Source organism: Pseudophryne corroboree, chromosome 3 (genome assembly GCF_028390025.1).
Source record: "Pseudophryne corroboree isolate aPseCor3 chromosome 3, aPseCor3.hap2, whole genome shotgun sequence".
Taxonomy (NCBI): domain Eukaryota; kingdom Metazoa; phylum Chordata; class Amphibia; order Anura; family Myobatrachidae; genus Pseudophryne; species Pseudophryne corroboree.
Genome location: NC_086446.1, coordinates 96,889,327 through 97,033,505, shown reverse-complemented (window position 1 = coordinate 97,033,505; position 144,179 = coordinate 96,889,327). Strand labels below are relative to the sequence as shown.

The 144,179-nt window shown below is 46.0% G+C and overlaps 1 protein-coding gene across 1 annotated transcript; it reads left to right on the top strand.

Moving 5' to 3' along the window:
• The first annotated feature begins 26,627 nt into the window (after window positions 1-26,627).
• Window positions 26,628-95,917, top strand: LOC135054861 (oocyte zinc finger protein XlCOF29-like). The gene is made up of 5 exons (XM_063958265.1): window positions 26,628-26,712; window positions 85,041-85,154; window positions 86,431-86,619; window positions 86,897-87,020; window positions 94,071-95,917. Exons 2-5 carry the CDS (start codon window positions 85,077-85,079, stop codon window positions 95,585-95,587), a joined length of 1,908 nt encoding a protein of 635 aa, XP_063814335.1. The 5' UTR covers window positions 26,628-26,712; window positions 85,041-85,076; the 3' UTR covers window positions 95,588-95,917.
• Window positions 95,918-144,179: the final 48,262 nt, after the last annotated feature.

Sequence of the window (144,179 nt, the reverse complement as noted above, 5' to 3'; positions counted from 1 at the left end):
TTTGGGATTCTGCCTGTCCTCCAGTTCTGAGAGTCGGTGTCGGCAGCATTAGAAGTTTCTGTCCGTTTGCCAGTATTCGTACCGGTTCCGTGAGTAGCGGCTCTCCCGCGTCCGTTGGCCTAGGCCGCGGTATTCCATTATTGTTTCTGTCCCTGGTGTTTTGCAGAGGGTTCTGCTTATGCTGTCACCGCCGGTACACAAAGGTATTGTGTCGGCGTGTGATCAGCATTTCCTTTGTTGTTCTTTTCCTTTGGCGGTTTCTCCGCATATACTTTAGGTTTTTAGTTAGCTTGTAGCCCCTGGCCTGTTTGCTTAGTTAGAGGTCCTTTTGTTATCATTCTGCCTCGGATTTCCCTTTGTCTCTCATTAAGACCGGGGGGCACCGGAGTTGGGGAGACATAATCCGCCCTTCAAACGTGGCTGCCAAGGGCTCAAGAAACCATAGTCTCGCAAGGGATTTCCGATAGCACGGGTGAGACAACAGAGTTAGGGCGCCAGGGGCTATTCCCTTTCCATTCCCCTTTCCCAGCGTTACGTCCTGGTGCTCTGGACTCACTTCATGAACATCTCCCTTGTTCTGAGCACCAGGAACCTAACACCGACACACCCCACACACACAGGGAAGCTCTTTTCTGAAGACAGGTTCCCCACCAGGCCCTTTGGAGAGACAGAGAGAGAGAGAGTATGCCAGCACACACCCAAGCACTATATGACCCAGGAAAAAACACAGTTTGTTTACCCAGTAGCGCTTTTGTAATGTATATGCGCCAATTATGTGCCCCCCCCCCCCCCTCTACTTTAAAACCCTTATTTCACTGTGTGTCAAGCAGGGGAGAGTCCGGGGAGCTTCCTCTCAGCGGTGCTGTGGAGAAAAATGGCGCTGGTGAGTGCTGAGGGAGAAGCCCCGCCCCCTCGGCGGCGGGCTTCTGTCCCGCTCTAAATTTCCAATAACATGGCGGGGCTATATATATATATATATATATATATATATACAGTGCCCAGCTGTACATGTATATATGCATATATGCCACAGGAGAGGTTCATATTGCTGCCCAGGGTGCCCCCCACCCCCCGCGCCCTGCACCTTTACAGTGACCGAGGTGTGTGAGGTGAATGGGAGCAATGGCACACAGCTGCGGTGCTGTGCGTCACCTCAGTGAAGATCCTGAAGTCTTCTGCCGCCTGTGATGTCTTTTCCTCACATACTCACCCGGCTTCTTTCTTCCGGCTCTGCGAGGAGGACGGCGGCGCGGCTCTGGGACGGACGGCGAGGGTGAGACCTGCGTACCGATCCCTCTGCAGCTAATGGTGTCCAGAAGCCTAAGAAACAGAGCCCTGAAACTCAGAGAAGTGGGTCTGTTTCTCTCTCCTCAGTCCCTCGATGCAGGAAGCCTGTTGCCAGCAGGCTCCCTGAAAATAAAAAACCTAACTAAAATGCTTTCTTTACAGGAAACTCAGGAGAGCTCCCGAAATGCACCCAGTCTCCACTGGGCACAGTATCAAACTGAGGTCTGGAGGAGGGGCATAGAGGGAGGAGCCAGTGCACACCCAGAGTCAAAGTCTTTCTTAAAGTGCCCATGTCTCCTGCGGAGCCCGTCTATCCCCATGGTCCTTACGGAGTCCCAGCATCCTCTAGGACGTTAGAGAAAAATATTTATTTTATTTTATGGACATCACTGTTGCTACCCTGCATTGCTGAAGTCAGTGAATAATACCTGTTTCAGACCGCAAATGCCGGATCCTACCCGGTAAGACAAACGTGTACTTACCGGGTGGGATCCGGCATTTGCGCTCCGCTGCTGGCTTTCCGACCCGGCAATATACCGGGTCGGTTGCCATGGCAGCGGGGGGAGCAGCAGCAGCAGGGGCGGGGGTGGAGGCGGCGCCGGGATATGAGCTCATCTCCTGCGCCGCCTCTCCCTATGCTGTGAATGGGAACCGTGTCGCATCGACACGGCTCCCATTCACACCGCACCTGACCCGGTAATCAACCCGGGTAAAACTCTTCTTTTTTACCGGGTTGAATTACCGGGTCAGGCGACCCGCTAATTCCGTCAGTGTGCTTTCACATCGCACACTGACTCGGGTCGACACGGCAATATGCCGTGTCGATACCGGGTTATTTGTGCGATGTGAAAGGGGTTTAAGTAATCAATCAGCCAGACAGCGGAAGATTTGAAAACATGGTATGTCGGCGATATTTATTACCAGTTATTTATATAGCGCACACATATTCCGCAGCACTTTACAGAGACATGATGAACTGTCAGCAAACTGTCCCTGGTGGAGTAATGGTCTCTTTCCTTCGATCAGCGACAGCGGCTCACTTCCAGTGCGGATCTGTGTGATGCTATCCCTAACCATATCCCTCCCCCTGGTGCCTTTCCTAGTGCTATTAGGAATGAAGAAAAAGGTGGGAGAGTATTGACCTAAAGTAATAAGTGGATATGAGACTTATAGTGACTACAATACTCAGGGGCAGATGTAGGGGAGAAGGCATAAGGAAGTGATAAACCAGTGATCTGTGCAAGGTGATAAAGGCACCAGCCAATCAGATCCTAACTGTTAATGTACATATTGGAGCTGATTGGCTGGTGCCTTTATCACCTTGCACATATCACTGGTTTATCACTTCCTTATGCCTTCTCCAGGTTATTACATCTGCCCCTCAGATACTTATGCAGGCCATACATATACGGCCCAGACGCTGATTCCGTCCGCGTATCAGAAGTAAGCAGAGAGCTGTGCTCCTCCTCATAGATATTTTATCACCTTCCACAGGTCACCACATTCAACAAAATCAATTGCAATATCCAAGGTGCACATCCAGCAATTGTGATACCGTAAAACCTAAAGGGGCCTTTACATTAGGAGCATCTGGGCAATTCCCCTTTCTCCAGATCGGGGGGAACATGCATACCCCCCAAATGTACCTTTTTGGCAGGTACAGTACCTTTTTTTTAATGGTCTGTTATGTTCAAAAGGGCTTTGCTCCAATTTTTTTTACAGTACTGTAAACATTTCCATTGAAAGTATAGAAAAAGGGAGGTGACCCTGCCCACTTTACATAGGACCACACCCCCTTTCCTAATTTGTACCTGTTTTATGTGTAAAATGTTGGAGGGTATGGAACATGTTGGAAATCCCCAATTCACTGGTTCCAACCCAAAAATTTATGGAATCAGCAAGTCTGGGTTTTTTAACATGTTGTTTTATTGCTGATTCTCAGATGCCCACTGGTTACCGGCTCGGATTGGCATCAGCAGAACAGGGGAATCAGGCTGTATATATGAATACTGGAATGTTAGCAGATATTGGAAAGTTCCAAAAGCCATTTGATTCTTATCAGTGAGTGGGGGAGTTTATGGCCCCAAAACCAGTTCTGGCAGACCCTACCACATGTAGGAGGTTACGACAGGAAGTGTAGGGGGTTTTTAGGACAAGGAAAAGACACAGGCTAGAATTCAGTGTGAGCTGAGGACTGAGGATCGAAGGCACAGGCTAAGTGTCCAGGAGAAACGCAGTCTGGGGACTGTGGAACAAGCATGGTACTCCACAGTCCCTGGCATTATAGAACAGCATGTAGGTGCTGCTAGGAAGAGCAAAAGATATCCAGATTTGCAGTGTGAGAGCCAAAGTATGCAGAGTACAGTGGAAGGAACCAGGAACAAGGCATCTTCAGGGATACCCAAGAAGCAGGACGGGAGGTGTGAGTCTGTGGGAGATGACTATCTGGGTGAGTGGAAGGAAACCACATTTGGTGGAAGGCCCCCAGTAATGTGTCCATGAGAGATCCCGTTTAGAGCCCCTAGCGAATGGGGGAGAGCACACTGAAATGAATCTCAGTTTGCGGAAGCTGCACTACTGATTCCCAGAGACTGCGCTGGTATGTACTATACTGTAATGCTGTCACATCATTATTAATGCTGTTATTGCCAGTGAAGCAAATGGAAGGAAATGATAACCTGATGTAACCCATATGAATATTGTGCTGGAGAGGAGACCAAGGAGTTAAATGTTATTGTCGTGATAACCCTGTCTGAACTGTCACATCAATGCTGTCACATCATTGTTAATGCTGTTATTGCCAGTGAAGCAAATGGAGGAAATGCTAACCTGATGTAACCCATATGAATATTGTACTGGAGAGGAGAACAAGGAGCTAAATGTTATTGTCGTGATAACCCTGTCTGAACTGTGAATAAACTGCTTGCTTATGTGATGACACGGCCTGGCGTGCAATGCTTTTAAAATCACTGATGGACCTGCCACTGCCCGGCTATCACATATACGCATAGCCCGCATGACAATTCCGGCCTTCCATCCTAACTCTCAAGATGAAGTTATGCTATTTGTTTTGAGCTGTGGTTTAAGGACCAACAACAAAAATGATTCCCTCTCTCCACAATAAACAGCCGTAAACTCCAGTTCCATACAACCAAAAAAAGAAAATGTACATTATGGCAAGAAACTGATGTCTATGACAAACATACACATCTTTATATATATTATATATATTGCAGTTTAGATTGTTTATATCATACCTTCAACATAAATAGTGCCTATCACAGAGAGCTGTTATACATTATTCATATTTAGCACATATATCAGTGCATTGGGATCTTTGTGCCATGAATTATTGTCTGCAATGACATTCATTTATCCACAGTTGTAGACATTTCTAAGTAAGTTAAAAGTCACACGTCTTAATAATGAGAGCGGATTATAACTTATAATAAACGTCCTCTCTGAGCAGGAAATAGCTGGTTTACATAGAGTGGGAATAGAACCTGTGGTGGGCACAGCGAGTCCGCAAGGGGCTTTGTTCCCCCCCCCCCCCCCCCCCCCCCCCGCCGGCATTCTGCAGCCGGGATCCTGGGGTCAGTATGCTGACCGCCAGTCTCCCCACTCCCAGCCCCAACCCACATACAGGGCTTCTATTGGAGCATCAATCACTGCACACACACTTCACACACAGCTAAGGCTGGGTACAAACTAGGCCGGGATCCGGTCTCTAGGTCAACAGTAACTAGGTCGACACTATCTAGGTTGACCACTATTGGTCGACAGTAACTAGGTCGACAGGGTCTCTAGGTTGACATGTTCTAGGTCGACAGGTCAAAAGGTTTTTCACATTTTGTTTTATTTTTTGACCTTTTCATACTTAACGATCCACGTGGACTACAATTGGGAATGGTAACCTGTGCCGAGCGCAGCTTGCCCGAAGCATGACGAGCGAAGCGAGCCATGCGAGAGGACATGGTTGCAGTAATTGGGGTTCCCAGTCACTCTACGAAGAAAACGGCACAAAAGCCCCATAAAAATCTCATGTCAATGCGAGGGGACACGGTGCAGTAATTGGGGTTCCCAGTCACTCTACGAAGAAAACGGCACAAAAGCCCCATAAAAATCTCATGTCAACCTTTTGACCTGTCAACCTAGAACATGTCAACCTAGAGACCCTGTCGACCTAGCATCCCTGTCGACCTAGTTACTGTCGACCAATAGTGGTCGACCTAGATACTGTCGTACTGTCGACCTAGATACTATCTACCTTCCATACCCCACTAGTCCACAGGTTCCCAAACGTAGTGCTCAAGGCACTCTAACAGTCCAGGTTTTAAAGATATATATTGTTCATCACAGATAGTTACATTTAATTGACTGAGGTACTAATTAAGTCACCTGTGGGCGAGTGTGGATACTAAAAACCTGGACCATTAGGGTGCCTCGAGGACCACGTTTGGGAACCTCTGCTCTAGGGGATATACTGGACGATTTGTGCTTTTGAGAAAATTGGAATGACATATCGTCCACATGGTATAGTGTGTATGCGCTATTGTGCGTTGTTCATCTTCTGTGCTGCATGGTTGATGGGAAGATGCCTTGAGTGATGTGGTGCATAATGTTCAGTGTGTACGGCCGACAGATCTATCTTCCCAATCTGGCTACTGTACAGTTCATTATTCAAATTTCCCAGGGATCTTAAAGATGGTTGCATAGTACAATATATCAAACGCGATCCAACAATACGTTATATTGTTGCTTGAATGATTGCACAGTGTACACTCTATGGGGGTTGTTCAGGTTTGTTAGCAAAGTACACTAATGGGCAAATTAATGTGCACTGCAGAGGGGCAGATATAACATTTGCAGAGAGAGTTAAGGGGGGTACTCACGGAGAGATCCATGCTTAAAATCAAAGCAATCTGACTAGATTGCTTAGGTTTTAAGCACAGATCACTCGTGTGTAACCCAATCATGCAGGCCAATCTAGCACGTCGCTCATTTCACCCGCTGGGTGCAATGAGCGGACCCCCGTCCTCCCCCGCATCGCTCAGCACACATCTCTCCCATCTGTATGGGCCTTTAGATTTGGGTGGATTATTTTGTTTCTGTGCAGGGTAAATACTGGCTGCTTTATTTTTACAGCAATGTAGAATTAAGTTTGAACACATCCCACCCAAATCTAACTCTCTCTGCACATGTTATATCTGCCCCCCCTGCAGTGCACATTAGAGAACAATTTTGTTGCTGTGATCAGGTCTGAATTAGGCCCTGAATCGGGTCCTATGGACCTTATTCAGATTCAGTTACAGTTTTGCTAAAATAGCCAAACTGCAACTGCAGACGATCACATCCTGGGGGCCGCCTAGCACAGGGCAAGTCCGCCCAGCATGCTAATAGCCACGAGTGATGCGATTGCAATTAAATTGCGATCGCATCGCTGACCCCACAAAACAAGGGGAGCCCCCTGCCTGCGCGGCAGGCACACTGCTGACATGTTTTGCTTCGCAGTGGTCGTGCGTGACGTCACGCGGGAGTGCCAAAAACGGGCCGGACCAGCCCCATTTTCTGCTGGGCTTTGCCACATCACCACCCAATCAGGCAGAGGCGCTCGCATTACTGAGATGCGATCGTTTTCCCTGCCAGCGCACTTGCAATGAGGACCCTGCGCATGCGCACTTGGCCGATATTCGCAGTTATGTGATCGCATCTCAGATCCGCGTTGTTAGGGTATGTTAACCTGTTCAGGTTTGGTCTATAAACTCTCTGCAGTCATCAGTCAGAATTCTGTTCCTTTAGCAACCGGTTGGAGATCAATGAATGATAAGATGACACAAGTTCATGTGTAACCTAAGCAAATCATAAATGACCTGCTAGGGGCCGTCATAGCTTTATTATTTATAGCTTAAACAAAATCACGCTTGCCAATACATTTTAGCCAATCAGAATACACCATGTATGTCTTGAAATACATCGATTGTCATACAATGTTCCAAGTGGCAACTAGAACAGCCTTGAAAATGGTTATTGTTTCGTTTATCAGTCTTTCGGACATAAACTCAAAAGATTTCTTTCAACATTCTTCTCAATTAGCCTTGGATATATCTGGTGTTGCTTTGTCCGCCTTGGATACATTTAATGTTGCATTTGTCCTTGTACAAGTCATGCTTTAAAACAAGATATTCAGCCAATATAGTATTCTGACCAGCTCTGCAATATTTTTCTTAAGGATACATGAACCCATTTTGTGATTAACAGTAAATATCCTAATAAATGCGAAAAAGCGTGAATCAATATATATTTGCTATACTGCGGAAGCTCCTACACTATCATTTCCCCTCTTTTTGATTCCACTTTTTCTCCCTATTCTACCTACACTAGGCCTGAACTATTCCCTTTCAGTAAACCAGTTGCCTGGACTTATAGTCCAAACCTTGGGGATTACCCTTAACAACAACCAAAGGATAAGCAACTTCATTCTTCTGGCTGGAGAGTCACTGTCAGCTTCTTCGAGTGGGAGGCGTGTAATCAGGTATCACGACCTTTCACCCTAATTTGAGGTAGGCATGGTTAGCAGCACTTGATATGGACCATCATATCTTGGTTCAAAGGTCTTTCTCACATGTCTCTTTAAATAGACCCAATCTCCTGGATTTAGCTTATGCGTAGTTGATCCTTCTGGGTCTGGAATGGAAGAAAACACTCGGCAATGGAGGTTAGTCAATGTTTTACAGACCTCCTGTACATAACCTGTTAAATCACCATGATTATGTTGTAATTGTTGTGGATAATAACAACCTGTTCTTGGAGCTGACCCAAACAATATTTCATATGGAGTCAGTTTACTAGGTCTCATGGGTGTGGTCCTAATATTGAACAAGACTATAGGTAGGCATTCTGGCCAAGTTCTTTTGGTTTCTGTCATCATTTTCTGTAGTTTTAGCTTAAGGTCAAAGTTCAGATGTTCCCCCTCCCCACTCGCCTGGGGACGGTAAGGCACGTGGAAGGCCTGCTGTACCCCCAAATCTTTCATTATATGCTGCATGACTTCTCCTGTGAAATGTGTACCTCTATCTGATTCTATAACCTCAGATATCCCAAATCTACATACTACTTCTGCTATCAGTTTCTTTGCAGTGGTTTTTGCTGTGGCTTTGCCTACTGGCCAGGCTTCGGCCCAGTGACTAAACATGTCCGTTGCTACTAGTACATATTCATATGGACCGCTTCGTGGCAACTGTATATAGTTGATTTGTAGTCTTTGAAATGGGTAAGAGGCTTTGGGTATAGTTCCTAGAGGTGTCTTGGTTCTTTGTCCTGGATTGCTGATTCCATAGATCCAGCATCCTGCTACAAAGTTTGTTGCAGCTTTATTGAAGCCTGGAGCTATCCAATGCTCTTGTACTCTATTCACCATGGCTTCCTTTGAATGATGTACTTGTCCATGAGCTACTTGTAACATAGGTGGAAATAGAGCTGCTGGTAGACAGTACTTTAATTCTCTTGACTTCCAAAGTCCATGTTCATCTTCTTCTGCCCCCAATCGTGTCCATTTCTCCTTTTCTCCTTGTGATGCTTGTTGTTGAATTTTGATCAACTCATCTTCATTGGGCATTTGTTTCACATCTTGAGCTACTAAAACTTGCTCAGGTTCTTTTGATTGTAAGGCAATTCTCTTGGCTTCTGCATCTGCAAATGCATTTCCTTTAGCTTCCATGGTTTGGCTCTTAGTATGTGCTTGTACTTTGATTATGCCAATTCTTTTAGGTAGTTCCATAATCAAACTGGCATGTTTGATGGGTTTTCCATTTGCACCTTTGAAGTCCCTACTATTCCAAATAACAGCGTAATCCTGGGACACTCCCCAAGCATAGCGTGAATCCGTGTAGATGTTAGCTGTCCTGTTTTCAGCATGTATGCAGGCTCTGGTCATTGCTATGAGTTCTGCTTCTTGTGCTGACATGCTTGGTCCAGAATCTATGACTTCAGTTTCGGTTGTTACTGCATATCCTGTCCTTGGGGATCCATTATCATAATATCTTGATCCATCGACGAACAGGTTCATGTCTGGATTGTCCAGTGGTGTATCTTGGACATTAGGAAGAGGTAAAGTCTCTAATTCCATGAGGGCTAGGCAATCATGTGGAAATGTTTGTGTTGTATTTTCTGCGTCTGTAGCAGCATTTTCCTCCTCATCTAACGATTTACCATCATTACCATTTCCCCCTCTCCTCCCCTCTTTTGAATCGTTGATGGGAAGGAGTGTAGCTGGGTTTAGTACAGTGCATCTTGTGATGGTGACATGGGAGGCGCTTAATAGTGCTACTTCATATTTGGTAAGTCTGGCTGCAGAAAGATGCTTGCTTTTTTCTTGACTTAGTATTTCTGTTACAGCGTGCGGTACTTGTATACACAGTGGATGATCAAGCACAAGGTCTGTCACCTTTTCCCTCAGTATTGCTGCTGCTGCCACTGCTCGGACACAGGATGGTGCTCCTCTGATAATCGGATCCAGCTGGGCTGAACAGTATGCCACTGGTCTTTGTTTTGGTCCGTATTTCTGGGTGAGCACCCCTAAAGAATGCCCTCTGTTTTCATGGCAGAATAGGTTAAAAGGCTTTTTGTAATCATGCAATCCCAATGCTGGGGCTGTTATTATGACTTGCTTTAGTTTTCTTACTGCTTCTTCAATGGTGTCCCTGTTTTCTGCTGACGCCTCCTTTTTTGTTAATTCATATAGGGGATGCATCAGTAATGAGGCTGAGGGTATCCATTCTCTGCAATAACCAATAAGGCCCAGGAAAGCTCTGATTTCTTTTAATGTTCTTGGGGTTTTTGCTTGAGTTATTGCTTTTGTTCTTTCATCAGTAAGATGCCTTGTTCCTTGGGATATTCAGTGTCCTAAAAACATAACTCTTTTCTGTACTAGCTGTAGTTTGGCTTTTGACACTCTGCAATCTTCTTCTGCCAAAAAGATGAGTAGTGATGCTGTTTCCTTTTTGCACTTCTCTTCTGTCTGTGCAGCAATAAGCAGATCATCGACATATTGAACTAACTGGGTGTCTGTAAAGTGCGGTCTCCATTTCTGCAGGATTAATGCCATTGCCTCTGAGAAATCTGATGGACTGGTTGCTCCCCCTTGGGGTAATCGTGTCCAACAATATTGTTTACCTTCGTGAGTGAATGTTAGAAACTTCTGGCTTTCCCATTCATCAGTAGATAATCTATTTTTCCCTCCTTTTGAATCTTGAGATTCAACACCTTTATTGATTAATTTTCGAAAAGGGTTGCTGAGTTGAGGGTAATACATCTTCTGATGGTTACTTGTCGCACTTTGGCAGTGCTACTTCATACATGGTCAGCCTTGCCACTGACAGGTGTCTGGTTCTTGCTTGTTGAAGCTTCTCTGTACCTGCATGTGGACCCTGGATGATAAGTTCATGATTCAGCACTATGCCTGTGCTCTTGTCCTCTTCTAGGACTACTGATTCAGCACTGTGTCTGTGCTCTTGTACTCTTCTAGGACTACTGATTCAGCACTGTGTCTGTGCTCTTATACTCTTCTAGGACTGTTGCTGCTATCACTGCTCTGATGCCGGTAGGTGCTCTTTGATTACTGCTGTCAAGCTCGCTTGAGTTGTAGGCTACTGGTCTTCACCTCAGTCCATGATTTTGCGTAAGGACTTCTATGTATGGCCTCTTTCTTTAATAGTCAGGTAGTTCTAGGGCTTGAGATGAGGCAACTGCTGTTTCCAATTGTTCAATAGCTTAATTCATCTGTTGCTGTATGTAGGATGCGGACCCTCCTCCCTTTCAGTGTTGTCATACAATGCTTGCATGTAGACTGGTGCTAGAGGTATCCATGTTCTGTAGTGTCCTACTAGGCGACTGATATACAAGAAGGAAAGACAACTCCTTTTTATGGGGCACTCATATTAGTAATCTAAAACGTAACTTTTATTGAAATTGGACTCACACTAACATACAACATAAAACATTTATTCCATAAGGATATTTTGTGGTATAACTGGCTGAGCCTCTAAGCTTATCTCCATATGTCGTATTTCTTATTATATAAGTATAACCATCCCCAGTTGATAATATAATACTCCTTTAGTATGACTATAAACTACAAAAACAAAAAACACAAAACACAACCAACACCACAGTACACCTATTTAGAGTACACACTGTGGCCGAGGTTTTAAGGTCAATTGGTAGTGTATGTCCAATATATAATTGAACTTAATTAGAAATTTAATACAAAAAACATACATTTGGGAGAGGGAAAGTAGAAGAGAGAGAAAAAAAAAAAAAAAAGGTTAGAAGGAAGATGGGGAGGAATAGGTGACTAGATGCCTGGTTTCTGCTTTTGGAGATCTGCTTGAAAAGCATCGAATCTCCAATGAGAGAACCAACTGGAGCATATGCACCGCTCCCAAGACCTGTATCTGCTGTTAACTTTATCTGCCCAATCTAGGGCAAAGTTAATGAGAGTGCAGGGGAGAGGTCCCTAGCCAGTATTTAATACCTGTAATGCTAACTATTTATAAGCCCTTCATTAGTTTCAAATACAACGTTTACTTGAAGTATCAATTTGTTGTGTACATTCACAATAAATTGTGTGCATTTGTGAAAAAACACTCAGAAGAAAAAGAAGCAAAATTGCTTTAATACCTAAATATAACATAACTGTCGAATGCAATAATTTCTATGAAATACAGCTTTCATATGCAGTAACAACCAGGATGTCTACTGTCCCCAATCTTGTCTATAGACATCGAATTGAGGATGAGAGAGTCCTTTTAGGTGTTTTTGCAATATGAAAATAGTGTGCTTCTGCTGTCGTTATCTCAATAAATGAGTTAAACCGATGAGAGAGCACCGAAATAATAAGAAGATAAAAAGAGAAGAAAATTTGTTTTGAATGATACAAATAATAAAAATCTATTCTTATGAGTGTATTCACTGCAAATCCCGATGTATATCGATTAACCCAATATCTGTTTCACCTTCCCATATAATTTTCATTTCAAAATAATTGAATAGAGGGTAAATATTCCCAATAGGATGTGGGTTAATCAATTAGAAACACAATTTATGTGATATATTCAGTACAAGCATAGTGATAATATCAAAGGTACGTCCAATATAAACGGATTTGCATTATATTTGCACTTAATAACAAAATTGCATCATGTTTGCAAAAACGGCATCATGTATATGGATGTCACCCAAACAGCACATATACAATAGGAGATTATAACCACCTTATTTGTCTAATTACTTCACATTATGCAATTGGGAAATAAAATACCTAGATTAATGTGCCAATTCTTGCTGGTAGATATTTAATTAAAGTAAACAATGTTACTTATCTGCTGTCTATTCTTATCAATCTTTCCCTGCTGCTGATAGTGTGTGGCTCATCATAAATCACATATCACAGAGTCCGTGTTGCCAAGCAGTATAGGGGACTGTTGTTAGTAGCGTGCAGCCCACCTCAAAATATCTTTAGACAGAAGACGTCTTAGTCGGGTGATAGTGCATAGTAAACACTGATCCCGGCGCACGGCTCACCGCAACTAGTATTGGCATATATACGGCTCACCTCAGAGTACCAAGTCCCAGTCAGATGTTTACCGTCTGGGACCGCTGCGGGCGGCGTGCGGCTCGTCGCTGTTGCCGGGTCAGTGTAAAGAGACAGCAGAAGCAGTAGGGTGACATCCACGTGCGCCGCTAAACCGACGTGCACGTTTCACCTGGGCGGCTTCGTCAGGGGTAGTGATGCTCTACCTGCTGGTCGTCCTATTTACCTGAATAGGTGTAGCTCAATTAACCAATCACAGCAAACATACGGTCTGCTGCAATGTGAATTAGCCAGGCTGCATTATGGGATACGTAGTTTAAACTCCCGTCCATGTTTTATAATTCCTATAAATGTAGGTATGCTACTTTGCCCAAGCAACAAAATAGAACGTAGATTGGAATATGAAGAGGTCTATAGTGTGGCAAAATAACTGTAGTAAAAGACCAAAGGGACAGTTCTACAACAATGAGATGAAAATAAAACAATAAAATAATATGATAGAATAATAAACAAATAAACACAAAAATCTCTATTCTTGGACACCCCCTTTATATGTAGGTCGTATCCAAAATTGCACTTTTAAGTTGATATACTGACATCATCCTTATCTGCAATGCGTGCACACAAGGATGATATCAATAAATGTAGACCAAATTAAAATTCATTGTTTTATATGTTAACATCATTCATACATATATTAAGCTTTATCAGCCTACTGGACGATCACCTATATAATGTTAAAGTTATTACTTGGTAGGTAAGTATACATAGAGATATGCAAAAAAGATATATATGCGCATAATGCACAGAAAAAGTATACATATATATATAAGAATAAAAAATGAAATGAATATTTCTATGTGCACAACAACCTACATACATATGCACATGCATCCACATGCATATGAAAATAATAATTATCATCAAGAGGACATGAGCATGGAGAACGTCGGGAAAGAAGAAAAGAAAAGAAGAGAAGAAAAGAAAAGAAAAGAAAGAAGAAGAAGAAGGGAAAGATAAAGGTAAAGAGAAAGAAAGGGGGAAAAAAGAGAGGGGGAAAAATAGGGGGGGGAAAAGAAAAAGGAAAAGGGATGGAATATAGAAGGCAGGTAAATGTACATTCAAAGAAATGCTCCAAAATTTTGACTCTCATTAAGCCCATCCGGACTTAGAGTTCCCAGTCTGAATATCCATTTGCTCTCCTGCTGGAGAAGAGTCCTATTAAGATTTCCTCCCCTAATTCCCAGATGATTTTTTTCCAAACCAAAGACCTTCAGATTCTTGCTACAATCTCCATGTTTACTGTACATATGTCTTGCTACAGGGGAAAGTATTTTCATCTTGTTTAGGTCGGAGGTGATGTTCCTTATGTTGCCAATATGTTCCAAGACTCTCTGCTTAAGTGCTCTTGATGTCATTCCAACATATTTCATTCCACACTCACATTGTAAGCAGTATATTACTCCCATGGCATTACAATTGATGAAAGATCTAATCTCCACCTTATTCCCTTGCCTGTCATAGGTATATTTAGTCTTGGCCATATATTGGCATGCCTTACAATTTCCACATGGGAAGGACCCATTGATTGTAGGTGTTTTTCTCGATGTTCTTTCAAAATGGCTATCTACCAGAATGTCTCTCAAATTTTGAGACCTCCTCCAGCTCATGGCTGGTTTTAAGGCAAGTTTTTTACTCAGGTCTCTATCAGTATGTAAAACTGGCCAATGATGTTGTGTGATGTTCACTATCTCTTGCCATTCGTGGCAGAAGTCGCCTACAAATCTAATCTGATTTGTTGTACTGGGTTTAACTTTATTTTTGGGGAAGATTAACTCTTCTCTTGGGATTTTGGATGTTATATAAATTGCCTTTTTTATACTTCTGTTGCTATATCCCCTTTCTCTTAGGCGCATACCCAACTCTTTGCTCCTGCTCTTAAAGGTTTCCAAACTGGAACAATTCCGGCGTAACCTCAAAAATTCACCTTTCGGTAGATTTTTAATTGTTGGTGGAAAATGACTACTATTTCTGTGGAGAACACTATTTGTTGCTGTGATCTTTCTATATAGGTCCGTAGTCAATTTTCCTTCTTCATTTCTGTTGATTTTTAAGTCCAAAAATGTGATTGAATCCTTACTAATATCCGATGTTAGTCTCAGGTTCAACTGGTTGTTATTGAGATGTCTAATAAATTCTCTCAACAATACCTCCGTATTATTCCAAATCATCAAGACATCATCAATATACCTAAGCCAGACTATAATAAATTGCGTGTACTTTTCATTGTCTTCTGTGAACACGACCTCACGTTCCCACCATCCTAAATAAATGTTCGCATACGTGGGTGCACAGGCCGCACCCATCGCAGTTCCACGAGTTTGTAAATAAAAGGCATCCGCAAAGGTAAAGTAGTTTTTTGTAAGGACGAATCTCAGCAAGTCAATTAGAAAGGTATTGAAGTCCACAGTATCCTTCATCTCCAGAAAATATTGTACTGCTGCCAAACCGTCCTGATGGTTGATGCTCGTATACAACGACTCTACATCAAGGGAAACTAAAAGATGTCCCTGTTCCACCTTAATGCCTTGTATCTTACGTAGGACATCCGATGTATCCTGAACATAGGATGGTAGACTTACCACGTGTTCCCTTAGATGGAGATCCAAAAAGACACTTGCTTGTTCACTCAGTCCGCCTATTCCAGAGACTATAGGTCGACCTGATGGAAGGTCCCTGTTCTTATGGATCTTCGGAAGCATATAAAACGTTGGAACTTTTGGGTTTTCAACTGTTAAGAAGGTATGTTCTTGTTTGGTAATCGTGCCTTCTTTCAATGCTCTTTCAATCATTCTCTTGTAGAAGTAGAGATAGTTATCCGTGGGATTAAAAGTAAGACGCGTGTAGCATGAGGTATCCTGTAGCTGTCTCAAGGCCTCTTTAGTATATTTATCCTTAGACCAGAGAACTACATTTCCTCCCTTGTCAGATTGTTTTACAATCGTATCATCCCAAGTTCGTATGTCCCTTAGGGCTTCCTTCTCTCTTCTAGTAAGATTATCTCCCAAATTAGGTCTTGTTTTAAGTGACAATTCCAAATTATCCAGATCCTTGGATACCATTTCTCTGAAGATCTTGACGGCTAGGCATAAAGTCTCTTGTGGATAAAAGGTCGATTTCCTTGTACAAGTCGGGCGACTTTTACTACCTTCCTGAGCATCATCCACCAGTATCTGGTCCACAGGAACAGACAATTCCTCCAAGTCTGACAGTGCCCTCAATTCCAAGTCAGTCCATTCACAAAAGTCTTCTTCCCTTGTTACCGGAGGTAGCATCTCCTGATCTAAATTCTTTCTCTGTTTATGGAACTTAATAAGTAAAAGCTTTCTACAGAACAGATTAAGGTCCTTTTCCCATTTAAATCTATTCATTCTGGAGACAGGGGAGAAGGAAAGTCCTTTACTCAGGACTGACTTATGATCTTCAGTTAAAATTCTATCAGTCAAATTTATGACTTGGAGAGAGTCACATACACTATTGGGAGTTATTTCCTGAATCTCGGGGATTGTCTCTGTGGGAGTGGTGTTCCCCAGTTGTCTTGATTTCTTCCTCTTCTTCCTCTTCTTTTTACTTCTCCTCGTCCCACAGAGACAATCCCCGAGATTCAGGAAATAACTCCCAATAGTGTATGTGACTCTCTCCAAGTCATAAATTTGACTGATAGAATTTTAACTGAAGATCATAAGTCAGTCCTGAGTAAAGGACTTTCCTTCTCCCCTGTCTCCAGAATGAATAGATTTAAATGGGAAAAGGACCTTAATCTGTTCTGTAGAAAGCTTTTACTTATTAAGTTCCATGAACAGAGAAAGAATTTAGATCAGGAGATGCTACCTCCGGTAACAAGGGAAGAAGACTTTTGTGAATGGACTGACTTGGAATTGAGGGCACTGTCAGACTTGGAGGAATTGTCTGTTCCTGTGGACCAGATACTGGTGGATGATGCTCAGGAAGGTAGTAAAAGTCGCCCGACTTGTACAAGGAAATCGACCTTTTATCCACAAGAGACTTTATGCCCAGCCGTCAAGATCTTCAGAGAAATGGTATCCAAGGATCTGGATAATTTGGAATTGTCACTTAAAACAAGACCTAATTTGGGAGATAATCTTACTAGAAGAGAGAAGGAAGCCCTAAGGGACATACGAACTTGGGATGATACGATTGTAAAACAATCTGACAAGGGAGGAAATGTAGTTCTCTGGTCTAAGGATAAATATACTAAAGAGGCCTTGAGACAGCTACAGGATACCTCATGCTACACGCGTCTTACTTTTAATCCCACGGATAACTATCTCTACTTCTACAAGAGAATGATTGAAAGAGCATTGAAAGAAGGCACGATTACCAAACAAGAACATACCTTCTTAACAGTTGAAAACCCAAAAGTTCCAACGTTTTATATGCTTCCGAAGATCCATAAGAACAGGGACCTTCCATCAGGTCGACCTATAGTCTCTGGAATAGGCGGACTGAGTGAACAAGCAAGTGTCTTTTTGGATCTCCATCTAAGGGAACACATGGTAAGTCTACCATCCTATGTTCAGGATACATCGGATGTCCTACGTAAGATACAAGGCATTAAGGTGGAACAGGGACATCTTTTAGTTTCCCTTGATGTAGAGTCGTTGTATACGAGCATCAACCATCAGGACGGTTTGGCAGCAGTACAATATTTTCTGGAGATGAAGGATACTGTGGACTTCAATACCTTTCTAATTGACTTGCTGAGATTCGTCCTTACAAAAAACTACTTTACCTTTGCGGATGCCTTTTATTTACAAACTCGTGGAACTGCGATGGGTGCGGCCTGTGCACCCACGTATGCGAACATTTATTTAGGATGGTGGGAACGTGAGGTCATGTTCACAGAAGACATTGAAAAGTACACGCAATTTATTATAGTCTGGCTTAGGTATATTGATGATGTCTTGATGATTTGGAATAATACGGAGGTATTGTTGAGAGAATTTATTAGACATCTCAATAACAACCAGTTGAACCTGAGACTAACATCGGATATTAGTAAGGATTCAATCACATTTTTGGACTTAAAAATCAACAGAAATGAAGAAGGAAAATTGACTACGGACCTATATAGAAAGATCACAGCAACAAATAGTGTTCTCCACAGAAATAGTAGTCATTTTCCACCAACAATTAAAAATCTACCGAAAGGTGAATTTTTGAGGTTACGCCGGAATTGTTCCAGTTTGGAAACCTTTAAGAGCAGGAGCAAAGAGTTGGGTATGCGCCTAAGAGAAAGGGGATATAGCAACAGAAGTATAAAAAAGGCAATTTATATAACATCCAAAATCCCAAGAGAAGAGTTAATCTTCCCCAAAAATAAAGTTAAACCCAGTACAACAAATCAGATTAGATTTGTAGGCGACTTCTGCCACGAATGGCAAGAGATAGTGAACATCACACAACATCATTGGCCAGTTTTACATACTGATAGAGACCTGAGTAAAAAACTTGCCTTAAAACCAGCCATGAGCTGGAGGAGGTCTCAAAATTTGAGAGACATTCTGGTAGATAGCCATTTTGAAAGAACATCGAGAAAAACACCTACAATCAATGGGTCCTTCCCATGTGGAAATTGTAAGGCATGCCAATATATGGCCAAGACTAAATATACCTATGACAGGCAAGGGAATAAGGTGGAGATTAGATCTTTCATCAATTGTAATGCCATGGGAGTAATATACTGCTTACAATGTGAGTGTGGAATGAAATATGTTGGAATGACATCAAGAGCACTTAAGCAGAGAGTCTTGGAACATATTGGCAACATAAGGAACATCACCTCCGACCTAAACAAGATGAAAAAACTTTCCCCTGTAGCAAGACATATGTACAGTAAACATGGAGATTGTAGCAAGAATCTGAAGGTCTTTGGTTTGGAAAAAATTCATCTGGGAATTAGGGGAGGTAATCTTAATAGGACTCTTCTCCAGCAGGAGAGCAAATGGATATTCAGACTGGGAACTCTAAGTCCGGATGGGCTTAATGAGAGTCAAAATTTTGGAGCATTTCTTTGAATGTACATTTACCTGCCTTCTATATTCCATCCCTTTTCCTTTTTCTTTTTCTTTCCCCCCCCCTATTTTTCCCCCTCTCTTTTTTCCCCCTTTCTTTCTCTTTACCTTTATCTTTCCCTTCTTCTTCTTCTTCTTTCTTTTCTTTTCTTCTCTTCTCTTCTTTTCTTTTCTTTCTTTCTTTCCCGACGTTCTCCATGCTCATGTCCTCTTGATGATAATTATTATTTTCATATGCATGTGGATGCATGTGCATATGTATGTAGGTTGTTGTGCACATAGAAATATTCATTTCATTTTTTATTCTTATATATATATGTATACTTTTTCTGTGCATTATGCGCATATATATCTTTTTTGCATATCTCTATGTATACTTACCTACCAAGTAATAACTTTAACATTATATAGGTGATCGTCCAGTAGGCTGATAAAGCTTAATATATGTATGAATGATGTTAACATATAAAACAATGAATTTTAATTTGGTCTACATTTATTGATATCATCCTTGTGTGCACGCATTGCAGATAAGGATGATGTCAGTATATCAACTTAAAAGTGCAATTTTGGATACGACCTACATATAAAGGGGGTGTCCAAGAATAGAGATTTTTGTGTTTATTTGTTTATTATTCTATCATATTATTTTATTGTTTTATTTTCATCTCATTGTTGTAGAACTGTCCCTTTGGTCTTTTACTACAGTTATTTTGCCACACTATAGACCTCTTCATATTCCAATCTACGTTCTATTTTGTTGCTTGGGCAAAGTAGCATACCTACATTTATAGGAATTATAAAACATGGACGGGAGTTTAAACTACGTATCCCATAATGCAGCCTGGCTAATTCACATTGCAGCAGACCGTATGTTTGCTGTGATTGGTTAATTGAGCTACACCTATTCAGGTAAATAGGACGACCAGCAGGTAGAGCATCACTACCCCTGACGAAGCCGCCCAGGTGAAACGTGCACGTCGGTTTAGCGGCGCACGTGGATGTCACCCTACTGCTTCTGCTGTCTCTTTACACTGACCCGGCAACAGCGACGAGCCGCACGCCGCCCGCAGCGGTCCCAGACGGTAAACATCTGACTGGGACTTGGTACTCTGAGGTGAGCCGTATATATGCCAATACTAGTTGCGGTGAGCCGTGCGCCGGGATCAGTGTTTACTATGCACTATCACCCGACTAAGACGTCTTCTGTCTAAAGATATTTTGAGGTGGGCTGCACGCTACTAACAACAGTCCCCTATACTGCTTGGCAACACGGACTCTGTGATATGTGATTTATGATGAGCCACACACTATCAGCAGCAGGGAAAGATTGATAAGAATAGACAGCAGATAAGTAACATTGTTTACTTTAATTAAATATCTACCAGCAAGAATTGGCACATTAATCTAGATATTTTATTTCCCAATTGCATAATGTGAAGTAATTAGACAAATAAGGTGGTTATAATCTCCTATTGTATATGTGCTGTTTGGGTGACATCAATATACATGATGCCGTTTTTGCAAACATGATGCAATTTTGTTATTAAGTGCAAATATAATGCAAATCCGTTTATATTGGACGTACCTTTGATATATTCAGTACAAGCATAGTGATAATATCACATAAATTGTGTTTCTAATTGATTAACCCACATCCTATTGGGAATATTTACCCTCTATTCAATTATTTTGAAATGAAAATTATATGGGAAGGTGAAACAGATATTGGGTTAATCGATATACATCGGGATTTGCAGTGAATACACTCATAAGAATAGATTTTTATTATTTGTATCATTCAAAACAAATTTTCTTCTCTTTTTATCTTCTTATTATTTCGGTGCTCTCTCATCGGTTTAACTCATTTATTGAGATAACGACAGCAGAAGCACACTATTTTCATATTGCAAAAACACCTAAAAGGACTCTCTCATCCTCAATTCGATGTCTATAGACAAGATTAGGGACAGTAGACATCCTGGTTGTTACTGCATATGAAAGCTGTATTTCATAGAAATTATTGCATTCGACAGTTATGTTATATTTAGGCATTAAAGCAATTTTGCTTCTTTTTCTTCTGAGTGTTTTTTCACAAATGCCACACAATTTATTGTGAATGTACACAACAAATTGATACTTCAAGTAAACGTTGTATTTGAAACTAATGAAGGGCTTATAAATAGTTAGCATTACAGGTATTAAATACTGGCTAGGGACCTCTCCCCTGCACTCTCATTAACTTTGCCCTAGATTGGGCAGATAAAGTTAACAGCAGATACAGGTCTTGGGAGCGGTGCATATGCTCCAGTTGGTTCTCTCATTGGAGATTCGATGCTTTTCAAGCAGATCTCCAAAAGCAGAAACCAGGCATCTAGTCACCTATTCCTCCCCATCTTCCTTCTAACCTTTTTTTTTTTTTTTCTCTCTCTTCTACTTTCCCTCTCCCAAATGTATGTTTTTTGTATTAAATTTCTAATTAAGTTCAATTATATATTGGACATACACTACCAATTGACCTTAAAACCTCGGCCACAGTGTGTACTCTAAATAGGTGTACTGTGGTGTTGGTTGTGTTTTGTGTTTTTTGTTTTTGTAGTTTATAGTCATACTAAAGGAGTATTATATTATCAACTGGGGATGGTTATACTTATATAATAAGAAATACGACATATGGAGATAAGCTTAGAGGCTCAGCCAGTTATACCACAAAATATCCTTATGGAATAAATGTTTTATGTTGTATGTTAGTGTGAGTCCAATTTCAATAAAAGTTACGTTTTAGATTACTAATATGAGTGCCCCATAAAAAGGAGTTGTCTTTCCTTCTTGTATATCAGTCGATTTGTTCTCCACAACTCAAGGGAGCACCGCCGGGTGTTTACTAATTTGATGAGTTAAAATTATATTTTCCCTATAAGCAAAGGGTAATATTATATCTATAATAATTTCTTTGTATTCCGGTTTTATATATAATATACCATCAGATAGGTAGCTCAGTGCGCTATTTCCCCCACAACAAATCCAGTGTCCTACTAGGCCCAAGGAATAATCATCTGACTTGCTTGACACTTTTTGGCATCTTAGCTTGCAGTATAAATCTTTTCCTTCTCACTTTTGTTAGATGTCGGGTACCTTGAGTGTCCTAGGAAGATTAACTCTTGCTTGACTAGCTGCAATTTCTCCTTCTGAGGCTCTGCAGTCTTGTTCTTCCAGAAACTTCACTAAGGACACTGCCCCTTCTTGGTGCTTCTTTTAGTAGTGGTGGCAATCAGCAGTTCATTCACATCCTGTATTTAGCTGTGTGTTTTTTGGATAAATCACTTGGTGATATAGCCCCTCCACAGGGCTATCCTGGTCCAGTAGTATTGCTTACTTTCTTCTACAACTGGTACTGCGGGAATGAGTCAATACTGAACTTCTGTTTTAACTTGCTTCTAAATGGCTTTTTTGTTCTTTCCTTTGATAAGTTGCTAGAAAGTTAAACTTCTGCTGGTGTGTACTGTATTCTCCTTGGATAAGCTTTAGTACATTGTGCTTCAGCAAAGTCACTGGACATGTACTCCGAGGTTAAGAACTGGGCTGGTATTGGTGACTGTAGTTCTTGCATCTCCTGTCCTTTTAAGAATTTCTGATATCATCAGTTCTTGTGGTATCTCCCTTTGCTGTCTTCTGCGTGTGCTGGCTCCAGTATTTATTAGGCACAAACGTATTTCTCCAGTGGGCAAGGTGACTGTAATCATACCTTCTGCTGTTTCCTCTGGAGACATTATGTTCACTGGGGAGTACCTGAAGAAGCTTGTACTTCATATTGGCAGAAGAAGCATCATTCATTTGTCTTCTGGAACTTTTTCTGTCTTGTTCCTTATTATTTGCTTTAAACCCCCGGAGCTTCTGTTGCTTTAAATTATGGCATTATCTCTGTAATCTTGCCATGTAGTACTGACCACTTGTCAAATGTCTTTCTTTGTCCTTCTTAAAGCAGACTTCCTTTAGTCTCCAAACTTTCATGCGACCTTCATATTGTTTCTCAACTTTTCTTTTTCCAATCACCTCTCTTTATGATTCATTCATTATTCTTCATACTTTGTCCTTTCTTTACTCAGAGCCGGCCATAGCTATAGGCAAACTAGGCAATTGCCTAGGGCATTTGATATTCCTAAGGGCATCAGCAGCTTCTGCTGATTAAAATGATATGTGGCATTCCTATATTCTGTGTAGCATTTCATATACAGATACAGCCACACTCTCACACAGTATATAGGCATGCTGCATATCAGTTTAATCAGCAGAAGCTGCTTGTGCATCCTAGCCACATAGCAATGCAAATAAGATGCATTTTCATAAAAAAAGGTGCCCGACGTTAGCATTGAGGCAAGATTTGTGAGGACACATCTGTATCCAAGCAGAGGCAGAGGTCACAGTGTTAGTGGCAGTGTGAGTGCTGTGTGCATGTGAGTGGGTTGGTTGTGCAGTAGTGTTCGTAATATGTGTAAGGAGCATTATGTGTGTCATGTAAAAATGCAATAATAATGTGCAACATATGTGTAAGGGGCACTATGTGTGTCATTATGTGTATAAGGGCATTAATAATGTGCGGTATATGTGTAAGAGGGTACTACTCTATGTGTGTCATTATGTGTATAAGGGCATTAATAATGTGCGGCATATGTGTAACAGGGTACTACTGTATGTGTGTCATTATGTGTATAGGGCCACTAATAATGTGCAGCAAATGTGTAGGGGGCACTATGTGTGTCATTATGTGTATAAGGGCATTAATAATGTGCGGCATATATGTAAGGGACATTATGTGTAAAAGGGCATTAATAAAGGTTGTCATAATGTGTAAGGCACATTATGTTTATAAGGACATTAATAATGTTTAAGGGGCATTACTGTGTGGAATTATGTGTATAAATGCATTACTAATGTGTGGCATTATGTGCATAGGGTGCTCTACTATGTGGCATTGCGTATAGAAAGGGCACTACTGTGTCATCTAATATGAATAAAGAGCAATAGGGTGTGGTGTAATGTGAATAAGGAGCAATTCAATGTGATGGTATGTGAATAGGGGGCTCTACTGTGAGGAGTAATGTTTATAAGGTAAAGTGATACTACTGTGGGATGTAATATGAATTATGGACACTATCGCATGATCAAATGTGAATGAAGTTGCAGTACTGTGTGGCGTAATTGGAATTGGGGTTACTATTGTGTGGTCATGCCCCTTGCCACCAAAAACACACCCTTTCTGGGCTGTGCGCCAAATGTGCGAACTGTTCCTATTTAAAATATAGGGGGTACAAACACCAAAATAAGGACTGCTATGGGTGATGGATGATGGTGCTGGGAAAGAGGTGCAACCAGTGGTGGTGCTAGGGGGCACCAGCCAAAATCTTGCCTAGGGCATCATATTGGTTAGGGCCGGCCCTGGCAGTGATTACTGCAGACACCCTTCTTGGCAAACTGTCCACAAGTTCCTGGACAACAGCAGGCGGTATGTTTTGCCATTATGTCTTAGGTACAGTGACTAAGGAGGACACTTACTAAGCAGTGATAAGAGCAGAGAAGTGAGCCAGTGGAGAAGTTGCATACTTGCCGATATTCTGGCTGCACTCTGCGGGAGAGAGCAGCCAGGTCGGCTCAGCAGGGGGGCAGGGGCAGGCTATGACGTGGGGAGGAGGCGGACCGGAGGCGGGATGGGGCGGAGCCGGGGCGGAGTTACTATGTCACGCCCTTTAAGCCACGCCCCCCGCTCTGTAATGCCGCGATCCCCGGCATTACACTGCAGGGGGCGTGGCTATGACGCGATTCAGCAAGAATCGCGTCATCAACTGCCCGGACCGCCCACTTTACACAGTAAGTGGGCGGACGGGCAGGGTGACTGCTGCTCGGCCGGGAGACTTGCCTGCTCTTCCGTGGGGCCGGGAGGGTCACCCGATTTTCGGGAGCCTCCCGGCCATTCCGGGAGAGTAGGCAAGTATGAGAAGTTGCCCAACCAACCAATCAGAAGCTCTGTATAATTTTATAGTATGTAAATTATAGATGTTACTTCGGTGCTGAATTGGTTGCCATGGGCACTTTTCCACTGGCTCACTTCTCCGCTCTTATCACTGCTTAGTAAATGTCCCCCTAACTGAGACACTGAAGAAGGTTGAGTCAGTCTATTACGCACCCGTCGTTCAAATTCGTCCCAGAGGTTCTCAGTGGGGTTCAGATCTGGACTCAGAGCTGGCCACTCCAACCAGGTTACCGAAATTTCTGTATACCAGTTCAGCGTCACCCTGGAAACATGACATTGCACAGCCAGCCTACAAGGAACCCCTTTTAAAACTCTGTTAGCTCCTTCCGGCAAGCCATTTCATTAGCAAATGATCAAATCAGTGCCCTCTATCCATTTTATACCTTCACAAATGTGTGTCTGCTGCAGGAGCACACCATTTAGCTTGCACCGGGGGTGGCTGGGAGCTGTCCCCACTTTGTTTATACATAGTGTACATTTTAATACAGGCCGGCATTGTACAGCGGGTGGCATGGCTACGAGATGATGCGGCTTCAGTGTGAATAGCTGCATTGCACATACGGCCCGCCCACTTAACTTGGTAACTGGGCGGCTGTGTGGCAGGTGTAGCCACCCCCGACACCCACTCTGAAAGACCTGCCCACTTACAAGGGGCCGGGAGTGCCACACGATTTTAGGAAGCCTCCCAGCTGTTCTGGGAGAGCTGGTATGTAATAAAAAATAATAATAATAAAAAAAAAAAAAAAAAAAAATATTTTATATATATATATATATATATATATATATATATATATACTCATTATATATAATATAAAAAAAAAATCTTAATTTAATTAACTCCCCCTCAAATCACACTAAATTAAACGGGATCCGGATTGAAAGTCGACAGTAACTAGGTCGACAATGTCTAGGTCGACCACTATTGGTCGACAGTAACTAGGTCGACAAGGTCAAAAGGTCGACAGGGTCAAAAGGTCGACATGTTCTAGGTCGACAGGTCAAAAGGTAGACATGAGTTTTTCACAATTTTTTTCTTTTTTTGAACCTTTTCATACTTAACGATCCACGTGGACTACGATTGGAACAGTAATCTGTGCCGAGCGAAGCGAAGGCACCATGACCGAAGCATGGCGAGCGAAGCGAGCCATGCGAGGGGACGCGGTGCACTAATTGGGGTTCCCGGTCACTCTACGAAGAAAACGACACCAAAATAACATTAAAAACTCATGTCGACCTTTTGACCCTGTCGACCTAGTTACTGTCGACCAATAGTGGTCGACCTAGTTACTGTCGACTTTCAATACCACACCCAAATTAAACACACCGCTCACACGGAAGTAATCACCCTCCACTGTCTTTATATTAACCCTCTCTTTCTTCTAGTTCACGCTATTATACACCCCCCCTTCCCTCTATGCACACCCTATTAGCCCCATCCTCTCCAGTTCGTACTTTACTGTGGGGCACGCATCTTCTTACTAATACAAGGGGACAGAAACTACAACTCCCAAAACATCAGTAACCTTATATACACGTGATCCAATTTACAACCAATCAGAGCACAGCCCAGCTCCGAGAATGATAACGAGGACTGGATGGCAAAACCAGGAAGTGTCAGTGACACGCAAGCTCTGCCTTTCCGGTGCCTGACTTCCGGTCACTGAGCTAATGGGAAGCAGCAGCAGCAACACAGACGGAAGAGACAGCTGCAGGTCAGTGCTGAATGCATCATGTAACCACCATGTACAGTGACTCAGGGCTGTCACAGGCTCTCCCCAGCGCTGTGTTACCCATGCCAGCCATTGCTCTCTGTATACACTGATTTATTTTCCTTCCAGTAGTGTCAGTCTTTTGTCTGTACAGATGTAAGTGCTCAGAGCCCCAGCATTGTATATATACTAAGCATCACACTGACCGCTGGTGCTGTCTCTGTGTGTGAATGGGGAGATATTGGGCAACACTGGGGGGAGGGGTTAGAGAAATACTTAAAAATGAATGAAGCAGACATCACTCTATGATCACACATTTTCTCCTGCTCTGATCTTCCATGTACAGTGTATAATGGGCGCTGGTCTGTGAGACAGATATTTATGAATGACAGGTAGCCTGCAGATATACACTGCAATACTGGACATATAAAATGCAAGTTTTTCTATTCTGAAAGTACACATTTTAGTTATTATTAATAGTATTATTTTACTTGGCAAATACAGAAGTAGGATTGTTCATAACATGGGATACTCTGAATCTTGTCTGATTCTGACATCAGGTGGATTGTATGAAAACATTGGGGGTGATTCCGAGTTGTTCGCTCGCTAGCTGCTTTTAGCAGCATTGCACACGCTAGGCCGCCGCCCTCTGGGAGTGTATCTTAGCATAGCAGAATTGCAAACGAAAGATTAGCAAAACTGCTACTAAATAATTGCTTGCAGTTTCTGAGTAGCTCCAGACCTACTCACAGATTGCGATCAGCTCAGTCCGTTTAGTTCCTGGTTTACGTCACAAACACGCCCTACGTTCGGCCAGCCACTCCTCTGTTTCTCCAGACACTCCCGCGTTTTTCCCTGACACGCCTGCGTTTTTAGCACACTCCCGGAAAACGCTCAGTTACCACCCAGAAATGCCCCTTTCCTGTCAATCATTTACCGATCAGCAGTGCGACTGAAAATCGTCGCTCGAACACCAGCAAATCTACTAAGTTTTGTGTTAAATAACTTAGTGCATGCGCTCTGCGTACCATGCGCATGCGCAATTAGCAACAAATCGCAGCATAGCGAAACTTGGAAACGAGCGAACAACTCGGAATGACCCCCATAGAGAGGTATCCAATTGGGGGTGAGGTTGACCCGGCAAAAACTTGCGGACCCCATGCCCAATTTTGCTTTATCACGGGTATGCATGCTCCAGATCCCCGCGGTATCCAATTAAAAGAAAAATGCACACAGTGTTTTCCGCTTTGAGAACTCCACGGTGTGAAAAAAATAAGAATTTACTCACCGGTAATTCTATTTCTCGTAGTCCGTAGTAGATGCTGGGTACTCCGTAAGGACCATGGGGAATAGACAGGCTCCGCAGGAGACTGGGCACTCTTAAAAGAAAGATTAGGTACTATATCTGGTGTGCACTGGCTCCTCCCTCTATGCCCCTCCTCCAGACCTCAGTTAAGGAAACTGTGCCTTGGAAGAGCTGACATTACTAGGAAAGGATTTGGAATCCAGGGTAAGACTCATACCAGCCACACCAATCACACCGTACAACTTGTGATAACTATACCCAGTTAACAGTATGAATAACAACTGAGCCTCATGTAATAGATGGCTCATAACAATAACCCTTTAGTTAAGCAATAACTATATACACGTATTGCAGAAAGTCCGCACTTGGGACGGGCTCCCAGCATCCACTAAGGACTACGAGAAATAGAATTACCGGTGAGTAAATTCTTATTTCTCTGACGTCCTAGTGGATGCTGGGAACTCCGTAAGGACCATGGGGAATAGCGGGCTCCGAAGGAGGCTGGGCACTCTAGAAAGATTTATGACTACCTGGTGTGCACTGGCTCCTCCCACTATGACCCTCCTCCAAGCCTCAGTTAGATTTCGTGCCCGGCCGAGGTTGGATGCACACTAGGGGCTCTCCTGAGCCCTTAGAAAGAAAGTATAGTTTAGGTTTTTTATTTTCAGTGAGACCTGCTGGCAACAGGCTCACTGCAGCGAGGGACTAAGGGGAGAAGAAGCGAACTCGCCTGCTTGCAGCCGGATTGGGCTTCTTAGGCTACTGGACACCATTAGCTCCAGAGGGATCGACCGCAGGCCCAGTCCTTGGTGTTCGGTCCCGGAGCCGCGCCGCCGTCCCCCTTACAGAGCCAGAAGCAAGAAGAGGTCCGGAAAAACGGCGGCAGAAGACATCAGTCTTCACCAAGGTAGCGCACAGCACTGCAGCTGTGCGCCATTGCTCCTCATGCACACTTCACACTCCGGTCACTGAGGGTGCAGGGCGCTTGGGGGGGGCGCCCTGAGCAGCAATAAAAAACACCTTGGCTGGCAAAAATACCACAATATATAGCCCCAGAGGCTATATATGTGGTAAATACCCCTGCCAGAATCCTGGAAAAAGCGGGAGAATAGGCCGCGGAAAAGGGGCGGAGCTATCTCCCTCAGACACACTGGCGCCATTTCTCCTTCACAGATCCGCTGGAAGGAAGCTCCCTGGCTCTCCCCTGCAGTCTACACTTCAGAACAGGGTAAAAACAGAGAGGGGGGGCACTAAATTTAGGCGCAATATATAATATAAAAGCAGCTATAGGGGACATAACTCAGTTAGTCCCTGCATTATATAGCGCTCTGGTGTGTGCTGGCATACTCTGACTCTGTCCCCCCAAAGGGCTTTTGTGGGTCCTGTCCTCATTCGGAGCATTCCTTGTGTGTGTGCGGTGTGTCGGTACGGCTGTGTCGACATGTTTGATGAGGATAATGATGTGGAGGCGGAGCAGATGCCTTTAGAAGGGATGTCACCCCCTGCGGGGCAGACACCTGAGTGGATGGGCTTATGGAAAGTAATGAGTGCACGTATAGACTCCTTATATAAGAAAATCGACGACATGCCAAATGTGGGACAGCTGACTTCTCAGCTCGTGCCTGCCCAGGCGTCGCATGGGTCGTCAGGGGCTCTAAAACGCCCGCTACCTCAAGCAGACCCAGATGTCGACACTGATACTGATAAAGCTAAATATTTATCTTATATATTACCCTTTAAGAGGTCTAAGAACACTGTACGCTATCTACGTAAGAAGTACCGTAAGGGTACGCAAGTTGCGTAACGATCGCTCAACCGTAGTCGAGACGCTCAAGCGTCACGTTCGCTTACGGCCCAGAGATCACAGGCAGGCACGCTATTGCAGACGCTTATAACGTTAAACCTTTATATCTATACCTTTAACAACGAAATATACAGTAAACCTTAGTGTGGTGATAGAGTGTAAATGCAACCTGGTGTAACCTGATTAACTACAAAGCTGCTTGGGCGTCACCGACGCTCAGGGAATACTTAACACTATAAGAAATACACAGATACCTGGGCTTAGGGTCCAAAACCTATTGTATGTATTATGACTATTATACTTGCAAAAGAATCACATTACAAAGCATACACTACAATATAACATAGACTAACTAACCAAATAACTACACAGGAAATACCATACAATACAATACAATACAATCAGGGGAAAATAAGGGAAAAAGAGAGGAGAGAGAGATGGCTTACAATAACATCAAGACAATATGATTGCGGAGAAAACTTACGCACAAAGGGAAACGATCGCAAGCGCCTCTGGACATCCAGCTCCCGATTATCAGCAATGAGAACCGTTTGAAGAGAAGTGAGTCCTGGATGCCACAGGCTTGTCTTATTTATGCTCCACACACAATACAATTCAATGGTCCCTACAATCTCATTGTTCATTGGACACAGGAATTCGGCTTTGCATTATAACAAAAGGTCATAGGTTGATTCATACAGGTGGGCTGTGACTGTTTCCAACTGTTCAGGTGGGTGGGATACTGGGTTTCCCGCCGCATGACTAAGTAAGAACAAATAATAGTAAATGGACATAAACTTCTTATGTCCATAACTATTCGCACGAGCGACTAATCCGCTCCAAACCAACACCGGAATATTGCTATTTAAATACTCTTCCGATGGGTACCAAACACCACTGTATGACCCCTGTTAGACCCTTCGTACAATACAAAGAGGGATCTCTCTGTTCAGGAACATGCTATGTTAACTAAACTTTCAGAATCTATCAAAGGGACCATGATCTACAAAATACATTATTAGTGAAAATATGTAACGAATGAGTCGCACGCTACGATTACATAAACTCTACCGTAAATACGCATACCGTGCGCCTGCGGGTGCCCGCGACTGTGAGTATGCGCACACACGGGAGAGCGTACGCATGCGCAGAGCGGACCAGTATGAGGTGCAAATATGGCAGTGTGCATAGAGATATTTTTCTGACTTTGACAGTCCACCCTTTGGCAGTCAATAATAACTGCCACCTTCTAAAACATTTCAAAAGGAGAAAAATATATGTCAGGGGTTAATTCATTTCCATGGTTGGGTAAGGGAAGAGAGAGAGGAGTAGGTGTGAAGAGGGTATGACCTAGTGAGATAGTAGAAGCATGTGTGTATGAGTCCATGTTTGGGGGGTCATGTATCATCGTGCCGTACGTGTTGTAAATCAAGCTTCGAGGTATTGCGAAGTATACATGTGAATTCCTTCTTATCCCGTGGTACGGGTCTGTGGATGGGCTGTCAAACTTTACCGAGCTCTTTTCGGCTTTGGTTGTAACAAAATGGGGGAGCACATTTTAGTTGATGATACATGAATAGGGGAGGTATGTGGTTGCTGATATCTGTGCCTGTATTCCCTATCGACTATGTGTGTTATTACCTGAGGGTTGTAGAGATGAAGATAAAGAACACTTATGGAAAATGCAGTGGTATTCTATGTCAGGTTAATGTACATCTGTCGGTTGAAGTTTTGTTCGGTATCAGTTGAAAGTCGTCTTCTTTGCGCTGTTTTGCCCATTAGGTGCGAGCAAAAAGCTTTGTCAATGCCATTAGATTTACAAAAAAAAATGTTGGGCTAGCGTAAGTTTAAGAATTCTAGGGAAACTGGGGATCCATGGCAAAGTTCATCAAATGTCCGTATCTACAGTGGTCAAAACTTCTTCTTTGGTCAATCCGTTGTCTGTATATCGGCTCATCAAATTCCTCGTCCAAGTTGGTCTTTTTACCTTGGAGGAAACGGAAAAACAGGTGAAAGAAACGGACCGTAGAAATCGCATTTTCATCACATCATTGTTTCTACATTTGGGTCGTAAATCAAGTCCATTGGAATTACAGTTTCCTCACTCCTTAAACTCATTACCCTTGTACGATGTTTGCACTTCATTAAAGCCTGACCGCATCTAAATATCAATCCAATCGATATGACAACACCTAAGATACATAGGAGAAACTTCCCAACATCCATTATGACTCCTTGAGCCCAGTCTCCTAAACCAGAGAACCAATTTCGCGGGTTCAACCATGACACCCAACCAGTCAGCTCATTGCCTACAGCAGCAAGAGTGAGATTGTGTTTTCGGCGAAATTCCCACTTCAATTGGAGAATATCGTCCATCTTTTGGTCTATGACCTCGACCGGATCCTCGGTGCTATTCGTGATATACGTGCAACACTTCACGCCATACTGTGTTGCCAATGTAACACAATATCCGCCTGTCACTGCTGTGAGGTAATTAAGAACCATTCTATGCTGCACCAGTTCTGTTTTATAAGCTTGAAGTTCCCTTCCAGTATATCTAAACGTGTTATCATACATTTCAGTGATATTATCTAACAAATTTGCGAGCGCCGATATGTATTTATAATTCAGCACTCCTCTAGCGGTGCGGGTGAAATCTAACGCGGTTAAGAATTGAATCCCGGTGGATTCACTTATCAGATCAGAGGCCGGATGCTCTGTCTTCTCTATCAGGTGCCTTTTAACAACGTGCTCGTAATGGGTGTGAGTATAAGGAGCTTGGGCACCACGGTGTATGTCTTTCATTTTGTCATGTGACACAGTCATTACTTCAGGCAATACTTTTCCAATATAACACAATCCGTCAGAGTTTGGGGCAAGCCACTTGTACGCCTTTCTCCCGCATATGAAATATGCATCATCGGGGAGAACATATGGGACGGAGTAGGACATAACCATATTATACACCTTCCATGTGAAATCTCCTAACCCTAATTCTTCCATCTGCTTAGTACACGTATCAGGTTGTACGATATGTGCACAGTATCCTGGTGATACTTCTCCAACTCTCGTAATTCTATTTCCTAAGGTGTCCCTATACCGGAAAGATTTTCCTCTACTGGCTATGTGGCGTACAAGCTCTGTATCTGTAGGCATTCTATCTGCTCTATGCGAAAAGGTCATGGTTTGGTTGCTCCATGACACTTCCCAATTTCCCGGCTTTCGGGGATTGGAGATGTTGAAACATAATAGGGACCTATCCACATGGTATTGGTGGAGCTTCAAACTAGGAGGGCTGGAGATATTAAACCTCCGGTCCACCGGTCTCCCACCATTTAACTCAAGTACCTCCCCTATCGTTAAAGGAAATGGTACTAGCCCTGATTTGCTATGACCCTGAGGTACTTGAGAGCATACCCAACAATCTGTTTTGTTTAACACACTACCCACTAAGGAGTGATAGTCACTCAATGGATGCCGGTCCATATGGATATTAAAACTGGATTGGCATTTCTTAATGCACCCGTCCTCAATGACATTGTTACAGAGCCTACAGATACAGTTTTCTTCAGCCAACAATCCTTAAAAGAAAAATGTTTACAGATAACATGGCTGCTGGATCGTTTCTGGTACTCGCCTTTGCTTGGTGAATGGGTTGCTCTTGGAAAACTACGCCTCCATCTTTATCATCAGAACCCATTCCAGAACCTCTCTCGACCTCCATGGTACTCTCACTGAAACAGACTGCTCTGGTCAACATCAGGGTCAACATGAAAATCCATATCACAGTCTCTTGGGGCAAGTCCATCTTACAGGAGGAGAAAAGAAGAAATTTGTGAAGGGGGTATAAGAAAACAGTTTGTGGGGGAGAGAACTTGTTACGATAATAAGTTCTCTCGTCTTGTTGTTCTTCTTGTTCTGCTGTCCTCTCAAAAGGTGCTGTCTCTTCAGTCTTCCAAATGAACATTCTGGTGATGCAATATTCCTTCCTAACCGACGATCTTTCTGTAAGGAGCGAAAATCTGGCATTACCATTGGTCCAACTGAGGGGTGACATACCATCTTTAAACCATGAAAACATGAGTGAGAAGAGAGAGAGAGAGTCAAAAAAACAAAAGAGAGGGAGAACGCTTCATGTGCATAACTCAACAACAAACAACAATAGGAAACGAGAAACGAAGCATTTTTATCAAACATTTTTCAACATTAAGAAAACATTGTTAGCATTATCAGGCTGTCATATCTACGTGTCTAATGGTCTCCTTGAACAGTCCCTCCCCACCAGCACCTGCATTACTCCACTGTTTGTATCTGGCCAGAAATACATTGTGGCGGATAGGTCATGTTGGGGTTTGGTAGACTTCTGCAAGGACCAAGTGGATATGCAATGTGTGAATTCTTACCAATATTCGTCAGAGATGGGGATAGAGAGAGAGAGAAAAACATTTTTCTTCACAAATACATTTACAACGTTTCACCTGGTCATTCCTGTGTCTTTAGTGAATGACCTCCCAATTTATTAACCGTTACCTCAGGCTTACCATCAGTCCTAATAATCACCTTTCCTGACTATATCTCATGGGTGTGGGCCAAAATTCTTCCTGTCTGATCTCTGATTATAATGGTGTGTGTTATAATTTTGCTCATTTCTTGGTCTAGGGGGTCTGACTTTATGTGGGTTATTACAGTTGCTGGCATAATGCCCTTCTCTTCTACAATGATAACAAATCCTTGGCTTTCTCCATGTGCTAGGGGCCTGGGATTCCGGTCGACTTGATGCATCCTCTAGTGCTTGGATGTTCAGTGCCATCAACCGCTCTCCCTGCGCTTCCCTGGTTCTTTGGATATTTCGGTCATGCTCGATAGCGGACTCTCTTAATGCCGCCACCGAGATACCTCTCCAATGTGGTATGGAAGTTTGTACCCTAATTTTTAGTGTGTCTTTTAAGTTGTTCATTAATACGGACACAGCTACCTCTCTGTGGTGTACATTAGTTTCAATGTCATCTATACCAGTGTACCTAGCCATATCCTGCAGAGCCCGGTGAAAATACTCTGATGCGGATTCACCTTCTTTTTGTTTTATTGTAAAGATTTTATTCCACTTTACTACTGTAGGAAAATATTCTTTCAACTGTAGATTGATTCTTTTTACATTATCTTGGTTATACTCGTTTGTTAGTGGCACTTCCTCATCTAGCTTACAATCAGCGATAAATTTCAATGAATCAACATCGGGGGGTAAACATGCCCTCAAAACTGTCCTCCAATCTTTGTTATTTGGCTCTGCAGTGTGTCCTAGCACTCTAATGTATCTTTGACAAGCAACTAAGTCTTTCCTGGGATCAGGAAATTCAGACAGAATTGTTCTTAATTCTGTTCGGGAAAAAGGGCAGTACATGGCGATGTTCCTGACGGGGGTGACTCCTGAAGAGTCAGTTTTCCCATTTGGTACTGCAATTACCCTGACAGGATTAAGTCCAGTAACGTCATTCTGAATTGATTCTACAATATGAGGTACATTTGTTTGTGCGTAATGTATAATACCATACGTACCTGTGGACACGACCTCACCTGACCCTCCGTTAGGGGGTTTGATTACAGTCTTTACCGATTTGGTCGTGTCCACCTGGATGTCTTGTGTGATGGCTGCTGGAAAAGGTGCCGACATCGTTCTGGGCTCGCTTTCTTGTTGGTGTTCCTGAGGAAAGTTTAACATGGGGTGCGACTTGTATGGGTTAATAGTTGTACATTCAACAGTATTACAATTAGCATTGTTACATTTATTACACTTATTCTTATCATCTATACTACAGTTGCTAAGAGCGTTTTTATTGTTCACCCTTGTGCTTTTCTCCGCAACCACAATCCCCTCCATTGCCATGTCTCTCCTCTCAAGATGAAAGTTAGGTATGTAAGTTACATTTCTTTGCATTTCACCTTCCTGTTGCCATAACTGTAAACAATCATAATGCTTGATTCGTCTCTTTGCTGATTTAATGAGACATATCCTTCTCCTTAAATTATGCAACACCTCTGAGTTAAAACTACCTATCCCGGGAAATGGTGCCTTATCCCCCGCAGTCATTCGTGTCCATTCATCACAAAAGGTCTCAGTGTGGGGACCATATTTCCCCCACATTACTAACCGAGCAGACCCTCGGGGTCTGCAAGCCTCTGGAGTCTGAATCCTGACTGCCGACCGTCTCTGTGTTGTGCACTTGGCTGCCATTGTGGACCTCTTTAACACGGAAAAACTTCCTAAAATGCACCAAACACAGAACTTCGTTGGAAATCCTTAAAGCTCTTCCACTGAACTTCTTCTGCTCCGGGTATCTCCGATCCGCCTTCTAGCAGACACGTGTAGCCGTTGCAGGCCCTATCTCTAGAGATTTTCCTGAGAAAATTCCCTTCCTTTTTCTTTACACAAATCACGCTTGCATGTGCTCCCTACAACACGTATGAGGGCAAGATTTACGCATGGATATACGACCTCATATCACGTTGCGTTATTGGTCACACATACAACCGTGCGGTCCAATCGTACCACTTATAGACACTTGTTGCCCATAAATGGTAGGATCATTGGAGTCTCCCTACTGTGCTCCAAAACAGCCAGAGCGTAACACAACGAAAACTTTATCACACTCTGTTGCACGTTTTCACTTCAGGCCGTGCTCATAGATCACACAGATCACAAAGTCCACAAAGCGGGATTCAATACACTCATACCGTTTTCAACCCACTATCATTCTTATAGTTTTCTGATCAGAAAAATCATTTCCCGTAGTCTGATAGCTCTCCCCAGAGGTATTACAGTAAAGTAAGGTATTTAAACTAAGTTTTGGAAAGCTGAAATCAATTTGTGCTATTTATCGCTTTGCGTTATTTACCGTGTTGCTCTACTTATCGCCTGTTGTTTGAGTTACGTGGGCGTACCCAGACGCTCCGTTGCGTAATATACGCTGCGTGCGTCGGCCTTTGGATTGCGTACGCAAGTCTTTGTTAGAGACACGTGTACGCAAAGCAAAGATCCACCGTAACACAATTTATACTTTTATCAATGTAGATGATCCTTGATCATCTACCACACACCACACTGACTTCGCCTTATCTCCCAGGCAAAAACTGTGTGTTTGTCTACACTTTAACTATATTACCTCTATTCTTAAACTATGAAATAACGGCAAATCTCTTTTAGCACGTTTATCAACTATAAACCTGGCAAACAGGAGAGTGATATACGAAAATACACAAATGGAAAAGAAATGCAGATATATATGTGTGCGTGCGTGTGTACGCAAGACAGAAAAATAAACAGTTTTAAAAGACACTAGCGTTTTGCTCTTACCTCCGGTTCCCGGATTCCTTCAGCACCCTTTACCTAAGCGAAGCAGACGCTTATCCCGTCAGCACTACGAGGGATACAACCTCCCGCCCTTTGCTGATGGATAATGTCTGCTGATATTACCTAGTGCAGATATGTGAAGGACTGGACGGCCCCCAATTGATAAAGCTAAATATTTATCTTATATATTACCCTTTAAGAGGTCTAAGAACACTGTACGCTATCTACGTAAGAAGTACCGTAAGGGTACGCAAGTTGCGTAACGATCGCTCAACCGTAGTCGAGACGCTCAAGCGTCACGTTCGCTTACGGCCCAGAGATCACAGGCAGGCACGCTATTGCAGACGCTTATAACGTTAAACCTTTATATCTATACCTTTAACAACGAAATATACAGTAAACCTTAGTGTGGTGATAGAGTGTAAATGCAACCTGGTGTAACCTGATTAACTACAAAGCTGCTTGGGCGTCACCGACGCTCAGGGAATACTTAACACTATAAGAAATACACAGATACCTGGGCTTAGGGTCCAAAACCTATTGTATGTATTATGACTATTATACTTGCAAAAGAATCACATTACAAAGCATACACTACAATATAACATAGACTAACTAACCAAATAACTACACAGGAAATACCATACAATACAATACAATACAATACAATCAAGGGAAAATAAGGGAAAAAGAGAGGAGAGAGAGATGGCTTACAATAACATCAAGACAATATGATTGCGGAGAAAACTTACGCACAAGGGGAAACGATCGCAAGCGCCTCTGGACATCCAGCTCCCGATTATCAGCAATGAGAACCGTTTGAAGAGAAGTGAGTCCTGGATGCCACAGGCTTGTCTTATTTATGCTCCACACACAATACAATTCAATGGTCCCTACAATCTCATTGTTCATTGGACACAGGAATTCGGCTTTGCATTATAACAAAAGGTCATAGGTTGATTCATACAGGTGGGCTGTGACTGTTTCCAACTGTTCAGGTGGGTGGGATACTGGGTTTCCCGCCGCATGACTAAGTAAGAACAAATAATAGTAAATGGACATAAACTTCTTATGTCCATAACTATTCGCACGAGCGACTAATCCGCTCCAAACCAACACCGGAATATTGCTATTTAAATACTCTTCCGATGGGTACCAAACACCACTGTATGACCCCTGTTAGACCCTTCGTACAATACAAAGAGGGATCTCTCTGTTCAGGAACATGCTATGTTAACTAAACTTTCAGAATCTATCAAAGGGACCATGATCTACAAAATACATTATTAGTGAAAATATGTAACGAATGAGTCGCACGCTACGATTACATAAACTCTACCGTAAATACGCATACCGTGCGCCTGCGGGTGCCCGCGACTGTGAGTATGCGCACACACGGGAGAGCGTACGCATGCGCAGCGCGGACCAGTATGAGGTGCAAATATGGCAGTGTGCATAGAGATATTTTTCTGACTTTGACAATACTGACACCAGTGTCGACGACGATGAGTCTAACCTGATGCCCACTAAGGCCATTCACTGCAAGATTGAGGCAATGAAAGAGGTGTTACACATTTCTGATATAAATACAGGTACCACTAAAAAGGGTATTATGTTTGGGGAGAAAAAACTACCCGTAGTTTTTCCCCCATCAGATGAATTAAATGAAGTGTGTGAAGAAGCGTGGGCTTTCCCTGATAAAAAATTGGTAATTCCTAAGAAGGTACTAATGGCGTTCCCTTTCCCGCCAGAGGATAGGTCACGTTGGGAAACACCTCCTAGGGTGGATAAAGCGCTCACACGTTTGTCTAAAAAGGTGGCACTACCGTCTCCGGATACGGCCGCCCTCAAGGAACCTGCTGATAGAAAGCAGGAGGCGATCCTGAAGTCTGTATATACACACACAGGCATTATACTTAGGCCAGCTATTGCGTCAGCTTGGATGTGCAGTGCTGCCGCTGCGTGGTCAGATAAACTGTCAGAAAATATTGACACATTAGACAGAGACACGATCCTGTTAACCATAGACCATATAAAAGACTCAGTCTTATATATGAGAGATGCACAAAGGGAAATCTGCCGACTGGCATCTAAAGTAAGTGCATTGTCCATTTCTGCTAGGAGAGGCTTATGGACTCGCCAGTGGACAGGAGATGCAGATTCAAAAAAGCACATGGAAGTGTTACCATATAAGGGTGAGGAATTATTTGGGGATGGTCTCTCGGACCTAGTTTCCACAGCAACGTCTGGGAAGTCAGCATTTTTACCCCATGTCCCCTCACAGCCTAAGAAGGCGCCGTTTATCAGGTTCAGTCCTTTCGGACCCAGAAAAACAGGCGTGGAAAAGGCGGGTCCTTTCTGTCCAGAGGCAGAGGTAGGGGAAAAAGGCTGCAACAAACAGCAGGTTCCCAGGAGCAAAAGTCCTCCCCCGCTTCTTCTTCCAAGTCCACCGCATGACGGTGGGGCTCCACAGGCGGAGCCTGGTACGGTGGGGGGTCGCCTCAAAAATTTCAGCGATCAGTGGGTTCGCTCACAGGTGGATCCCTGGATCCTGCAAATAGTATCTCTGGGGTACAAGCTGGAATTCGAGGCGTCCCCACCCCACCGGTTCCTAAAATCTGCCTTGCCGATTGCTCCCTCAGACAGGGAGGCGGTGCTAGCGGCAATTCACAAGCTGTATTCCCAGCAGGTGATAATCAAGGTACCCCTACTTCAACAAGGCCGGGGTTATTATTCCACACTATTTGTGGTACCGAAACCGGACGGTTCGGTGAGACCCATTCTAAATTTGAAATCCTTGAACACGTACATAAAGAAATTCAAGTTCAAGATGGAATCGCTCAGGGCGGTTATTGCAAGCCTGGACGAGGGGGATTACATGGTATCCCTGGACATCAAGGATGCTTACTTGCATGTCCCCATTTACCATCCTCACCAGGAGTACCTCAGATTTGTGGTACAGGATTGCCATTACCAATTCCAGACGCTGCCGTTTGGACTGTCCACGGCACCGAGGGTATTCACCAAGGTTATGGCGGAAATGATGATACTCCTTCGAAGAAAGGGTGTTTTAATTATCCCGTACTTGGACGATCTCCTAATAAAAGCGAGGTCCAAGGAACAGTTGTTGGTGGGAGTAGCACTATCTCAGGAGGTGCTGCACCAGCACGGCTGGATTTTGAATATCCCAAAGTCACAGCTGATTCCGACGACACGGCTACTGTTCCTGGGTATGATTCTGGATACAGTCCAGAAGAAAGTGTTTCTCCCGGAGGAGAAAGCCAGGGAGTTGTCATCAGAGACCTCCTGAAACCAAAACAGGTATCAGTGCATCGCTGCACGCGGGTCCTGGGAAAGATGGTGGCTTCTTACGAAGCAATTCCCTTCGGCAGGTTCCATGCCAGAATCTTTCAGTGGGACCTGTGGGACCAGTGGTCCGGATCGCATCTTCAGATGCATCGCTTGATAACCCTGTCTCCAAGAACCAGGGTGTCTCTACTGTGGTGGCTGTAGAGTGCCCATCTTCTAGAGGGCCGCAGATTCGGCATACAGGACTGGGTCCTGGTGACCACGGATGCCAGCCTTCGAGGCTGGGGGGCAGTCACACAGGGAAGAAACTTCCAAGGACTATGGTCGAGTCAGGAGACTTCCCTTCACATAAATATTCTGGAACTAAGGGCCATCTACAATGCCCTAAGTCAAGCAAAATCCCTGCTTCTACACCAGCCGGTGCTGATCCAGTCAGACAACATCACGGCAGTCGCCCATGTAAATCGACAGGGCGGCACAAGAAGCAGGATGGCGATGGCAGAAGCCACAAGGATTCTCCGATGGGCGGAGAATCATGTACTAGCACTGTCAGCAGTGTTCATTCCGGGAGTGGACAACTGGGAAGCAGACTTCCTCAGCAGACACGACCTCCACCCGGGAGAGTGGGGACTTCATCCAGAAGTCTTTCAGATGCTGGTAAACCGTTGGGAAAAACCACAGGTGGACATGATGGCGTCCCGCCTCAACAAAAAGTTAAAAAGATATTGCGCCAGGTCAAGGGACCCTCAGGCGGTAGCTGTGGACGCTCTAGTGACACCGTGGGTGTACCAGTCGGTTTATGTGTTCCCTCCTCTGCCTCTCATTCCAAAGGTATTGAGAATAATAAGAAAGAGAGGAGTAAACACCATTCTCGTGGTTCCGGATTGGCCAAGACGAGCGTGGTACCCGGGAACTTCAAGAGATGCTCTCAGAGGACCCGTGGCCTCTACCGCTCAGACAGGACCTGCTACAGCAGGGGCCCTGTCTGTTCCAGGACTTACCGCGGCTGCGTTTGACGGCATGGCGGTTGAACACCGGATCCTAAAGGAAAAGGGTATTCCGGAAGAAGTCATTCCTACGCTTATTAAGGCCAGGAAAGATGTTACGGCAAAGCAATATCACCGCATATGGCGGAAATATGTTGCATGGTGCGAGGCCAAAAAGGCCCCAACAGAGGAATTTCAACTAGGTCGATTTCTGCATTTCCTGCAAGCAGGAGTGAATATGGGCCTAAAACTAGGCTCCATTAAAGTACAGATCTCGGCTCTGTCGATTTTCTTTCAAAAAGAACTAGCTTCAGTACCTGAAGTTCAGACATTTGTGAAAGGAGTGCTGCATATTCAGCCCCCATTTGTGCCTCCTGTGGCACCTTGGGATCTCAACGTGATGTTGAGCTTCTTAAAATCACATTGGTTTGAGCCACTAAAAACCGTGGATCTGAAATATCTCACGTGGAAAGTGGTCATGTTATTGGCCTTGACTTCAGCCAGGCGAGTGTCAGAATTGGCGGCTTTATCATGTAAAAGCCCTTATCTGATTTTCCATATGGATAGGGCAGAATTGAGGACTCGTCCCCAATTTCTCCCTAAGGTGGTGTCAGCGTTTCACCTGAACCAGCCTATTGTGGTGCCTGCGGCTACTAAGGATTTGGAGGACTCCAAGTTGCTAGACGTTGTCAGGGCCCTGAAAATATATGTTTCCAGGACGGCTGGAGTCAGAAAATCTGACTCGCTGTTTATCCTGTATGCACCCAACAAGCTGGGTGCTCCTGCTTCTAAGCAGTCTATTGCTCGCTGGATTTGTAGTACAATTCAGCTTGCACATTCTGTGGCAGGCCTGCCACAGCCAAAATCTGTGAATGCCCATTCCACAAGGAAGGTGGGCTCATCTTGGGCGGCTGCCCGAGGGGTCTCGGCTTTACAACTTTGCCGAGCAGCTACTTGGTCAGGGGCAAACACGTTTGCAAAATTCTACAAATTTGATACCCTGGCTGAGGAGGACCTGGAGTTCTCTCATTCGGTGCTGCAGAGTCATCCGCACTCTCCCGCCCGTTTGGGAGCTTTGGTATAATCCCCATGGTCCTTACGGAGTTCCCAGCATCCACTAGGACGTCAGAGAAAATAAGAATTTACTCACCGGTAATTCTATTTCTCGTAGTCCGTAGTGGATGCTGGGCGCCCATCCCAAGTGCGGATTGTCTGCAATACTTGTAAATAGTTATTGTTAACTAAAGGGTTATTGTTGAGCCATCTGTTGAGAGGCTCAGTTGTTTTCATACTGTCAAACTGGATATAGTATCACGAGTTGTACGGTGTGATTGGTGTGGCTGGTAAGAGTCTTACCCGGGATTTAAATCCTTCCTTATTATGTCTGCTCATCCGGGCACGGTGTCCTAACTGAGGCTTGGAGGAGGGTCATAGTGGGAGGAGCCAGTGCACACCAGGTAGTCATAAATCTTTCTAGAGTGCCCAGCCTCCTTCGGAGCCCGCTATTCCCCATGGTCCTTACAGAGTTCCCAGCATCCACTACGGACTACGAGAAATAGAATTACCGGTGAGTAAATTCTTATTTTTCTCTGACGTCCTAGTGGATGCTGGGGACTCCGTAAGGACCATGGGGATTATACCAAAGCTCCCAAACGGGCGGGAGAGTGCGGATGACTCTGCAGCACCGAATGAGCAAACTCAAGGTCCTCCTCAGCCAGGGTATCAAACTTGTAGAATTTTGCAAAAGTGTTTGAACCCGACCAAGTAGCAGCTCGGCAAAGTTGTAAAGCCGAGACCCCTCGGGCAGCCGCCCAAGAAGAGCCCACCTTCCTTGTGGAATGGGTTTTCACTGATTTAGGATGCGGCAGTCCAGCCGCAGAATGCGCAAGCTGAATCGTGCTACAGATCCAGCGAGCAATAGTCTGCTTTGAAGCAGGAGCACCCAGCTTGTTGGGTGCATGCAGGATAAACAGCGAGTCAGTCTTTCTGACTCTAGCCGTCCTGGAAACATAGAGTTTCAGGGCCCGGACTACGTCCAGCAACTTGGAATCCTCCAAGTCCCTAGTAGCCGCAGGCACCACAATAGGTTGGTTAAAATGAAACGATGATACCACCTTAGGGAGAAATTGGGGACGAGTCCATATGGAAGATCAGATATGGGCTTTTACATGACAAAGCCGCCAATTCTGACACACGCCTAGTCCAAGCTAAGGCCAAAAGCATGACCACTTTCCACGTGAGATATTTTAGCTCCACGGTCTTAAGTGGCTCAAACCAGTGGGATTTTAGGAATCCAACACAACGTTAAGATCCCAAGTGCCACTGGAGGCACAAAAGGGGGCTGAATATGCAGCACCCCTGTAACAACGTCCGAACTTCTGGCAGTGAAGCCAGTTCTTTTTGAGAGAAAAAGGGATAGGGCCGAAATCTTGGTTTTTATGGATCCTAATTTTAGGCCCATAGTCACTCCTGACTGTAGGAAGTGCAGGAATCGACCCCGCTGGAATTCCTCTGTAGGGCCTTCCCGTCCACACACCAAGCAACCTATTTTCGCCATATACAGTGAACAAGTCTTGCTGTCACGTCTTTCCTAGCCTTTATCAGCGTAGGAATATCTGCATCCGGAATGCCCTTTTCCGCTAGGATCCGGCGTTCAACCGCCATGCCGTCCAACGCAGCCGCGGTAAGTCTTGGAACAGAGAGGGCCCCTGTTGCAACATGTCCTGACTGAGAGGCAGAGGCCATGGGTCCTCTGAGAGCATTTCTTGCAGTTCCGGGTACCGAGTCCTTCTTGGCCAATCCGGAGCAAAGAATATTGTTCACACTCCTCCGTTTATTACAATTCTCAACCCTTGGGTCTGAGAGGAAGAGGAGGGAATATACAGACCGACTGGAACACCCACGGTGTTACTAGTGCGACCACAGCTATCGCCTGAGAGTCCCTTGACCCAGCGTAAAACCTTTTTTATCTTTTTATTGAGGTGGGACGCCATGTAGTCCACCTGAGGCAGTTCCCATCAATTTGCAAAACTGCGTGAAGACTTCCTGATGAAGTCACCACTTTCCCGGATGGAGGTCGTGCCTGCTGAGGAAGTCTGCTTCCCAGTTGTCCACTCCCGGAATGAACACTGCTGACAGTGCGCTTACTTGATTCTCCGCCCAGCGAAGAATTCTGGTGGCTTCTACCCGCGCCACCCTGCTCCTTGTGCCGCCCTGGCGGTTAACATGAGCCCCTGCGGTCTGACTGGATCAGAACCGGTTGGTCGCGAAGCAGGAACTCCGCTTGACTTAGGGCGTTGTGTATGGCCCTTAGTTCCAGGATATTGATGTGAAGGCAAGTCTGTTGGCTTGACCACAAACCTTGGAATTTTCTTCCCTGTGTAACTGCCCCACCCTCGGAGGCTTGCATCCGTGGTCACCAGGACCCAGTCCTGAATGCCGAATCTGCGGCCCTCAAGAAGGTGAGCACTCCGCAGCCACCACAGGAGAGACACCCTGGCCCTGGGGGATAGGATGATTAACCGATGCATCTGAAGATGTGATCCGGACCACTTGTCCAGTAAGTTCCATTGTCCTTGCATGGAACCAGCCGAAGGGGATGGCCTCGTATGACGCCACCATCCTTCCCAGGACTCGAGTGCAGTGATGCACTGACACCTGTTTTGGTTTTCAATAGATTCCTGACCAGTGTCATGAGCTCCTGAGCTCTCTCTATCGGGAGATAAACCCTTTTCTGGTCTGTGTCTAGGATCATGCCTAGGCGAGGCAGATGAGCTGTGTCACGATCCGGGTATCTGGACGCCATTACCTGCCGTTCAGGTGTCTTCTGAGACTGGCCCAGCGTTCCAAGTCCGGATCTCATCTGTGTCAACACTCTGTGCATCCCTCCTGTCGTTCTGAGACACTACCACAGCAGGGCCATGTTTGAATCCAACATGGCGTCTCCCGTCCTCCGCCGCCGTTCCTGTGATATTGCTGCAGGTTCTCAGAGTGGTTTATTATGCCTGCCGCGGCCTCCGCTGTCCTCCACGTGTCTCAGCATATAACTGTCATCTGGCGTCTCCTGTCCTCCGCGGCTGGCGTCGCCATTATCTCTATGTTTGCACATTACATTTCAAACCAGTTTTCCCTCCAGGTTCCAGCATGGGCGCAGCCATGTTGGATTTGATCACATGCTCCAATTCCTCCAATCCACCATCTCTGGAATCTGCATAATTGCCTAGCCAATGCCTGCATAGCAGCAGGTATAAGTATCCTGTGTCTAGGCCAGATAGATGTCAGTGCTTTGAATGTCATACCTTGTTCCAGTCTCTCTCTCCTGTGGCTTGTTTCTCCAGGTTCCAGTTCCTGTCTCCAGCATCCACAAAGAGACCCGCACCTGCTTTCCATCCTGCGGTGCAGCCTGACTTTACAGTCCTCCGTGGCTGTCCAGTTTCCAGCTATCTACTACCTGCTTCCAGCAGTCAGCTTTCACACAGATTCCAGCTTCTACAAAACACCGGTGCTGATCCAGCGGATCCTATCTTACCAGCAGTATCCACTACCATCGGTAATCATCTATCAGCTATTCTGTTTCTACGCTCACTAGCATCTCACATCATCCACTCTGTATTTCATCACCTGGCTGGTTCCATCCAGCACCCACTCCGTGACTTTAGTACCTGGCTGATTCCATTTAGCACCCACTCTGTGTTTCATTACCTGGCTGATTCCATTCAGTATCCACTCCGTGTTTTACCACCTGGCTGGTTCCATCCAGCTGATACAGCAGCTTACTCAAGTTATCAGATTCACCTGTTACAACTACTGGCATGTTCCTCGGCTATCTCCACTACTACAACCAGGCCTAGTAAGGATTTCTATCAAAGGACTTTTACATCTGTTCTAACCTACCAGTGCTCTGCAATACCTTTTATGGTTACGTGTTCCAGGAACTGTGTTATTTGCCACTGTCAATTCCTAACCTTGAATGCTGCTTATTGTATCACGGAGTCTGTTAATAAACTTTTATTTTGAATTTTAACTTGGTTGTCATGGTCACACCTTCGGGTAATTATTCTGCACTTACATGTCCAGGGGTCTGATTAAACCTCCCAGGTTTAATTTCATCTCGGCCCCTACAACTGAGGCTTCCTCCCGTCAGCCTAAACCCTCAGTTGTGACAAGCTGTAGGAACCAACTGCGGCTTCGGAATATATAGAATCCAGTCGTGTTGCCGTTTCACTTCCAGAGAAGGTGATACGCTGTCCAGCAACTGCTCTCTTGATCTCGCTTTTATGAGGAGATCATCCAAGTATGTGATAATAGTGACACCTTGCTTCTGCAGGAGCACCATCATATCCGCCATTACCTTGGTGAAATTGGTAATGACAATCCTGTACCGCAATTCTGAGGTACGCCTGATGAGGTGGATAAATGGGGACATGAAGGTATGCATCCCTTATGTCCCGATTCATTTCAGGCTTGGAATGACCGCTCTTAGCGATTACATCTTGAACCTGAACCTTTTCAGGTATATGTTCAGGGATTTTAATTCAATATGGGTCTAACCGAACCGTCTGGTTTTGGGATTATAACATGGTCGAATAATAACACCCTCTTGTTGAAGGAGGGGACCCTTGACCACCACCTGTTGAAGATACAATTTACGAATTGCAGTTAACAGTGGCTCCCTCTCTTGGGGGGAAGCCCGCCGGGTCCTCGGTGAGGGGGCATCTTCTCACAGTCCAGCCTGTATCCCTGCGACACAATTTCTATTGCCCAGGGATCTAACAGGGAGTGAACCCACTTGTGGCTGAACTTACAAAGGCGTGTCCCCACCGGGCCTAGCTCCGCCTGTGGAGCCCCAGCGACATGCGGTGGATTTTTGTAGAGGCCGGGGAGGACTTCTGTTCCTGGGGACTAGCTGTGTTGTACAGCTTCTTTCCTCTGCCCCCGGCTCTGACAAGAAAGGACGCACCTCAGACTTTCTTGTTTCTTTATTCGAAAAGCTGCATTTAATAATGTCGTGCTTTCCTAGGCTGTGCAGGAATATAGGGCAAACTAGCAGAATTACCAACTATAGCTGTGGAGACCAGGCCCGAGAACCTTTCTCCACACAATCCTCAGCCTTCCATATGCCTCTTAAGTCGGCATCATCTGTCCAATGTATATTCTACAGGACACGTCAAGCAGAAATCGACATAGTTTCTCTGACGTCCTAGTGGATGCTGGGAACTCCGTAAGGACCATGGGGAATAGCGGCTCCGCAGGAGACAGGGCACATCTAAAGAAAGCTTTAGGATCACCTGGTGTGCACTGGCTCCTCCCCCTATGACCCTCCTCCAAGCCCCAGTTAGATTTTCTGTGCCCGACGAGAAGGGTGCACACTAGGGGCTCTCCTGAGCTCTTTGTGAAAGTTTTAGTTTAGGTTTATTATTTTCAGTGAGACCTGCTGGCAACAGGCTCACTGCATCGAGGGACTAAGGGGAGAAGAAGCGAACTCACCTGCGTGCAGAGTGGATTGGGCTTCTTAGGCTACTGGACATTAGCTCCAGAGGGACGATCACAGGTTCAGCCTGGATGGGTCACCGGAGCCGCGCCGCCGGCCCCCTTACAGAGCCAGAAGAGCGAAGAGGTCCGGAAAAATCGGCGGCAGAAGACTTTCCTGTCTTCAGATAAAGGTAGGCGCACAGCACCGCAGCTGTGCGCCATTGCTCTCGGCACACTTCACACTCCGGTCACTGAGGGTGCAGGGCGCTGGGGGGGCAGCGCCCTGAGACGCAATAAATCGATAGAAAACCTTTTATGGCTAAAATAAATGCATCACATATAACTCCTGGGCTATATGGATGCATTTAACCCCTGCCAAAACATACAAGAAAACGGATGATAAGGACGCCGAGAAAGGGGCGGAGCCTATCTCCTCAGCACACTGGCGCCATTTTCCCTCACGGCTCAGTTGGAGGGAAGCTCCCTGGCTCTCCCCTGCAGTCACTACACTACAGAAAGGGGTTAAAAAAGAGAGGGGGGCACAAATTAGGCGCAGTATAAACAATACAGCAGCTATAAAGGGAAAAACTTATATAAGGTTATCCCTGTATATATATAGCGCTCTGGTGTGTGCTGGCAAACTCTCCCTCTGTCTCCCCAAAGGGCTAGTGGGGTCCTGTCCTCTATCAGAGCATTCCCTGTGTGTGTGCTGTGTGTCGGTACGTTTGTGTCGACATGTATGAGGAGAAAAATGATGAGGAGACGGAGTAGAGTGTCTGTAATAGTGTTGTCACCCCCTGGGGGGTCGACACCTGAGTGGATGTACTGTTGAAATTGCGTGACAGTGTCAGTTTTGTATAAAAGACAGTGGTTGACATGAGACAGCCGGCTACTCAGCTTGTGCATGTCCAGACGTCTCATACAGGGGCTCTAAAGCGCCCGTTACCTCAGATACAGACGCCGACACGGATACTGACTCCTGTGTCGACGGTGAAGAGACAACCGTGATTTCCAATAGGGCCACACATTGCATGATTGAGGCAATGGAAAAAGTTTACACTCTTCTGATAATATAAATACCACCAAAAAAAGGGGTATTATGTTTGGTGAGGAAAAACTTCCTGTAGTTTTCCTGAATCTGAGAAATAAAATGAGGTGTGTGATGATGCGTGGGTTTCCCCCCGATAACAATTGATAATTTCTAAAAAGTTATTGGCAGTATACCTTTTTCCGCCAGAGGTTAGGGTGCGTTGGGAAACACCCCCTAGGGGGGATAAGGCGCTCACACGCTTGTAAGAACAAGGGCTCTACCCTCTCTGGAGATGGCCGCCCTTAGGGATCCTGCTGATAGAAAGCAGGAGGGTATCCTAAAATGTATTTACACACATACTGGTGTTATACTGCGACCAGCAATCGCCTCAGCCTGGATGTGCAGTGCTGGGTTGGCATGGTCGGATTCCCTGACTGGAAATTTGATATCCTAGATAAGGACAGTATATTATTGCCTATAGAGCAATTAAAAGATGCATTTCTATATATGCATGATGCACAGCGGAATATTTGATATTTGCCGACTGGCATCAAGTATAAGTGCGTTGTCCAATTATACCAGTAAAGTGGTCAGGTGATGCGGATTCCAAACGGCATTTGGAAGTATTGCCTTAAAAAAAAAGGGGATGTACCCCAGGTCGCCTCTCAAAATAAGACGCCGTATTATCAGGCGCAGTCCTGGTTGGCAAGCGGACAAAAGGGTTCCTCTTTTCTGCTCGTGACAGAGGGAGAGGAAAATGGCTGCAGAGATCAGCCAGTTCCCAGGAACAGAAACCCTTTTCCGCCGCTGCCAAGCCCTCAGTATGACGCTAGGGCTTTACAAGTTCAGGCACGGTGGGGGCCCGTTCTCAGTGAATTTCAGTGCGCAGTGGGCTCACTCGCAAGTAGACCCCTGGATCCTTCAGGTAATATTTCAGGGGTACAAATTGGAATTCGAGACGTATTCCCCTCGCCGTTTCCTAAAAGTCTGTTTTACCGACGTCTCCCGCTGACAGGGAGGCAGTTTTGGAAGCCATTCACAAGCTGTATTCCCAGCAGGTGATAATTAAGGTACCCCTCCTGCAACAGGGAACGGGGTATTATTCCACACTATTGTGGTACCGAAGCCAGACGGCTCGGTGAGACCGATTTTAAAATCTAAAATCTTTGAACACTTACATACAGAGGTTCAAATTCAAAATTGAGTCACTCAGAGCAGTGATTGCAAACCTGGAAGAAGGGGACTACATGATGTCTCGGGACATCAAGGATGCTTACCTTCATGTCAAAATTTACCCTTCTCACCAAAGGTATCTCAGGTTATGGTACAGAACTGTCACTATCAGTTCAGACGCTGCCGTAGGGATGGTCCACGGCACCCCGGGTCTTTACTGAAGTAATGACCGAAATGATGATATTCCTTCGAAGGAAGGGAATTTTAGTTATCCTTTACTTGGACGATTCCCTGATAAGGGTAAGATCCAGGGAACAGTTGGAGATCGGTGTAGCACTACCTCAGGTAGTGTTGCGGCAGCACGATTGGATTCTCAATATTCCAAAATCGCAGCTGATTCCGACGACTTGTCTTCTGTTCCTAGGGATGATCCTGGACACAGTCCAGAAAGAAGGTGTTTCTCCCGGAGGAGAAAGCCAGGGAGTTATCCGAGCTAGTCAGGAACCTCCTAAAACCGAACCAAGTTTCAGTGCATCAATGCACAAGGGTTCTGGGTAAAAATGGTGGCTTCCTACGAAGCAATCCCATTCGGCAGATTCCACACAAGAACTTTCCAGTGGAACCTACTGGACAAATGGTCCGGGTCGCATCTTCAGATGCATCAGCGGATAACCCTGTCACCAAGGACAAGGGTGTCCCTCCTGTGGTGGTTGCAGAGTGCTCATCTTCTAGAGGGCCGCAGATTCGGCATTCAGGACTGGGTCCTGGTGACCACGGATGCCAGCCTGCGAGGCTGGGGAGCAGTCACACAGGGAAGAAATATCCAGGGCTTATGGTCAAGCCTGGAGACAAAAATATCCTGGAACTAAGGGCCATTTACAATGCCCTAAGTCAAGCAAAACCTCTGCTTCAGGGTCAACCGGTATTGATCCAGTCGGACAACATCACGGCTGTCGCCCACGTAAACAGACAGGGCGGCACAAGAAGCAGGAGGGCAATGGCAGAAGCTGCAAGGATTCTCTGCTGGGCGGAAAATCATGTGATAGCACTGTCAGCAGTGTTCATTCTGGGAGTGGACAACTGGGAAGCAGACTTCCTCAGCAGACACGACCTCCACCCGGGGGAGTGGGGACTTCACCCAGAAGTCTTCCAACTGATTGTAAACCGTTGGGAAAAACCAAAGGTGGACATGATGGCGTCCCGTCTTAACAAGAAACTGGACAGATATTGCGCAAGGTCAAGGGACCCTCAGGCAATAGCGGTGGACGCTCTGGTGACACCGTGGGTGTACCAGTCAGTGTATGTGTTCCCTCCTCTGCCTCTCATACCAAAAGTACTGAGAATCATAAGAAGGAGAGGAGTAAGAACGATACTCGTGGTTCCGGATTGGCCAAGAAGGACTTGGTACCCGGAACTTCAAGAGATGCTCACGGAAGACCCGTGGCCTCTACCTCTAAGAAAGGACCTGCTCCAGCAGGGGCCTTGTCTGTTCCAAGACTTACCGCGGCTGCGTTTGACGGCATGGCGGTTGAACGCCGGATCCTGAAGGAAAAAGGCATTCCAGATGAAGTCATCCCTACCCTGGTCAAAGCCAGGAAGGATGCAAGCGCAAAACATTATCACCGCATTTGGCGAAAATATGTTGCGTGATGTGAGGCCAAGAAGGCCCCTACAGAGGAATTTCAACTAGGTCGTTTCCTCCATTTCCTGCAGACAGGACTGTCTATGGGCCTAAAATTAGGGTCCATTAAGGTTCAAATTTCGGCCCTGTCGATTTTCTTCCAGAAAGAACTGGCTTCAGTACCTGAAGTTCAGACATTTGTAAAAGGGGTACTGCATATACAACCTCCTTTTGTGCCTCCAGTGGCACCTTGGGATCTCAATGTTGTTTTGAGGTTCCTTAAGTCACATTGGTTGAACCACTCACCACTGTGGACTTAAAATATCATCTCACATGGAAGGTGACGATGCTGTTAGCCCTGGCTTCAACCAGGCGTGTGTCAGAATTGGCGGCTTTTATCATATAAAAGCCCTTACTTAATTTTTCATTCTGACAGGGCAGAATTGAGGACTCGTCCTCAATTTCTCCCTAAGGTGGTTTCTGCTTTTCACATGAACCAACCTGTTGTAGGGCCTGCGGCTACTAGGGACTTGGAGGACTCCAAGTTACTTGACGTTGTCAGGGCCCTGAAAATATATGTTTCCAGGACGGCTGGAGTCAGAAAATCTGACTCGCTGTTTATCCTGTATGCACCCAACAAGCTGGGTGCTCCTGCTTCTAAGCAGACTATTGCTCGTTGGATTTGTAGTACAATTCAGCTTGCACATTCTGTGGCAGGCCTGCCACAGCCAAAATCTGTAAAAGCCCATTCCACAAGGAAAGTGGGCTCATCTTGGGCGGCTGCCCGAGGGGTCTCGGCTTTACAACTTTGCCGAGCAGCTATTTGGTCAGGGGCAAACACGTTTGCTAAATTCTACAAATTTGATACCCTGGCTGAGGAGGACCTGGAGTTCTCTCATTCGGTGCTGCAGAGTCATCCGCACTCTCCCGCCCGTTTGGGAGCTTTGGTATAATCCCCATGGTCCTTACGGAGTTCCCAGCATCCACTAGGACGTCAGAGAAAATAAGATTTTACTTACCGATAAATCTATTTCTCGTAGTCCGTAGTGGATGCTGGGCGCCCATCCCAAGTGCGGATTGTCTGCAATACTTGTACATAGTTATTGTTAACTAAATCGGGTTATTGTTGTTGTGAGCCATCTTTTCAGAGGCTCCTTCATTGTTATCATACTGTTAACTGGGTTCAGATCACAAGTTGTACGGTGTGATTGGTGTGGCTGGTATGAGTCTTACCCGGGATTCAATATCCTTCCTTATTATGTACGCTCGTCCGGGCACAGTATCCTAACTGAGGCTTGGAGGAGGGTCATAGGGGGAGGAGCCAGTGCACACCAGCTAGTCCTAAAGCTTTCTTTAGATGTGCCCAGTCTCCTGCGGAGCCGCTATTCCCCATGGTCCTTACGGAGTTCCCAGCATCCACTACGGACTACGAGAAATAGATTTATCGGTAAGTAAAATCTTATTTTTTTATAACTTTGTGTATTAAACAAAGTTTGTGTACATTGAGTCATCAAAAAACAAAGGTTTCACTATCTCACTCTCATTCAAAAAAGTCCGTATTTCGGAATATTCCGTATGTCGGAATATTTGGATATGGGATACTCAACCTGTACCTAATCTTTCTTTTAAGAGTGCCCAGTCTCCTGCGGAGCCCGTCTATTCCCCATGGTCCTTATGGAGTACCCAGCATCCACTAGGACGTCAGAGAAAAAAAATTACCAGTCAGGTGGTCCCTGCGGCTCCTGGTCATCTCTCCTCCATCTTTGCACTGTGGAGGAGGATGCTGGGAGCAGAAGTGGCTGCTGGGAGATGTACTTATCCCTGCTGCAACCTCCGGACACATATGAGGGGTGACACACCTGATGGGTCTCACACACGCTGCTGGGCTCATTTCTTTCCTTTAGTTGAATAGGAAAAACCCTGCTCCACAGGATTTTTCAAAATTGAGCACAGAAATGAATATACCCTGTAATGTTTTTTTTTTGTTTTGTTTTTTATTTGTATAAATTTGCTTTCTCATACGTCCTAGAGGATCCTGGGGACTCCGTAAGGACCATGGGGTATAGACGGGATCTGCAGGAGACATGGGCACACTATAAGACTTTGAATGGGTGTGAACTGGCTACTCCCTCTATGCCCCTCCTCCAGACCCCAGTTAGACTCTGTGCCCAGGAGTGACTGGACACACACTAGGGGAGCTCTACTGAGTTTCTCTAAAAGACTTTACTGTTAGGTTTTTTATTTTCAGAGAGACCTGCTGGCTACAGGCTCCCTGCATCGTGGGACTGAGGGGAGAGAAGTCAGACCTACTTCTTCTTAGTTCAAGGGCTCTGCTTCTTAGGCTTATTAGCTCCAGAGGGTTCGATCACTTGGTTCGCCTAGCTGCTTGTTCCTGGAGCCGCGCCGTCACCCCCCTCACAGAAGCCAGAAGAAAGAAACCGGGTGAGTATGAGAAGAACAGAAGACTTCAGACAGAAGAAGACTTCAGTAACGGAGGTAAGCGCAGCGGTAGCGCTGCGCTTCATGCTCCCACACACCAACGGCACTCACAGGGTGCAGGGTGCTGGGGGGAAAGCGCCCTGGGCAGCAGTTACTGAGTATCTCTTTTTGCACTGGCGAAAGTCATATTCGGGCCCCGGCACCGGCTAAGTTACCCCCGCCAGTATTCAGCAGCGATCGCGCTGTGCGCCATTGCTCCCACACACACCAACGGTTACATGGGTGCAGGGGGGGGGGGGAGGGGGGCGCCCTTGACAGCATTATTTCTGTTATTTGAGGAGGTATATAGTGTATAGACACTATATACGGTCCCCTGTCCTGCATACAAAACTATATTATTCCGGGCCTGAAGCGCGTCTAAGTGGGGGCGGGGCTTAGCCCTCACAGCAGTGTTCAGCGCCATTTTTCCTCTGTCTCCGCCAAAAAGGTGTACAATCAAAGGGGGGACACAGATTTTAGTGTTATAATGTATTTTGCACTATTTTTTAGGCATATAATCATTGCTGTGCATGTTTCTCTGTGTGTTCCCTGTCAGAATACCCCTTATAGTCCACATGTGTCTACACAGTCAGCTATGGGAATCACTGTCGGCATCGCCGACGCCTGTTGGTACTTGATGCTGTAGATGCAGAGTCAACAGGTCGGTAGTTGTATGCTTATCAAAAGTAAACACTGTATGGGAAACACAGTAGTGTGTGGGTGACCCTGTCGGCACCAACTGCTATTACTGGGTGTAAATTAACATACTGTAACTGCTTATGCCGTATATATATTTATTTGTATATGTATGGTACGGTTCCATGGGCCTGTAGCTCGTGCACGGGCTCGGTAGTATATGTGGGGGAGTGTTATTAAAATTATTTACGTATGCTCTCCTCGGACCCCTCAGGGTCGCAAGAATGTTATTTTGCCTGGTTATTACTCCCTGCCGTCGACGATTACTGGGTTTTCTGTCGACCTTAAGGTTTCCTGTTAAATCCACAATTGGGGCATTCAGCACATGGTCATACACATTCCGAACACATTAATGTCACTAGGGACCCGAGGGTTCCGGGCAATCCGCTTAATATGTATGTTTTATTTATATATATATATATATATATATATATATATATATATATATATATTTATTTAGGATATGTGTGTAATTGTGTATTACAATATGTACATTCATCTTTATATTATTTATAATGAATGCTGAAGTAATAGTATTACTTCTCATGTGCTGGTCGCTCTGTTGATAAAGCTCTAGGTCGGCCGCCACGAGTTGGTTTCACATCCTCTCAAGGAGTCCGAATGTTTATTCTTTTCCCACGGCGGATAGAATACTATAAAAGTCAACTCCTGGTCGACACGGGGCCCTGTCACAAAGGATCGTATACAGGAAGCTAAGTGATATTTCTCTGACGTCCTAGTGGATGCTGGGAACTCCGTAAGGACCATGGGGAATAGACGGGCTCCGCAGGAGACTGGGCACTCTAAAATAAAGATTAGGTACTATCTGGTGTGCACTGGCTCCTCCCACTATGACCCTCCTCCAGACCTCAGTTAGATTTCTGTGCCCGGCCGAGCTGGATGCACACTAGGGGCTCTCCTGAGCTCCTAGAAAGAAAGTTTATTTTAGGTTTTTTATTTTACAGTGAGACCTGCTGGCAACAGGCTCACTGCATCGAGGGACTAAGGGGAGAAGAAGCGAACCTACCTGCTTGCAGCTAGCTTGGGCTTCTTAGGCTACTGGACACCATTAGCTTCAGAGGGATCGACCGCATGGAACTGGCCTTGGTGTTCGTTCCCGGAGCCGTGCCGCCGTCCCCCTTACAGAGCCAGAAGCAAGAAGAGGTCCGGAAAATCGGCGGCAGAAGACATCAGTCTTCACCAAGGTAGCGCACAGCACTGCAGCTCTGCGCCATTGCTCCTCATACACACTTCACACTCCGGTCACTGATGGTGCAGGGCGCTGGGGGGGGGGGCGCCCTGAGCAGCAATAAAAACACCTTGGCTGGCAAATATATCACAATATATAGCCCCAGAGGCTATATATGTGATAAATACCCCTGCCAGAATCCATAAAAAAGCGGGAGAAAAGTCCGCGAAAAAGGGTCGGGGCTATCTCCCTCAGCACACTGGCGCCATTTTCTCTTCACAGTGCAGCTGGAAGACAGCTCCCCAGGCTCTCCCCTGTAGTTTGCAGGCTCAAAGGGTTAAAAAGAGAGGGGGGGGGCACTAAATTTAGGTGCAATATTGTATATACAAGCAGCTATTGGGAAAAATTCACTCAATATAGTGTTAATCCCTAAATTATATAGCGCTCTGGTGTGTGCTGGCATACTCTCTCTCTGTCTCCCCAAAGGGCTGTGTGGGGTCCTGTCCTCAGTCAGAGCATTCCCTGTGTGTGTGCGGTGTGTCGGTACGGCTGTGTCGACATGTTTGATGTGGAGGCTTATGTGGTGGCAGAGCAGATGCCGATAAATGTGATGTCGCCCCCTGTGGGGCCGACACCAGAGTGGATGGATAGGTGGAAGGTATAAACCGACAGTGTCAACTCCTTACATAAAAGGCCGGATGACGTAACAGCTGTGGGACAGACGGCTTCTCAGCCCGCGCCTGCCCAGGCGTCTCAAAGGCCATTAGGGGCTCAAAAACGCCCGCTCCCTCAGATGGCAGACGCAGATGTCGACACGGAGTCTGACTCCAGTGTCGACGAGGTTGAGACATATACACAATCCACTAGGAACATCCGTTACATGATCCCGGCAATAAAAAATCTGTTACACATTTCTGACATTAACCCAAGTACCACTAAAAAAGGGTTTTATGTTTGGGGAGAAAAAGCAGGCAGTGTTTTGTTCCCCCATCAAATGAGTGAATGAAGTGTGAAAAAGCGTGGGTTCCCCCGATAAGAAACTGGTAATTTCTAAAAAGTTACTGATGTCGTATCCTTTCCCGCCAGAGGATAAGTTACGCTGGGAGATATCCCCTAGGGTGGATAAGGCGCTCACACGTTTGTCAAAAAAGGTGGCACTGCCGTCTTAGGATACGGCCACTTTGAAGGTACCTGCTGATAAAAAGCAGGAGGCTATCCTGAAGTCTGTATTTACACACTCAGGTACTAGACTGAGACCTGCAGATAGTGCTGCTGCAGCGTGGTCTGTGACCCTGTCAAACAGGGATACTATTTTACGAACATAAGAGCATATTAAAGACATCGTCTTATATATGAGGGATGCACAGAGGGATATTTTGCCGGCTGGCATCCAGAATTAATGCAATGTCCATTCTGTCAGGAGGGTATTAGAGACCCGACACTGGACAGGTGATGCTGACTTTAAAAGGCACATAGAGCCTTATAAGGGTGAGGAATTGTTTGGGGATGGTCTCTGGGACCTCGTATCCACAGCAACAGCTGGGAAAAAAATAAATAAATTTACCTCAGGTTTCCTCACAGCCTAAGAAAGCACTGTATTATCAGGTACAGTCCTTTCGGCTTCAGAAAAGCAAGCGGGTCAAAGGCGCTTCCTTTCTGCACAGAGACGAGGGAAGAGGGAAAAAGCTGCACCAGTCAGCCAGTTCCCAGAATCAAAATTCTTCCCCCGCTTCCTCTGAGTCCACCGCATGACCCCCCCCTCCACAGGCGTAGCCAGGTATGGTGGGGGGCCGCCTCAAAAATTTCAGCGATCAGTGGGCTCGCTCACAGGTGGATCCCTGGATCCTTCAAGTAGTATCTCAGGGGTACAAGCTGGAATTCGAGGCGTCTCCCCCCCGCCGTTTCCTCAAATCTGCCTTGCCGACAACTCCCTCAGGCAGGGAGGCTGTGCTAGAGGCAATTCACAAGCTGTATTCCCAGCAGGTGATAGTCAAGGTGCCCCTACTTCAACAAGGACGGGGTTACTATTCCACACTGGTTGTGGTACCGAAACCGGACGGTTCGGTGAGACCCATTTTAAATTTGAAATCCTTGAACACATACATAAAAAAATTCAAGTTCAAGATGGAATCGCTCAGGGCGGTTATTGCAAGCCTGGAGGAGGGGGATTACATGGTATCCCTGGACATCAAGGATGCTTACCTACATGTCCCCATTTACCATCCTCACCAGGAGTACCTCAGATTTGTGGTACAGGATTGCCATTACCAATTCCAAACACTGCCGTTTGGACTGTCCACGGCACCGAGGGTCTTTACCAAGGTAATGGCAGAAATGATGATACTCCTTCGAAAAAAGGGAGTTTTAATTATCCCGTACTTGGACGATCTCCTTATAAAGGCGAGGTCCAAGGAGCAGTTGTTGGTCGGAGTAGCACTATCTCGGGAAGTGCTACAACAACACGGATGGATTCTATACATTCCAAAGTCACAGCTGGTTCCTACCACACGCCTACTGTTCCTGGGGATGGTTCTGGACTCAGAACAGAAAAAAGTGTTTCTCCCGCAGGAGAAAGCCAAGGAGCTGTCATCTCTAGTCAGTGACCTCCTGAAACCAAAACAGGTATCGGTGCATCACTGCACACGAGTCCTGGGAAAAATGGTAGCTTCTTACGAAGCAAAATTCCATTCGGCAGGTTCCATGCAAGAACCTTTCAGTGGGACCTCTTGGACAAGTGGTCGGGATCGCATCTTCAGATGCATCGGCTGATAACCCTGTCTCCAAGGACCAGGGTATCTCTACTATGGTGGCTGCAGAGTGCTCATCTTCAAGAGGGCCGCAGATTCGGCATACAGGACTGGGTCATGGTAACCACGGATGCCAGCCTTCGAGGCTGGGGGGCAGTCACACAGGGAAGAAATTTCCAAGGACTTTGGTCAAGTCAGGAGTCGTCCCTACACATAAATATTCTGGAACTGAGGGCCATTTACAATGCCCTTAGTCTGGCAAGGCCTCTGCTTCAAAACCAGCCGGTACTGATCCAATCAGACAACATCACGGCAGTCGCCCATGTAAACCGACAGGGCGGCACAAGAAGCAGGATGGCGATGGCAGAAGCCACAAGGATTCTCCGATGGGCGGAAAATCACGTCTTAGCTCTGTCAGCAGTGTTCATTCCGGGAGTGGACAACTGGGAAGCAGACTTCCTCAGCAGACACGACCTACACCCGGGAGAGTGGGGACTTCATCCAGAAGTCTTCCAACTGTTGGTAAACCGTTGGGAAAGGCCACAGGTGGACATGATGGCGTCCCGCCTAAACAAAAAACTAGATATTGCGCCAGGTCAAGGGACCCTCAGGCAATAGCTGTGGACGCTCTAGTGACACCGTGGGTGTACCAGTCGGTTTATGTATTCCCTCCTCTGCCTCTCATACCAAAGGTACTGAGAATAATAAGAAAACGAGGAGTAAGAACGATACTCGTGGTTCCGGATGGGCCAAGAAGAGCTTGGTACCCAGAACTTCAAGAAATGATATCAGAGGACCCATGGCCTCTACCGCTCAGACAGGATCTGCTACAGCAGGGGCCCTGTCTGTTCCAAGACTTACCGCGGCTGCGTTTGACGGCATGGCGGTTGAATTCCGGATCCTAAAGGAAAAGGGCATTCCGGAGGAAGTCATTCCTACGCTGATAAAAGCCAGGAAAGAAGTAACCGCAAACCATTATCACCGTATTTGGCGAAAATATGTTGCGTGGTGTGAGGCCAGGAAGGCCCCAACAGAGGAATTTCAGCTGGGTCGTTTTCTGCACTTCCTACAGTCAGGAGTGACTATGAGCCTAAACTTGGGTTCCATTAAGGTCCAGATTTCGGCTCTGTCGATTTTCTTCCAGAAAGAACTGGCTTCACTGCCTGGAGTTCAGACATTTGTAAAGGGAGTGTGTAAAGATATAGGCAGGGGCTAATACTGTATTTGTGGTGTTTCAATCTGTATAGCGTTTAATGTACTTTTTATTCCTTCTGTTCCCATGTCTCTCTGGCTTGTGTCACTATTACCCCATGTGTGTGTTCATCCATTACCCTATATATTCTGTACTATAATCTTACCCAGGTAAATACAGGTGTGCTGTGACCTGGCACCTAGTGCTGTCATGTTATGTTCTTGTAGGAGAATGCCAGTCTGGTATGAGGTTACTACAGGTTATCATTGCCATGCCTATTGAGTCCATCTATGATCCTTATATGGTCACACAGGAAATACATTTGAGGACCAGGTAATGTCTCTTTGAAGCTTCTCCTCCACAGGGGACAATCAGGACTTAAACCAATTTCCCTGTCATTGTTCCTTCTGTTTACTGTCCCCTGTCCCATCCTGGTCTCTCACAGACAACTCGGAGCCTGACCCAGCATGTGGTCAGCAGGAGGCCAGCTGTGGGAGGGAGTAGGGAAATACCTGAGGTGGGATACCACCAATCAGGAACCTGCGTCTCCTCCCCAGGTGAGCGTGGCGTGATGGGCATTTGGAAGGTTTTAAAAGAGGTTGCGCAGGTCAGCTCCTCATGTTAGTCGCAGGACTCTGGCTAAGGGGTGATTCTCTGCCAGGGTACCTTGTGGAACGCATCAACAGTGCTGTGTGGAGTTATATGTACTTACTACTGCATGGACTAATCTGCTATTACTGCTGTGCGGACTCAGTGATAGTTCTGCTGTATGGACTTGTTTATCTGGAACTTCTGCACGGAATTGCTGTGGACCTAAATCCTCTACTGGGACTTACTATCTGGACTGCTACCTGTATACTGTTTCTGGGCTATATTTACGTCTGTTTCCTGTGAATTATCTATTCCTGTGTGCAGTGAGAAATAAACCATCACTTTGGTTTCATCGGCTCTGTGTCTGAGTGATTAGAAGAACCCCGTATCCTCACATTTGGCGGCAGCAGTGGGATCATTCAGACACCAAGCAACGACCGAAGGAAGCGTGAAGGCCCAGCAGAGAACAGAGGATCAGGCCATATGTAATGCAAGAGGATGTGCAGTGAGGTGGTAACAAGTGAGCAGGTGTCAGTCCTGTGCAAAAGAAAATGTTTCCAAGGAAAGAAAATGAACGCCTCAAGTCTCCCAGGGCAGTGGAGCTCGTGGATGGAGGTGTGTCGGTGTATCATCAGGCTGGTAAGCCGGATCTGTTATTGAGTGCTATAAAGATGCAGTACATTTGGGAGTACTGGAATGAATCTAGGCGGATGATCAGTGGCTGGAGAGTATCCAGCATACAGGACAAGTTGTGTTACCTGGGGGATGCATTCCTGCACTGTAAAAGTGAGGCAGCCTCATGGTATCTACTGGGGGAGCCAGAGTTTGTAGAATTCACAGAGGAAGTGAGTGCAACAGTGACCCAAATTATGCAGAGAAGTCAATATTCTGAGGCTGAAGGGCAAGTCCAGAATCAGTTATCTTCTGGGCTAGAGCCAGAGGAAACATCCAAAAGGGGGCTACTGCAACCCAGGCAGATGACTGAGGGGTCCGCCTTGCAAGTGCCTGTTACCAAGGGAGCAAAGTCATTGTCAGCGGGGCCCATAACCACATTGGAAGAAATGAGCATGGAGGAGCTGATAGCAGAATGCCAGCTGCGAGGCATCCCTTTCCAATTCTGCACTCGCAGGGAAATCCTCCAGCGTATTCTCCAGGATCAGGGGGATCCAACAAAAGCGTTCACCGATTACCGGACGTGGATCCTTCGTCTCGGCCCAGGGACGAGTGTGTGGGAACAGCTGGAGTGTCTGGAGGAGTGCTTCATTGTGGCAGAGGAAGAGGCAATGGATCGGGGGCTCCTGGATACCCCAGCATGGCTAGACCAGTGTTGCAGGTTGGATGCAGAAAGGCACCGTCTGCAACAGCTTCTCCCACACCCAAGGGAACAAGTTGCCCGGTGTACTATGCTGGGAGAGGCTAGCGCTGAAGTGAAGGCTATGCCCACAATACAGACATCCCAGGAGGAGCTGCGCTACACCTTCCCTTTCGCTGAGGTGGAAGATGTAGACCTAGTAACCAGCTGCCAGGGAAGCAATGAAGACTGTGCCCAAGAGATCACCATGGATGGGGGAGTATTGTTCCACTCCCCGACTACAAACATACCAGTCACGGATGGCCTCTTGCTCCAGGCTGCCCAGCTTATTCAGCTGGGGGAGGCTCATCGCGATGGATTGGCAATGGCAGCCCCAATCATTTCACTGAGGAAGGCTGATGAGAGCATGCCCTGTGTATCTCCTGCTACCCTAACTCCACAAGAAGATTATGAAGGATTATTCCATTTTAACGATTTGGAGAATGAGGAGCTGCAATGTGAATACTGGTACGTACCCTGTGATTCAAAAGTGACATTGGTAGCAGAGACTGTTAACATAATATCAGAGCAGGAACCAGAAAAGGATGTGTTGCACCCCCGTAATGCCTGTGAAAGTGTGGACTGTAACTATGTGCCGAGGGATGTGCCTGCCATAAGCCAGATCCAAGCAACTACAGATCAAGTGGAGGTTGGGAGATGCCGCTTGTTATCTTGTCTCCTTTACCAGGGTGAAGGCACAGTGCAACCCACTCCCCTTCCATCTGCAGAGCAAGAGAAAGTTGTGGAGATAATTGTGGAAGCTTCAGTTGTTAAAACCCTGACTGGTACCCCAACAGCTACCAAGCGCACAGGAATGGCGGGGGAGGAGGTTACCCAGGAGGAGGAGTGCGCAGAAGGCGCTGCAGGTGAGATACTGGCTTTTGAGGGGGGAGCACGGGCACAGGACCAGCCTGTGCTGGTGACTCCCCTGCAGCCACCAGCTGAATTGTTTCTGATGAAGGGTCCATCCTCAGCACTGGGTATTGAGACCACGTGCTGTACGGAAATTTGCCAGCCCCCTAGTTGGGGTTTGAGGAAGGAAGGACTGGACAGAGTTGCGGAAGTGCTGGGGGCAGAACCCCAACATTGGCCTGCCTTTAGGCAGCTGTTCCTTGTGCAAGGGGGGGAGGTGGAAGGTACTCCCTGCCCCGTTGTGCCAGAGGCACAGGTATTAGTACACCCAATAGGTGGGCCGGGTGTAAAAGTTTGCAATGTTGCGGAGTGGGGATACCCAACATCTGAATTGGTAAATCCCCTGCTGGTGAAAATGAATGGGGGTAATTCCAAGTTGTTCGCAGCGGGAAATTTTTTGGCGGTTGGGCAGGGCCGTGTGCACTGCAGGGGGGGCAGATATAGCATGTGCAGAGAGAGATAGATTTGGGTGTGGTGAGTTAAATCTGCAATTTAATTGCAGTTTAAAAATAAAGCAGCCAGTATTTACCCTGCACAGAAACAAAATAACCCATCCAAATCTGACTCTCTCTGCGGGTGTTGTGTCTGCCCCCCCTGCAGTGCACATGGTTTTGCCCAACTGCTAGAGGTTTTCCTGCTGCGATCAACTTGGAATTACCCCCGAATGTGTCATATTGTAATATTGTCCTTGCTGGTTGTCTAACACTACTGCCTCTTACCACATGGGTCTGGTGTGACATCACCCTGTGGGACTCAGGTGGTACACACCCATGATATTCTGTCCCCTGCACCCACCGCTCCTGGGTGGTAATGTTTCCTCAACACTTAAGAACAGAAATAAAAAGTAGAGGAAGGAATGTAAAGATATAGGCAGGGGCTAATACTGTATTTGTGGTGTTTCAATCTGTATAGCGTTTAATGTACTTTTTATTCCTTCTGTTCCCATGTCTCTCTGGCTTGTGTCACTATTACCCCATGTGTGTGTTCATCCATTACCCTATATATTCTGTACTATAATCTTACCCAGGTAAATACAGGTGTGCTGTGACCTGGCACCTAGTGCTGTCATGTTATGTTCTTGTAGGAGAATGCCAGTCTGGTATGAGGTTACTACAGGTTATCATTGCCATGCCTATTGAGTCCATCTATGATCCTTATATGGTCACACAGGAAATACATTTGAGGACCAGGTAATGTCTCTTTGAAGCTTCTCCTCCACAGGGGACAATCAGGACTTAAACCAATTTCCCTGTCATTGTTCCTTCTGTTTACTGTCCCCTGTCCCATCCTGGTCTCTCACAGACAACTCGGAGCCTGACCCAGCATGTGGTCAGCAGGAGGCCAGCTGTGGGAGGGAGTAGGGAAATACCTGAGGTGGGATACCACCAATCAGGAACCTGCGTCTCCTCCCCAGGTGAGCGTGGCATGATGGGCATTTGGAAGGTTTTAAAAGAGGTTGCGCAGGTCAGCTCCTCATGTTAGTCGCAGGACTCTGGCTAAGGGGTGATTCTCTGCCAGGGTACCTTGTGGAACGCATCAACAGTGCTGTGTGGAGTTATATGTACTTACTACTGCATGGACTAATCTGCTATTACTGCTGTGCGGACTCAGTGATAGTTCTGCTGTATGGACTTGTTTATCTGGAACTTCTGCACGGAATTGCTGTGGACCTAAATCCTCTACTGGGACTTACTATCTGGACTGCTACATGTATACTGTTTCTGGGCTATATTTACGTCTGTTTCCTGTGAATTATCTATTCCTGTGTGCAGTGAGAAATAAACCATCACTTTGGTTTCATCGGCTCTGTGTCTGAGTGATTAGAAGAACCCCGTATCCTCACAGAGTGCTACATATTCAGCCCCCTTTTGTGCCTCCTGTGGCACCTTGGGATCTCAACGTGGTGTTGAGTTTCCTAAAATCACATTGGTTTGAGCCACTTAAAACTGTGGATTTGAAATATCTTACGTGGAAAGTGGTCATGTTATTGGCCTTGGCTTCGGCCAGGCGTGTGTCAGAATTGGCGGCTTTGTCATGTAAAAGCCCTTATCTGATTTTCCATATGGATAGGGCAGAATTGAGGACTCGTCCCCAGTTTCTCCCTAAGGTGGTTTCAGCTTTTCACTTGAACCAACCTATTGTAGTGCCTGCGGCTACTAGGGACTTGGAAGATTCCAAGTTACTGGACGTAGTCAGGGCCTTAAAAATTTATATTTCCAGGACGGCTGGAGTCAGGAAAACTGACTCGCTTTTTATCCTGTAGGCACCCAACAAAATAGGTGCTCCTGCTTCTAAGCAGACTATTGCTCGCTGAATTTGTAGCACAATTCAGCTGGAGCATTCTGCGGCTGGATTGCCGCATTCTAAATCAGTAACAGCCCATTCCACGAGGAAAGTGGGCTCATCTTGGGCGGCTGCCCGAGGGGTCTCGGCTTTACAACTTTGCCGAGCTGCAACTTGGTCAGGGGCAAACACGTTTGCTAAATTCTACAAATTTGATACCCTGGCTGAGGAGGACCTTGAGTTCTCTCATTCGGTGCTGCAGAGTCATCCGCACTCTCCCGCCCGTTTGGGAGCATTGGTATAATCCCCATGGTCCTTACGGAGTTCCCAGCATCCACTAGGACGTCAGAGAAAATAAGATTTTACTCACCGGTAAATCTATTTCTCGTAGTCCGTAGTGGATGCTGGGCGCCCATCCCAAGTGCGGATTGTCTGCAATACTTGTATGTAGTTATTGCCTAACTAAGGGTTATTGTTGAGCCATCTGTTGAGAGGCTCAGTTATATTTCATACTGTTAACTGGGTATAGTATCACGAGTTATACGGTGTGATTGGTGTGGCTGGTATGAGTCTTACTCGGGATTCAAAATCTTTCCTTATTGTGTCAGCTCTTCCGGGCACAGTATCCTAACTGAGGTCTGGAGGAGGGTCATAGTGGGAGGAGCCAGTGCACACCAGATAGTACCTAATCTTTCTTTTAGAGTGCCCAGTCTCCTGCGGAGCCCGTCTATTCCCCATGGTCCTTACGGAGTTCCCAGCATCCACTACGGACTACGAGAAATAGATTTACCGGTGAGTAAAATCTTATTTTCTCTGACGTCCTAGTGGATGCTGGGTACTCCGTAAGGACCATGGGGTATAGACGGGCTCCGCAGGAGACTGGGCACTCTTAAAAGAAAGATTAGGTACTATATCTGGTGTGCACTGGCTCCTCCCTCTATGCCCCTCCTCCAGACCTCAGTTAGTATCTGTGCCCGGCCAGAGCTGGATGCACCCTAGGGGCTCTCCTGAGCTTCCTAGAAAAGAAAGTATTTTTTAGGTTTTTTATTTTCAGTGAGATCTGCTGGCAACAGACTCACTGCTACGTGGGACTGAGGGGAGAGAAGCGAACCTACCTGCTTGCAGCTAGCTTGGGCTTCTAAGGCTACTGGACACCATTAGCTCCAGAGGGATCGAACACAGGCCCAGTCCTCGGTCGTCCGGTCCCGGAGCCGCGCCGCCGTCCCCCTTGCAGAGCCAGAAGAACGAAGAGAAGTTGAAAATCGGCGGCTGAAGACTCCGGTCTTCATTAAGGTAGTGCACAGCACTGCAGCTGTGCGCCATTGCTCCCTTAGCACACCACACACTCCGGTCACTGATGGGTGCAGGGCGCTGGGGGGGGCGCACTGGGCAGCAATTAGATTACCTTACTTGGCTAAAAGCACATAATACAGTCTGATAAACTGTATATGTGCATTAACCCCCGCCATTAAAGTACATAAAAGGACAGAAGCCCGCCGCTGAGGGGGCCGGGCCTTCTTCCTCAGCACACCGGCGCCATTTTCTCTTCACAGCTCAGCTGGAAGGAAGCTCCCCAGGCTCTCCCCTGCAGTATCCTGGTACACAAAGGGTAAAAAAGAGAGGGGGGGGGGGGGGGGGGCACATAAATTTAGGCGCAAAACTGTGTATATAAGCTGCTATAGGGGAAAAATCACTCAGTATAGTGTACATCCCTGTATTATATAGCGCTGTGGTGTGTGCTGGCATACTCTCTCTCTGTCTCTCCAAAGGGCCTGGTGGGGGAACTGTCTTCAAATAGAGCATCCCCTGTGTGTGTGGTGTGTCGGTACGCGTGTGTCGACATGTCTGAGGTAAAAGGCTCCTCTAAGGAGGTGATAGAGCGGATATGTGTGTGGGAGGGTGTCTCCGTCGACAACGCCGACACCTGTTTGGATATGTGTAAGTGCTGAGGTAAAATTATTGCACAAAAGGTTAGGGAACAGAAAGGAAATCTACCCTGGTCTGTCCCTATGTCACAGAGTCCTTCAGAGTCTCTCTATGTTCACTATCCAAAATAACAAAGTATCGACACGGAGTTTAACTCCACTGTCGACTACGATAATGCAAAGTTACAGCCAAGAGGGCTAAAAGATATTCAATATATGATTATTGGAATTAAAGATGATTTGCATATCACTGATGACTCATCTGTCCCTGACACGAAAGTACACATGTTAAGGGGAAGAGTGCTGAGGTAAATTTCCCTCCTCTCATGAGGAAAAAGAGCGGGAATCTCCAGACAAGAGACGGCAGCTTCCCACAAGAGAATTCTCAGGCTGTATCCTTTCCCCACTAGGGCCAGGATGTGTTGAGAATCTTCCCCTTGGGTGTCCTGTTTGCACTAGCTATTCTCAGGGATCCTGCAGATAGCGTGCACATTCTAGTATACTACCCAGACCGGCGATTGTGTCGTCGTGGGTTTATAGCGCTGTGGCAGCGTGGACAGGTACCTTATCAGCAGAGATTGAGACCCTAGTATGCATATAAATATTTTAAGATGCTGTCTTAAGTGATAGATATATAATTATAAAGCATGCCCAAAGGGACACGAGTATACTGGGTCCTAGAGACCAAAGCTATGTCGATTTCTGCTTGACATGTCCTGTAGAATATACATTGGACAGATGATGCCGACTTAAGAGGCATATGGAAGGCTGAGGATTGTGTGTAGAAAGGTTCTCGGGCCTGGTCTCCACAGCTATAGCTGGTAATTCTGATATTTTGCCTTATATTCCTGCACAGCCTAGGAAAGCACGACATTATTAAATGCAGCTTTTCGAATAAAGAAACAAGAAAGTCTGAGGTGCGTCCTTTCTTGTCAGAGCCGGGGGCAGAGGAAAGAAGCTGTACAACACAGCTAGTCCCCAGGAACAGAAGTCCTCCCCGGCCTCTACAAAAATCCACCGCATGTCGCTGGGGCTCCACAGGCGGAGCTAGGCCCGGTGGGGACACGCCTTCGTAAGTTCAGCCACAAGTGGGTTCACTCCCTGTTAGATCCCTGGGCAATAGAAATTGTATCGCAGGGATACAGGTTGGACTGTGAGAAGATGCCCCCTCACCGAGGACCCGGCGGGCTTCCCCCCAAGAGAGGGAGCCAGTGTTAACTGCAATTCGTAAATTGTATCTTCAACAGGTGGTGGTCAAGGGTCCCCTCCTTCAACAAGAGGGTGTTATTATTCGACCAGGTTATAATCCCGAAACCAGACGGTTCGGTTAGACCCATATTGTATTAAAATCCCTGAACATATACCTGAAAAGGTTCAGGTTCAAGATGGAATCGCTAAGAGCGGTCATTGCAAGCCTGAAATGAATCGGGACATAAGGGATGCATACCTTCGTGTTCCCATTTATCCACCTCATCAGGCGTACCTCAGAATTGCGGTACGGGATTGTCATTACCAATTTCACCAAGGTAATGGCGGATATGATGGTGCTCCTGCGGAAGCAAGGTGTCACTATTATCACATACTTGGATGATCTCCTCATAAAAGCGAGATCAAGAGAGCAGTTGCTGGACAGCGTATCACCTTCTCTGGAAGTGAAACGGCAACACGACTGGATTCTATATATTCCGAAGTCGCAGTTGGTTCCTACAGCTCATCTGCCTCGCCTAGGCATGATCCTAGACACAGACCAGAAAAGGGTTTATCTCCCGATAGAGAGAGCTCAGGAGCTCATGACACTGGTCAGGAATCCATTGAAAACCAAAAGAGGTGTCAGTGCATCACTGCACTCGAGTCCTGGGAAGGATGATGGCATCATACGAGGCCATCCCCTTCGGCTGGTTCCATGCAAGGACAATGGAACTTACTGGACAGGTGGTCCGGATCACATTTTCAGATGCATCGGTTAATCACCCTATCCCCCAGGGCCAGGGTGTCTCTCCTGTGGTGGCTGCGGAGTGCTCACCTTCTCGAGGGCGGAAGATTCGGTAATTCAGGACTGGGTCCTGGTGACCACGGATGCAAGCCTGCGAGGGGGGGGGGGCAGTTACACAGGGAAGAAAATTCCAAGGTTTGTGGTCAAGCCAACAGACTTGCCTTCACATCAATATCCTGTAACTAAGGGCCATATACAACGCCCTAAGTCAAGCGGAGTTCCTGCTTCGCGACCAACCGGTTCTGATCCAGTCAGACCGCAGGGGCTCATGTAAACCGCCAGGGCGGCACAAGGAGCAGGGTGGCGAGGGTAGAAGCCACCAGAATTCTTCGCTGGGCGGAGAATCAAGTAAGTGCACTGTCAGCAGTGTTCATTCCGGGAGTGGACACGACCTCCACCCGGGAAAGTGGTGACTTCATCAGGAAGTCTTCACGCAGTTTTGCAAATTGATGGAAACTGCCTCAGGTGGACTACATGGCGTCCCACCTCAATAAAAAGATAAAAAAGGTTTTACGCTGGGTCAAGGGACTCTCAGGCGATAGCTGTGGTCGCACTAGTAACACCGTGGGTGTTCCAGTCGGTCTATATATTCCCTCCTCTTCCTCTCAGACAAATGGATTTGGTATCTGCACACTCAATACAGTATCAAGATTTTATAGATGTGTGAGATTCATCACCACACATCCATTAGGAGGAAGCCCCTCTTTTCAAAATAATGAGTAATATCCTCTATTTACAGGGGGTGCTGTCAACTACAGTGTACATTCATTAAGGTTTGGAGAGAAAAAAGAAACAGAGGAATCTGTAATATTGACGCACTAACTAGAACTATTATTAAAATATAACTTTTATTAGATATACATTAAATAGACATTGTATTATGAATAATTGGTCCAGACTACAGTGAAACATAGAGTTAAAAAATTGACAATGACTAACATATATGTGAATTAAAGAGATGAAAGAATGTGAATAAAGATTTATTAAAAAATGTGTCCACGTGTGTGTTAGTATGAGATCTTATTTGGTAGCTGTATGGGCGTATGTATTGCCAAAATCTATGATCTTTATTGTCCCAAATGATCTATCCCCACTGAGTCCGTATTCCTAGATCATAAGTCACTGGACTGCCATTTAAGAGTATATTAATTCTATTTTTACATACATATATATAATAGTAAATGATAATTAGGATCCTAGGATTGAAGTGATATTTCTTCACTTTGAGCTGATGGGAATATGGCAGTTCCCGTTTTCAAGTCTCACAGCTCACAATTATATCTGTACTTGGCTAATATTCCATTATGTTGGGAGTATCAGCACTATATATTGCTTTCCTTAGAGGTATGCCAACCCCAATTGTATTAGAAAGCCAACTGTCTGTCAGCACAGAACATCACTTGCATAGCCCACACTGTTAAAGGGAGTAACCCTTATTTTTTACAGTGTAATTGGACTACCCCGTAGGGATATAGTGATCCTACTTCTTATATATATATATATGTATATATATAGTGATATGATCTTGATTCAGTGGTTACTAATATGGATAGAATCATTCATTAGATGGCAACATATGCCCTCCCACTAATGTAAATGAGGAGGATTTTATTTAAATTATAGGGCCAGGTAATTCAAATCTATACACATTGAATATAATAATATGTGGAGAAATAGATCTAACCTATTAAAAGGGATTTGTTAATATGGATGGGAACAAAACACAGGGTCTTCAACTTTTAACTTTATTATGGCACATAAATTAGACTGTGCTGTCTCACTGACAGTTTGTGTAATTTTTCAGCTGCTAGCTGGCTTATTGATGTTGCCAGTGAGATTGCTACAATGTGCTGAATTAAGTATGCCTGTGGAGTATGTTGCAATTTTCTTGTTCTCATATATTGTCAGTCGTGTTTGTTACAAAGTATGACATTCCACTTAGAACAAGAAACTGCTCACATCACACTGATTGAATGGTGCAGATATTGTGACTTGCACAGATACTTAAATAGCTGGTACTATTCCAGTATGTTATACCATATAAAGCACTTTACAGCTATCTATCATGCCATTTGCATATTATATATGTTCCATCCAAAGCTGTTATGGCATACACATTCATTTATTTTTAATATGTAGCCTAAAATCCAATCAGGCTCTGCTGAGTAAAGATTACAAAAAATCCAGTCAGGCTCTGTTAGATCAATCTAGTGTGAATAGGCTCATGTAAATATTTCTTCCTCCTGTGTCAGTGGATATATACTAATAGTCTCTCCGCTATCCACTGGCACTATTGGCATACACTAATCATTGTGTGCCTACTCATACATTCACTAATAATAAAGCCTGGTCTCTCTCATAAGTGGAAACAGTTTTTAGCATTCATATAAATTAAACATTCATGTATATGTACACACGTGGACACACTGTGCCCAACACGCGTGTTTCACTGCGCTATTGCAGCTTCGTCAGGGAGCAAAAAAAAAAGGGCTGAGAATTGTAATAAACGGAGGAGTGTGAACAATATTCTTTGCTCCGGATTGGCCAAGAAGGACTCGGTACCCGGAACTGCAAGAAATGCTCTCAGAGGACCCATGGCCTCTGCCTGTCAGTCAGGACATGTTGCAACAGGGACCCTGTCTGATCCAAGACTTACCGCGGCTGCGTTGGACGGCATGGCGGTTGAACGCCGGATCCTAGCGGAAAAGGGCATTCCGGATGCAGTTATTCCTACGCTGATAAAGGCTAGGAAAGACGTGACAGCAAGACTTTTTCACTGTATATGGCGAAAATAGGTTGCTTGGTGTGTGGCCGGGAAGGCCCTACAGAGGAATTCCAGGGGGGTCAATTCCTGCACTTCCTGCAGTCAGGAGTGACTATGGGCCTAAAATTAGGATCCATAAAGGCCAAGATTTCGGCCCTATCCCTTTTTCTCTCAAAAAGAACTGGCTTCACTGCCTGAAGTTCGGACGTTGTTACAGGGGTGCTGCATATTCAGCCCCTTTTGTGCCTCCAGTGGCACCTTGGGATCTTAACGTGTGTTGGATTCCTAAAATCCCACTGGTTTGAGCCACTTAAGACCGTGGAGCTAAAATATCTCACGTGGAAAGTGGTCATGCTTTTGGCCTTAGTTTGGACTAGGCGTGTGTCAGAATTGGCGGCTTTGTCATGTAAAAGCCCATATCTGATCTTCCATATGGAAAGGGCAGAATGGAGGACTCGTCCCCAATTTCTCCCTAAGGTGGTATCATCGTTTCATTTGAACCAACCTATTGTGGTGCCTGCGGCTACTAGGGACTTGGAGGATTCCAAGTTGCTGGATGTAGTCCGGGCCCTGAAACTTTATGTTTCCAGGACGGCTAGAGTCAGAAAAACTGACTCGCTATTTATCCTGCATGCACCCAACAATCTGGGTGCTCCTGCTTCAAAGCAGACTATTGCTTGCTGGATCTGTAGCACGATTCAGCTTGCACATTCTGCGGCTGGACTGCCGCATCCTAAATTAGTAAAAGCCCATTCCACGAGGAAGGTGGGCTCTTCTTGGGCGGCTGCCCGAGGGGTCTCGGCTTTACAACTTTGCCGAGCTGCTACTTGGTCGGGTTCAAACACTTTTGCAAAATTCTACAAGTTTGATACCCTGGCTGAGGAGGACCTTGAGTTTGCTCATTCGGTGCTGCAGAGTCATCCGCACTCTCCCGCCCGTTTGGGAGCTTTGGTATAATCCCCATGGTCCTTACGGAGTACCCAGCATCCACTAGGACGTCAGAGAAAATAAGAATTTACTCACCGGTAATTCTATTTCTCGTAGTCCGTAGTGGATGCTGGGAGCCCGTCCCAAGTGCGGACTCTCTGCAATACATGTATATAGTTATTGCTTAACTAAAGGGTTATTATATGAGCCATCTGTTGAGAGAGGCTCAGTTATTGTTCATACTGTTAACTGGGTATAGTTATCACGAGTTGTACGGTGTGATTGGTGTGGCTGGTATGAGTCTTACCCTGGATTCCAAATCCTTTCCTAGTAATGTCAGCTCTTCCGGGCACAGTTTCCCTAACTGAGGTCTGGAGGAGGGGCATAGAGGGAGGAGCCAGTGCACACCAGATATAGTACCTAATCTTTCTTTTAAGAGTGCCCAGTCTCCTGCGGAGCCCGTCTATTCCCCATGGTCCTTACGGAGTACCCAGCATCCACTACGGACTACGAGAAATAGAATTACCGGTGAGTAATTTCTTATTTTTATTTCTATGCTTTGGGCTTATTGGCATTACATGCACATGAGGGAGTGCTTATATTCGGAAGCTCATCCGATAGAATTACCCTAAAGAGATAGGGGATGTTTCTTATGTTGATTCTTCTCTATAACATTGCGGCAGGCTGCCGTGCGTATACAGGAGGTGTGGCCGGGGGAATGCTGAGGCTGACTCCGAGAGATACTGGAGTTTTTCCCTGTGACTGTGTTTCGCTGTTTGGGGATGCCTCAGTTCAGTATCAGAGTAGATACTGAACGGTTGAGGTTCTGTGTTTTTCCTGTGGAAAGAAGTCTGAGGATCCGGAGTCGGATCAGATTTGCAGTGACAATCCATCATTATGTTCCGTTATGAAGCGGAGGGGTGCGGTCTAAGAGGCCTTTTCGGTGAGCAGGTCAAATGCCAGGGTGGTTTCAAGGGACCAGTTGGAAATGTGGTCTGGGTCTCACCTGCACATGCACCGGAATGTGATCCTAATGGCCAGGACATCGCTCCTGTGGTGTCTGCTTGGTTCTCACCTTCTAGAGGGACGAAGGTTCGGGATCCAAGATTAGATCCTGGTGTTCATGCATACAGATCTCCGAGGCTGGGGATTAGTCCTTGCAAGGGACGTATTTACGGAGGAAAAGGTAAAGCTGGGAAGCTTGTCTGTAATATTCTTTCTTGAATTAAGAGCTATTTTCGACGAACATATTATTCGTGGTCTGCCCGTGTTAGTTCTGTCGGACGACTTGACAGCAGTGGCGTAAGTAAGCCACTAGGGCGGAACAAGGAGCAAAGCGGCAATGGCAGAAGATGCAAAAGTTTGCGGCTGGGTGGAAAGACTGGTAAACGCTATAGTAGCGGTCTTCGCTCCGGAGGTAAACGACGGAGAATTAGATTTCCTCTGCAGACGCGATCTCCTTCCGGGAAAAATACAGTCGTCATCGAGAAGTTTTCACAGAAGTGACAAGTCTTTGCGGAGTACCTCAGTTGGACATGTTGGCGTCTTGCCTCAACGAGAGGCCTCAGGGATATTGTTCCAGGTCAAGGGACACTCAAGTTATGGCAGTGGACGCCCTCGTGACATCTTGGGTGTTTTCAGTCGGTCTATGTGTCCCCTCCGTTTTCACTTTTTCTGAAGGTGATAACCGTAAGAAGAACAAAGGTGCAGGAGATCCTCATTGTTCCGGTCTAGCCAAGGAGGGCTTGGTTTCCAGGTTTTCATGATTACTCATGGAAGATTCCTGGCCGCTTCTTCTACGTGAGGAACTGTTAAAAAGATCCGGGCGTGTATCAAGACTTACCGTGGCTGTGTTTGACGGCGTGGCGGTTGAATGCCATATCCTAGCCAGAAAGGGTATTCCCAGTGAAGTCGTTTTCACACTTCTTTAGGCTAGAAAAGAAGTAACGGCAAAGCTTTACCACCGTAGTTGGCGTAAAGATGTGTCTTGGTGTGGATCCAAGAAGGCTCCTACGGAAGACTTTCAGCTGGGTCATTCTTCCCCATTCCTTGCAAGCAGTTGTGGATGCAGGCCTAAAGTTAGGCTCCATTTCAGTGCAGTTTTGGCCTTATAAATTTTCTTTAAAAAAAAAAAGAATTGGCCACCTTTCTGAAAGTGCGGACTTTCGTGAAAGAAGTACTGCACATCCAACCTCCGTTTGTGCCCCCATTGGCACCGTGGGACCTTGACTTGGTGTTGCGTTTTCTTGTGTCACACCGTTTGGAACCTTTATGAAAGGTTGTGTTAAAATTTCTCGCTTGAAGAGTGGTCATGCTACTGGCTTTGGAGTCCGCAAGGCGGGTGTCGAAAGTAGCGGCTTTGTCTCACAAGAGCCCCTGTTGGATCTTCCATGTGAATAGAGCGGAATTGAGAACTCGGATAATAGTTCTGCAAAGAAGGTGGTTCTGTGTTTCGCAGAAACCAGCCTATTGTGATGCCTGTGGTTACTTAAGCATTGGCTGATTCAAAGGCTCTCGATGTAGTCAGGGCTTTGACTATTTTTGTTGCCACTTTGGCTCAGGTTGGGGAAACAGAGGCTCTGTTTGTCCGGTATGCTCCCAGCATGATTGGGGCACCTGCGTCTATGCAGTCTGTTATATGCTGGATCTATGATACGATTCGGCGTGCTCGTTCTACGTCTGGATTGCCGTTACCGTTGTTGGTGGAGACCCATTCTGCTAGGTAGATGGGCTCTTCTTGGGCGGATGCCCGAGGAGTCTCGGGGCGGTTCAACTTTGCCGAGCGGCTACTTGGTCGGGTTCAAACTCTTTTGTTAAGCTCTACGAATTTGATATCCTGGCTGCTGGGGACCTCATGTTTGCTCAATCGGTGCTGCAGAGTCGTCCACACTCTCCCGCCCGGTCTGGAGCTTTGGTATAAACCCCATGGTCCTTACGGAGTCCCCAGCATCCTCTAGGACGTATGAGAAAATAGGATTTTAATACCTACCGTTAAATCCTTTTCTCTTAGTCCATAGAGGATGCTGGGCGCCCGTCCCAGTGCGTACTGTGTCTGCAGTTCTTGGTTATGGTTACACTCTTGTGGTGATTTTTTCTGTCAGGCTGTTTCTGACGTGGTGCTTGCCATGGCAGGCGGTGTTTTATTATTGGTTGTGTTGACACACTGGTTGTGTTGCATATTCTCTCAGCATGGGGCTGTGTATTTTTCATGCCGTTGGCTGGTATTCTATTGACTGCCACGTTCTGCGGTATGTTCGTGGTGTGAGCTGGTATGACACTCACCGTGTTTAAACAATAAATTCTTTCCTCAAAATGTCCATCTCCCTGGGCACAGTTTTCTAACTGAGGTCTGGAGGAGGTGCATAGAGGGAGGAGCCAGTTCACACCCATTCAAAGTCTTATAGTGTGCCCATGTCTCCTGCGGATCCCGTCTATACCCCATGGTCTTTACGGAGTCCCCAACATCCTCTACGGACTAAGAGAAAAGGATTTACCGGTAGGTATTAAAATCCTATTTTCTGATCTAGAAACAAAAAGTATTATTAATCACATGAATAAATTCCTTTTGCTAATGTGACGGTGATATTGGCCTCTGAACATACATAATGGAATAGTCTCTAGGTATAACAGACTAGTTAAACCAAGCTGGAACCCTATTCCTTACAGAGTATTACAAACTCCACCATTACAGTCCAGGTTTTAAGGATGTCCATGCTTGAGCACAGGTGACTAAGGGGGACATGTACTAAGCAATGACAAAAGTACAGAAGTTGCCCGTTGCAACCAATCAGCTGCTCTGTATACTTTTATAGTATGCAAATTGTAAATGTTACGTCAGTGTTGATTGGTTGCCATGGGCAGCTTCTCCACTGGCTCACTTCTCGACTTTTATCATTGCTTAGTACATCTCCCCCTTAATTAGTACTTCAGCCAATAGGACTTTACCATCTGTACTCAAGCATGGATATCCTTAAAAGCTGGACTGTAATGGAGGACCATGCAGCGGGCCCAGTGGGTCGCTGCACTCGCCACAGGTTTTATTCCCACTCGGTTGGTGCCTTGGATCCATCAACCGTGTGGGAGAACCGGGCCAGTGTCGGGATTTAGGCTGTCGGTGTGTCGGGATTGCGGCGTTGGTCTCCTGAACACCGGGATCCCGACTGCCGGTAAACTGACTGCATCTCCCTAATATTCACAAGTGTAGACCCTATATAGAGTTGGACACGCACTGTAAAACAATGATGAGCTATGTAGGCATGACGCAGACAAAGGTTGGATGACACTCTGTGGGGTAAATTTACTAAGGTGGGAGATTTTTAGAACTGGTGATGTTGCCCATAGCAACCAATCAGATTATATATTTTATCTGCTAGAAGCAGCTAGATAAATGGTAAGTAGAATCTGATTGGTTGCCATGGGCAACATCACCAGTTCTAAAAATTTCCCACCTTAGTAAATTTACCCCTGTGTCTTGACAGGAGGTGTTGGTGAGTCAGGGGGAGGGGAAGGCAGTTCCGCACTCGATGAGACTGTACCTAGTGAAGGGTGAGAGTCAATGAAAGGTACTGGGAGACAGTAGACAAGGAGCACTGGAAGCCAGGATAGTGCTTGGGATGAATATGGGGAATGAGGGCCCTGCTCGTGAGAGCTTACATGCTAAATGGAGAGGAGAACACAGAGCCGGCCCTAGGCATAGGCAAACTAGGCAACTGCCTAGGGCATTTGGTATGCCTAGGGGCACAAGCAGATTCTGCTGATCAAAATGATATGCAGCATGCATATATTCTGTGTGAAGCATTTTGTATGCAGATACAGCCACAGTTGCACACAGTATATAGGCATGCTGCATATCATTTTAAGCAGCAGAAGATGCTTGTCTTTGCCACATAGTAATGCAAACAAGATGCATTTTCATCAAAAATAGGCACCTGCTGTTAGCAGAGTTGCCAGTTGACTCACACCAGGCATCTCCTGCTGCATGGTGCACTGAGGCAAGATTTATGAGGACACATCTGTATCCAAGCAGATGCAGAGGTCACAGTGTTAGTGGTCATGTGAGTGCTGTGTTTGTGTGAGTGGGTTGGTTGTGTAATAGTTTTCGGCATATGTGTAAGGGGCATTATGTGTATAAGGGCATTAATAATGTGTGGCATATGTGTAAGGGACATTATGTGTATAAGGGCATTAATAAAGGTTAGCATAATGTGTAAGGCGCATTATGCTTATAAGGACATTAATAATGTGTGTCATATGTGTAAGGGGCATTACTGTGTGGTATTATGTGTATAAATGCATTACTAATGTGTGGCATTATGTGTATAAGATGCTCTACTGTGTGGCGTAACATGTAGAAATGGCACTACTGTGTGTTCTAGTGTGAATAAAGAGCAATATGGTGTGGTGTAATGTGCATAAGGAGCAATTCAGTGTGATGTAATGTGAATAAGGGGCACTACTGTGAGGAGTAACGTATATATGGTAAAGTGGTACTACTGTGTGATGTAACATGAATTCGGGACACTATCACATGATAAATTGTGAATAAAGTTGCAGCACTGTGAGGCATAATTTGAACTGGGGGCACTATTGTGTGGCCATGTCACTTGCCAGTAAAAACACACCCCTTTTTGGGCTGTGCGCCAGATGTGCGCAATGTTCCTGTTTAAAATATAGGGAATGGGAACACCAAAATAAGGACTGCTATGTGTGAGGGGTGATAGTGCTGGGAAAGGGGTGCAGGGTCAGAGGTGGAACTAGCGGTGGTGCTAGGGGGCACCAGCCAAAATCTTGCCTAGGGCATCATTTTGGTTAGGGCCGGCTCTGGGAGAACATTTGGAGGATGAACGGAAAGAAGCGTAGGGTAAGGGAGGGGAGATTTAGGAGGAGGTACGATATGCTCTCATGTAACGATTTGAAGCTGGAAAGATTGGGAGATAGTTTGACTTGGCAAGGGTGTGAATGCCATGGAGATGAGCTAAGCCATTGGTCTTCAACCATGCGGCCCTCCAGCTGCTGTGGAACTACACATGCCCTACCTCAGTTTTACCATACATTAATAGCAAAACTGTGGCAAGGCATGCTGGGATATAGAGTTTCACAGCAGCTAGAGGGCCACAGGTTGAAGACCCATGAGCTAAGCAGTAGTCTTCAAGACAGCAGACGAAGTCATTAGGGTTGAGTTGAGAAGAAAGAGGGGTGAGAGGGAGTGTAGAGAGAAATGAGGTTAGAGATGTAGGAGGAAGCAGAATGATGACGTGCTTTGCAAGTGAAGTTCAGGAGTTTGAAATAACTTTGGAAAGGGATTGGGAGCCAATGAAGCAGGTTGCAGAGTGGCGAGGCTGATGCAGAACACTTACAAAGAACAATGAGACGGGCAGCAGCAATAATGATAGAACTAAATCTGGACAGTCCAGAAAGGGAGGGACACCAAAGAAGAGGAGGCTAAACTAGTAGAGGCAGGAGTTGATGATTGTGTTGATGAGGGTTTTGGTGAGAAAGGGCCTGATATTAGAGTTGTTTGGCCTTGGGGGACTTTTTTTAATATCGAATTCTGTAGTGGTGAGGATGCTTGAAATGCGTCCTTAGCTTATCTGAGGTAGAGAAGGACAAAAGGAGTCTCCTAGTATGAAAGGATGGCGGTCATTAGGTCGACAAACATTGGGTCGACCACGTTTTGGTCGACATTGTCATTAGGTCGACATGCGGTTTTTAATTTTTTGACCTTTTTCATACGTAGCGATACACGTGGACAATTGGTAACGGTAACCTGTGCCGAGCGCAGCGAGCCATGTGAGGGGTCACGGTGCACTAATTGGGGTTCCCCGTCACTTTTCGAACAAAACGACACCAAAAAAGTAAAAAAAACTGTCTACCTTTTTCCATGTCGACCTAGTGATCATGTCGACCAAACATGGACGACCCAGTGTATGTCGACCTAAATCATGTCGACCTAATGAACCACACCCAGTATGAAATAACCAGGTATTTTGTGTTACTAGTACATGATTGAGTACCACAGTCATTGTAGACTCCTGGAGAAACATTATTACATATGTTATATGTGCGTTTGTCTACTCTGTTCATTCACAGGATCATATATAATTCTGGAAAAACAATTTAAAAAAGTTCAAAGAACTCATTAGTTTATGAGGAATAAATATACAAGTGAAACAATAGGATTTTAATACCTACCGGTAAATCCTTTTCTCTTAGTCCGTAGAGGATGCTGGGGACTCCAAAAGGACCATGGGTTATAGACGGGATCCGCAGGAGACATGGGCACACTATAAGACTTTGAATGGGTGTGATCTGGCTCCTCCCTCTATGCCCCTCCTCCAGACCTCAGTTATAGGAACTGTGCCCAGAGGAGATGGACATTTCGAGGAAAAGGATTTTGTTAAACTAAGGGTGAGATACATACCAGCTCACCCCACACCCCACCACACCGTACAACATGGCATTTAACTAAACCCAGTTAACAGTGTGAACCAACACAAATCAGCAACAGCCTGACCTTTACCAACACAACCGTTGTGTAACTTCAACAATAACTATGTACAATTACTGCAGATAGAGTCCGCACTGGGACAGGCGCCCAGCATCCTCTATTAAAATCCTATTTTCTCCTTCGTCCTAGAGGATGCTGGGGACTCCAAAAGGACCATGGGGTTTATACCAAAGCTCCAGACCGGGCGGGAGAGTGCGGATGACTCTGCAGTACCGGTTGAGCAAACATGAGGTCCTACTCAGCCAGGGTATCAAACTTGTAAAACTTTGCAAAAGTGTTTGACCCCGACCAAGTAGCTGCTCGGCAAAGCTGTAATGCCGAGACGCCCCGGACAGCCGCCCAGGATGAGCCCACCTTCCTAGTGGAATGGGACTTCACAGATTTCGGTAACTGCAATCCAGCCGTAGAATGAGCCTGCTGAATCGTATAACAGATCCACCGTGCAATAGTCTGCTTAGAAGCAGGAGCGCTAACCTTGTTGGCCGCATACAGGACAAACAGCGCCTCTGTTTTCCTCACCCAAGCCGTTCTGGCTACATACATTTTCAACGCTCTGACCACATCAAGGGACTTTGAATCAGCCAAGGCTTCAGTAGCCACAGGCACCACAATAGGTTGGTTCATGTGAAACGAAGTGATACTACTGTGGGATGTAATATGAATTATGGACACTATCGCATGATCAAATGTGAATAAAGTTGCAGTACTGTGTGGCGTAATTGGAATTGGGGTTACTATTGTGTGGCCATGCCCCTTGCCAGCAAGAACACACCCCTTTTTGGGCTGTGCGCCAAACATGCGAACTGTTCCTATTTAAAATATAGGGGGTACAAACAACAAAATAAGGACTGCTATGGATGAGGGGTGATCGTGCTGGGAAAGAGGTGCAAGGTCAGAGGCGGAACCAGCGGTGGTGCTAGGGGGCACCAGCCAAAATCTTGCCTAGGGCATCATATTGGTTAGGGCCGGCTCTGCCTATAGGTTGATAAATTCCATTGGTGCAACATTCTGTCTTGCTACTGTAAGTGTGGATACAGAGGGGTCTCTTCATGAAGCAGTGAAAAGTGTGGAGAAGTGAGCCAGTGGAGCACTGAGCACTGGAGTGGAGCACTGAAGTAATTTGCATACTATACAGTTGTACGGAGCAGCTGATTGGTTGCCATGAGCAGCTTCTCCACAGGCTCACTTCTCCACACTTTTCACTGCTTTGTGAATAGACCCCAGAATGTTATGTCAGCAGAGACCTATAGATAAATAGACCCTATAGGTGTGGCATCTCTTTCAGCATCTGAATTCTAACTATCTGGCCCAAATAGCACAGTATTCCTCAAATGTATCTGCTGAGGATAGTATCCGGTCACCCATTTTCATGAACACCATCTCTCTTTTTTATGGTGTTGTAGCAAATAACTTATTTTTAATTTTTATGTGCATTTTTACCTCTTTAGATTTATTTTTCATCGACTCTTTACTATTATATTTATAACTGCAACAGTCCTATAGTCATGTTCCACCACCACTGTCCCAAAGTCATGTGACTCCAGGCACAGACTCCACCCAGTGTGCTCTACCACAATGCTGCTGATTTCTAATCAGAATCAGCTTTATTGGCCAGGTATACTTGCGTATACAGGTTGAGTATCCCATATCCAAATATTCCGAAATACGGAATATTCCGAAATACAGAATTTTTTGAGCGAGAGTGAGATAGTGAAACCTTTGTTTTCTGATGCCTCAATGTACACAAACTTTGTTTAATACACAAAGTTATTAAAAATATTGTCTAAAATTACCTTCGGGCTGTGTGTATAAGGTGTATATGAAACATAAATGCATTCTGTGCTTAGACTTGGGTCCCATCACCATGTTATCTCATTATGGTATGCAATTATTCCAAAATACGGAAAAATCCCATATCCAAAATACCTCTGGTCCCAAGCACTTTGGATAAGGGATACTCAACCTGTACTAGGAATTTGTCTTTGGTTTGCTATACAACAGCCAAGTAGGTAACAGATAAGCAGGTGGGGGGGCAAGTAAAGTCACACAGATAGGTATACCGTAGGGACACAAGTTAGTTACATGTACGCCTAGTCAGTCAATATTCAGGAGTTCAGCAGGCGGACCGCTTGGGGAAAGAAACTTTTGAGGCTTCTGGTGGACCTGGCGGGGACGGCCCTGTAACGCCTGCCTGAAGGAAGCAAGTTAAACATGCTGTGGCCGGGGTGTAGCTGGTCTTTTTTTATCTTCATTGCCCGCTTTTTAGCTCTGGACAGGTACAGGTCCTGGACTGAGGGAAGGTCGGCCCGATGATCTTCTCTGCGGTTCTGACCACCTTTTGGAGCCTGCATCTGTCCCTCACGCTGGCGGAGCTGTACCATACCAGTATCGAGGAGCACAGTACCGACTCCACAATCGCGGAGTAGAAGAGGAGCAGAAGCTTCTGTGGGATGTTGAACTTCCTTAGTTGCCTGAGGAAGAACAACCTCTGCTGCGCATTCCTGACAGTGGCATCAGCATTGGAGATTGTGGTCCCTAGAAACTTGAAGGAGTCAACTAGCGATACCACACTGTCAGCAATAGTTAGCGGAGGTGCACTAGCTGACTTTTTCCTGAAGTCCACTATCATCTCGACAGTTTTGTGGGGGTTGAGCTCAAGGTTGTTGTGGATGCACCACTGGGCCAGCCGGTCTACTTCCCGCCTATAGGCCGATTCGTCCCCGTCCTTGATGAGGTCGATGACAGTGGTGTCATCGGCGAATTTGATGATCTTTACTGAGCCTCTGAGGTGCAGTTATTTGTGTACAGGGAGAAGAGCAGGGGTGAGAGGACACAGCCCTGAGGGGCCCCTGTACTAATGGACCGCGCTTGAGAGGTGAATTCCCCCGCTTTCACAACCTGTGTTCTGTCTGTCAGAAAGTCTACTATCCAGGAACAGGTAGCTTCCGGGACCCCTATGCAAAGTAATTTGGGGTGGAGGATGCTGGGGACGATTGTATTGAAGGGCGAGCTGAAATCAACAAACAGGACCCTCGCGTAGGTACTGGGAATGTCTAGGTACTGTAGAATGCAGTGCAGGCCCAGGTTGACTGCATCCTCGACACACCGATTCGATCGATAGGCGAACTGTAGGGGGTCCAGTTGGAGGCCAGTCACAGTTTTCAGGTGATTCAAAACCAGATGCTCAAACGTTTTCATGACCACAGACGTCAGTGCTATCAGCCTGTAGTCGTTCAGGTTCGTGGGAGAGGGTTCTTGGGGGCCGGGATGATAGTAGACCTTTTGAGGCAGGAAGGGACTTTCTGTAGCTCCAACGATTTGTTGAAGATCTTAGTGAATATGGGGGCGAGCAGATGGTGACACTCCATCAGGACCTAGAGCTTTCCTGGGTTTGGCCCTTTTGATCAATGCCTCCACCTCTTCTTGGGCGACTTGCAGTGCCTGGAGTTGGCCGTCAGTGTTCGGGGCATCGTAGAGGTGATTGCTAACAGATTGGCTGCGTTCTGATGCATATACTGTATTATTAGAATACAATGTTGTTGCCTACACTTGCAGGCAACAGGTACACACGCCAGAGAGGCACAATGACAAATATAGCATTATTGAAAAAAGAAACCATAGAATATTTCTAGGGTACCTCTTGTGTAGCTAACAAGTATACACTCTATCTCAGCCATGAGTCTTCAAATGTGGGTAATGTCCATCAGTGGTGGATATAGGGGGTGATGACCTACCCAAGTACTGATGGGCTGCCTATATTGCAAGCTACACAGTTGTGCCTGGCAGATGAGAGTCAGACTGGGGATGCTACATCCTCTCCCTGCTTCTCAGACACAGCCATGCAGGGTCCGGTCACACTATCACACTGAGGGGCAGATTCAGTTAGTCATGTGTCTGCACCTCTGCCAGGAGCTATTCAATTACTGATGCACAATGTGCCTTAGGATGCAATTAACATGGATTTTTCCTCTCCGCCTTCAGAAGCAGCAAGGAAATATTAACGTTAAGTGCACCCTCCGGCTCTTACCAGGCAGGGTAACCCATAGATTCCAGGTACTTATACCAGAAACTATAAGTTAACACGCATTAGCTGCAGGCTTACCGTGTGGGGAAAGTGGCTAGTAATTGACTAGCTCTGGGTGTAAAACTCGGAGCTACAGCCGTGCCGCAAGCCCCGTTGCTAACTGAATCTGCCCCCAGTTGGTGGATGGCAGGGGTGGTCCACCAACACCCCTAACCTTCCTTTCCCCGCTACATAAACCTTCCCACTTGGTGCCTAACCCTAAATCTCCCTTCTATGTGCCTAAACCTAACCCTCACTCTCCGGTCCCTAACCCTAACCTTCCTGGCCCTGCATCCTAACCCCCTTATCCTGCCTAAACCTAACCCCCACCCCACATGGTAGAACGACAGCGCATCCTGCTGGATGGACGTTTGGGATTCCGGCAGTCTGTACTGTGGCGTACAATATAATTTCACTTGCAATATTACGCACCCATTGTAATCTACAGTATGTATTGCACCCAAGATGGCTGCCTTGTCTGGTACTATACTTCGAGTCCTTTTGGAGAAATCCGCTATATAAATAAACATTATTAATGATGATGTAATATTGGAGGAGGAGAGGATAGTGTGTGACCTAAAATGTTAATAGAGTCAAATATGTTAATTGACAGCGGTTGTTTATAATTCAATTAATTGTGTATCCCCATATGTATGTCTTCACAGGACCACTACTCAGACCATCAGAGAGAGTTGCTGAGGATGGACAGTGAAAGGAGTCACATGACTGAGCAGATACTAAACCTCACCCTGGAGATCATCTACCTGCTGACCGGAGAGGTGAGGGGGTCTGTCACTACTGTGTCTGATAATAAAAGGGGGACCTGACTGGTGAGATGAGGGGTTCTGGGAAATGTCACACTGACATCACTACTATCTCTAGTACAGGTTGAGTATCCCATATCCAAATATCCGAAATACGGAATATTCCGAAATACGGACTTTTTTGAGTGAGAGTGAGATAGTGAAACTTTTGTTTTTTGATGGCTCAATGTACACAAACTTTGTTTAATACACACAGTTATTAAAAATAGTGTATTAAATGACCTTCAGGCTGTGTGTATAAGGTGTATATGAAACATAAATGAATTGTGTGAATGTAGATACACTTTGTTTAATGCACAAAGTTATAAAAAATATTGGCTAAAATTACCTTCAGGCTGTGTGTATAAGGTGTATATGAAACATAAATGCATTCTGTGCTTAGACTTAGGTCCCTTTGCCATGATATATCATTATGGTATGCAATTATTCCAAAATACAGAAAAATCCGATATCCAAAATACCTCTGGTCCCGAGCATTTTGGATAAGGGATACTCAACCTGTACTAAAAGGGGGAACCGACTGGTGAGGTGAGGGGTTCTGGGAAATGTCACTATTACGTAACTGCACTCTATAATAAAACAAATAATACTATAAAACAGCGACATGACTGGTGAAGTGAGAGTTTCTTCATTTGATAAGAAACCAGCTGTATTATGGTGAAAAGTATAGACAAATTTTCATGACTCTTTCCTTAAAGGGAGGAACAAATTCTTAATTTTCTGGCTTAGTGAGACAGTGCTTTCATAATCACTGTGGCATATGAATCTCTCTTATTTTAAGATCAATCTTATTGTACTTAAAATAAATAAACATGATATAGTCCATCGCTGACCGCTTTTGCTTTTAATACAATCCCAGGACAAAAATAAAGAATAAAACAGGCCAGAAAACAGAGAATGGTCTTTCCCACCATTCTTGGAATTACATATATAAGCATGCTGGGGTTTGTAGTTCCACTATAGCTAGCGAGTCAGAGGCTGCCTAACTGTACGGTACAAGACAACCTTTACTTCTTTGGCTCTGAATAACCCACACAGACTGGGAGCTGGAGATAAAATAAAAAGGATGATTTCTATTTACCATTCTTCTATATAATGTGAATGCAAGTGGGTCTTGACCTGAGGACATGCTCCAATTACTGCTGACCATAAGTGGAAACTGCACTTATATCCCTTCTCACCCCATCCCACTTGAAAGTTAGATTTGCATGTGTCTTGTCTACACCTACAGGATTATGTACCTGAGAAAAAGTCACCGATACATGTCACAAGAAGATGTGGTTCCCGAGTCTCGGGATTATTGAGCAGGACCCAGAGCCCCATCACGGAGCCTCCACCTCACTCACTGATACATGAGAGAGACAATGAGCAGAAGATCCTGGAACTCACCAACAAGATCATTCAGCTGCTGACTGGAGAGGTGACTGCTGGGAATGGGGCATTATACAGTAACACCAGGGGAGGTGTCTGGGTGATGACTGGAGAGGTGACTGCTGGGAATGGGACATTATACAGTAACACCAGGGGAGGTGTCTGGGTGATGACTGGAGAGGTGACTGCTGGGAATGGGACATTATACAGTAACACCAGGGGAGGTGTCTGGGTGATGACTGGAGAGGTGACTGCTGGGAATGGGACATTATACAGTAACTCCAGGGGAGGTGTCTGGGTGATGACTGTGTCATTGTGTGTGTCAGGTTCCTATAAGGTGTGAAGATGTCGCTGTCTATCTCTCCATGGAGGAGTGGGAGTATGTAGAGGGACACAGGCATCTGTACAAGGACGTGATGATGGAGGATAAACATCGGACTAAAGAAAATGGTAAGTGCACTCCAATTAAATTGACTTGTAAAAATTGTATCTAACTTGTTCCATGCCATTACAACAACAGCTCACCCCCCTCGTGTCTAATTGAATCAATCCTTAGAGTGGAATATTGAAACAAATCTCTTTAGGTACAGTAATCACGTGGACCTATTCTGTTTACTGGGTTATCCAGCCACAGAGCATCCAACACTTGTGTTTTTGACATCGAAATCTGCCGATTCTGAGTCCAATGCGTCAGTGGCCTCTCTTCCATATGACTGCAGCAGCCTGCTTATTTCCTTATGCTAATATGAGTAACCACAATGGATGTTCAGTAGCGGTGTAGCAGAAGGGTGGCCTGCCCACTGTTTTTCCGTCCGCAGCAGCAATCAATAGTATCAAGACTTGCATCCACCTCATACTAGGTGTATGAGGTGGCTTAGTCATAAACAGGCATCCTAACTCCGTCAGTACACTATGAGCGAGCAAGGAAGTCAGCTTACCTCGCCCGTCCATGACGCGGGTGAGTTCTGTGCGATCTAATTTTCTCTACCAGTTACCCCCCTCCCCCCAGAAACCACTTTCTTTCTCTTACGTCCTAGAGGATGCTGGGGTCCACTTAGTACCATGTGGTATAGACGGGTCCACCAGGAGCAATTGGCACTTTAAGAGTTTGAGAGTGTGGGCTGGCTCCTCCCTCTATGCCCCTCCTACCAGACTCAGATTAGAAAATGTGCCGAAGGAGCCGGTCACAGCTAGGGGAGCTCTCCAGAGTTTCCTTAGTAAAAGTTATTTTTTAGAGTTTTTTGTTTTACAGGGAGGCTGCTGGCAACAGCCTCCCTGCAGCAAGGGACTTAGGGGGGAAGCAGTGTCCACCCTGCGGGGTCTGAGCCACTGTCTCCGCTGACTGGACCCTGAACTCCAGAGGGGATCGTTCCCCGCCACAGGGGATTGCTCACCCCAGCAGCATGCCGCCACCCCCTTGCAGAGCTGAAGATTGTGGCAAGCGAGACAACGACCCCCCTAGCAAGCGGGGGGCCAGTGTGAAGATGGCGGCATCAGGGTAGGAGCGCAGTATTAACTGCGCTCCGGGATGCTCAGCGGTACATTGTGCGGCGCTGTGAGGGACGCCCTGAGCCAGCGCCTGCACCCTGCACTGGTCACTCAGCCTGTCGGGGCCCCCGGATCTCAGCCAGCATCAATCCTCAGGCCAGTATAATCCTATGAAGAGCGGGAAGACAGTGCCATTTTGGGGGCTGAGCTTCTCCTCAGAGCGGACCCAGCAGCGTTCAGCGCCATTTTCCTGCCTTCACAGCGCTGTCCAGGAAAGAAGCAAGTCCCTCCACAGCAATCTCCAGCTATCTCACGGTACCAGGGGGTTGTAGAAGAGGGGGGGAGGCTGCAAAACGGCTGTGTAACCTATTAAGGTATACAGTCAGCGCTCATAAGGGGTCTCTCTTATATGTATAAAAGCGCTGTGTGCCAATCTCTGTGTCTCTCTTGCCATTCTTGGGGAGAAACTCTGTCTGTATCCCGTGTGTGTGTGTGTGTGTGTGTGTGTGTGTGTGTGTGTGTGTGTGTGTGTGTGTGGAGTATTTGTGGTCACCAATAGCAATGTCCAGGGACTCTGTGTCATATGCTGCAGAGGATTTGTCCTCTCAAGATGATCCCATTCCATGTAATCAGGACTACACTGATTTAGCACAGATTCCAGCAAGGGAGCCGGAATGGTTATCCTCTATCAAAAATAAGATTTCACAGAGGGTAGCACAAAATTAATCTGCTACCCAGGTGCTGCAGAATATGGCAGTCTGGCCCAGTTCTGGTACCTCAGGTCCCCCCGCTGTGTACTCCCATAAGCGTCCTTTAGCACAAATTATGCAGGATAACACCGATACAGATTCTGACGGTGATGATGTGGTACGGGGGACAGCATCTATTGTTAAAGGGGTGCAGCTGATGATAGAGGCTATTAGGGATGTGTTGAATATTAATGATACACCACCTGAGCAGGTTGAGGATGCTTACTTCACTGAGAATAAGAAAGCCTCGCTAACCTTCCCTGCGTCAAAATAATTAAATGCTATTTTTGAAAAGGTTTTGGAAAACCCTGAGAAAAAATTCCAGATCCTTAAGAGGGTTCAGGTGGCATCTCCCTTCCCTGTTGAGGATAGGACAAAATGGGAAAACCTGCCTATTGTTGACGCGTCGTTATCCAGACTTTCAAAAAAGGTGGTGTTGCCTGTTCCGGGATCTACCGCCTTCAAAGAGCATGGCTGATCGTAAGATTGATAATACGCTCAAATCCATGTACACGGCTTCAGGGGCTATACTGCGTCCCACTATTGCCAGTACTTGGATTGCCAAAGCTATAGTAAAGTGATCTGGAACCTTACTTGAAGATTTGGATACTATGGATAAGGATGATGTTGGCTTATTTTTGCGCAAAATTCAGGATTCAGCGGGATTTCTGGTGGAATCCATGAAAGATCTGGGTTCCATGGCTGCAGGAATTTCTTACATGTCGGTCTCAGCGCGGCGAGGACTGTGGCTACGTCAATGGTCTGCCGACACAGAATCCAGGAAAAGTGTGGAGTCCCTACCGTATATAGGTCAGGCTCTCTTTGGGGAAGAGCTAGATGCGTGGATTTCCACGGCTACAGCGGGTAAGTCTCCCTTTCTTCCCTCAGCTGCTCCTGCTCCGAAGAAACCGTTTTATTCACCTACATCACATCCCTTTCGGACTACGAAGCCCAGAAAGGCCAGGCCGTCCAACACCTTCTTTCGGAGAGGTAGGCCCAAGTCCAAGAGACCCGCTACGGCAGGTTCCCAGGAACAGAAACCTATTTCAGGTACACCAAAGTCCTTTGCATGACGGTGGACTGCTGGTCCCGGAGGTGGGGCCGGTGGGAGCGAGACTCAGGCAGTTCAATCACGTCTGGGTGTCGTCCGGCCTGGATCCCTGGGTGCAAGATATGTGTCCCAGGTGTACAGGCTGGAGTTTCAGAATCTCCTCCCTCACCGATTTTTCAAATCAGGTTTACCAGCTCTGCTGGGAGACAGGACGGTCCTACAAGCCGCCGTCCAGAATTTGGTGGAGTCACAAGTCATTGAGCCAGTACCACCTCATATGCACAACAAGGGTTACTATTCGAACCTTTTCGTGGTACCGAAACCGGATGGTTCGGGCAGACCCATTCTGAACCTAAAGTCACTAAACCTCTTTCTGAAGGAGTTCAAGTTCAAAATGGAGTCTCTAAGAGCGGTGATATCAAGTCTGTAAGAGGGGGAATTCCTGGTATCCATGGATATCAAGGATGCGTACCTCCACATTGGTACGCTGCCGCATCAGGCGTATCTCCGCTTTGCCTTGTTGGACTGTCATTTCCAGTTCCAGGCCCTGCCATTTGGCCTCTCAACGGCACCGAGGGTATTCACCAAGGTGATGGCAGAGATTATGGTTCTCTTTCGCAGACAGGGGGTGAACATCATTCCATATCTGGACGATCTGCTGATAATGGCATCGTCCAGGGAGAAACTATTGCGGTCCATTGCTCTCACGACCGATCTTCTCAGTGTCCACAGTTGGATTCTGAACCTTCCAAAATCACACTTGGAACCAACCAGAAGGTTGTCCTTTCTGGGGATGATCCTCGACACGGAAGTACAGAGGGTATTTCTTCCACTGGAAAAAGCGTTGGTGATACAAACAATGGTCCGGGATGTCCTGAAGCCAGCCCAGGTATCGGTTCATCAATGCATTCGCCTTCTGGGAAAGATGGCCTCTTACGAGGCTCTACAGTACGGAAGGTTTCATGCTCGGTCCTTCCAACTGGATCTCCTGGACAAGTGGTCAGGATCTCATCTGCACATGCACCTGAGAATTCGTCTGTCGCCAAAGGCCAGGATTTCGCTCCTCTGGTGGCTCCAACTACCTCACCTTCTGGAGGGCCGCAGGTTCGGGATTCAGGACTGGATCCTTCTAACCACGGATGCAAGCCTCCGGGGCTGGGACGCAGTCACTCAAGGGGAGACCTTCCAAGGAAGGTAGTCAATTCTGGAAGTCAGCCTTCCGATCAACATTCTGGAATTAAGAGCCGTATACAACGGTCTTCTTCAGGCGGCCCATCTTCTAAGAAATCGGGCCATTCAAGTGCAGTCGGACAATGTAACAACAGTGGCTTACATAAACCGACAGGGCGGAACGAAGAGCAGAGCTGCCATGGTGGTGGTAACAAGATTCCTCCTTTGGGCAGAAAAACACACGTTGGCGCTGTCGGCAATCTTCATTCTGGGAGTAGACAACTGGGAAGCAGACTTCCTCAGCAGACACAAGCTCCATCCGGGGCAGTGGGGTCTCCATCCGGAGGTGTTCAAAGACATAACAGACCTTTGGGGATTACCCCAAATAGACATGATGGCCTCTCGTCTCAACAAGAAGCTTCGGCGTTATTGTTCCAGGTCGAGGGACCCACAGGCAGTGGACGCCCTGGTGTCTCTGTGGGTGTTCCAGTCGGTGCACGTATTTCCACCACTCCCACTCATCCCAAGAATCCTAAAGCTCATAAGGAGAACAAGGGTTCAAGCGATCCTCATTGCTCTAGACTGGCTGAGAAGGGCTTGGTACGCGGACCTTCTGGATCTACTACAAGAAGAGCCGAGGCCCCTTCCTCTTTGAGAGGACATGCTGCAGCAGGGGCCGTTCGCCTATCAGGACTTACCACGGCTACGTTTGACGGCATGGAGGCTGAACGCCTGATACTAGCTCGGAAGGGCATTCCGAACAAAGTTATTCCTACGCTGATACACGCGAGGAAAGGAGTAACGTCTAAACATTACCATCGTATTTGGAAAAAATATGTGTCTTGGTGTGAGTCCAAGAGGTTTCCTACGGTGGAGTTTCAACTGGGACGGTTTCTCCTCTTCCTGCAGGCAGGAGTGGATATGGGCCTGAGGTTGGGATCTGTGAAGGTCCAGATTTCGACCCTATCCATTTTCTTCCAGAAACAATTGGCTGCCCTCCCTAAGGTTCAGACCTTTTTGAAGGGAGTTCTGCACATCCAGCCTCCCTTTGTACCGCCTACGGCGCCATGGGATCTTAACGTGGTGTTGCAGTTTCTCCAGTCTGACTGGTTTGAGCCTCTGCAAGAGGTAGAGGTCAAGTTTCTTACGTGGAAGGCTGTCACTTTGTTGGCCTTAGCTTCTGCTAGACGTGTGTCGGAGTTGGGGGCTTTGTCTTGTAAGAGCCCCTACTTGATCTTCCATGAAGATAGAGCTGAGCTCCGGACACGTCAGCAGTTTCTTCCGAAGGTTGTGTCGGCATTTCATATCAACCAACCTATTGTGGTGCCAGATGCTACTGACTCCTCAGTTTCATCTAAGTCCTTAGATGTGGTAAGGGCTCTGAAGATCTATGTGAAGAGGACTGCTCGTCACAGAAAATCGGACTCTCTTTTTGTCCTATATGATCCCAAGAAAATTGGGTGTCCTGCTTCTAAGCAGACTATCTCTCGTTGGATCAGGTTCACTATCCAGCATGCATATTCTACGGTGGGATTGCTGTGTCCTAAGTCTGTTAAGGCCCACTCTACTCGTAAGGTGGGGTCTTCCTGGGCGGCTGCCCGGGGTGTCTCGGCATTACAACTTTGCCAAACAGCAACTTGGTCTGGGTTGAACACATTTGCAAAGTTCTATAAGTTCGATACTTTGGCCTCTGATGATCTGAAGTTCAGTCAATCAGTTTTGCAGGAGCCTCCGCGCTCTCCCTCCCGTTCTGGGAGCTTTGGTACATCCCCATGGTACTAATGTGGACCCCAGTATCCTCTAGGACGTAAGAGAAAATAGGATTTTAATAACCTACCGGTAAATCCTTTTCTCGTAGTCCGTAGAGGATGCTGGGCGCCCGCCCAGCGCTTCGTTTTCCTGCAGTTGTTATCTGGTTCAGTACAACTTTGTTGTTAGTTATGTACTGCATTGTTACTTGGTAAGTAATGTTTCAGCTGTTGCTGAAGTTTTTCAAGCTTGTTAGCTTTATGTGCCTTGTATGTGTGAGCTGGTATGAATCTCGCCACTATCTGTGTATAATCCTTCTCTTGAAGATGTCCGTCTCCTTGGGCACAGTTTCTAGACTGAGTCTGGTAGGAGGGGCATAGAGGGAGGAGCCAGCCCACACTCTCGAACTCTTAAAGTGCCAATGGCTCCTGGTAGACCTGTCTATACCCCATATAGACCCGTCTATACCCCATGGTACTAATGTGGACCCCAGCATCCTCTACGGACTACGAGAAAAGGATTTACCGGTACGTAATTAACATCCTAATTTTTCACGGAAGGAGTCATCCATCAACGAAGGGATGGATACACTCGCGTGGTGCAGCACATGTGTTGTCAGAGATTGCTTTCTACAGTCCATGTGCATTTTGCAGATAGCAGCAAGATCCACTTCCATCCAACTCAAGAGTCAGGCTCAAAATTTACACTTGCACAAAGCCTGTTTCAGCTGCATTTGACCTCTTCAGTGCCGGATAAGGGTATTCTGGTCAGCATGTGGATGGCTGTAGAACAGGCTTTCCCCACCTTGGTCCTCAAGGAATGCTAACAGTCCATTTTGAAGGATAGCCTACTTGAGCACATGTGGCTTAATTAGAACCTCAGTAATTGTGATTTAACCGTCTGAGCTCAAACACAGTTAACCTTAAAAACCTGGACTGCAAGTGTGCCTTGAGGACTGAGGTTGGGAAACACTGCTGTAGAGAATTGGAAGAGCTAGGGAGATTCCAGGCCCTTCTCCATAGGGATTCAGTATGATATCGCTGCTGGCGGTCAGTATACCGACGCCGGCATCCCGATAGTGTAAATTCCGACAGTGGGGAGGTAAGACTGTTCCCCTCTCTCTGCTAACCCCCCCTCCCCCCCGTAGCCTAACCCTAACCCCCCCATGTGGCATCTAAACTTAACCCCCATAATCCTCTCATCGTCAGGAGAGGCTTATTTGTTTGAAGAATATGAACCCTACCTCCATTGTCCTTATGGGTAATTCATGTATATATTTTTTTCCTCTCACAGATGTAAGTATGGAAGACGAAAAAGTTGAAGATGGCAAAGTTTCACCTCAGACGACGTGTGTAAATAAAGATGAAAATGTTCTACAAAATAATAGTGGCATAAATGGTTCCAAAAGGAAACGCCCACGGAAACGTCGAGCCAAGTGGGTTTGGAAAACGAAAAAGAAACCTGCCGTAGCGAAAATTATTTCCATACCCACAGATCCAACAGGGTCACAGTGTACATCGCCCGTCAGGAAAGACGCATCCACATGTGAAGAAGGGAGCCTTCCGAGTGTTATCACTTCTACAGCCATAGATAACAACCATCCCAACTTATGTGACATAAACAATACTTCAAACACTGACAATTATAATTCGACCGATCATACACAGGTGTGTACAGCTGGCTGGACTAAGCAGGCCGCCTCCCCTACCATGGCAGGAAATCTCATGGGCGCTGCCGTCTTCCAACCCAGAGATCTCACAGACAAAGAATACACAACTACGTCTAGTCATACTGAGCAGTTCCCTTCCGTCATAGCAGGATATCCTATAGATATTTATATACCCACCGATCATACAAGTGCACCGTATGCATCAGCCTCATGCAAGGACACAGATGTCGCAGCAGCTGCTGTTTATGCACACACAGAGTATACACCATATACCTCCACTTATATTAAGGAGGAATCCGGCTCATTTTATGAAACGAATCTCACAGATGCGGATATGTATACAGCGGCAGGACTAGCTTCTACTACTATTAAGGAGGAATGTGTCTCGGTTGGGGAGGAGACTGGTGTGGACCCCACCGTGTTTACAACTACAGATCCCATGCAAACACAACTTGCATCCAATCATATTAAGGAGGAAGCGATCTCATACGGAGACGGTATGTATACCCCCACAGAATATGTACACAGGCCGGCTCAGAGGAAAATAGACAGCAGAGGTATAAACTGTACTCCAAACAGACACAAGAAGATATCACTTCCAAAATACAGGGATTCCAATAAAACCTATCCTGAACACGCAGCTTCCGCCAATCACCAAGCCACGCCGGTCACGGGCTGCATGTATGTCTGCTCGACGTGTGAGAAGAGCTTCACTTCCAGCTTTGGTCTAATCAAGCATCAGACAGTGCACAACGGGAGTAAGGTGGCCTGTCCTCAGTGCGGAAAGCTCTTCTTCTACAGGTCCAGCCTGGTCATACACCAGAGGATCCATACCGGAGAGAAGCTGTTTGCGTGTCCCGTATGTGGGAAATGTTTTACCAACAACTCCAATCTGGTGGTTCACCAGAGAATTCATACGGGAGAGAAACCGTTTTCTTGCGCTCAGTGTGGGAAGCGGTTTGGGCACAAGGGCCACCTGAACAGGCACCTGAGGACTCATATGACGGAGATGCCCATTGCCAATGCAGAACACTCTGTGAACGCCAGTATGCCGAGCAGTTGGACCCCTCATAAAATTAATCGCTGGTCCCACAAAATGCACGGTGTCAACCAGTACTACTCTTATGACGAAACTTTTTAATGAATACGTTAAAAAAAGAACAAGTAGACAGCCGTTTTTAATTATTCTTTTATTTATTTGTATATGTGTTTTTATTTTGCCTATTAAATTGGCACTAAATACGTACGGGAAAAGAGAACATAAATATGTCTTACATTTATCTCACATTTTGTTTTCGCAGGGAACCTTTTATACCATAGTAAACAAAGAGGGAAAGGCGGAGACTTGAGCACTGGTAGAGAAACTAGAGATAAGTCCTGTTAGTAGGTTGATCCACTGTGGAAATTGTTTTATACGAATTCAGTGGAGGTGCACCCATGAGAAAAGAATAAAGTATGAGAAGATTCTAAATGAACAGAAGTACTCCTTTGGTTGGGGCACTCACCAATTTGTATACCCTGTCACAAGGTGGCAAGGTTCAGTTCTTAACTTAGGGCAAGAAACATAGCACAACCATTGAAAACTAGAAAGGCCATTTTTAGTTTGTCTGTGTTATCTTGCTCCTTCTTCTTCCATAATGTTGTAATGCTTTTTACTATTTATTCCACATTAGTATATATGTGTTCCTCTGAAGATTCTTATCTGATGGTCTTGTGGGCCAAAAAACGGAGCTAAATTGCAGCGGGCAGTGTTAGACTGTTGCGCTTCCGGTATTGAGTCTGGCGACCAGGGAGCAGCAGTGCTGGAGTCCACGCTAATACCAACAATATGGTTCTGATAGATGTGGTCTAGGCATAAGGGTTGATTCTGAGTCGCACGAAGCCTTGTCTGCTTCTTCATACTAACACCAATTTCTCTTACGTCCTAGAGGATGCTGGGGTCCACATTAGTACTATGGGGTATAGACGGGTCCACTAGTAGCTTCTGGCACTTTAGGAGTTTAATAGTGTGGGCTGGCTCCTCCCTCTATGCCCCTCCTACCAGACACAGTTTAGAAAATGTGCCCGGAGGAGCCGGACACAGCTAGGGGAGCTCCTAGAGCTTCTTTAGTTTTATTTTTTTTATAAGAGTTAGTTAGGCACAGGGAGGCTGCTGGCAACAGCCTGCCTGCTTCGTGGGACTTAGGGGGGGAGTAGTGTCCACCTTGAGGGGTTCGAGCCACTATCTCAGCTGACAGGACACTGAGCTCCTAAAGGTTATGATCGTTAGCCGCCCCAGGCGACCGCTCACTCCCGCAGCATGCCGTCACACCTTAATAGAGCCAGAAGATTCCCGTGGCGAGTGAGTCACCGGCCCCCACAGCAAGCGGGGAGCCGGTGTGAAGATGGCGTCAACAGGGTGGGAGCGCAGTACTAACTGCGCTCCGGAGGCTCAGCGGTACACAGTGCGGCGCTTTGAGGGGCACCCTGAGCCAGCGCCTATACCCTACACTGGTCACCAAGGCTGTCAGGGACCTCTGTAATGTTGCCAGCACCATTCCTCAGGCCATTATAAAGAAGTGAAGAGCGGGAAGCAGCGCCATGTTCAGGGGGCGGAGCTTCTCAGAGCGGACCCAGCAGCGTTCAGCGCCATTTTCCTGCCTGCAGATCCAGTACAGAGATGCTGACAGGGGGATCTGTCCCTCCACGCAACTCCAGCTATCCTGTGCGGTACCAGTGGGTTGTAGAAGGGGGGGGAGAGGCTGTGTAAATACTGTGTAGTCTATTAAGGTACACCGTAAGTGGCAGGTAGTTATATTATATCTACCTAGGGAAGCGCTGCGTGTCGGTTGGCTCCAATCTCTGTGTTTCTCTGTGGCATACTTGGGGGAAAACTGTGTCTGACATTTTCCTGTGTGTGTGTGTTTGTTTCTCACATAGCTATGTCTAGGGACTCTGTGTCTTATGCTGCAGAGGACATTTCCTCTCAGGAGGAATCTATTCCATGTACACAGGAATGTAATGTTTTGTCTCAGATCCCTATTACTGATCCTGAGTGGTTGACCTCTATTAAGGGTATGATCTCTCAGATCTCTACTAGGGTAGCTCATACTGAGACTGAAACTCAGGTATTAAAGCAGTCTATGGCAGTTTGGTCAGATTATGCAAGATAACACGGATACCGACTCTGACATGGCTGACGTTGATGGAGATGTGCTGAGGAGGGCGGCATCCCTGGCTAAGGGGATGCAGCTCATGATTGAGACTGAGATGTGTTAAACATTTCTGACACAACATCTGAGCAGGTTGAGGAGGCATACTTCACGGCTAATAAGAGAGCCTCGCTAACCTTCTAAAGAATTAAACGCTTTATTTGAAAAATCCTGGGAAAACCCGGAGAAAAAATTCCAGATTCCCAAAAGGGTTTTGGTTGCCTTTCCTTTCCCTCAGGAGGATAGAAAAATATGGGAAAACCCACCCATAATTGATGCATCTGTTTCCAGACTGTCAAAGAAGGTGGTTTTACCTGTCCCTTGATCTACCAGGTTAAAAGAACCAGCTGATCGTAAGAATGACACTACGCTCAAATCCATATACACTGCTTCAGCGGTGGCATTATGGCCTACTATTGCCTGTGCATGGATTTCTAAAGCTATAGTAAAGTGGTCAAGCACTTTACTAGAGGACTTAGATACAATGGACAGAAGTGACATTGAACTGTTTTTACGTAATATACAGGATTCTGCAGGGTTCATGGTGGAATCCATGAAGGACCTGGGTACGCTGACTGCAAGGATATCTTCCATGTCTGTCTCAGCTCGCTCAGTCTGCAAACGCGGAATCCAGGAGAAGTGTGGAGAACCTACCCTACACAGATCAGGCTCTATTTGGGGAAGCATTGGATGCGTGGATTTCCATGGCAACCGCAGGTAAGACACCTTTTCTTCCCTCAGCTACGCCTTCTACGAAGAAACAATTTTCTTCCTCTACATCGCAGTCCTTTTGGACCGCTAAGACAAAAAAGTCCAAGCCTCCTACCACATTCTTTAGAGGTGGTCGTGCAAAATCCAAAAAGCCTGCTCCCGCAGGCTCCCAGGACCACAAATCTGCCTCTGGTTCCTCAAAATCCTCAGCATTATGGTGGACCGCGATGCCTGGAGGACAGGTTGGTGGGTGCGAGGATGAGATGTTTCAGCCATGCCTGGGTGTCGTCCGGCCTGGATCCCTGGGTACAGGATATTGTGTCCCAGGGGTACAGACTGGAGTTTCAAGAACTCCCGCCTCACCGGTTCTTTATATCAGGCTTGCTGGCTTTGATGACAGACAGGGCTATCCTTCAGGAAGCCATCCAAAAATTGGAAAAGTCAGAGGTCATTGTTCCCAGTTCCACCATCATATATGCAACACATGGGTTTCTATTCGAATCTTTTTGTGGTACCGAAACCGGATGGTTCGGTCAGACCGATTTTGAACTTGAAATCGCTAAACCCTTATCTGAGGTTGTTCAAATTCAAAATGGAGTCTCTGAGAGCGATGATCTCAGGTCTGGAGGAGAGGGAATTTCTGGTATCCCTGGATATCAAAGATGCGTTCCTCCACATTCCGATTTGGCTGCCGCACTAGGCCTATCTCAGATTTGCACTGTTAGACAGTCACTATCAATTTCAGGCACTGCCATTCGGCCTTTCCACAGCACCAAGGGTGTTTACCAAGGTGATGGCAGAGATGATGGTTCTCCTCCGCAGACAGGGGGTGAACATAATTCCATATCTGGATGATCTCCTGATAAAGGCATCGACCAGAGAGAAGTTGTTGCAGTCGATTGCTTCCACGACTCGTCTACTCAGGGAACATGGTTGGATCCTGAACCTTTGAAAGTCACATTTGGAGCCGACAAGGAGATTGTCTTTCCTGGGGATGATCCTCGACACGGAAGTGCAGAGGGTGTTTCTACCGGATGAAAAAGCGTTGGTGATTCAACAATGGTCCGGGATGTCCTGAAGTCAGCCCGGGTATCGGTTCATCAGTGCATTCACCTTCTGGGGAAGATGGTGGCCTCCTACGAGGCTCTACAGTACGGAAGATTCCACGCTCGATCCTTCAAACTGGATCTCCTAGACAAGTGGTCGGGGTCTTATCTACATATGCACCTGAGTATACGTCTGTCGCCGGAAGCAAGGATTTCACTCCTCTGGTGGCTGCAAATGTCCCACCTTCTGGAGGGCTGCAGGTTCGGGATTCAGGACTGGATCCTTCTAACCACAGACGCAAGTCCCTGGGGTTGGGGCGCAGTCACTCAAGGGGAAACCTTCCAAGGAAGGTGGTCAAGCCTGGAATCCAGTCTTCCAATAAACATTCTGGAACTAAGAGCCATGTACAATGGTCTTCTCCAAGCGGCACATCTTCTGCGAGATCGTGCCATTCAAGTACAGTCGGTGGCCTACATAAACTGACAGGGCGGAACGAAGAGCAGAGCTGCAATGTCAGAGGTAAAAAGGATCCTCCTCTGGGCAGAAAGGCACGCACTGACGCTGTCAGTAATCTTCATTCCGGGAGTAGACAACTGGGAAGTGGACTTCCTCAGCAAACACGATCTTCATCCAGGAGAGTGGGGCCTCAATCCGGAGGTGTTCACGGAGACATGATGGCCTCACGTCTCAACAAGAAGCTTCGGCGGTATTGTTCCAGGTCGAGGGACCCGCAAGCAGTGGCGGTGGACGCCCTGGTGACTCCGTGGGTGTTCCAGTCAGTGTACGTGTTTCCTCCTCTTCTACTCATTCCAAGGATTCTAAAAATCATAAAGAGAACAAGAGTTCAGGCAATCCTCATTGCTCCAGACTGGCCAAGAAGGGCTTGGTACGCGGATCTTCTGGATCTACTGCTGGAAGATCCGAGGCCTCTTCCTCTTCGGGAGGACCCGAAGGGGCAACAGGGGCTGTTCCCTTATCAAGACTTACCACGGCTACGTTTGACGGCATGGAGGTTGAACGCCAGATATTAGCTCGGAAGGGCATTCCGAACAAGGTTATTCCTACCCTGGTACAGGCTAGGAAAGCAGTAATGTCTAAACATTACCATCGCATTTGGAAAAAGTATGTGGCTTGGTGTGAATCCAAGAAGTTTCCTACGGTGGAGTTTCAACTGGGACGGTTTCTCCTCTTCCTGCAAGCAGGTGTGGATATGGGCCTGCATTTGGGATCCATAAAGGTCCAGATTTCGGCCTCATCCATTTTCTTCCAGAAACAACTGGCTTCCCTCCCTGAGGTTCAGACTTTTTTGAAAGGAGTTCTGCACATCCAGCCTCCCTTTGTGCCGCCTACGGCACCCTGGGATCTTAACGTGGTATTGCAGTTCCTCCAATCTGTCGAAGTCAAAAATATTACATAAAGAGAACATACAAACTACACACATATAAGTCGCTATACTTGCAAATACGTGCAGCGAGCACAGCAATATATGGTAACACACGCATTTACACGGACATGTCACAGAGATGGATTTTATGCAGTACATAATTATAATAATATCAAGCGCCAGACATCATGATGATTTAAAATTATCTAATGAAGTAATGTCATGAATGTGTATTATTTGAACGAAACAAGATAGACCAGTCATGTTTACTATTGAAGCAACCAGATTGATGTGTAGATTAATTTGATGCTTGTTGTGAAGTTATGGGACATTGCAGCGGATAATTATGATTAAATGTATAAAAGCTAAAATCACTCTTATTAGGACAGTGGACAGGAAGCTCAGGCCAGCCCCTTTGGATGTCTTCAAGGCTGAACCTGATTACCATATGCAAAGGGACTGGTGACTCATCGTGAATCCCTCCCCCAGAAACTAGATAACACTTATTGATCACACAGGAGCTCAGTTGCTTTTTGGTCTCAGAGGATGATGGACTTGCTGCCAGTTCAGTTCCTGTATTTATTTACAGAGAAAGAGAGACATAAGATGCATTGGAGGGAATGGTAATTGTATCGCTGGCCTGTAACTGTATGTAATTGTATGTAACTGTATGTTTTAACTGCTTACTGTGTGAGTGTAACCATGTAACTATAGGTATACTGTAATTTGTAATATATATTGAATCCATATCCTTTTAATAACAAATATATACATCAATGAGCTTTGGAACTCAGATAATGTGTGGGTGTATTGTTTTCTCTTATGGGATGCAGTGTTTCCGATGTATAGCGCACATTCATGGGATATGGTAATAAGAGGTGCAGGCGTTTACAATATATATTAGAGCGGGCATTTTAAATATTTGTGAGAAATCAATTTGGCATTCACAAATCGAATTGGTTTGAGCCTCTACAGGAGGTTGAGGTAAAGTTTCTCACGTGGAAGGCTGTCACTTTGTTGGCGGTAGCTTCTGCTAGATGTGTGTCGGAGTTGGGGGCTTTGTCTTGTAAAAATACCTACTTGATATTCCATGAAGATAGAGCTGAGCTCCGGACACGTCAGTCCCTTCCAAAGCTTGTGTCGGCTTTTCATATAAACCAACCTATTGTGGTGCCAGTTGCTACTGACGCCTCAATTCCATCAAAGTCCTTGGATGTTGTAAGGGCTCTGAAAATTTATGTGAAGAGGATTGCTCGTCACAGGAAATCGGACGCTCTGTTTGTCCTGTATGATCCCAAGAAAATTGGGTGTCCTGCTTCCAAGCAGACGATCTCTCGCTGGATCAGGTTCACTATCCAGCATACGTATTCTACGGCAGGATTGCCGTGTCCAAGATCTGTTAAGGCCCACTCTACTCGTAAAGCGGGTTCTTCCAGGGCGGCTGCCCGGGGTGTCTTGGCTTTACAGCTTTGCCGAGCGGCTACTTGGTCTGGGTCGAACACGTTTGCTAAGTTCTACAGGTTTGATACTTTGGCCTCTGAGGACCTAAAGTTTGGTCAATCAGTTCTGCAGGAGCCTCCGCGCTCTCCATCCCATTCTGGGAGCTTTGATACATCCCCATGGTACTAGTGTGGACCCCAGCATCCTCTAGGACGTAAGAGAAAATAGGATTTTAATTACCTACCGGTAAATCCTTTTCTCGTAGTCCGTAGAGGATGCTGGGCGCCCACCCAGTGCTTCGTTATCCTGCAGTGGTTCTTTGGTTCAGTACTGCTTTGTTCTTAGTTAGGTACTGTGTTTCTTTACTGGGTTCAGTAATGTTTCAGCTATTGCTGAGTTTTCAGGCTAGCCTGGTTTGCCTTGTTTGTGTGAGCTGGTATGAATCTCGCCACTATCTGTGTATTTCCTTCTCTCGAAGTATGTCCATCTCCCCAGGCACAGTTTCCAGACTGAGTATGGTAGGACGGTCATAGAGGGAGGAGCCAGCCCACACTATTAAACTCTTAAAGTGTCAGTGGCTCCTAGTGGACCCATCTATACCCCATGGTACTAATATGGACACCAGCATCCTCTACGGACTACGAGAAAAGGATTTACCGGTAGGTAATTAAAATCCTATTTTCATTAATGTGAGGGGTGTGCAATAAGTTTCCGGATGTGCAGGGCATAGGTTGAGATGACGCAATCCAACTCTGTGGTTGTGAACTGTAATCTCTGACTAAAGTTCTTGTGAAATGTTAGGGCACAGAGCCATATATAAGCAGCACTGCACACCGAAGTTGTCAGCATGTTTACTTCCTTCACTAACTTGTTATGGAGCTTAACAGAGGCCTCTGGAGAGCCATCATCTTCTACCAGTACAAGAATGTTCCGCAACAGCAGGAGAGCTTTGACTGACTGCAAGCTGCTTTTGGGGAGGAAGCACCGTCCCGAACCACTGTGTTTGTGTGGTTTGCAGAATTTTGGCAGGGGAGACGGTCCCTGGCGGAAGAGGTGCACTACAGCTGATGACCTGTTTCCATCATCAACAACGTTGCTGCCTTGCGGGCTGTAGTTGAGGTGGATGCTAAGGTGACCATGGCCCAGTTAGAGAAGGTGACAGGCATCTCATTGGGATCCATCTGCTTGGCATGAGTAAGGTTTCTGCATGCTGCGTGCCCCATAAGCTGACTTGAGAGCAGAAGGAATCTCAGGTGACTTGGTGCCGCAACATCCTGGCCAGGTTTGGTCATTGCCTGGTAGCGATGAATCTTTGATCAACAGTTTTGACCCCCCCCCCCCCCCCCCCGATACCAAACATCAGTCGGCCCAATGGAGGTATGCCGCCACGTAAGTTTTGACTTGAGTGCAGCGTGGCCAAGCAGATAGTGGCAGTTTTCATGGCCAATGCTGGCCATTTAGCTACCATACCACTCATGCAGCAACGCGCCGTCACTGGGGATCAATGCCTACCGCATGTTCTAGGAGCTGCCCAAGAATTCACGCTTGTGGGGATCTTCTCCATCACGACAATGCACTTGTACAGTAAAGTGGTGAATTTTCTGGCCCATGAACACATCCAGGAGCTTGGTCATCAAGTCCAGACCTGAGCGCCTGCGACTTCTTTGTGTTCCCACAAATCAAGCGCAAGATGCGTGCGATTCGGTTGGAGTAACCGGAAGCTGCAGTAGAGACCTTCATCCAGCACGTAGAAGACATACCTGCTTCGGACTGGTCCAGCTCTTTCACCAAGTGGTTTGAGCACATGCAACTTTGCATAGATTCCTCTGGCAAATACTTTGAATAAATGTAATGTTCACTTTGTAAATAGAATACTTTATCTGCACCCGAAAACATATTGCACACCCCTCGTAATGAGACACTACCTTGCAGTGGTGCAGTTCAGTCCTGGTGCTTATTTAGATGTCGCAGCTCTAGGGGCTGGCACAGTTTCTCTGTCAGAGTATGGCATCCTGTGCGAGCGGTTGTGCATGTTTGGAACACAGCTGCTCACATCGACTTGCCTGCATCTGCTTTGCCACCCTGTTACCTCCCAGGTATGCCCACTCAATTCCACAGACCGTGTGTCCAATTCTGTATTGTGTCTCTGGGTACTGAGGGTCTTGGACATAGGTGCAGACTTAAAACATCGGCCACCTGCACGCAGCACCGACACTGCATGCAACTAAAAATTAGGCGCTTTATTGTGAGTCCCAGTAGATAAAGTGGAGACTGGGGAGCTCCATCTGCCAATTTGTGCTCCCAGGATCTGTCACCAAACCTCCTGGAAACAAGTTTGTCTCAGTGGTGTCACTAGACCATGGGAACTAAGTCTTGGAAGTAATTCTGGGTGTGAGATATACAATCTAGACTAAATGGCTCCAGTGCAGTGAGTGAGCAAGGGTTCTCAGTTGGTTGAAAATGTCCCAAGGCGCTATGGCTCCTGCAATTCACACTGGACACTATCTCCAGCTCGATCGCTGTGGCCTGTCCATATTCCCTAACCTTCACCCTAATACCCTAACATGAATACCCTAACCCAGAAGTTCTCAAGTGCGGTCCTAAAGGAACCCCAACGGTCCAAGTTTTAGGTATATCCATAGATGGTTAAATCAAATTGACTGAAGTGCTAATTAAGTCACCTGTGGCCAAGCATGGATATACCTAAAAGCTGGACCGTTGGGGTGCCTTCAGGACCGCGTTTGAGAACCTCTGCCCTAACCTTCACCATTAATCCTAACACTAATATCCGACCCTAACAGCATACTTTCACACTAATACCCTAACCATTAACCTTTATCCTAACCCAGAGGTTCCCAAACACCGTCCTTAAGGCACCCCAACAGTCCAGGTTTTAGGTATATCCATGGCTCAGCACAGATGGTTAAATCAAATTGACTAAGGTGCTAATTAAGTCACCTGTGGCCAAGCATGGTTACACTTAAAACCAGGACCATTGGGGTGCCTTGAGGACCGCGTTTGGGAACCTCTGTCCTAACCCATACCACTAATACCCCAACCCTTACCCTTAATCCTAGCCGTAATACCCTAACCAAACTCCTAACCCTTATCCTGCTCTAACCCCTAACCCTAATAACCTAATCCTAAAGGGGCACACTAGATGGGCCAAATGGTTCTTATCTGATGTCAAATAATATTTTTCCATGTTTCTCTGGCTGCAGATTAACACAGTTCTGAAACTCACTCCTTCCATTGTAGTTTAGTGATCATTCTGCATTGATTATACTGTCATGGATGGTGGGCTGACATACTTAAGTCTAGGCTAAGTCAGTAGTATTGGTGTCTAGTAATAGGTAAAAGGGTGATTACAGACGATTTAATGATCAGAGACCTACCCCTGTCACAATACCCAGGATATTACGGAATCTGGTCGGGATCCAGCTGTCAAAAGACTGACGACGGCATCCCGAACGGGATCACTATGCCGGCGCCCAATTGTGTGCCTAGAGGGACGTCAGACAGGTAAGGGACGAGGACAGGGTTAGGGGTATGCTACGGGAAGGGGGGGGGGGGGGTAGGGTTAGGCTGGAGGTTGTGGGTTAGGTTGCAGTAAGGAAGGGTTATGGGGTGAGGGGTAGTTTGCTTCCCATCCCCTGTCGGGATTTTAAACAACGGGATGCCGCGGTCGGTATTCTGATTGCTGGCATTTAAACACCAACCACATATCTGGGTTATCACTGCCACCACTGTCCTCAAACATTGCCCGTGTTTAAATGCGCACAGAGCAGTTGGATTACTTCAGGTTAGAGCAAAATCAAGATTCACAATGGATTTAGGATTATCGGAAATAAAGATTACTGCACTTGTGGGTGAATTTACTAAGAGGCTGTTTTTCAGGTGTTTTGAAACCCCTGCACGTTGCCGGGAAATTGAAGCACCAAACCACTATTTCTCTTACCTCCTAGAGGATGCTGGGGACTCAGTAAGGACCATGGGGTATAGACGGGCTCCGCAGGAGATATGGGCACTCTAAAGAACTTTTAGTATGGGTGTGCACTGGCTCCTCCCTCTATGCCCCTCCTCCAGACCTCGGTTAGATTCTGTGCCCAGAGGAGAATGGGTGCACTACAGGGGAGCTCTACTGAGTTTCTCTGATAAAAGAATTTTGTTAGGTTTTTTTATTTTCAGGGAGCACTGTTGGCAACAGGCTCCCTGCATCGTGGGACTGAGGGGAGAGAAGCAGACCTACTTAAATGATAGGCTCTGCTTCTTAGGCTACTGGACACCATTAGCTCCAGAGGGATCGGAACGCAGGTCTCCCCCTGCCGTTCGTCTCAGAGCCGCGCCACCGTCCTCCTCGCAGAGCCGGAAGAAAGAAGCCGGGTGAGTATAAGAAGAGAGAAGACTTCTAAGGCGGCAGAAGACTTCAGATCTTTCCTGAGGTAAGCGCGCAGCGGTAACGCTGCGCACCATTGCTCCCACACATTACACACACGGACAGGCACTGATGGGCGCAGGGCGGGCGCCCTGGGCAGCAATATATACTTCTGTTTTGGCATGTTATTACACATATAGGCTGCGGAGTCAGTGGATATGTTCATCCATTAATTGTGAATTTGAGCGGGACCGAAGCCCGCCACTAGAGGGGGCGGAGCTTGGTCGCACAGCACTAACCAGCGCCATTTTCTCCACAGTGTGCTGAAGAGAAGCTGGCTCCCCGGACTCTCCCCTGCAGAACGGTGATACAGGGCTGAAAAAGAGGGGGGGGGGGGGCACATTTTGGCGCAGTGAGTATATTACACGATTGACATATATATAAAAGCGCTATATCTGGGAATTGTTTCCAGTGTCAGTTGGCGCTGGGTGTGTGCTGGCATACTCTCTCTCTGAAGCGGAAGGCTCATCCAAGGAGGAGGTGGAGCAGATGATTGTGGTGTCTCCGTCGGCAACGCCGACTCATGATTGGTATGATATGTGGAATATTTTTAAATGCTAATGTGACCTTATTACATAAGAGAATGGACAAAGCTGAGTCCAAGGAAACAGCAGGGAGTCAATCCGCGGATTTGACTGGGTCACAGGGCCCGTCAGGGTCTCACAAGCGCCCCTTATCACAAATTGTAGACACTGATACCGACACGGATTCTGACTCCAGTGTCGACTATGATGAGGCAAGGTTACACCCTAAGGTGACCAAAAGTATTCATTATATGATTATGGCAATAAAAGATGTTTTGCATATCACAGATGGCCCCTCTGTTCCTGACACGAGGGTGCGCATGTATAAGGAAAAGAAACCTGAGGTAACCTTTCCCCCATCTCATGAACTGAACGAATTATTTGAAAAAGCTTGGGAAACTCCAGACAAAAAAATGCAGATTACCAAGAGAATCCTTATGGCGTATCCTTTCCCAGCAAAGGACAGGGTACGTTGGGAATCCTCGCCCAGCGTGGACAAGGCATTAACGCGTCTGTCCAAGAAGGTGGCGCTACTGTCTCCAGACACTGCGGCCCTTAAGGATCCTGCGGATCGTAGACCGGAGACTACCTTAAAGTCTATTTATGCACATACGGGGGCTTTACTCAGACCGGCAATAGCATCGGCATGGGTCTGTAGCGCTGTTGCAGCATGGACAGATATCTTGTTGGCTGACATGGATACCCTGGACAAGGATACCATTGTCCTGACTTTAGGTCACATTAAGGATGCAGTCTTGTATATGAGAGACGCTCAAAGAGCCAACGCCATGGCAGTTTCGGCAAGACGTGCTCTGTGGACCCGCCAATGGTCGGGTGATGCCGACTCAAAAAAGCATATGGAGGTTTTACCTTTCAAGGGTGAAGTTTTGTTTGGGGATGGTCTCGCAGACCTGGTTTCCACAGCTACCGCGGATAAATCTACATCCCCCACAGCAAAAGAAAACCCCACAATATCAGATGCAGTCCTTTCGGTCGCATAAGTCCAGAAGAGGTCGGGGCTCCTCTTTCCTCACCAGAGGTAAGGGTAGAGGTAAGAGAACACCTGCTTCGGCTAGTTCCCAGGAGCAGAAGTCCTCCCCGGCTTCTGCTAAATCCACCGCATGATGCTGGGGCTCCACGGAGGGAGTCCGCACCGGTGGGGGCACGTCTTCGACTCTTCAGCCAGGTCTGGGTCCTATCAGGCGTGGATCCTTGGGCGTTGGATATTGTATCCCAAGGTTACAAACTGGAGTTCGAAGAGGTGCCCCCTCGCCGATTTCTCAAGTCGGCCTTGCCAACCTCTTCCCCGGAGAGGGGAGTGGTATTAGATGCAATTCAAAAGCTGTGTCAACAGCAAGTGATTGTCAAGGTTCCCCTAGGCCAATGGGGAAAAGGGTACTATTCAACACTGTTTGTGGTCCCGAAGCAGGATGGTTCGGTCAGACCAATTTTGAATCTAAAATCCCTAAACCTATACTTGAAAAAGTTCAAATTCAAGATGGAATCACTCCGGACTGTGATATCCAGTCTGGAAGCAGGGGAATTTATGGTGTCGCTGGACGTGAAGGATGCCTACCTTCATGTCCCCATATTTCCTATTCATCAAGAATACCTGCGTTTCGCGGTACAGGACTGTCATTACCAGTTTCAGACGTTGCCGTTTGGGCTTTCCACGGCCCCGAGGATTTTCACCAAGGTAATGGCGGAAATGATGGTGTTCTTGCGCAAGCAGGGTGTCACAGTTATCCCGTACTTGGACGATTTCCTGATAAAGGCGAGATCAAGGGATCAATTGCTGAAAAGCGTGTCACTCTCCCTGAGAGTGTTACATCAACACGGTTGGATTCTCAATCTGCCAAAGTCTCAGTTGCTTCCACCGACTCGACTATCATTCCTAGGCATGATTCTGGACACGGAACAGAAGAGGGTTTTTCTACCAATAGAAAAAGCCCAGGACATCCAGAACATGGTCAGGGACCTGCTAAAACCAAAAATAGTGTTTGTTAATCAATGCACTCAAGTTCTGGGAAAAATGGTGGCAGCCTAAGAGGCCATCCCCTTCGGCAGGTTCCATGTGAGGACGTTTCAGTGGGACCTTCTCGACAAATGGTCGGGGTCCCATCTATACCTTCATCAAAAGATAAGCCTGTCCTCCAGGGCCAGGGTGTTTCTCCTGTGGTCGCAGGTTCGGCATTCAAGACTGGGTTCTGGTGACCACGGACGCGAGCCTCCAAGGATGGGGAGCAGTCACAAAAGGAAGAAATTTTCAGGGGATATGGTCAAGCCAGGAGGCTTGTCTACACATCAACGTACTGGAATTGAGGGCCATATACAATGGCCTACGACAAGCGGAGTATCTTCTTCGCGACCTACTTGTTCTGATTCAATCAGACAACGTCACAGCAGTGGCTCATGTAAACCGCCAAGGCGGGACAAGGAGCAGAGTGGCAATGGCGGAAGCCAACAGAATTCTGCGCTGGGCAGAAAATCACGTAAGTGTTCTGTCAGCAGTCTTCATACCGGGAGTGGACAACTGGGAAGCAGACTTCCTCAGCAGACACGATCTCCATCCAGGAGAGTAGGGACTTCATCAAGAGGTCTTTGCAGAGATAGCAAGTCTTTGGGGACTTCCTCCAATAGACATGATGGCGTCACGCCTCAACAAAAAGCTTCGGAGGTATTGTGCCAGGTCAAGGGACCCTCCCGCAGTAGCGGTAGACGCCCTAGTGACACCATGGGTGTTTCAGTCGGTCTATGTGTTCCCTCCTCTACATCTCATCTCAAAAGTGTTGAGAATCATAAGACGAAACAGAGTACATGCAATACTCGTGGTTCCAGATTGGCCTCGAAGGGCCTGGTATTCGGATCTTCAGGAAATGCTCACAGAAGATCCGTGGCCTCATCCTCTCAGGGAAGACCTGTTACAGCAGGGGCCTTGCATGTTCCAAGACTTTCCGCGGTTGCGTTTGACGGCATGGCGGTTGAACACCGAATCCTAGTAGAGAGAGGTATTCCGGAGGAAGTTATCCCTACTCTGATAAAGGCTAGGAAGGAAGTAACGGCGAAGCATTATCACCGTATCTGGAGGAAGTATGTATCTTGGTGTGAAACCAAGAATGCTCCTACGGAAGATTTCCATCTGGGCCGTTTTCTCCACTTCCTACAGACGGGAGTGGATATGGGCCTAAAATTAGGCTCCATTAAGGTACAGATTTTGGCCCTATCTATATTTTTTCAAAAGGAATTGGCTTCTCTCCCAGAAGTCCAAACTTTCGTAAAGGGAGTGCTGCACATCCAGCCTCCTTTTGTGCCAGCAGTGGCACCATGGGACCTTTAACGTGGTGTTACAGTTCCTTAAATCACACTGGTTTGAACCTCTTCAGACGGTGGAATTTAAATTTCTCACCTGGAAGGTGGTTATGTTATTAGCCTTGGCATCTGCACGGCGGGTGTCAGAGTTGGCGGCCTTGTCTCACAAGAGCCCCTACTTGATTTTTCATGTGGATAGAGCAGAGTTGAGGACTCAATTTCTGCCTAAGGTGGTCTCTTCTTTTCATATGAACCAACCTATTGTGGTGCCTGTGGCTACGGGTGACTTGGAGGACTCCAAGTCCCTGGATGTGGTCAGGGCCTTAAAAATTTATGTAGCCAGGACGGCTAGGGTTAGGAAAACAGAGGCTCTGTTTGTCCTGTATGCAGCCAACAAGATTGGCGCGCCTGCTTCTGAACAGACTATTGCTCGCTGGATCTGTAACACAATTCAGCAGGCTCATTCTACGGCTGGATTGCCGGTACCAAAGTCGGTAAAGGCCCATTCCACTAGGAAGGTGGGCTCTTCTTGGGCGGCTGCCCGAGACGTCTCGGCATTACAGTTGTGCCGAGCAGCTACTTGGTCTGGTTCAAACACTTTTGCAAAATTCTACAAGTTTGATACCCTGGCTGATGAGGACCTCGCGTTTGCTCAATCGGTGCTGCAGAATCATCCGCACACTCCCGCCCGGTTTGGAGCTTTGGTATAAACCCCATGGTCCTTACAGAGTCCCCAGCATCCTCTAGGACGTAAGAGAAAATAAGATTTTAAACCTACCGGTAAATCTTTTTCTCCTAGTCCGTAGAGGATGCTGGGCGCCCATCCCAGTGCGGACTAAATCTGCAAGACTTGTATATAGTTGTTGCTTCCATAAGGGTTATGTTACAGTTGGAATCGGTATTTGACTGATACTGTTTTTTCGTTCATACTGTTAACTGGTTGCGTATATTCTAAGTCAGTGCCAGATTAAGGTCCATATGGGCCTGGAGCTGAAATTTAGGAAGGGCCTATTGTGTGCCTCGGCAGGAGGTGTGACAAGCGCTGCGGTGGTGTGACTAGTGATGTGGGGGTGTGATCAGTGTGGTGTGGGTGTGGTCTAAATAGGGGGTGTGGCCTATGCCATGTGAGTGACAGTCACCACTTACTGACAGACACTACTTACTGACACACACACACACACACACACACACACACAACACAAAGCGTACTGACACAATCACCACTTACTGACAGACAGTTTACGAACACACACACTCACAACACAAAACTTACCGACACAGACACTTACTGATAGATATTACTGACTGACACACACGCACAACACAGATAAACTTACTGACACAGACATTACTTACTGACACACACACAACACAATACTTATACCGCTCTCCCATCACAATGCCGGGTCCCACCTGGGAATTGGAAATGGGTCCACTCCTGGGTGGGACCCGGCATTTGACCCTACACACCGCCAACCCGACCCGGCAATTTGCCGGTTCGGGTTGCCATCTGTGGGCGGGGATGGAGTCGGCATCAGGTGCAGAGGCGGTGCTGGGAGATGAGATCATCCCTATGCAGTGAACGGGTCCCGGGTTGCATCGACCTGGGTGACCCGTTCACACTGCACCGGACCTGGTATTTAACCCGAGAATAACACTTCTTTATTCCCGGGTTGAATTACTGGGTCAGGCAATCCAGAATTCGCCCATGGCCCCTTTCACAACACACATCGGAACGTGTCGACCCAGCAATATACCCAGTCTATACCAGGTTATTTTTGCGGTGTGAAAGGGGTATTACTGACACAGACACCCACCACTTACTGACAGACACTACTTACTGACACACACACACACACACACACACACACACACACACACACACACACACAAAACACAGTACAAAACCTTCTGACAAACACTACTTACTGACACACATAAAACTTACTGACACAGACACCATGCAAAATGTACTGACACAAACACTACTTACTGACAGACACTTCTTACTGACACCTGTGGTGCACACAGCATTTTTTTCTCAGTGGTACTGTGCCTGCGTGCCGTGGGCGTAGTCACATGTCATTAAGGGATGTAACCATGTGACACTAGGTGAAGTGGTTATATATTATGTGAATCCATGGCACTGACACCCCCTGTCCCTGCGGACTACAGAGACAAGGACAGCAGGATGTGACACTTGTTATAGATTAAAAAATATTATATATAAGATGTGTACCCAGCACTCATCCTGTTATGATGTGAATATTTGCTCCAGTGCCCTCCTTCGGTTTTTCAAGCTGTGGACAGAGTACAATGAGGCAGCACTCCCGAGTCTTGCTGGTGCAGTAAGATTTATTTAGTAAGATTCTGGATCAATAAATCTTACTGCACCAGCAAAACTTGGTAGTGCCGCCTCATTGTACTTGTGGGGAGGGGTCCCGACCATTAGCGTTACTCACCGGGGTGTAGTATGAGTTGCCGGCGGCCAGCATACCGGCGCCGGGATCCAGACTGCCAGCTTCCCGACAGCAAAGTGAGTGCAAATGAGCCCCTCCCTCCAGGGGGTTCGTGGACCCCCAAAAGGGAGAAAAGGTGTCGGTATGCCGTTTGTCGGGATTCCGGCGCCGGTATACTGTGCGCTGGGATCCCAACAGCTGGTATACTGAATACCACCCACACACCGGTGGCCCGGCACCCCATCGTCACTTTTTCTCTGCCAGGTGCGGGATGGTGATGACATCACCTTCATGCTCCCAGCAGTCCTTTTCCTGGAAAAGGAAGAAGGTGCTGGCAGCGCCTCCGAGCAAGATCTAGGAGCTTGGTGGTGGTGTTTTACAGTGTGGCGGGGGTATGGCGTACTGGCGGACACATTCTTAATGGTACGCCATACCGGAGCGTACTGCCACACTTGCAGGACTTTGGAAATGGTAGGTTAGCGCGCTCTGCGGGGATCGGGTGGGGGAGGGGTGATGGGAAAGAGGCAGGGGATCAGTATGTGCTATAAAGATGATCGCAATATATCTGTGAGTATATTGATGTGCATGAAGCATGAACCATATACCTTGGATATGGATTTTATTTGATACACAAAGTATAATGTACAATTGGTGGACCCTCTTCAGGTATGTCTTGCAGACTACCCTTTCTGTGTGTACCTTCCTTAATGGTACACTTATGTTAGGGCTCTTTATGTGTAGTGTCCGTATACCACTTTCAGGTGTGTCTTGCAGACTACCCTTTGTTGGTATACCTTCCTGATGGTATACCTTATCAGAGAACCCCTGCTGGGGTAAATGTCAGGTGTACCTTAATAGGTTACCTTTACCATAGGTGTGGCGAGCCTATGTATTTCTGGTGGGTTTGTTGGTGTGTATTTCTAGTGTGCCAGTTTGCGGCGTCCCGCCTGTCACACTGTTACTTATGTCCTTGTCTGTGGGTAGCGGGTGTGGGGCTGTGAGATCTCACTTACCGCCGGGGAAGAGATTGTCCGTCTGCCGCCGGTGTCTGCAGTCCCGTGCCCGCTTGCCTCGTTTCCTTGGTGTGTCTCAGTAGAGGCGCCGGTCCCCGTCTCTGTAGTCGGCGCCGCTTCTCTCTGCTCCTTCCGTGGTCTCGTCTGTTTCTCCCTGATGCCGGCGTCACGTGTGTTGTCACGTGAGCGGGCGATCGGGCTCCGGGTCTATGTCTTTCTCCTTCTCCAGCCGGAGAGAGGAGTGTGTTTAGCGTGGAGTGGTAATTTTTCGTGTGTGTCTTCTGGTCTCCAACGCGTTTCAGCTTTCCAGCCTTTTTCTAGGATTCCGTTCCTGCTGATCTGGATGTCATTTAAACTAATGTCTGATTCGTGATTGGTTAAGTTAATTACCGCCCTCTTATTCGATTGGTTCCCTCTCATGTTGCTAATGTCAATCAATTAATTGTCTGGTTCGTGTGTCTTGGCTGTTAAGTGTAATGTATTTGTTAATTAAACTTGGAGTGATGTATGTAAAGCGGCGGGGTGTATGTTTATGTAAATCTCATTAGTGACTATGAAGAATTACATATCACCATGATATGATGTATTCTGTGGAGTATCAGATTAGTGAGCCATGATTTAGTATTCCGGTGACGAGGTCTGGGTTTGTGTATATCTTCCTAATGAGTGTAAAGATTTACACATCTCCAATTGTATCTATATATCCAATTTATGTTGTACAGGTGTGTATTAACAATCCCGTGTTTATGAGTCTGTATGTTTGTCAATGAAGTGTATTTTGCTTCCTTACCCCCACTATTCTGCGTGGGTGCTTAATTTGTTTTTGATTGGGTATTTTGCATCACAGGTGGATCTTATCATTGTGTGTTGTGTCGGTTGTGTAGATTACAACATTATCTCTGTCACCTCCAGGGGGATGTATCCTTCATCCCGGTGGGTGGTGTGGGTGTCAACTAAATTTCGTGCATTTGTGTGTCCACTATATAACAGAGGTGATGTTGTAATCTATGTTAAGTCCCTTCGGTGTGAGAGTCTTTAAAGTGAAAATCCATTTGAGTTCTTCTCTGTTGATCTTTTTGAGATAATCTCCTCCTCGCCAGTTCTTGTTTATTTGCTGTATTGCCATGAATTGCATCTGGGTGGGGTCTTGCATGTGTTTCTCCTTGAAATGTTGTGAGACACTGTGTTTCTCATATCCTTTTTTTATGTTTTGTATGTGTTCTGATATCCTGACTTTTAATGCTCTGATGGTCCTTCCAATGTATTGGAGACCGCATGAACATGTGATGAGGTATATTACCCCTTTAGTGTGGCATGAAATCTCATCCTTCACTATGTGTGTCTTTCCTGTGATGTTGGATACAAATTGTGAGATGCTTTTGGTTGTTCTTGTACTTGTGGTTCTGCAGCCTAGACATGAGCCACAGTAGTGGAATCCCTGCCTTTTGGTGGTGCCGTCTATTCTCGTCTGATGGATCTCTGTTGGTGGAATGTGGTTGTGTACCAATTTCTGTCTCAGGTCGGGGGCCTTTCTATACACTATTTTAGGTTGCATCGGTAGTATTCTTGCTAGTGTTTCATCCTGCATTAAAATGTCCCAATGTTTTTTGATGCTTTGTTTGATCTTCCCGGCTGCAGTGTTATATTGAGTTATGAAGTATATGTCATTGTCATGTTGAGCTTGATTTTTATTTTTGTATGTCAGAAGTGTGTCTCTATCTGTTTCTTCCAGTTTCTGATACGCCTTGTCCACCGTCTCTTTATCGTATCTTTTGTTTAGGAACTTTTGTTTTAATTCATGTCCCTGCTCTTTGTAATCCTCTATTTGTGTGCAATTCCTCCTCAGCCTTGTAAATTGTCCTGTGGGGATGCTTTTGAGCCAGTTCGGATGATGGCTACTTGTAGATAAGATGTAACTGTTCACATCCACTTGCTTGTGGTGTGTGCGTGTTTCTATCTTATTGTTGGTGACACGAATCTCTAAATCTAGAAAAACTACCTTTTCTTTACTGTAGATGGTTGTGAAATGTAGGTTTCTGTCATTGTCATTCATATGAGATGTGAATTCTTGCAAGTCTCTCTCTGTTCCCTTCCAAATGAATAGTATATCATCTATATATCGTCGCCAGAGGACCAGGCTTGCCCCGAAGTCATGCCCCTGCCATATGTGGTCTTCCTCCCACTTGCTCATGAACAGGTTAGCATAGCTCGGAGCAAACCTGGTCCCCATAGCTGTCCCTGTGCGTTGTTTGTAATAGCTGTTATCGAACCATGTGTAGTTGTGTTCTAAAATGAATGTAATGGCCTTAAGAATGAAATCTGTTTGTGCTTTTTGAAGTGTGTCGTCCTGTTGTAGGAAATGTTTTGCGCTTTCAATACCTTGTGTGTGTTTTATTACTGTGTATAAGGATGTTACATCACTGGTCACTAAGAACATGTCTTCTGTCCATATTATCTCTTGCAATGCTTGGAGAGTGTGTGTGGTATCTCTAAGGTATGATTTTTGTTTGGTTACATGTTGTTGCAGAAAGAAATCTATATATTGGGATAGGTTTGAGGTGAGTGAATTGATGCCTGAAATGATGGGCCTGCCTGGTGGGTTTATTGTGTCTTTATGGATTTTGGGAAGATAGTAGAATACTGGTATGACTGGATTGGTGGGAGTGAGGAATTCATGTTCCTTCTTGTTGATGATCCCTAATGATAAACCTTCGTTTAGGAGAGTGTGAAGTTCTCGTTTGTATTCCTGTGTGGGGTCCCCTGTTAATTGGGTGTAAACCTGTTTGTCTCCTAGGAGGCGTTTGGATTCTATCATGTAGTCAGATTTATCAAGTAGTACTAATCCTCCCCCTTTGTCTGCCGGTTTGATGATGATGGTCTTGGTGCTTTTGAGTTCCTCTAGTGCTTGTATTTCCCCCTTAGTCAGATTTGTTTGTTTGTTGCATGTGGTCTCAATTTTGTCCAAGTCGTTGATCACTAATTGTTCGAATGTATTTACTATGTGTCCTTTTATGTGTTGTGGATAAAAGGTAGACGGTGGTTTGTAATTTGTGTGTTTGTGATCTGTGGCACTGTCTTCTGGTTTGTACTGTAAACTGGTTTGTGCAAAATATTTTTTAAGGGTTATTTTTCTGGTGAAAGCCTGTATGTCTAAGTATGTCTCGAATTTGTTCATCTTTTTGGTGGGTGCGAACTTTAGTCCCTTATTGAGTAATGTCTTGTGTTGTTCCTCTAATTTGAAACTGCTTAGGTTGAATATTCCTTCTGATTGTCCTGCTCCACTTGTGGTGGGGTTGTTTTTGTTTTTTTGGCCTCCCCTGCATCCTCTTCTGGTTCTGTGAGTTTTCTTTTGTTCGTTTGTGTGTGTGTTTTTGGTGAACGGCAGGCCGCAATACCTGCCTCTAGGTCTCAAAAATCTATGTCCCAGTGGTTCCCATTTCCTGTGGATGTGGTTGTGTTTTGAGTTGGTTGATTTTCTTTTCCCATAGCTGTCTTTTCTGTGTTTTTTGTTTGTTCTACCGTGTGGTTGTCTAGTCTTTGTGGAGTATGTCTTTTCTCTACAGGTGGCCTTGTGATGGCTATATGTGGTGGATCTTCGACCCCGTGGATGGAAAATGAGGATTCCATTTCTTCCATACATGATAAATCTGTAATGTCTGACTCTGTATCTGTTTCTGAATCTGTCGTGGTTGGTCTCTTTAGGTGTATAAGGGTCATGTATTCCTGGTAGGTCAATGATTTGTTGGTGGTGGGATGTTTGTATCTTTTTGGTTCTGTGTACTTATGAATGTTATGTTGTGATTTCGTCTTGTGTGATGGTTTGTTACTGGGTGTGTGAGATGTTCCTTTCTTGCTTTTTGCTAGTGTCTTTACTCCCCACCTGTCCCTTAGGAATTTTTTCTTTTTCTTTTTTCTTTTCTATAATGATGTCTTCTCCCTTTTTGAGTCTGTTTTTGGTGAGTGTTTCTATTTCTTGATATTCATGATCTTGCTGGTATTTTTCTAGATGTCGATGTGTTGTGATTATGTCTAGGTCTACTGTTTCTAGATCCTTTTCGTGTTGTTGTATTATGATGCGTATGAGTTGTAGTGAACAATTTTGTAAAATGTTGTTCCACTTGTGCATGAAGTCTGGATTGTCCCTGTTGTGTGTGGGTATCTTCTTAATTTTAAGCCCTTTGGGTACCGTGTTTTCGTCTAAATACCATTGGAGTGCAAAGGTGTCCCACCATAATTTTGCCTCTTGTTTTAGTAATCGCTCTAATTTTGTGATGTGTGTACAAACATCTTGTCCTTTGTTTAGTGATGTTGTGTTCTGTTCAAATAATGTAAATGTATGTTTTGCCCTATCTATGCGATCATTTCTATAATCTAGTATTCCCATGTGTGTGTTGCTCACGTATGTATAAATGTGTGTTTTTTGTCAAATCTGTTTGAATGATTGTGGATGTGAAATGTCTCGTGGTTAGAGACAATTGGAATTTGGGGATGTGTGCTGCAGTCTCTCGAGGACAGAATTGTTTTGGAGAAGAGAGAGAGATTGCGCTCACTGGGGAAGGTTGGGGATGAGTGCTGCTTGACCTGGAGGTGTCCTACCTCCTGTACAGGTATTTGGAAATGGTAGGTTAGCGCGCTCTGCAGGGATCGGGTGGGGGAGGGGTGATGGGAAAGAGGCAGGGGATCAGTATGTGCTATAAAGATGATCGCAATATATCTGTGAGTATATTGATGTGCATGAAGCATGAACCATATACCTTGGATATGGATTTTATTTGATACACAAAGTATAATGTACAATTGGTGGACCCTCTTCAGGTATGTCTTGCAGACTACCCTTTCTGTGTGTACCTTCCTTAATGGTACACTTATGTTAGGGCTCTTTATGTGTAGTGTCCGTATACCACTTTCAGGTGTGTCTTGCAGACTACCCTTTGTTGGTATACCTTCCTGATGGTATACCTTATCAGAGAACCCCTGCTGGGGTAAATGTCAGGTGTACCTTAATAGGTTACCTTTACCATAGGTGTGGCGAGCCTATGTATTTCTGGTGGGTTTGTTGGTGTGTATTTCTAGTGTGCCAGTTTGCGGCGTCCCGCCTGTCACACTGTTACTTATGTCCTTGTCTGTGGGTAGCGGGTGTGGGGCTGTGAGATCTCACTTACCGCCGGGGAAGAGATTGTCCGTCTGCCGCCGGTGTCTGCAGTCCCGTGCCCGCTTGCCTCGTTTCCTTGGTGTGTCTCAGTAGAGGCGCCGGTGATGGATTTTCACTTTAAAGACTCTCACACCGAAGGGACTTAACATAGATTACAACATCACCTCTGTTATATAGTGGACACACAAATGCACGAAATTTAGTTGACACCCACACCACCCACCGGGATGAAGGATACATCCCCCTGGAGGTGACAGAGATAATGTTGTAATCTACACAACCGACACAACACACAATGATAAGATCCACCTGTGATGCAAAATACCCAATCAAAAACAAATTAAGCACCCACGCAGAATAGTGGGGGTAAGGAAGCAAAATACACTTCATTGACAAACATACAGACTCATAAACACGGGATTGTTAATACACACCTGTACAACATAAATTGGATATATAGATACAATTGGAGATGTGTAAATCTTTACACTCATTAGGAAGATATACACAAACCCAGACCTCGTCACCGGAATACTAAATCATGGCTCACTAATCTGATACTCCACAGAATACATCATATCATGGTGATATGTAATTCTTCATAGTCACTAATGAGATTTACATAAACATACACCCCGCCGCTTTACATACATCACTCCAAGTTTAATTAACAAATACATTACACTTAACAGCCAAGACACACGAACCAGACAATTAATTGATTGACATTAGCAACATGAGAGGGAACCAATCGAATAAGAGGGCGGTAATTAACTTAACCAATCACGAATCAGACATTAGTTTAAATGACATCCAGATCAGCAGGAACGGAATCCTAGAAAAAGGCTGGAAAGCTGAAACGCGTTGGAGACCAGAAGACACACACGAAAAATTACCACTCCACGCTAAACACACTCCTCTCTCCGGCTGGAGAAGGAGAAAGACATAGACCCGGAGCCCGATCGCCCGCTCACGTGACAACACACGTGACGCCGGCATCAGGGAGAAACAGACGAGACCACGGAAGGAGCAGAGAGAAGCGGCGCCGACTACAGAGACGGGGACCGGCGCCTCTACTGAGACACACCAAGGAAACGAGGCAAGCGGGCACGGGACTGCAGACACCGGCGGCAGACGGACAATCTCTTCCCCGGCGGTAAGTGAGATCTCACAGCCCCACACCCGCTACCCACAGACAAGGACATAAGTAACAGTGTGACAGGCGGGACGCCGCAAACTGGCACACTAGAAATACACACCAACAAACCCACCAGAAATACATAGGCTCGCCACACCTATGGTAAAGGTAACCTATTAAGGTACACCTGACATTTACCCCAGCAGGGGTTCTCTGATAAGGTATACCATCAGGAAGGTATACCAACAAAGGGTAGTCTGCAAGACACACCTGAAAGTGGTATACGGACACTACACATAAAGAGCCCTAACATAAGTGTACCATTAAGGAAGGTACACACAGAAAGGGTAGTCTGCAAGACATACCTGAAGAGGGTCCACCAATTGTACATTATACTTTGTGTATCAAATAAAATCCATATCCAAGGTATATGGTTCATGCTTCATGCACATCAATATACTCACAGATATATTGCGATCATCTTTATAGCACATACTGATCCCCTGCCTCTTTCCCATCACCCCTCCCCCACCCGATCCCCGCAGAGCGCGCTAACCTACCATTTCCAAATACCTGTACAGGAGGTAGGACACCTCCAGGTCAAGCAGCACTCATCCCCAACCTTCCCCAGTGAGCGCAATCTCTCTCTCTTCTCCAAAACACTTGCAGGACTGACTAACACACACACACACAACGCAAAACATATTGACACACACGACACAACACAAAACTTACACAGACACACACACACACAAAATGCAAAACTTACTGACACAGACACAATGCAAAACTTACTGACACTACTTACTGACACACACACGCAAAACCTACTGACACTACTTACTGACAGACACTACTTACTTAGCGACACACACACATCCCCCCCCCCTCCCCCTTCAAAACTTACTGACATAGACACCACTTACATAGCAGACCTCGGGGCCTGGTGTGGGCTGTTACTCACATGGTTTGCATGCCCCCTCAGCTCTGACATCCAGGGACCCAGCTCTCCTAAAAGACAGCAGCCTCCTGTCAAGACCCTTCCCCTCTTTCAATGTTATTGTTGGGAAGCTGCAGCAGGAAAGGTATGCTGCAGCAAAAACATTTAGGTTTTGATGGACAAGGGGCCGCGGCTTCTGATGGGTTTGGGGGCAGAGCCTTGGAGATATCTCCGAGGCTCCACCCCATGCCCATCCGAAGCCCCGCCCCCTCACCCATCAAAACATAATTGCTTTTGCTGCAGCATACCTTTCCTGCTGCAGCTTTCCAACAATAACATGCCTCATGAAAGAGGGGCAGGGTCTTGACAGGAGGCTGCTGTCTCGTAACTATTTACGTGGCTCCGCCCCCTTGCCCGTCCGAAGCCCCGCCCCTTGCAACACAAAGCGGACAGGACACAGGCTGACCAGTTTGGGGTGGGGGTGAATGGGCAGCCAGAGGTGAGTGAGCTGATGTATGTGCTGACAGGAAATTTTTTTTTTCCTGGCAGCACTGGCTACTGCCTGCACTGCAGGCAGGTCTGTGGGCCTATTTTCAATGGGGGGCTTGGAGCTGCAGCTCCATCCGCCCCATTGTTAGTCCGGCCATGTTCTAAGTTATATGGTATGATTGGTGTGGGCTGGTATGAATCTTGCCCTTAGATTTACAGAATCCTTTCCTCATATTGTCCATCTCCTCTGGGCACAGTTTCTCTAACTGAGGTCTGGAGGAGGGGCATAGAGGGAGGAGCCAGTGCACACCCATACTAAAAGTTCTTTAGAGTGCCCATATCTCCTGCGGAGCCAGTCTATACCCCATGGTCCTTACGGAGTCCCCAGCATCCTCTACGGACTAGGAGAAAAAGATATACCGGTAGGTTTAAAATCTTATTATTTACCATATAGCAGGTTTGAGGTTTTTTATTTATACATCACCGTCATCGTCCATCTGTTTAAGTTGGTTTTGTGGGTTGACTACTGTAAAACCAATGCATGGATCTGACCATTTAGTAGAGGAATCACAATACTCTTATATAAGGAATCAATTATTATATATTGAATAACTAGTCATGTCGCATTGATCATTCTCTTATGAGGAAAATATTTTATTAATATATTTGTGGAGAAATTTTCATTTTATTAAGAAAGCATAGAAACAGAATTTGATGGCAGATAAGAACCACTTGGCCCATCTAGTCTGCCCTTTTTTTAACCATATTTTTTATCTCAAAACTTATTTGATCCTTATTTCTTTGTAACGATATCCTTATGTCTATCCCATGCATGTTTAAATTACTCTTCTGTCTTAGCCTCTACCACCTCTGACGGGAGGCTATTCCACTTGTCCACTACCCTTTCTGTGAAGTAATTTTTCCTCAAATTTCCCCTGAACCTCAACCCCCCCCCCATCCTCCAGTCTCAGTGCACGTCCTTGTGTCCTATTGCTTCCCTTCATTTGGAGAATGTTTCCCTCCTGGACTTTGTTAAAACCCTTGATATATTAGAAAGTTTCTATCATGTTCCCCCTTTCCCTTCTCTGCTCCAAACTATACATATTGAGATTTCTTAGTCTTTCTGGGTATGTTTTGTGATGTAGGCCATGCACCATTTTAGTTGCCCTCCTTTGTACAGTTTCTAATGTATTAATATCCTTTTGAAGATATGGCCTCCAGAATTGAACACAGTATTCTAGATGAGGCTGTACCAATGACCTATACAGTGGCATTATTACTTCTTTCTTTCTGCTGCTGATTCCTCTCCCAATGCAGCCAAGCATCTGACTTGCCTTCCTCATTGCTTTGTTACATTGCTTACCTGCTTTTAAGTCACCTGAAATAGTGACTCCTAGATCCCTTTCCTCCTCAGTAGTTTCCAGTATAGTGCCATTAATACTATATTTGGTCTTTGGATTTTTGAGACCCAAGTGCATGATTTTGCATTTTTTGGCATTAAACTGTAATTGCCACACTCTTGACCATTCCTCTAGTCTACCTAGATCCTCAGTCATTTGTTTTACCCCACCTGGTGTGTCTACCCTGTTGCATACCTTTGTGTCATCTGCAAAAAGGCATACTTTCCCTTTAATGCCATTTGCAATGTCACCAATAAAGATATTAAAAAGCACTGATCCAAGTACAGATCCCTGGGGTACTCCACTGGTAACATTTCTCTCCTGTGAATGCACTCCATTTACCACAACTCTCTGTTTTCTATCCTGCAACCAAGATCTTATCTGTTCAAGATCTTATCCAGCAATATTTGTTATGTTAAAGTAATTGGTGTTTAAAAATGTATTTTAATGACTGAGAAGCATTCTATATTTTACGGCCATATAAATGATGCCCATATTATAACACAATGAATGTTTCCAAATCATTAAAAACATTTTTAATCACCAATTAATAATTAATTAATATTACCCCAGAGCTATTCAATGCAGAGAGCTGCTAAGTCCGACTATAGGATTTCTGCTCGCTCCCCTCCTGAGGTGCGAGCAAAGATCCGACAAAAGTAGTGCCACGATGCTATTTTGTGCCTTAGCATGGCGCAAACAGCATAGCGGCGGGGCACGTAAGTCGAAGAATGCCCGTTCTCGTGACTAAACACCAAGTTAATGGCGCAAATACAGTAATTCTCCAACATAACTGCACGATTAATTGAAAACTCCGGGACCTTCTTGCCAGAGCTATTCACTTTGTGCTGAATTGAATCGACCCCTAAGAATAAATAACATTGCTGTCTTAATAAAACTAAATAATCATGTTTCCACTGATATATTAATAAAATAGTATTTCCCTCATAAGACAATTATCAATGTAGCAGTTTCTGACTCCTTTTTCAATACATAATAATTGCCTTCATTGTGAATCCTCTGCTTCTGATTGGTCAGATAGCTTGTTTGATCTCTCTCACCTGTTATAACCACTTAATGTATTTGGGTGGATTTTTCAGAGTATTCTAAAGACGACACTTCGCAAATCTGGCGTTTTTATACTAGTAATGTTAAAAGTATCAGTGTTGAGCCGATGTTCTATTCCATAGGTTCTCAAACTTGATCCTCAGTACCCCACACAGTGCATGTTTTGCAGGTCTCCTCACAGAATCACAACTAAAATAATTAGCTCCACCTGTGGACCTTTTAAAATGTGTTAGTAATTAATACACCTGGGTTACCTGCAAAACATGCACTGTGTGGGGTCCTGAGGACCGAGTTTGAGAACCTGTGTTCTATTCTAAAGTGGTTTCAAACTTTCATGGTGGTTTGGGCTTTAGAAAACTAGCTGGGTAAAATAATTGTTGTGGATATCCTGGTGTGTTTTTAAAAATACTCTATTAAGTAGGTTTTTAGAAATGTGTTTCAGCATGCTCTGACAGCATTGGGCATGGTGACACTTAGGGCGGGATTCAAATCTTCTTTCCCCAATCCTGCCCCCATCGTGTCTGCCGGCAGTATTCAAATGTTGCTGCCGATTGGTGCGATATCAGCATTTCAGCTCACCCCCCCTGAGTGGGGAGGGGTGGGGGGGGGTGAGCTGAAATGCGCGAAAAAGTCACCAGTTTGGACGGAACTTTTCAAGACCGCGCCCATGTCTTTAGTCAGGTTTAGCGGCTTTAAGCGGCTAAACCCGTCTCTTAATCAGCGTGATAACGGGGGTCTTTAGAATATCGCCCCGCGATCTCCCGTCACTTTAGACGGGAGATCGGGGGCAATAAAACATTTGAATCCCGCCCTTACAGTCCTTCAAGCGGGTGCCAGGTAGAGTCCCAGTGCTGATCAGCAGACTGCCCTGAGGAGAACAGCACTTGGGCTCTTCCTGGCAGCTGCTAGAGGAGACATTGCAGGTATGATTCCACCAATGAATTTTGCCCCATGCTATCCAGGCCAGAGCAGGCTCACAGCATGAAGCCGCCTATAGGGGAGTGTATGTTAGCATAGCAGGGCTGCGTATACTTGTGCAGCCCCGCTATGCTAATAAAGTTTGAAGCAAAACAAGACTAGCCCTATACCTACTTACCCTTTGCGACGGATCCAGCGATGCAGGTCCCGGATTTAACGTCAGACATCCGCCCTCAAAACGCCTGGACATGCCTGCGTTCGCTGGACCACTCCCAGAAAATGGTCAGTTGACGCCCCGACACGCCTTCCTCCTGTCAATCTTCTTGCGATTGCCACTGCGACCGCTTTCCTCGTTCCCGGCGTCGTTGCCCGGCGATGCAATGACACGCGTGCGCAATGCGAGGAAGTGCAGCGTGCAATCGGGTCGGAATGCCCCCTATAGGCGGCGACTATCTGATCGCAGCGCTGCAAAAATTAGCTAGCGAGTGATCAGGTCTGAATTAGGCCCAATGAACCAAGAGTAAGAGATTATACAATGCTCTCCCCATCACATGTGGTGTAATGTAATATTTTTATGATCCTTCTCACACACCCCTGAGATAATAAACTGAAAAAGGTGAATATACCCCTTATCTCTTAGTGGGACCATGCATCAGTAATGGGGACTATGGGGGTCATTCCGAGTTGATCGCTAGCTGCATTTGTTCACAGTGCAGCAATCAGGTTAAAAACCGGCAGTTCTAATGCGCACGCGCGACATTCGGGCACAACAAACGATGCAGTTTTGCACAGGGTCTAGCGATGCATTTCAGTGACACTGGTTGCCGCACAGTGATTGACATGAAGTGGGCATTTCTGGGAGGCAACTGACTGTTTTCAGGGAGTGTTTGGAAAAACGTAGGCGTGCCAGGGAAAACGCAGGCGTAGCTGGGCGGGTGTGTGACATCAAATCCGGAAACTGAATAGTCTCGAGTGATCGCAAGCGCTGAGTAGGTTTTGAGCTACTCTGAAACTACACAAAAATGTTTTGCAGGTGCTCTGCGATACAACTGTTCGCACAACTGCTAATCTAAAATACACTCCCAGTGGGTAGCGGCATAGCATTTGCACGGCTGCTAAAACTAGCGAGCGATCAACTTGGAATGACCCCCAATAACCAGTGGTGCAAGTAGAAATATTTTCTTAGTAGTACTGAGTGCCAAAAAATGGGCGTGGTAATGTGTTGTGAGGGGGTGTGGTCACATGCTGCTAGTGGGAGTTGCTACATAACTAGCGGCGTGGCTACACGACAGCCCCTTTTTTTATCTGGAGTGTCGAAGTCGAAAAATATTGCAGTACACACATCACGTACAAACTACACACAGATGGCCTCTGTGCGTGTACTTGTTCTGCCGTGCGTGCGCATATTCGCAATTTGCATATGGTCGCTCCCGCGGTCCTGCGTATTAGCGCGTGGTATGAGTAATTACGATAGTATTTGTAATCGCATGGAAAAGCCATAAAAACACATTACATATTTAATCCAAATAGTGCACAATGTACACATAGTATCCCTGCACCACATCAGCGAGTTACACTTGTTTAAATGGTATAAGAACAAAGGGATTCACCTTTACAGGATAGGAGGGGACAGAACTAGGTTATAAGGTGGTGTTTGGTATCCAGCTGTAGGGTATTTTAAGAGCAATATTCCGGTGTTAGTTTGCAGAAGATCACACGCTCCTGACAATAGTTATGTGCAGGAGCAGAATATAAATATTAACTGTATTTACTGTACACTTGATATGCGGTGGGAACCCAGAGGATAACATCTGCAACTGCACCAGACATCGCCCACCTATTCAAACTTGACCTATGACCTCTCCTGTACTGTAAATGACCATCACTGTGTCCAATGGACAAAGAGATTACAGTTTCCATTGTTAGGTTTTGGACAAATGTATAAATAGCCAGCTGCAGGCCAGGTCACTCTCTCAATCTCTGAAGGTCATCTACCTTGATGACTGAGGACTGGACCGGGAAGCGCAGGCGAAACCAAACGTATGTACCATTGACTGTAGCCATTTTCTTATTGTATTGTTATTATTGTAACCCCCTGCTAGTAAAGAACCATTGGTGGGTCAGATCCCAACATAGTCTATGAAATACAAATTGGTGTCGTGTCTCTCTCTCCCTGCTAGTGTTAGATAAGTGTAATCTAGTCACACGTGTAGCTGCATAGTGCTCACGGCGTGTCTTTGTGTGTGTACACACCGCGTGTACTTTGTACGACCATCGCGGCATTTGTACGCAAAGTGCGTACATGGTACGGGGCTTTGTACGCTAACTGTGTAAAAAGTACGTAGGCTAAGGATTGATTACAGCGGCCGCAGCGGCTCCATTTTAAAGTGTATTGAATGTATTTTTAAAGTGTTGCTTTTAGTCCTGTAAGTAAATCAACATTTACAATTGGGGGCTCGATCCGGTTTTCACATGCTCACAGGCTAGCAGGTCATAGCAGACTTTCATCTATCAGCAAAGGGCGGAAAGATATCTACGTTAAACCTTTTTCTGGTTGTTGGATGTTCTAAAAACCCTATTTGTGTGCTGATTAGATTGCGTCTGCTCTGTCTGGTCTGCAGAGGTGCTGATAGAGCCCGGAGGTAAACAGGAAAAAAGCTATTTAAAAATCTGTGTAATTTGTTTTAGAGCCAAAAGCGTGCACAAAGGGCACCGATACTTCGCATACCCTCTCACATATTGTTGCCACAAGGTATAGATTGCTAGGCCAGTCTTGATCTGTGTGAAATCGGATACATTTGTTGCTATATAGATAATTTTGAATTAGTGTGTTAAGGGAGTAATTATAAAGACACAAAACGCAGTTCTGGCCCAGTCATAAAGGGTTACACAGAACAAGTGTGGGTTGTGTTTAGTGGGCAATAGTAGTTTTTATTGCTCACATTTATCGAAGTTGTGTGATTTGTTTTATTGTGTACGCACATCGGTACACGTGGTACAGAACGTGAGTACAGCGTACAAAAACGTGCACGTGGCGCAAGGCCGCACACGGCATAGAGGTACGCACGGTTGCGTAATTACGCAAGCTTGCGTAGGGTTGTGTGCGCATAATAAAACCACACGATAGTTGTTCAATTAACGTGGGATAGTATACTTTAAATACAATAGCACATAACTATCCGATTTCAAAAGCAGATTAGTATAAGACTTTTGTTTAAACTGTACTGCCTCTGGGGTAAAGCTGCCGATCAGAAAGAGTGGAAATTTTCTGTACAGAAAAACACTGTGTATTTGTGTGAGCTGAAAGCAGGAGTGAGTGGGTTTGAACCCCGGAATTCGGGATCCAGTCGTTGGTACACCAAGTGAGTGGAGGCTTGGCGGCATAAGGCGGCTGACTCACGTTAGTATAGATAGTAAAGTACGCAAAACATGAGGAGATTTGCAGAGGAGCGTAATAGTGAATTGTGCATTGTGTAATTTAAAAGGTTTTTTTGTTACGCTCCGGCTGAGGGACGCAGTTTGTATATTCGACTCGTGGTCATAGAGCGGATAGGTAACAAGTACCTATATGCTGTGCGATTGGACCGCGCGTTTTTGGGTGTGATATGTGACGCAAATTGATACCCTTGTGCGAACTTTTTGCACAAAACCGCGGTATCATTAGCGCCTTGTAGAGCATACGCAAGCGTGATTAGTGTATAAGTGCATAGGGAGTTTTCGCTGGTCTCTCTCAGGAAAATCTCCAACGGTGGATATTCACTGGAAAAGGTAAGTCACTCCTAACACTTCCAGTGAATAGAAACCAGTTAGGGACATCACTGGGTACGCGGTGGTCACTATTGGAGTGAGTCGTGGTACATCAGCAGAGAAGGAGTGGGTGAAAGCGCTCTAAGAACTTTCACCGTCTATTCGTGTCGTGCATTGGGGATTGCGTAAAAGGAAAAAGTCCGCGATGGGATCCAATTGCACAAGCGGTGGACGTATGGTAGCCAGGGTTCAGGCTCTAGAGCCGTGGCCCAAGGGGTAAGCGAGGTTTATTATGTGTGGGAAATATTGTCCACACGCGGAGACTTTTTGTTCTGAATGGGTATGTATGACTGCAGAAGATAGGGTATCATTCCATAGGGTGCGCAGCTTTGAGCCAGAGGTATTTACAGAACATAAGGATTAGGATATGTCTGATAAAATCCAGAAAACAAAGGATTAGACATACAGAGTGTTTAAACTTGTGGCAGCAAGAGGGGGATGTGCAGAGGAAACTGTCTCGCACAGCAAGTTCTAAACCTAGCGGGAAAACAATGGCGACCGCACCACCACCACCATATGTTGATGCAGAGAAATTGGCTACAAGCAATGATGCATTGGTACAGCATAGGAAAGTAATTGATAAATGTACTAAGGCTAACCCTTGCCAGCTGTATCCCGTGTAAATTTTCCCCAGGACTGTGAGCAGGAAGATGAGCCCAGCACGATATCGGCACTTTCTCTAGCAGCCACCATAGAGAATACTCAGGTGGCACGGCCCAACCACCAAGGGTTGTAGCAAGGTAAGGTAAGTATGGCACCATACACTATGCAGAGACAATAGCTCCCCGCATTATAGAGTCAAGTCAGAATGATGTAGTTGAATTAAATCCTGTCAGGGTGATTGCAGTTCCCAACGGGAGAACTGACACTCACGGAGTAACTCCCATCAGGAACATTGCCATGCATTGTCCCTGGTCCCGAGCAGAGTTAAGGTCAATTATGTCAGAATTCCCCGATCCCAGAAGAGATCTAGTCGGATGCCAGAAATTCGTTAGAGAGTTAGGTAGCGCTCATGAACCCACAAACAAAGATTGGCGAACAGTGCTGCGGATGTGTCTACCCTCAAATATTGACATCACGAAATTCATAACCGATTGTAAGTTAGATGCAGAAGTACCTCTCACTGATGAATACAATCAGGAGAACGTAAAGCAAATCGATCTGCAATTAGGAGTGTATTTCCCTACTATTGTTAAATGGAATAACATTTTTTCCATAAAACAAAAGGAAGGTGAAATGGCATCTGAATATTTCCATCGAGCACTGCAGGAAATAGCTAGATACACTGGGATCGAGGACATTAAAGATAATGCAAATCACAGGGAGGTAGCTGTTTCTGTGTTAATGGACGGTTTAAAGATTCACTAAGGACAAGGGTGCAAACCTCTCTACCTAACTGGAGAGGTATCTCGGTGGCTGCGTTGAGAGAGTCCGCTATCGAGCACGATCGGAATATCATTAAACACAGGGAGTCGCAAGGGGATAGGCTGATGACGGTAAGTATACAGGCTCTTACAACAAAACCACATCAGCCAAGACCCCAGATGGCAAGTTACGTGTAATACTATACTACAATTGCCAGAAAGAAGGACATTGCTCAAGGGAATGTAGGAATAAAGGGACACATAATGTATACAGACCCCCTAGACCAGGATACGAACCACGCTACAACACACATAATTGGGAACAGGGACCACATAGAGGGGAAACACGGAGGTATCCACCTAGGAGGGAGTGGCAGACCCCCGAAAACTCTCGGTTATCCCCCTCACATATCGTAGCTGCCAGCGCGCTGCGGGAAGGTCCCACTACACAACAGGTCAGGCCATACCTGTAGTCTACAGCCATTGAAGTTGATTGCTAGCCTTGGTAGTGAACCTGAGGCCATGGTTGATGTAGCTGGTGTACCATTACCTTTTCTCGTAGATACAGGGGCGGCCAGGTCAGTGTTGAATTCCACATCAAAAACCACTGGTAAAACAATTTCGGCAATGGGAGTAACAGGAACGGTGCAACAATACCCTTTGAGTAGACCTGCAGAGATTACGATAGGGCCCTTGCAGACAAAACATTCCTTTCTGCTGGCTGCATCGGCTCCGACTAATCTTCTCGGCAGAGACCTATTGTGTAAAATGCGGTGTGTCATATATTGTACTCCTGAGGGTGTCTTCTTGGATATACCTGAGAACCACGCACAAGAAGTGCAAGATATACTAGACACCCCTCAAAGGCTAATGTCGCATTCTACTGTTATAGACACGTGTCCATCAAAGGTAGAGGAAATTATCTCACAAATACCGGGTTCCCTTTGGACCAAAGATGGACAGGACACTGGATTGATGGCGAATGTAGCTCCAGTAGCAGTACAAGTAAAAGATGGTAGGATAGCTCCAAAAATCCCTCAATATCCTCTGAAGCCAGAGGTAGAGTTAGGAGTGTACCTCGTCATAGAGCAGCTACTACAGCAGGGCATCCTAGTCAGGACGTCCAGCACCGCCAATAGTCCCATCTTCCCTGTGAAAAAGAGTGGGGGGAGGGGTTACAGGCTAGTGCAGGATCTAAGGGGGATAAACAAAATAGTTGAGAGCCAATTCCCCGTAGTGCCCAATCCAGCTGTCATCCTCATGCAAATTCCCTCTACTGCAAAATTCTTCACTGTCATTGACCTCTGTTCTGCTTTCTTTTCTGTCCCTCTTCACCCTGACAGCCAATACCTCTTTGCCTTTACATACAGGGGAGTAAGGTACACCTGGACTCATCTCCCCCAAGGTTTCATTGACAGCCCAAGTATTTTCTCCCAGGCCTTAGAAACATAGAAACATAGAATTTGTCGGCAGATAAGAACCACTTGGCCCATCTAGTCTGCCCCTTATTTTTATTTTTTTTTATATTATTTTTTATCACTAACCTTATTTGATCCTTATTTCTTTGTAAGGATATCCTTATGTCTATCCCATGCATGTTTAAATTGCTCTACTGTCTTAGCCTCTAATACCTCTGATGGGAGGCTATTCCGGTTGAAAGGATTGTAAACAGCCTTGCATGACTGTTTACAATCCTTTCAACCTGAGAGTGGATCAGTACTAATACAGTATGTCAATGACTTATTGTTGTGTTCTGACTCACTCGAATCGTCCTTGAAAGATACGAAACAGCTTCTGTTTCATCTTTCCCAGACAGGACACAAGGTTTCAAAGGATAAGTTGCAGTTGTGCCGGACCAGGGTTAAATACTTGGGACACTGCTTGACACAGGGACTTAGGCACCTGACCGCTGATAGGATACAGGCGATTCGCGACATGACATGCAAGAAATGGTCTCTTTGAACAAACCGGAATGGATCTCTCACACAGATGAGTCCGAACTGGCGTTTGAGAGACTCAAACAGTGTCTATCACAAGCACCTACATTAGGTATGCCAGATTATGAGAAGCCCTTCGAATTGTACGGTACTGAAAGTGCTGGGTGCGCGTCAGGAGTCTTAACACAGAGACATGGTGTTGCCAGCAGACCGGTAGCTTACTACAGTGCACAGTTGGACACTGTAGCGTGGTCTCTACCCACTTGTTTGCGAAGTGTTGCAGCAATAGCTTTGCTGGTAAGTAAAAGCGAGGACGTAGTGTGAGGACACGACCTGACCATCCATACACCTCATGCAGTATCAGCCTTACTAAACTCAGCCCAACCCAGACATGTCTCATCTGCTCAGTTTACAAAGTGGGAATTATCACTGATGGCCCCTGTAAACATCACCATTAAGAGATGCAGCTCACTAAATCCTGCAACCTACTTGCCAAGTGTGCCTGGACAGGCACAAAGGGTGGAGGATGAGAATGATGATGAAGGAGGATTTAATTCAGATACTGATATGCATGATTGTATGGAATACCTGAACCAAACTTTCACTGCGAGACCTGACATCAGTGACAACCCACTGGAAGGAGTAGACTTTACCTTCTACACTGACGGTAGTTGCCACAGACAGATGGAATCGGGAGACTTGTGCACCGGATATGCAGTTGTAGATGACGCAGGTATCATAGAAGCTGAACCCCTTGGCCCACTGCACTCAGCACAAGTTGCTTAGCTGGTCGCCCTAACCGAAGCATGTGAATTGGCCAAAGGTAAGTCAGCCAATATATACAGACTCTAGGTACGCCTTTGGAGTGGTGCATGATTTTGGGGCCCTGTGGCGCCTCAGAAATTTCATGACGGCAGCTGGCACACCTGTAGTGCATGCGTCCCACATCAAAAGGCTTCTGACAGCAATACAGGAACCAGACAGAGTGGCTGTTATCAAGTGCAAAGCACACACTTACAACCAAGACCCAATTTCACTTGGTAACAGCCGGGCAGACGAAGCTGCTAAATCATCAGCAAGCACCCCCATACAGACGAACATCACATCACTGATGACATTTAACACGATCAACACACAACAGCTAATTGAAATGCAAAATTTGTGTTCCCTACAGGAAAAGGTGGTCTGGAAGTCGAAGGGGTATGGTCAGGAGTCCTCAGGACTTTGGACAGGTGGACACGGTAAGCCAGTAGCCCCCAGAGCATATCTTCCAAATCTAGCTGAGGCGGCACACGGTCTGACTCAATCTGTGCAAAGAGGGTATGTGTAAACTGGTAAGAGCCTTCTGGTGTGTGCCAGGATTCTCTTCTCATGCAGGTAAGAGAGCAATGACATGTTTTACTTGCAGGAGGAAGAATATTGGTAAGACAATACCAACAGAGCTATCCCATATCCCTCCTACAGACGGACCTTTTCAGGTAATACAAATTGACTTCATACAGTTACCACCCTGTAGGAATTTAAAATATGTGTTAGTATGTATCGATGTGTTTTCCAACTGGGTAGAAGCGTTCCCTGCTGCCACAAATACTGCTATGTTCACTGCAAAGAAAATTGTGCAGGAATTTGTGTGTAGATATGGTATCCCTAGAATGATTGAAAGTGATAGGGGTACCCATTTTACAGGTGAAGTCTTTCAGGTCATGTGCAAACTGATGGGAATTAATAGCAAGCTACATACTCCGTACCGACCACAGGCGAGTGCGAAGGTAGAGAGTGAACAGCACTATTAAGTACAAGCTGAGCAAAGTGATGGCTGAAACTGGATTGCTGTGGCCAGAAGCTTTGCCACTAGTGTTGTACAGCATCAGAACCACTCCCAGGTCTCCGCTTAACTTGTCACCCTTTGAAATTCTTTTTGGTCAACAACCTCATGTAATGATAGACCCCCAGGATGATTTGATTTGAAATGCAATAATGAAATAACTGTGAAATATTTGGTTAGGATGAACCAGCAGCTGAGAAATCAACAAAGAAATCTAAAGCTGGTGATTCCTGACCTACCGAACAGTAATTGTCATGACATTGAGCCTGGGGATTATGTGATGATTCGAAATTTCTTACGCTCAGGTTGCCTCATAGACAGGTGGGAAGGACCATACCAAGTCTTGTTAACCAGCACGACAGCACTCAAGGTCGCCGAAAGAGAGACTTGGGTCCACTCGTCCCACTGCAAGAAGGTCGCTGACCCGGAGAGAACTCGTGACAAAGAGCCGGGAAAGTTGAGAGGCAGGACTGTTGAAAGGCACCTGAGCACGGAGAGCAACAAGATCAAGGACGGTTGTCGCACCATTTTCTTTTTTCACCCCCCCCCTTCATTTTCCTTCCTTTTCTCCTCCTTTATTTTCCTTCTTTACCCTAACGAAATGGATCTATTACAAGAGACTGCGTTTCGGGTTCTACTAGTAATTCTGTTTTTGATCAGGACCATTGTTTTGGTGAGGGTCCCAGAGAGGTCGAGCGGAGATCTGGAATGGGTTCTGATGGCGAGTACGAATTTGTAGGATCTCAGGAGCAGCACATCACTCGAGTAAAGGCTGGTATCAGTAAGCGCTCTGGTAGTCATGGAGCTCGGAGGCAATGTGAAGGGTTATTGTCTGATAAAAATTATATTTGTAGGAATTGTGAGAACATAGTCGGAGATGGGTGCATCCAAAGATGTCAGTCCAACAGTAATATCGACATGGACCGACATCCGTTGAGTGATTACCACTCATTAGTGGGTAAGGTCTTAAACCAGACAGAATGTTGGGTGTGCTCACAAGTACCTCAAGGACAGAGTAAGTCAGGATTAGTACCATACCCTTTAGCAATAAATGAGGTACTCGAATTACGGGGTGGGAGACCGGTGGACAAGAAATTCAATATATCTAGGCCCTCTAGCTTGAAGCTCCACCAGTAGAACGTAGATAGGTCCCTGTTGTGTTTTAATATTTCCAATTTCCAAAAACCAGGAAATTGGGAAGTGACGTGGAATAACCAGACAATGACCTTTTCACACAGAGCTGATAGGATTCCTATCGACTCTGAACTTGTACGCAAGACAGCCAACAGTGGAAAGTATTTTCGGTACCGGTATAGACGTGGAAGCAAGACCATGTGGGTTGGAAAAGTATCGTCGGGGTATTGTGCCCATATCATCCAGCCCAATACTTGTACGGAGCAAATGAGAGAACTAGGGATTGGTTTCTTTACATGGAAAGTTTGCAATATGGTGATGTTACATTTTGTCCCCTATGTTCTCCCAGACGATGCCTATTTCATATGTGGGAGGAAGACGTACAAGTGGCTTACTCCGAGCTCTGAGGGATTGTGTTATATTGGGAGAGTACTACCAGAGGTCATGACCATAACCCACGGCAAAATGAAAGATGTTCACCGCAGTGCTCAGACTCCTTATACTCATACTCACTATGAACACATCATCAAGAGACACCTCATAGATAGGGCAGAGCACGCAGCCTCTGATTTGATCCATGAATCCACCGGGATTGAGTTCCTTCTCGCACTAGATATTACCCGTACTGCCAGAGGAACTATAAATTATAGGTCCATGCGCTAGCGAACTTGATAGATAATATCACAGAGATGTATGATGAAACCTTCAGGTATACAGGAAGGGAGTTACAAACCTACAAGAAAGAACTGATCCAGCACAGGATGGTCCTTAATTACGTCACAGCCGTGACAGGTGGGTACTGTGCTACCCTGGCAACTCAATATGGTGTGAAGTGCTGTACGTATATTACGAACAGCACTGACGACCTTACGGAGATCATCGATCAGAAGATGGACGAGATCTTACAGTTGAAGTGGGAGTTCAGGAGGAAGCACAATCTTACCTTGGCGGCTGTGGGTAATGAACTGACTGTCTGGCTCTCATGGTTGAACCCACGCAAATGGTTCTCAGGGTTAGGAGAGTGGGCACAAAATGTTTATTATGAGTGTGGGGAAGTTTCTCCTTTGTATCCTGGGAGTCATCATAATTATTGGTCTGATATTTACGTGTGTTCGAATTCTAACGCAGCGCAAGCACAGCACAAATTTGATGAGTCTAAGGAGGGAGGGCGCTGGTACAGCAGCAGATTTGATTTATGATCCATCCATAGAGACAGTGTTATGATAAGGATTGCAAATAAATTTCATGGCCTGTTTCTTTCACCATTTTTCTCTGTTTCCCCCTTACCCAGAAACATCCAACTGGAAAAGACGTCAGCCCTACCCAACGTTTATGTGAATGTATTTTTATATATGTGTCTAATCTTCATCTCTGCAACCTCCAGTTAATGGCACACATAGTCGACAGGTGATATCCACATATACTAGCACTCACATATGTTCCCCCTCCATGTATCATCAACTAAATGTGCACCCTATTTGTTGGAATAGGAAGCCGCAAAGAGCTCGGTAGTGTTTGTTTGCCCATTTACACACCCTTAATACGGGATGAGAAGGATTTAATGTATACTTCGCAATACTTCGAAGCTTATTTAGAAAATATACGGCACAATGATACATGCCCCTCAGACATTGATTCATACATACATGCTTTTTACTATCCCACTAGGTTACCCATTTCCCACCTACCGCTCTCCCCCGATCATCCAAACTTGTATATATTGTATAGGTAATATTTTTCTGTTTATTGATTAGTTAGTGGCAGTTATTTGGTGACTGCCAAAGGGTGGACTGTCGAAGTCGAAAAATATTGCACTACAAACGTGACGTACAAACTACACACAGATGGCCTCCGTGCGCGTACTTGTTCTGTGCGTGCGCATATTCGCAATTTGCGTATGGCTGCTCCCGCGGTCCTGCGTATTAGCGCGTGGTATGAGTAATTATGGTAGTATTTGTAATTGCATGGAAAAGCCATAAAAACACATTACATATTTAATCCAAATAGTGTACAATGGATACATAGTCTCCCTGCACCACACCAGCGAGTTACACTTGTTTAAATGGTATAAGAACAAAGGGATTCACCTTTACAGGATAGGAGGGGACAGAACTAGGTTATAAGGTGGTGTTTGGTATCTAGCTGTAGGGTATTTTAAGAGCAATATTCCGGTGTTTGCAGAAGATCGCACGCTCCTGAGAATAGTTATGCGCAGGAGCAGAATATAAATATTAACTGTATTTACTGTACACTTGATATGCGGCGGGAACCCAGAGGATAACATCTGCAACTGCACCTGGACCAGACATCGCCCACCTATTGAAACTGACCTATGACCTCTCCTGTACTGTAAATGACCATCCCTGTGTCCAATGGACAAAGAGATTACAGTTTCCATTGTGTTAGGTTTTGGACAAATGTATAAATAGCCAGCTGCAGGCCAGGTCACTCTCTCAATCTCTGAAGGTCATCTACCTTGATGACTGAGTACCGGACCGGGAAGCGCAGGCGAAACAAAACGTATGTACCATTGACTGTAGCCATTTTCTTATTGTATTGTTTTGTTATTATTGTAACCGCCTGCTAGTAAAGAACCATTGGTGGGTCAGATCCCAACATAGTCTTTGAAATACAAATTGGTGTTGTGTCTCTCTTTCCCTGCTAGTGTTAGATAAGTGTAATCTAGTCACACGTGTAGCTGCATAGTGCGCTCATAGCGTGTCTTTGTGTGTGTACACACCGCGTGTACTTTGTACGACCATCGCGGCGTTTGTACGCAAAGTGCGTACATGGTACAGGGCTTTGTACGCTAACTGTGTAAAAAGTACGTAGGCTAAGGATTGATTACAGCGGCCGCAGCGGCTCCATTTTAAAGTGTATTGAATGTATTTTTAAAGTGTTGCTTTTAGTCCTGTAAGTAAATCAACATTTACAGGAGGCAAGGCTAAAAATATATAGTAATGCCTCCAGTATAATAGAAATATATAGTGATACCTCCAGTTTAATAGAAATATATAGTAATGCCCCCAATTTAATAACAACATATAGTAATGCCTCCATTATAACAGGAAAATACAGCCACTGTCACACTCCCAGTAACCCTGACAAAGTGGGAGGAGCCGTCATGCTGCCAAGCACCATGGTCTTATTGCTTTGTGGCACATTATAATTGTGGTAATGGCAAAGTGTGTGGCAGGTGGTACTGCGTACCCGTTGCCAAATTCTTAAGGGTACTCCGTACCCGCATACTTGCACCGCTGACTATAACTAAGATCCCATCCCGAATACCAGAATTCAGTTGGGGATAAAAGAACCACTTCTCAACAAACAAAACTAAGGGACACCTAAATCTAAACAAAATATATCAAAGTAAATCACCTGTTATAAGCAGAGCCATGTTCCAGGAGGTGGTCACGGCTGCGACCAGAGGTTATCTGATAAGCTTTGCCGGCCATAACAAAAGTAGATTATTTCAAATTGAAGATATGACCATATGAATGCTTGTATTAGAATGTAACCACAAAACTGCACTCCCCAAAATAAACCTATTGTAAACTACTAACAGCAAAGGGAAAATAACGCTTAATGATTAAATAAAAAACGCAGAACACACCTTGAAGTGTGTGTGATCCACACATATATAATGAAAGGAGGTGTAAGTGGACAGCCATCATATGGCATCTAAATGAAAAATAAAAATCTACCAAACTAAAAAGGTATATATTAATTAATTAAAAAGGTACCTTAACCCATCATCCACATAAAACACTGAGAAATTTGTAGAATACTATTCAGCACTATACCACATTCCGGGCTCCCCCCACAGGACTAATTAGAAACATTAATACTGAAATTCCTCTGCCAGGACAACCTGCTAACACTTACCTGCCAGGCCTTAGAGTTGGCATTCCTCCATACACAGGGCCGCTTTGTCCACCTAATTCCTCACAGGTGTGCCCTCTCTGTATAACACTGTCAGAGTAATAAATATAATGGGGTCACCCCCCGGCGGCTTTTAAAGATGGCCATAATTTCCTTTAATATTTGCCCTTATGATTGCCTCATCTGACACTAAGGGTATAACAGGAGGTAAGGAGGAATATAAAATAGGATTTTAATACCTACCGGTAAATCCTTTTCTCTTAGTCCGTAGAGAATGCTGGGGACACTTCAAGGACCATGGGGTATAGACGGGATCCACAGGAGACATGGGCACTTTAAGACTTTCAAAGGGGTGTAAACTGGCTCCTCCCTCTATGCCCCTCCTCCAGACTTCAGTTATAGGAACTGTGCCCAGGGAGACTGGATGCACACTGAGGAGGAGGTGATTGATCCTGACCAAGTAGCAGCTCGGCAAAGCCGTAAAGCCGAGACCCCTCGGGCAGCCGCCCAGGATGAGCCCACCTTTCTGGTAGAATGGGCCTTCACCGATTTCGGTAATGGCAATCCAACCGTAGAATGAGCCTGCTGAATCGTATGACAGATCCAGCGCGCAATAGTCTGCTTGGAAGCAGGAGCCCCAATTTTATTGTGAGCATACAGAACAAACAGAGCCTCTGTTTTCCTAAACTGAGCCGTTCTGGTGACATCAATTTTCAAAGCTCTTACTACATCGCGAAGCTTCGATTCCAGCAAGGCATCAGTAGCCACTGGTACCACAATAGGCTGGTTCAAGTGGAACGATGAAACCACTTTCAGCAGAAACTGCTGACGAGTCCTCAATTCTGCTCTATCTTCATGGAAGATCAAATAAGGGCTCTTGTGAGACAAGGCCGCCAATTCAGACACCCGCCTTGCGGATGCCAAGGCCAACAGCATGACCACTTTCCAAGTAAGGAATTTCAACTCTACCTCCTGTAAAGGCTCAAACTAATGAGATTGAAGGAACTGCAACACCACATTAATATCCCATGGTGCCACAGGGGGCACAAAGGGAGGTTGGATGTGCAATACGCCTTTCACGAAGGTCAGAACTTCTGGAAAGGAGGCCAATTGTTTTTGGAAGAAAACCGATAAAGCCGAAATTTGCACTTTAATTGAGCCCAACTTTAGGCCCGCATCCAGACCGGCTTGTAGAAAATGGAGAAAACGTCCTAACTGAAATTCTTCCGTATGAGCTTTCTGGGACTCACACCAAGACACGTATTTTCTCCAAATACGGTGGTAATGTTTAGACGTTACTTCTTTTCTGGCCTGAATAAGAGTGGGGATGACTTCCTTGGGAATACCCTTTCGGGCTAGGATCCGGCGTTCAACCGCCAAGCCGTCAAACGAAGTCGCGGTAAGTCTTGGAACACGCACGGCCCCTGCCGTAATAGATCCTCCATCAGAGGAAGAGGCCAGGGATCTCCTATGAGTAATTCCTGAAGATCTGGATACCAAGCCCTCCTTGGCCAATCTGGAACAATGAGGATCACTTGAACCTTTGTTGTTCTTATGATCTTTAACAATTTTGGAATGAGTGGAAGCGGAGGAAACACGTACACCGTCCGAAACACCCACGGTGTCACTAGGGCGTCCACTGCTATTGCTTGAAGGTCTCTCGACCTGGAACAATATCTCTGAAGTTTCTTGTTGAGGTGAGACGCCATCATGTCTATTTGAGGAATTCCCCAATGACTCGTCACTTCTGCAAAGACCTCTTGATGAAGACCCCACTCTCCTGGATGGAGATCGTGTCTGCTGAGGAAGTCTGCTTCCCAGTTGTCTACTCCTGGAATGAAGATCGCTGACAGAGCGCTTGCATGCCTTTCCGCCCAACGGAGCACCTTTGTGGCCTCTGCCATTGCCGCTCTGCTCTTTGTTCCGCCCTGGCGGTTTATGTACGCTACTGCTGTTATGTTGTCCAACTGAAGCAAGACGGGCCGATTGCGAAGATGTTCCGCTTGCAGAAGGCCGTTGTGAATGGCCCTTAACTCCAGAACGTTTATGTGTAGACACATTTCCTGGCTTGATCATTTTCCCTGGAAGCTTTCCCCCTGCGTGACTGCTCCCCAGCCTCGGAGACTCGCATCCGTGGTCACTACGATCCAGTCCTGGACCCCGAACCTGCGTCCCTCTAGGAGGTGAGAGCTGCGCAGCCACCACAGGAGTGAGATTCTGGTCTTGGAGGACAGGGTTATCCTTCGGTGTATGTGCAGATGGGACCCGGACCACTTGTCCAATAGGTCCCACTGAAACACTCTGGCATGGAATCTGCCAAACTGAATGGCCTCGTAGGCCGCCACCCTCTTCCCCAGCAACCGAGTGCATTGATGGATCGATACTCTTGCTGGTTTCAGAATTTGTTTGACCAGGTTCTGAATTTCCAGAGCTTTTTCCACTGGAAGAAAAACTCTCTGTAATTCTGTGTCCAGAATCATTCCCAAAAACGACAGCAATGTCGTCGGAAACCAACTGTCATTCCCAAAAACGACAGCAATGTCGTCGGAACCAACTGCGATTTTGGCAAGTTTAGGAGCCAACCATGTTGCTGCAGAATTATCAGGGAGAGTGTAATGTTCTGCAGTAACTGGTCCCTGGATCTCGCCTTTATCAGGAGATCGTCCAAGTACGGGATAATTGTGACTCCTTGTTTGCGCAGGAGAACCATCATTTCGGCCATTACTTTGGTGAAAATCCTCGGAGCCGTGGACAGACCAAACGGCAACGTCTGAAATTGGTAATGACAATCCTGAACTGCAAACCTCAGGTAAGCCTGACGTGGAGGATAAATGGGAACATGCAAGTAGGCATCCTTTATGTCTACCGACACCATGAAATCCCCCTCCGCAAGACTGTAGATCACAGCCCAGAGAGATTCCATCTTGAATTTGAATTTTCTCAGGTAAAAATTGAGGGATTTGAGGTTCAGGAATGGTCTGACTGAGCCGTCTGGCTTCGGGACCACGAACATGCTCGAATAAAAGCCTTCTCTCCAGTGGCGTAAGTTCGTCCCAGTAGCCCGGAGGTGAGATAAATATTGGTGCCCCCCCTATATTTAGGTGTATGTGTGTGTGTGTGTTTGTGTGTGTGTGTTTCTGAAAAAAAAAACATATATACTGTATATATACATTTCATTGTCTTTTATTTTAAATCACACATTTCTTAGCAGTCATACACAGGCAGCAGGCACTTTACTAATGGAGCTATTTGCTCCTGTATAGGAAATATGAGAATTCTTACTATACGAAGTTACGTGTAATTGTCAGAGAAGTAACTTCATATAGTTAGAATTCTCATATTTCCTATACAGGAGCAAATAGCTTCATCAGTAAGGTGTCTGCTTCCAGTGTAATAGGTCGTGGGTTCTAATCCTGGGTATGACACTTGTAAAATGTGTATCTACAGTATAATAAAAAGGGTGTGATTTGTAAGGTACAGGGACCAGTGAGGCAATTGGCTACTGATAAGAGTAGCAGCTATCAACTTAATTTAATGATGTCACAGAATCGGAGGAGAGGTGTCCCCTTCAGAGCAGGAGCCCGGCGGCAGATGACTCTGTTGCCTCCCAGAGTTCTGCCTCTGCTTCTCCCTGTTGCAACGGGGGAACCCTGACAATGACTTGATTGTGACACAATTTTTGTATTGCGGCGCATACCACTTCCCTGTCTGGAAGAGAAGCTGGTAAGGCTGATTTGAAAAATCGGTGAGGGGGGACGTCTTGAAACTCCAGTTTGTACCCTTGGGACACTATTTCTAAAACCCATGGGTCCAGGCCCAAACGAGCCCAGAACTGACTGAAGAGCCCGAGACGTGCCCCCACCGGTGCGGACTCCCACAGAGGAGCCCCAGTGTGATGCGGTGGACTTGGCAGAAGCCGGGGAGGACTTCTGCTCTTGGGAACCGGCCACGGCCGGTGATCGCTTACCCTTTCCTCTAGTAGCAAGGAAGGAAAGGACTGCATCTGATATTGGTGTGCTTTCTTTTGTGATGCAGGCACATAAGGTAAAAATGATGACTTACCCGCGGTAGCTGTAGATACCAACTCAGTGAGGCCGTCACCAAACAATACACCACCTTTATACGGTAGAGACTCCATAGCTTTCTTAGAGTCAGCATCAGCATTCCATTGATGAATCCACAATGCTCGTCTAGCTGAGACCGCCATGGCATTGGCCCGTGAACCCAAGAGGCCAATATCTCTCGCAGCTTCCTTTAGATAGACTGCAGCGTCCCTGATATGACCTAGTGTCAGAAGAATGCTATCCCTATCCAGGGTATCCAATTCAGATGATAGGTTATTTGCCCATTTTTCGATAGCACTACTCACCCACGCAGATGCAATGGCTGGTCTGAGTAGCGTACCCGTGGAGATATAAATGGATTTCAATGTATTTTCCTGCCTACCATCCGCAGGATCCTTTAGGGCTGCCATGTCAGGGGACGGAAGAGCCACCTTTTTGGACAGCCGTGATAAAGCTTTGTCCACAATGGGGGGTGACTCCCATTTGTCCCTATCACCAGATGGAAACGGATATGCCACTACAATCCTTTTGGGAATCTGAAACCAAACCTTTTCACAAAGCGCGTTCAGTTCATGAGAGGGAGGAAATGTTACCTCAGGTTTCTTCCCTTTATACATACAGACCCTAGTATCAGGAACAGTAGGGTCCTCAGTGATATGTAATACATCTTTTATAGCCACAATCATGTACTGAATGCTCTTTGCCAGCTTTGGATCTAATCTGGCATCACTATAGTTGACACATGGGTCAGTGTCCGTGTCAGTATCCGTGTCTGCCAGCTGGGCAAATGAACGTTTTTGTGACCCCGAAGGGATCTGGACTTGAAACAACACATCCTCTACGGATTTCTTCCAAGTCTGGTTCTGAGACTCAGATTTATCCAATCTTTTATTAATCAGAGCCACATTTGCATTCAAAGCACTCAAAACATTCACCCAATCCGGTGTCGTCAGTGCTGACAGGGTCACTCCCACAGCCTTTTGTGTCCCTAACACAGTCTCCTCCTGGGAAGAGCACTCCGCCTCAGACATGCTGACACACGTGCACCCACCACACGTAGATACACTGGGCCTACAGGGGACAGACCTACAGTAAAGCCTGT

Bases quoted from the DNA above. Each gene is read 5' to 3' on its own strand.
- LOC135054861 (XM_063958265.1), top strand. From the start codon at position 85,077: ATGGACAGTGAAAGGAGTCACATGACTGAGCAGATACTAAACCTCACC. The intron at 86,620-86,896 runs GTGACTGCTGGG...TGTGTGTGTCAG, and splicing joins TTCAGCTGCTGACTGGAGAG to GTTCCTATAAGGTGTGAAGA. The intron at 87,021-94,070 runs GTAAGTGCACTC...TTCCTCTCACAG, and splicing joins ACATCGGACTAAAGAAAATG to ATGTAAGTATGGAAGACGAA.